General features: G+C 52.9%; 27 protein-coding genes across 28 annotated transcripts; 16 read left to right on the plus strand and 11 right to left on the minus strand.

Annotated features, from left to right (window-relative positions):
- Window positions 1-18,648: 18,648 nt before the first annotated feature.
- IUM83_17165 (putative carbohydrate-binding protein) lies at window positions 18,649-19,596 on the plus strand (the record flags this gene model as incomplete). The annotated part of the gene is made up of 1 exon (XM_067942097.1): window positions 18,649-19,596. One exon carries the CDS (start codon window positions 18,649-18,651, stop codon window positions 19,594-19,596), a length of 948 nt encoding a protein of 315 aa, XP_067790922.1.
- A 2,546-nt stretch (window positions 19,597-22,142) lies between these two features.
- Window positions 22,143-23,861, minus strand: IUM83_17166 (dynein assembly factor axonemal; the record flags this gene model as incomplete). The annotated part of the gene is made up of 3 exons (XM_067942098.1): window positions 22,143-23,369; window positions 23,435-23,677; window positions 23,766-23,861. The coding sequence occupies 3 exons, from the start codon at window positions 23,859-23,861 to the stop codon at window positions 22,143-22,145; spliced, it is 1,566 nt and encodes a 521-aa protein (XP_067790924.1).
- A 1,052-nt stretch (window positions 23,862-24,913) lies between these two features.
- IUM83_17167 (fructose-bisphosphate aldolase, class II) lies at window positions 24,914-25,990 on the minus strand (the record flags this gene model as incomplete). Its single annotated transcript, XM_067942099.1, has 1 exon — window positions 24,914-25,990. The coding sequence occupies one exon, from the start codon at window positions 25,988-25,990 to the stop codon at window positions 24,914-24,916; it is 1,077 nt and encodes a 358-aa protein (XP_067790923.1).
- Window positions 25,991-29,296: 3,306 nt separating this feature from the next.
- On the plus strand, window positions 29,297-30,371 carry IUM83_17168 (fructose-bisphosphate aldolase, class II; the record flags this gene model as incomplete). The annotated part of the gene is made up of 2 exons (XM_067942100.1): window positions 29,297-29,676; window positions 29,762-30,371. The coding sequence occupies 2 exons, from the start codon at window positions 29,297-29,299 to the stop codon at window positions 30,369-30,371; spliced, it is 990 nt and encodes a 329-aa protein (XP_067790921.1).
- A 1,032-nt stretch (window positions 30,372-31,403) lies between these two features.
- On the plus strand, window positions 31,404-33,683 carry IUM83_17169 (uncharacterized protein; the record flags this gene model as incomplete). Its single annotated transcript, XM_067942101.1, has 3 exons — window positions 31,404-32,804; window positions 32,893-32,901; window positions 33,213-33,683. 3 exons carry the CDS (start codon window positions 31,404-31,406, stop codon window positions 33,681-33,683), a joined length of 1,881 nt encoding a protein of 626 aa, XP_067790901.1.
- Window positions 33,684-33,799: 116 nt separating this feature from the next.
- IUM83_17170 (E3 ubiquitin ligase) lies at window positions 33,800-35,452 on the minus strand (the record flags this gene model as incomplete). The annotated part of the gene is made up of 2 exons (XM_067942102.1): window positions 33,800-34,771; window positions 34,910-35,452. The coding sequence occupies 2 exons, from the start codon at window positions 35,450-35,452 to the stop codon at window positions 33,800-33,802; spliced, it is 1,515 nt and encodes a 504-aa protein (XP_067790911.1).
- Window positions 35,453-35,727: 275 nt separating this feature from the next.
- Window positions 35,728-37,028, plus strand: IUM83_17171 (Glycoside-Pentoside-Hexuronide (GPH):Cation Symporter Family; the record flags this gene model as incomplete). The annotated part of the gene is made up of 4 exons (XM_067942103.1): window positions 35,728-35,883; window positions 35,969-36,159; window positions 36,288-36,438; window positions 36,507-37,028. The coding sequence occupies 4 exons, from the start codon at window positions 35,728-35,730 to the stop codon at window positions 37,026-37,028; spliced, it is 1,020 nt and encodes a 339-aa protein (XP_067790864.1).
- A 565-nt stretch (window positions 37,029-37,593) lies between these two features.
- Window positions 37,594-38,603, plus strand: IUM83_17172 (cyclic phosphodiesterase; the record flags this gene model as incomplete). Its single annotated transcript, XM_067942104.1, has 6 exons — window positions 37,594-37,758; window positions 37,840-37,932; window positions 38,002-38,082; window positions 38,171-38,214; window positions 38,346-38,430; window positions 38,523-38,603. The coding sequence occupies 6 exons, from the start codon at window positions 37,594-37,596 to the stop codon at window positions 38,601-38,603; spliced, it is 549 nt and encodes a 182-aa protein (XP_067790887.1).
- A 1,213-nt stretch (window positions 38,604-39,816) lies between these two features.
- On the plus strand, window positions 39,817-41,622 carry IUM83_17173 (uncharacterized protein; the record flags this gene model as incomplete). The annotated part of the gene is made up of 4 exons (XM_067942105.1): window positions 39,817-40,946; window positions 41,024-41,134; window positions 41,209-41,382; window positions 41,466-41,622. 4 exons carry the CDS (start codon window positions 39,817-39,819, stop codon window positions 41,620-41,622), a joined length of 1,572 nt encoding a protein of 523 aa, XP_067790863.1.
- A 562-nt stretch (window positions 41,623-42,184) lies between these two features.
- Window positions 42,185-45,589, minus strand: IUM83_17174 (Pleckstrin homology-like domain; the record flags this gene model as incomplete). The annotated part of the gene is made up of 1 exon (XM_067942106.1): window positions 42,185-45,589. The coding sequence occupies one exon, from the start codon at window positions 45,587-45,589 to the stop codon at window positions 42,185-42,187; it is 3,405 nt and encodes a 1,134-aa protein (XP_067790912.1).
- Window positions 45,590-46,330: 741 nt separating this feature from the next.
- IUM83_17175 (DNA polymerase sigma) lies at window positions 46,331-48,373 on the plus strand (the record flags this gene model as incomplete). Its single annotated transcript, XM_067942107.1, has 1 exon — window positions 46,331-48,373. The coding sequence occupies one exon, from the start codon at window positions 46,331-46,333 to the stop codon at window positions 48,371-48,373; it is 2,043 nt and encodes a 680-aa protein (XP_067790913.1).
- Window positions 48,374-50,522: 2,149 nt separating this feature from the next.
- IUM83_17176 (23S rRNA methyltransferase) lies at window positions 50,523-51,902 on the minus strand (the record flags this gene model as incomplete). The annotated part of the gene is made up of 2 exons (XM_067942108.1): window positions 50,523-51,075; window positions 51,157-51,902. The coding sequence occupies 2 exons, from the start codon at window positions 51,900-51,902 to the stop codon at window positions 50,523-50,525; spliced, it is 1,299 nt and encodes a 432-aa protein (XP_067790865.1).
- Window positions 51,903-54,351: 2,449 nt separating this feature from the next.
- Window positions 54,352-59,445, plus strand: IUM83_17177 (myosin-like protein; the record flags this gene model as incomplete). The annotated part of the gene is made up of 3 exons (XM_067942109.1): window positions 54,352-54,484; window positions 54,629-58,338; window positions 58,585-59,445. The coding sequence occupies 3 exons, from the start codon at window positions 54,352-54,354 to the stop codon at window positions 59,443-59,445; spliced, it is 4,704 nt and encodes a 1,567-aa protein (XP_067790866.1).
- A 23,016-nt stretch (window positions 59,446-82,461) lies between these two features.
- Window positions 82,462-82,982, minus strand: IUM83_17178 (Catalase/peroxidase HPI; the record flags this gene model as incomplete). Its single annotated transcript, XM_067942110.1, has 2 exons — window positions 82,462-82,851; window positions 82,908-82,982. 2 exons carry the CDS (start codon window positions 82,980-82,982, stop codon window positions 82,462-82,464), a joined length of 465 nt encoding a protein of 154 aa, XP_067790867.1.
- Window positions 82,983-91,245: 8,263 nt separating this feature from the next.
- On the plus strand, window positions 91,246-91,621 carry IUM83_17179 (uncharacterized protein; the record flags this gene model as incomplete). The annotated part of the gene is made up of 2 exons (XM_067942111.1): window positions 91,246-91,559; window positions 91,615-91,621. The coding sequence occupies 2 exons, from the start codon at window positions 91,246-91,248 to the stop codon at window positions 91,619-91,621; spliced, it is 321 nt and encodes a 106-aa protein (XP_067790868.1).
- Window positions 91,622-92,629: 1,008 nt separating this feature from the next.
- IUM83_17180 (uncharacterized protein) lies at window positions 92,630-92,848 on the plus strand (the record flags this gene model as incomplete). The annotated part of the gene is made up of 1 exon (XM_067942112.1): window positions 92,630-92,848. The coding sequence occupies one exon, from the start codon at window positions 92,630-92,632 to the stop codon at window positions 92,846-92,848; it is 219 nt and encodes a 72-aa protein (XP_067790937.1).
- Window positions 92,849-93,158: 310 nt separating this feature from the next.
- On the plus strand, window positions 93,159-93,665 carry IUM83_17181 (Gag/polymerase/env Polyprotein; the record flags this gene model as incomplete). The annotated part of the gene is made up of 1 exon (XM_067942113.1): window positions 93,159-93,665. One exon carries the CDS (start codon window positions 93,159-93,161, stop codon window positions 93,663-93,665), a length of 507 nt encoding a protein of 168 aa, XP_067790936.1.
- A 3,580-nt stretch (window positions 93,666-97,245) lies between these two features.
- On the minus strand, window positions 97,246-98,293 carry IUM83_17182 (RWD domain-containing protein 3; the record flags this gene model as incomplete). Its single annotated transcript, XM_067942114.1, has 2 exons — window positions 97,246-98,010; window positions 98,123-98,293. 2 exons carry the CDS (start codon window positions 98,291-98,293, stop codon window positions 97,246-97,248), a joined length of 936 nt encoding a protein of 311 aa, XP_067790935.1.
- A 1,701-nt stretch (window positions 98,294-99,994) lies between these two features.
- On the plus strand, window positions 99,995-100,579 carry IUM83_17183 (uncharacterized protein; the record flags this gene model as incomplete). Its single annotated transcript, XM_067942115.1, has 1 exon — window positions 99,995-100,579. The coding sequence occupies one exon, from the start codon at window positions 99,995-99,997 to the stop codon at window positions 100,577-100,579; it is 585 nt and encodes a 194-aa protein (XP_067790934.1).
- Window positions 100,580-102,201: 1,622 nt separating this feature from the next.
- IUM83_17184 (RxLR-like protein) lies at window positions 102,202-103,242 on the plus strand (the record flags this gene model as incomplete). Its single annotated transcript, XM_067942116.1, has 1 exon — window positions 102,202-103,242. The coding sequence occupies one exon, from the start codon at window positions 102,202-102,204 to the stop codon at window positions 103,240-103,242; it is 1,041 nt and encodes a 346-aa protein (XP_067790933.1).
- A 763-nt stretch (window positions 103,243-104,005) lies between these two features.
- On the plus strand, window positions 104,006-104,308 carry IUM83_17185 (Expansin protein 5; the record flags this gene model as incomplete). Its single annotated transcript, XM_067942117.1, has 1 exon — window positions 104,006-104,308. One exon carries the CDS (start codon window positions 104,006-104,008, stop codon window positions 104,306-104,308), a length of 303 nt encoding a protein of 100 aa, XP_067790932.1.
- A 961-nt stretch (window positions 104,309-105,269) lies between these two features.
- IUM83_17186 (Alkaline phosphatase) lies at window positions 105,270-106,814 on the minus strand (the record flags this gene model as incomplete). 2 transcript variants are annotated; one of them, XM_067942119.1, is made up of 2 exons in its annotated part: window positions 106,223-106,226; window positions 106,303-106,814. In XM_067942119.1, the coding sequence occupies 2 exons, from the start codon at window positions 106,812-106,814 to the stop codon at window positions 106,223-106,225; spliced, it is 516 nt and encodes a 171-aa protein (XP_067790908.1). The 2 variants fall into 2 exon arrangements, with proteins under 2 accessions (XP_067790907.1, XP_067790908.1); XM_067942118.1 differs by having other exon boundaries at window positions 105,270-106,814.
- A 2,112-nt stretch (window positions 106,815-108,926) lies between these two features.
- On the minus strand, window positions 108,927-110,493 carry IUM83_17187 (solute:sodium symporter family; the record flags this gene model as incomplete). Its single annotated transcript, XM_067942120.1, has 3 exons — window positions 108,927-109,303; window positions 109,382-110,310; window positions 110,378-110,493. The coding sequence occupies 3 exons, from the start codon at window positions 110,491-110,493 to the stop codon at window positions 108,927-108,929; spliced, it is 1,422 nt and encodes a 473-aa protein (XP_067790931.1).
- A 1,141-nt stretch (window positions 110,494-111,634) lies between these two features.
- IUM83_17188 (Leucine-rich repeat) lies at window positions 111,635-115,983 on the minus strand (the record flags this gene model as incomplete). Its single annotated transcript, XM_067942121.1, has 2 exons — window positions 111,635-111,909; window positions 115,545-115,983. The coding sequence occupies 2 exons, from the start codon at window positions 115,981-115,983 to the stop codon at window positions 111,635-111,637; spliced, it is 714 nt and encodes a 237-aa protein (XP_067790930.1).
- A 363-nt stretch (window positions 115,984-116,346) lies between these two features.
- On the minus strand, window positions 116,347-122,348 carry IUM83_17189 (Leucine-rich repeat and IQ domain-containing protein 3; the record flags this gene model as incomplete). The annotated part of the gene is made up of 2 exons (XM_067942122.1): window positions 116,347-121,979; window positions 122,072-122,348. 2 exons carry the CDS (start codon window positions 122,346-122,348, stop codon window positions 116,347-116,349), a joined length of 5,910 nt encoding a protein of 1,969 aa, XP_067790929.1.
- A 241-nt stretch (window positions 122,349-122,589) lies between these two features.
- Window positions 122,590-123,808, plus strand: IUM83_17190 (Stomatin-like protein; the record flags this gene model as incomplete). Its single annotated transcript, XM_067942123.1, has 2 exons — window positions 122,590-122,775; window positions 122,873-123,808. 2 exons carry the CDS (start codon window positions 122,590-122,592, stop codon window positions 123,806-123,808), a joined length of 1,122 nt encoding a protein of 373 aa, XP_067790875.1.
- Window positions 123,809-124,504: 696 nt separating this feature from the next.
- IUM83_17191 (calcium/calmodulin-dependent protein kinase) lies at window positions 124,505-125,719 on the plus strand (the record flags this gene model as incomplete). The annotated part of the gene is made up of 1 exon (XM_067942124.1): window positions 124,505-125,719. The coding sequence occupies one exon, from the start codon at window positions 124,505-124,507 to the stop codon at window positions 125,717-125,719; it is 1,215 nt and encodes a 404-aa protein (XP_067790920.1).
- Between the last annotated feature and the right edge of the window lie 12,672 nt (window positions 125,720-138,391).

Genomic DNA, 138,391 nt, shown 5'->3' on the forward strand with positions numbered 1-138,391 from the left:
TAATTGTATGTATCTGTATCAAGTCACATTGTTCCGGTAAACAAAAATCAGCTGGCTACGCTGTTGTTACCAGATTACATTGTACCGTACCTCACAAATGAAATGGTTTGACGAAATCCTGAATTGCATTTTTCTAAACGTTAAGAGGTGCTCTCATCTTGCAACTATGCTTTGTTCCTGTTAAGGTTCAGCTACGTGATTTCAAATATATATGTCCAGATGGACTCCTTACTCGAGGGATTCCGCCGTTTGATGCTGGAGAAGAGAGCTGTATACTACGCTTTCTTGTGGTTGGTCCAGGTGTTCTTAGAAGTTTGGCTGACGCGGATTTTGTCCGAGTTTGTTAGTCAAGTTTGAGAATGTTGTGTAGTGAACGCCTGTAGTAGGCAGTCAGTGTGAAATCCTCACACAACTGTACAGTTAGGAGAACAGCTGAGATAAAACTGTGACAACATTTCAGATGCACAGAGATTATCTCCCGCAGAGCTGGTGTGAACGTAGAGCTAGAGACAGAGAGTTAGAGAGTTTACCTTTTCCCTTGACGAATACAATTGGCATAAGGGTTCAGGGAGTGCCAGCTCCCCCAGAGTACCTTCAGCAAGACCGACTACAACGCCATACACACGACAGGTGACTTCTGCGTCCATATGACGTAGCAACAAAGGGTGGAGGTAGTAGCAAATAGTAGCCGAGCGCTCCTTCCAGGTTAAAGTACAGTAATATTTGGCGGTAGCACGAGGTGGTCGAGATGGTTTTCCACCGTCGACATCTATCATCGCGAGAATAACATCGATAACATCCTTGCCGACATCGCCACAAAGCCGATAGAGTTGTTTCTGCTTGATCCTGGCTTCCGCTGCATTGAGATCAATGTTATCTGGCGATTTCCGCAATCGTTCTGGAAATGCTTGGCGTCGAGTCAGGTCGTTTAAAGTGTTCTTCTTAGCACGTGCTTCTTGCGCGTTGACCCAGCTCGCGTTCGAGCCACCTTGTAGCAGGAACGTCTTCATTGTGACCGAGAAATGAGGAAGTAAGCTTGTAGCTGCGTGCAAAACCTATTGTTAGACTTGGTTTCAAACCGCTTTCTTGGTAATATGAAATCGCTTTTTTTTAGAAAGAATTGGGCCGATTCGTCGAAATGGCAATTTAGTTGTTAAGCGTTTCACTTGTAAGGTTCGGTAACAGTAACCTATTGCACAGGCCAGTTACTTCGTTACTGTAGGCTGGTGGTAGGTAACATATAGCGGGTAGAGTAGTACAAGTGTAGCTAGTCTTGAACAGAGCGACGAGGATACGAATGGCCCGCTCACCTCCCTCTTTAATTTACTCGGTGACCAACACTTTAGGAAGTTCCAGCTTCCCTATTAGAGTGTTCAACCTTCTTGTTGCGGAACACGTTACATGATCTAATAATGTGTTGGCATATACAGTAACGTTTCTGACTCTCACCCACACTCGAAATTTACGGCAATCGGTGCTACAGTCAGCAGTCAGATACAAAAGAATTGATTGGGGTTGTAATTTTATTCTTGGGCCTATCATGCGGCTGTGTGTATTGGATGAGAGCTAGGCAAAACAGTGGTGACTACTCTTGTGCGCTTCAAGGAGGATGAGATTGGTGTGGCGCTACATCCGGTTCGAAAGCATAGCTCAATCGAAAACTTAAGACTGAATTGTCGTGCAAATGTTGGCGCCACACTTCCTTATGCTTCTGTTGTGCTGAATCCGGCTCGATGATGACTGTCAGAGACGCAATACAGTCGCAAAGCGCTCGGCGGTGACGGCGCGCTCAGCGCGGCAGTGTGTTTTGACTATATCACAGAGCCGACGGTGCGCGAGAGCGAGCGCTTGCCCACCATGATGCTCTCCTCGGTGCTCCAACCGGCGCCTCAATTCGGCAAATTTAGACAGTGGTCTTGGAGGTCCTTTACGTTGGGGGCTAGCAAAGGAGCAGGTATTTGTTGTGATTTTTGGATGATCTTTGGCCTTCTCGGACTGTTTCTGCTGCTCACACAACACCCCGCGTGCCGTGACCTACTTCGGTATCGAAGTTGTCCGGGATGAGAGGTTTGTATGCCGCGAAACCTCCACAGCAATCGTTTGTCTATTGCTAGCGCATAGGCTGTGCAACTTCGGATCGAGGCTGACGGCGTCCTGCGTAGCCAACCGAAAACGTTTCGTTCTATTGTAGTGCTTTCCATTCGGTCATGAACTTAGGCACGTGACAATCCACAAGCTCCAGAAACCACTGCACCTCCTCCTCATAGTAGCTTCCGGATCCACGCCGCTTAGCCATCTGCAGAGAAGCGCTATTAGTTAGAACAAATACACCCGGTGTGCAGTGTGTAGTTCCAGCGTAAACTCGGCCTTCTTACGAGACGGCTGATTTGATAATGAGCTGGTGTCAGTCCTTAACTATCTTCAGCATCGAACCCAAAAAATGGCTGTTATGGGAATTGTGTGAAGGTTGTTGTTGCGCATTAATGCATCCTGCTAGAAGGCTTGGGGTATTGGTCTGCAGCACATATACACAATCCTCACATCCTATGCAGCGCTAGACGTACCAAGAATGCCGGTCTCCAATCACTCACTGCTGAGCACCCTCCCAGCTTAGTTGGCTCAGCCTGGTCGTCAGCTGACATTGAGTATCTTGGTACAACTGCAAATTGGTGTAGTTCCTGATGGTCACAACAGCTCCCGACGGAGGCAAAACCTCCGACCCACTCTCCATGTTCCACATCGTGAGTCAGCAAGGCGTAGTCAACGTCATGGTGATTCGCGTCATAGCAAGAGTAAAACACCCACAGCAGTACCACGGTAGTTTGGCATAGAATAATGCACAATGCAAGCGCCAGAATGAACGTACACTCAGCATTTCGTCCAGCGATTCCGGAGGATCAGCGTCCACCACATGGAGGCGAACAAGCAAGCTGTCATTTTTGGTACATGTGGTTCGACATCGAAAGGAGCTTTATGCGAATACAGACAACGACGGAAAAAGCCCCGTAACGAAAAAATCCGCCGCTGTAATAATACTATCAAAATATTGTACTAAAACAATACCTAGTCAGAGTATTATATCCAATCGACTGTCGATACGGAAGAAATATTATCGAATCATAGTGCAATAGTAATGACTGGTTTTGCAAGCAACATGCTTGGCGGCTGCAGGACGGATGCCGCGCTGCTGTTGATTTCACTTCTTATTTGGACCTGTGGCCCATGCTCACGACCCGGAAGACCAAGCAGCGAACCTACACGATAAAGGAGAAGCGCGATGCTCTTCGGCTGGCATCGGAGCGCGGCGTGCTGGACGCAGCCGACTATCTCGGGTACCCCCGCCGTACTGTAGGTGACTGGGCGGCCCAAGCACACAACATCTTCAACTTCAAGGGATCACAGATGAGCAAAACGCTCAAAGGGCAAGGTCGGAAGGAGATGATCCCGTTCTCACACGGGCTCGTCATCTTCATGAAGGGCATGAGACGTGATGAAGAGGTTCGTGGTTAATTGTTCGTCTTTTGATATCTACATGTACTGTACGCATCTTACTAACCAACACTGTTTTAGCCGTTATGCACTACTATGATGTTAGAGTACATTAAGAAGAACCACAAACATTGGTTTAATAACTATGTTGCTGGTAAGAAAAATATTGTTTCTGCTGACAACGCTATTATGCGCTTGCTCCAACGATTCTCCAAACGGTAAATACTCATTTTATAAGCTACTGTTACAATATTGATATCAAGTGCTTACTAAATAATATTCATTTTTTATTTAGCCATGGTTTTACAGTACAATCGGCTCAACACACGAAAAAAACATCTGCTGACCTTGAAGAAACTCATGTAAAATTCGCAATTGAGTTTTGGGACAAGTACGAGCACGTCCACAGTTCGTCCACTATCTACAATGTCGACGAAACCGCCATTTACTACGACACGCCGCCCAAGTATATCTTGGCGGAACGTGGTCGAAAAGGGTCTGCCAAAGTCAAGTACACCGAGAAGCATTCGGCGAGACTGACAGCTGTGATGACTGTGCGAGCGGATGGTACGTTATATTTGCACTCACATTATGTTTTTTAATTAATTTTACTAACATATTGTTATTGTAGGTAAGAAATGCCCGATTCTCTTCATTGTAAAAGGCGTTCCCGGGGGCTCTATTGAAACTACCGAGCTTCCCACGTATCCGCAGGGCCAAGGCCACGTGTACTGTGTACAGGAAAATGGATGGATGGACAGTAGGGTGTGGAAGATTTATGCTAAAGAGCTGTTAAAACTTGAAATAAAATCTCCTTCTGTCCTTCTTCCCGACACCTTCGACTGTCATGTGTCGGAAGAAGGACAGGAGGTTATCGCAAGGGAGACCAGCGCCACAGTATGCGCTCTGCCTGCTAATAGCACGGCGGTCTGCCAGCCTCTCGATGTAGGCGTCATGGGGCCGTTAGAAAAGACCCTATGCGCACTGTGGCTCACCGACTTTCGCAAAGTTCATGCCAGTTAAAAGCGCTTGATATCAATTAAGCGCACCATTAGAGCGTGGGAGATGGTTTCGACCGAGTGTGTTGCATCTAGCTTTGAAAAGGCTATTCCAAGATACCCTGTGGTTGAAGTGTAACATAAATACACTGCATCGTTTTTGCAAAAACCTATTGTTTTCTGCTCCAAATATATAACCTAACACATTACATAAAATTGTTTTCTGCCAATACGATCATCGTATTTGGTTGACATGCCCTCCTATGTCGCGTGAAATAATATAACTTGTGGCGGCTTTTATCGTCGTTGTCTGTAGTGACGTTGTCATCACTTTTGGGGCGCTTCAGTAGGAACTGCCGCAAATCTCAACACATCAAACATAATCAGTCTGCTGAACATGGGTAGGCCATTTTATCAGCGCATACAACTCACCTTCAACAGCAGTCATCGTGTCTGGGGTGGCTGCTCGTGTCACAAGCAGTTGCTTCATTCGTTGGTAAGTCGTTAGCGAAGGATTTTCACTGCTCTTTGACGCCATGGGCATACGCGGTGACATCCTCCATGACGCCTGTAGACGCAGTGCCGCCGAGGTTGTTGTTCTTGGCAGTGTTGATCTTGGCACTGGCCTTGGCAGTCACGGCGGCTTGGCGAGACTTGAGGCCCATTGTGGAAATGCATAATGAATGATATGCCCTAAGCTAGCGTTCATGCATTATGGCACGTCTAGTATGAACAGAAAGGATTATGTAATCTGTCAGCGTTTCGTAGCAAAATGTCGGCTTCATAAACGTACGACACCACCGATGAATGCGAATCACTGATGACAACGTCCAACAGGTTCAAGACACCGCGTTTTGTGATGGGGCAGACCTTTTCATAAAAAAGCATGACAATACAGACAGAGCATGATCTGTTTCGTGTCGCGCCTTGTGTACAAAAGAAAGCGATATTATGTGAGTCGTGACAGCTCTAACGCTTTGCGACGACGGCAAGATAAGTGTTGTTGCGGAGTCACTAGCACTGAGCGATGGTGTTCCCTATTTATAAACTAACGGACCTCGGGTGGGTGGGTATCCAATCCACCGTCGTTTCGCCGTTGGCTCTCATGAAGGCGCACAAACAGTAGTAAGATCTTCACCGTATAAAAGAAAGACATGCGCATCCAAGTTGCGGTGTGTATGCGTTGCCCCTCGATAGGCAAACCAGGTTCAAGACTCGAGGTGATACTGACGTGTTTACTTAATACTTCTTTATAAAACGACAGAGCGTGGTGGAGAGCATGTCGAGCCTCATTCAGGTGGGATCGTAATCTTAATGAATCTACGTTGAGTGTTCTGGAACCTATATTTCAATTCTACGAGCAGTCGCTATAATTATTGGACCATTTATAAGTGGACGGCTAGTTTAACGATGACCCCGCAAACACTACCCTTGCATAACTAGTAGAGATGGTGGTGTTTATCCGAACGCCTATTATTACACTGGATGGGCATATGGCTCCTTAGCGGATGGACAAGCTGGGAGGTTAGCTGCATAGCGAGCAAAAATCAAGACATGGACCGCATATAGGTCTATATGAAGCGTTGGTGTTTGTTACCACTGTCGTTCTAAATCTAGGATGCTCGACTACATTATGGATGAGTTGCGCAAGCGCTTATTTTTCATTTTCCACCGACATCACCGACGACCTCACCATGCATCCAAGCAAGCCCCCAAGTGTTTTACAAAACGAATCTTCGTCTTTCTCTACCGCGCACTCCCGGAGGCTCGCATCAACAAGCTGCGCAACGTCGCCCACTTCGACGACACCCTTATTTGGTTTACTGCCATTCTCGACGACGGGGTTGAAGAGGAGTACCGTCTTCAAGCGCTTGTTCCAGACGAAACATCTCTCTCACTGCCACGCTCAAACGCGTTTACAAAACGTTTTTCCTTCGGTCTCATTCTCAAGAGTGGCGGTTCATCAAGACGCTCGCTGGCAGCAAGGTGCAACCGGTTCGGCGAGAGTTTGAGTTCGCTTCATCTGAGGCGAATCTCCTGGATGTGTGCACCATACCCGTCCCGGTCATGATCACTACCCAAGCCAACACTTTCCTCTATACTTTGGGCTAGAATCACAAGGTAGTGTTGAAGTCGAATCGTGTGATGATTGATCTCAACAAAGACAATATAATTCTGTTTCGTGGAGGCCTGGTATACGAGCCGGTGGGGTACAACTGCAAGAATATCTGCTCACATGGGGTTCTTGGCCACGCTGACTTTAAATGAGCACCTGACCATCTCCCATATGTACTAAACTTGGTCGACGGCATGATTGTCCAGCAATACCCGTTTTGCTTTGTGTGACGTTGCCAATTTTGACGCAGCAACTTTGCCACAGTGCACAAGTACATCAATCGCTTACGCCGCATCCGGTTCCGCAACAATCGATTATCTATCGCAGCGAGTCGGAGCTCCATGGCGTGAGGGTACAGCCCGGAGTCTGTTCTCGATGCAGCAGCAACACACGTCCGTAGCTTTTCATTTAGCTCAGCAGGCTGCAGTTGCCATCAACAAAATCAAGTGTGTTCATGAACGAATGGATGAACGAATATATGTACACTGGTCGATCATCAAATATGTTCAATAGTTATGTTGTCGGTTAGTGTACTAGCAATGCACTTGCAAAGTGGCACAATGGCAAATGATTGTAAGTTCCACGATATATACTTGATACGTTTCTGCAATATACGTCTTCATAGCGCTGACAAGTACTCCTGCTAATTTTAGTGTCTTCTCGATGGGGGTGCTGCTCGATGTGAAAGTCCTAGGATGGTGACCACCTGGAAGTGTGTGATGGCGGGAACCATCAGCGTTCGGGAGAGACGAAGTGAGTGCGAAACGAACGTATGAGGCTGTATCGCAAGCTTTACTACAACATGAAAGATTCTAATGCATGCCACTCACTATCAGAAAATGCCAATGTGCCCTCTCCCGACTGATAGACGAGTAACACCACGGATATCAATGCTCGAGTACGAATTGAAATCGTTAAACCAATTGTGAAACGGTAGGCCCATACCGTGTATTGCATATTTATACGCGTAATTAATTGGATTTTATTTGCTCGGTGGTGTTATTAGAGCGCTTAAGCAGTTCAGAACGAAATGAAAACCTGATAGAAATCTGAGAAATTCTGAGAATAATCTGCACTTTTCGTTTTATATCCTCACAGAGGACGAAACGTTTCGTAGGCGCACTTGCAATGAAACGAAATCCACGATAGGGCGAGGTGGGGGGGGGGTAAACCCAAGGGATCTCACAGAACGATCGACTCTGGCGGTGATGAGGACGTTCTCGACTATCGCCTCGTGGCGAAGGAGATGTTCGATCTTTCGCGTATAATGTGACACCATGGTGACTGGAAGACGGCTTCAAGGCTACGCCATCGCAGAGGATCACTTATCATGATAAGTATGCAAGTGCGGCACAGCCAAAACTTCGGAGCTTTTCGTATGCTGGAATCTGTCGATGCCATTCAGAGTACGAGTACGGCACTTCCATTTCACGAGCAGAACTCGGTGTAATCTTCACGCAGAGTGCGGCTGTCGCTGCAGCTTCACCCCGCATTGCTTCTGGCATATCAAAATGAACCAGCAGGAACGTCGTTTTCTCGGTGATGGTGCGAACAATACGCTCAGCAACTCCATTTTGCTCTGGGGTGTGTTTAATGTTGCTGTCGAACTCCAATCCATATGTTGACTTAACCGTGCTTTGACGGTGCTAGAACTCCTTCGCATTATCAGACCGCAATACTTTCACTCTCACGTGCAACTGCGTTTTGACTCGTTCGTAGTAAGTTTCAAATTGCTCATACACTTCTCAGCGATGACCGAGCAAGTACACCGTAACAAAATGCCTTGGATCGTCAATAAAGACTGCAAAGTATCTCTTGCCTCCACAAGACTGGTCAGTATACAACTCCCAGGCATCAACATGAACCTTTTCCCTAACTAAGTAGTGTTGAGTGGTAGGACGATGTGATTTAAAACTACTTTGTGTCAACTTTCCTTTGATACAAGTCTCACAACTGAATCCATCGGAGATGCGCAGGTTCTTTTGCGTCAACGGCCATTGATCATGGCTTGATATGTTCCCGATTTGGCACCGAACGATTCAATTGAGAACATGCTGCATTGTTACTCTGGCGAATATCTTAATGCAGCATAATTGTTCGTCTACATGTACCACGTGAAGTGTTTAGCTCCTTTTTGATAGTCCCGATGCCTTCTGCACTCAAATAATTATTTCCACGTACGCGAGCACTTCAGGGCGTAAACTTTACATAGCATGTCATTTGATTAGTGATATGGCTGGATACACCCGAGTCCAAATACCAATTATCGTGAGCCGTTTCTGCAATCTCCGTTTTCATCGTCACCACTTGCAAAATAGCATACGCACTTTCATCATTTTCATTCTCTATTCCGCTAAACTTTGCGCTTTTCTAGCACCACTTTTCTTTTTACGTTTAGGAGAAGGGCCACCAATATGATCGTCTGTCGGAAGACGTTTCAATAAATAAGGACAGTCTCGTACGTGATGATCTTGTTCATGACAGTGAAAACATCCGCCACGTTTTGTTTCTCCCCGTCCACCACCGCGGCCTCCACCAGCATTGGATCCGCCACGACCACGTCTCTTACCACCTCGACTGCGGCCAGGGCTTCGATCACTACCGCGACCACGTCCTCAACCTCCCCTTGCGAAGAGGGTCTACACTTCGTCCTGTTGCGGCAGAATGATTCAAGGTAAAGTAAGCAAAGGAAAATTAGTTTGGCTATTCCCCTTTGCGGAGGAGTGAGGGGCAGCGAGGACGATCAAGAAGACGCTCAAGAGGACAGGTGCGGCGCAGCGGACGATCAAGGACCAGATACAAATGACAGTAGTGCGACGGAGAGCGAGGACGAAGAACTTACGAGTATCACCCAGACAGCCGCCGGCTCGGATGATCTCGGCAGTTGACGGGCGCAATCTGGGTCCGTAGAAGGTTACGGTAGCGTGCGCGAGGTAACGCTAGATACCGAGTGCCTGTAGAGTAGAGTCAGTCTAGAATTCGCCGGGTGACACGCAGTCACCAGCGATGTCGCGCCGCCGGTATGGCGAGCAGCGTTCGACGATGCTACTAAAGACATGACGATGAAGATGAGTACGCGGTTCCGAAGAGCAGGCGTGAGGGGAGTGCTCGAGCGGTATCACCAGCCCGCGAGGAGGTGGGTGCTCCGGTATCGGCAGCCCGGTGGAGAGTTCTCGTAAAGTGTGGTGTGGAAGAGCACAGAGAGGTATCTGCAGCCCCGTGGTATAATATCCCGCCTGCCCCATGCCCACAAGTGTCCTGCAGAACCCCGATGGCCCCGGTTGAAGTGTGCCCACACGGTGGTCGACTAGCTGTCGTGCATGTGATGCATGTTTAGGTGCGTGTAATAGTGACAGCTAGTGGACTTGTCCACCGGAACCTGTTCCGACGGCCACGGAAACCGACCGGCGCGGAAGCACTGCAACGACAAGGAACCGTACGCTTACTGTAATAAACGTCTAGTTTTTGTTGAAGCTGATCTAATTCGTGTTGGTTTGATGTCGGCCTTTCAGGAGCAGGTTCGCTCTTCCGTCGTAGTTGCTTCGGGCCACGGTAGTGCAGCGTTTGACGCTCGTCGCCCTCAGCCTCGCCTCGAAGCCGTAGCACATAGCCCAAGTGATGCAGCGAGTAACCTGGTAAAAGTAGCTGCACGGACAGCTCCGCAGGTTAATGTCAACCTCCCACCTGGTGCATGGCATGTCCCTGGCTTCCATCCGAGCAGTGTGAGTGCCTTCATGCGCTGATAAATTATTTGCACATCTGCCTTACCAACATCAACTTCGTAGGCGCAGACCGACGACACAGCGCGGACAACGCCATCTTGCGCTGGCGGGAGAGGGTTGTCGACAAGGAAGGCGATCGAGGTTCTCTTTGGTGCGTACTCGGAGGCTTTCTCTGTCCGTATCATTTCACGTACCCGTGTCTTCCGCTTCGTTTGAGCAGCTGGCGACTGACGATAAGGTGTATTTTTCATTGACTCGACAGTGCAGCACGACAGCATCAAGGTAATGAGAGCTCCAACCTTTTGACGACGTCGGTGCGAGTAGTCCCGCTTCAGCACCTTGTTATGCTACTCACAAGGGTTGTTTGTATTTGCGTATCCGCTAGGTGCCTACAATATGTGGATGCTTCCTTCAGCCATACTTTAGGAAAGTATCCAGCAAACGGCGCAAGCAGCGGGTCGCCTTCCCACCATTCAATAATCGCTTTCTTAGCCCTATCAAACACAGCTTCACTGCGGTCAAAGTGAATATCAAATACGTCACGCATCGCCGTTTCTCGTCGCGTAGCCGCTTGAATGTGTGGTGATACACGTTCACCACAACATGGTACCAACCCATCAGGTGACTATAGTCGTTGTCCATTCCAAACACTCGCACGTATGCATCTGCGGCCTCCTTGTCGGTCATCACATATTGTATGCGCAGTTTCTGACCCATAATCCTGTAAAATGGACGGTATACTGCAGCCAAAGCAGCTGCCTCAAGTGGGTGTCCGCGATCCAAGTACATTTGTGCTTCGCGTCAATGAGACGTTCAAATTGAACGCGTCGTACTACTCTGTTGTAGTCGTAGACGTCTCCGATCGTCTTAGTTGGTTTCATCTCCTGGTGCTGTTCATCGCCTCCCAACTCACAAATACTAGTTGTCGACGTCGTGAATGGGTCGTCGTCAGTTTATTTGTCAACATATAACTTCCCTTCCGCCGTCTCATGCCAAGCGAAAATGAATTCCACGTGGTCCTCTTCGCATCCAGTGTAAGCAACCTCGTTGACTTCGTCAGCGATGAGGTCATGATAGTCGTTAAATCCGAAATGCCGTTTTTTTAGTTCCCTACGAATCGCTGGAAAGTCGTCAACTTGGTAAAGAAGTGTTTTTTTTAATCAAAGCGGCGCATCATATCGTTCCGAATTCTGGGCGGATTAAATCCTTGGGTTGCGAGCTCGCGCGCAAACGCTTTCGTGGCCTCAGTTAGCCGAGGCGTCTGAACAGGTCACACTTGCGTGACGTGCTGGCCAGTCTCAGCAAGAGTCACAATGTGAAGAGCTTCACAAGTTTCTAGCTTTCCACGCCAGGAGCAACGAGCGTAGGGAGAAACCGTCGCGCAGGTGGTAGAACTATATTTCAACGGCTGAAACCTCTTGCTGTGTTGTGTGATCTCCGTGTAGATGTCTGTCGTGTAGGAACACGCGCTAATTTATATATGGCACACTTTCCCACCAACAACACCCACCGAGTCACCGAAGACTCAATGGGCTTGTTAGGGTTAGAACCTGAAGGCCCAGGAACTTTCCCTTGCACCTGGTTGATGTTTCCTCTGTGTACTGAGCTTCCGCTAGTCGACCGACGGAAGACTCAGCGTCACTAGCCACGAGCAAAGGCTAGCACGCTCTCACACACAAAATATACCTCGCAGGCCCTCAGAAGGAAGGGTCCCGGCCTTTTACGGCGTGATACGAGGGTGCCGGAGCTATACTCCGGTGGGAAGAAATAAATGGAGTGCGCTCTCGCTCCTCCAGTTCCTGGCGACGACTCGTCGCTACCAATGCACCGGCCACTAACTCTTGGCCCCACCAGGGATGAACACACGCTACACTAGTAGATGTGCCCACCGACAGTCATAATCCTACCTACCAGGTTTACCTTGAGCTGCAGGTCGTTCACTGCAGGCACTGGTGTCGCCCTTGCGTGGTTGGGAGGAAAAGCTGTTCTGTTATTGTTGCCCAAAGGCTTATCTTGTCTTCTCTTAAGTTTCCTATCGATCAATACAAATATCAAGTATAAACGCGTCCGTTTTGGACCGCCAGTTGTAACTCACGACTCTTCGGCGCTTTCTCTGCGACGTGGCAGCGTTACCGACGACTCAAACGGCCGCTGAAACGCCACCTACGACTGGGGACAGGCGGCGACGACTCATAAGTTCGGATCTTGCCAGTAGGTTCGCACCGTACTTAGCGAGCTGCAACCGCCCGCGCTTGACTTGGGACTGTCGACGAGTCATCGTCACCGGCCTATTTAGGCCAATCAGCGATCGGGGAGTTTGGTCCAATGACTGGCGATGGGTTGTGACTTGCCAGTTGGCGTCGGCGCCTCGAGTCTTCTACGCACCATGTCTCGGCTGCATTTCTCGACACCACATGTCGCGGCGCTGAAGGTCGCTTTTATTGATCTCGAAAGGCACGAACGACAGCAGCCGAAATGCAGTAACGCTGCGGCAGGTGGTGCGGGAACGCGTCCCCCAGCGGTTTCGAGGCCACGGCTGGAGTGCTGAGAGGGCCATAGTGATCAGGGGAATTCTTCGGAAGTGCCTATGCGGGTATTTGGTTACGGCAGGATTAGCGCCGTAAATGGCTAAGTAAAGCCTCAGCGGACTATTTAGATTGGCCAAAATAGGCGTGGACATGAGCATGCAGACATCAGGTGTTGTGGTCCTGTCGTCTGTGCTCCTGACAAAGCTGTGGTGCTGGTTGTGCAAATCGTGGTGGTATCGGTGCTAAGTGTGTGCGGTGAGTGCAGCGAGTGTGTTTTCGTAAGAATGCGTGTGTTGTGAGGGCGTTCTCGAGAACGATCCCGAACGTGTCAGGAAGATCGACACATACACGCGCTCGAGATACTGCATGAGCGTCTCCTTGCAGATGCTTCCCATATGGGTGTAGCGCCGAGAGAACGGCCGTTCGACGGAGATCAACGGCAGACGGTCCATCATACCCCAGTGACACCATCGACAAATATCGCGTGCATTGATCGTGCAAAAATGCGTGCTTAATTCAAACAATGGCAACTCATTTTTCAAATTGTTACTTAATCGGCAGCACTGTCTGCAACATCATTTATTCAGGTGCTAGAATCGCTGTTAGCTCTGAATGTTCTGTGCGTAGATGCCCAAGGCTCCGGTGACCTTGTACTGAAACAGACGCACTGCCAGCCCAATATCTCTAGTTTTGTCGCACTAAGAGTGATCATTGCGATTTCCATCGCGTTTTCAATCCACTGAAAAAGTAGATGCCGGTGCCACTTATGCGATCAGGGGGTATGTAACTTACACAAATTCGAAACATGAGATATGATTGGCTAATTTCATATATGTAACATCTGAATGCATTTTTTATGCGTCAGCAAAAAACCTCATTTTAAATCGTGTCTCTAAATCTCACAAATCGCACCTGTTAGCGCTAAACCAAGATCCACAGCAAAGCTTGTGTTGAGACGATTCCACGGTAATTTTCTGATCGAATATCGCTAAAATTCTAGGCTATTGCGAAAAATAAATTAATTCCCTCTCGGATGAGCAAAGTTAAGCGATAGAAACACAAGTGTTGTGTGCTCACAAAAGAAACCACTAGCTGCACATGTAGCTCTGCTTCTCATTGGTGCATCACTTGTCGTTCAATTCATCTTACCGGCAAAGTTATAACCGTAGAAGGTATTCGCGCATATTATCGTGAACCAGAGAAGTAGACCTGAAACAACACTCGAATAGTGGCCTCTACAGGGTAGCATCTTGTTATTTGTATGTAAAATGACCTAACCCTATAGGTTTATTTTCGCGCGCCCTCGGTCGTTGATTCCGTACAAGGAAGCAACTTCCAGGTCACTAGGTTTCAGTATAGGGTTAGATCGGAAGCAGCTCCCTCTTGCTTAAAACAACATTTGGCGTTGTTTGGTGTTATTTGGCAATGAAAATCAATCATTCTAACTACGAATTAATGATCATCTACAATTTTCCAGTAAAAATAAAAACCACTCTAAAACTCACTCCAACATTTGGATGATCTAGTTCATACTAAAATCTACGAGTCATACTGAAATGTATGAGTCATACAGAAATGTCCGAGTCATACTGAAATGTACGAGTCATACCGAAATGTACAACCTATTCTGGTTAGGTGCGACTTCGGTGAGCCTGTGCGTATGAACACGTACATTTTCGTATGGCCACATACGTTTTGGTCTTACCATAACGTATATTTTGGTATGAAAATGACGTACCCTTTGGTATGAACTCGTACCTTTTGGTATGAACTGTAACGAGGTTACACACACAAGTGACAACAGTCACTTGTGCATGACAACAGTCACTTGTGCATGGCAACGGTCACAAGTGACAACTGTAACTTGTGCGTGACAATTGTAACTTGTGCATGACAATTGTCACTTAGCGTTTTAACAGATAAATATCTGTTAAAGGTTTTATATACTTCCTCACATTGGTGTAAGGCACACCAATGGATACATTGAAGTGGGCCACCACAATGAGTGGTCCACACCTACCCAAAAGATCCTATTGGTAGAAAGCAGCATCTTTCTGTCAATTAGAGACGTCCATATTGGCGGGGCTCTGACAGCCAGCCGCTGTCAACCCCTTTCATAGATGATAAACAGTTTTAGCAGATTTAGGAGGAAGATCAACTAAGAAATAGTACAGTTCTCATTTTACCTTAAACTAGCTACTTGGTGTCTTTATTTGATTTCTATTACACTTGTGTACTCAAGTATAAATCAATTCAAATTATTAATAATCTTTACGCTTCCTCATACACGTGGCGCACGTGTAAGCTAAAGTAGTGAGCCAAAGTAGGCCCACTACATGAACCCATACCTTTTGGTATGAACTCATACCTTGTGGTATGACTAAGTTGCTTTGCTATGTGAAATACCGATTAAAAAAGTTGTAGTATTCATCAACTTTAGGTTGGTTGCACCTCTAAACGTTGAACCCTAGTTGGAGCCTCCTTTGCGCTTCATGGTGGACTCTTTGAATTTCTCGAAGGTAGCGCACGCTCCAACACTTTCGAGTTTCGCAATGTCCTGCATCAATTTGGCAACTCACTCGTCTCGAAGTTGTTGGGCCTTTTCCTTTCGATGTTGGAATGCTTGCATGTGGCGTTCCATTGACCTCATGTAACGCGCCAATTTCCTGCAATACATGGGAAGCCGCGCCTTGAACTTGATATGATCGGCCTCTGCTTTGTCTTTCGCCTCTCTGGTCCTTTTCATGCGAAAACGTTCGTTTTTATACTCCACACCAGTCATCATGTCAAGTTCGTGGAGGGGTTTCCACTTCGTATCAACGGTCATACTGTCCCAGAACACGTTAAAGGCCTTTCCACTACAATACGCCAAAACTTTCTCCAGATGTCCTGCGCAGTTTTCAGTTTGGCCGGATGTAGCACGAAAATCGCCATCCGGTAGAGATACTGTACTTGGCTGTCACCTCTGTTGGGTCCTGTCCAAATTTAGATTCACATTTGCGCTCAATTCAGAAATGAAAAAATGAACAGGTGCGGATCCTTGCTGACAGCATAGAGGAGGTTCTTGTTAGACAACGGCTGGAAATACGTTTCCTCTGCGGTTTCCACGTCCAGAGGCTGCGCCTCTAGCCTCTAGCTCCTACAGTTCGCTGCGCCCCTCTGTAAAAAACAGATATTTTTGTAACAATAATTTTAATTTTAATTTACTTTCTAGAGGACGAAATTGCTCGAACACGCATTGCTCCCCCGTTACTTGAGAATGTTCTCTCGATTACGAAGGTAGGAGTCTCGATTGATCGCCTTGCGTGTCTTTGGGGGCCATACTCCTTGCGGTACTTCGCCACGTTTGACTTCGAAACCACCTTCGAGCACAACCTTTTTCTACGACTGAGGACATCTGTGGAAATCGCATTTTGATTGGCTTAAAACCTTTTATTCTGGTGACTCGTTTGATTGGCTAAAATAAAACGTTGTTTCATGTTGTTCCAGGGAAAGAAGTAGGAATCTTTCAAGAATACTTTATTGCCCGCGTGATTGGTTTTCGGCATGTGGGGAAACATTCAACTAAACAAGCTTCTCACTACCACCGATTTGAGTAGTGGTCGTCCTGAGGAAACTTATTACACCAACACGAGTGCTGTAAGCTATTAAAAAATAAATGACTGCCAGGATGAAGTTCCGGAAGTTTGCAATGAAATCACCAGAAAAAAATCAGAGGCGGCTGAAGGATGGCACCCACCAGAGGAAATACACTTTTCGCCTGCATAGGCAGTCGGCCTGGTGTAGGTAGCTTCGCTGTCTGCTCTCGTGTAGTGTAGGAGCTGTCAAGTTACGGTGAGTAGCATCGACGTACTTGTTGCTGTAACTTTTGGAGAGATCGACTGTTGTTTACCCAGTTTCGCGCCTCAATATCTGGTCTCGGCTCCTTCGCAGGGATCAGCACAATGCAATACGATATTGAATGGGTGCTCCACTCTTCACCAACTAATAATGGTTATTTTCTTATTGTTTTCCATTAATGCATCCCTCCCGTTGACGAGGTAAAACTTCTGGAGTGAAGGACTGAGCGATACGAATATGCGAAACAGATAAGTTTATCTTCCGCTTGGTAACTGCCCGATGCGACTAACTGTCGGTGCCTTTAGTATTTCCTACTAGGTAGTACTACATACACATTATCTCCATATTGATGAGGTGGCTGAAAAGGAAAGTTCATACCAATCACACGTATGGAGTTCGGCGGCAGGCTTTGATCTCTTTATTGCACCAAATTGAGGAGTTATTCCAATAAGTTACTCTCAGTTATTATTACGGTTATTCGAAGTTGCGTATGGTGGCGAACTTGGCTCAAGTTGCGATAAAATCTTCGGTGAGGACCGCTATAGTAAGCTTGCCTCTGGAGTTAACAACTCTATGATTCCGAAACGTCTTATCCACCGTTTGATATTGTGGGGTCATTGTCACTAATACCAGTCGTAGTGAAGATGCCTGATGAAAAAACTCGGGTAGAGTGATTTGGTATCGTGATACACAGAGGTGCTCGAGCGCGTGGAAACAATGGCGGTAAGAGTTCTTCATAAGATGCGCAGTTTGGCACGGAGTGATTGCCAGCCTTGATGCACTTCGCCGATAAAGATTCGCCATCCGAGAGGGTGAGGTGCTGAGAGTAAACCTACTCGCACTTTTGCCCGCCGCGTGCGCACCGAGAGGGCGAGACAAACGATCCAGAAGCTTCACCGGCTCTGCATGCAGCACCACAAAACTCCAACGGAACCCCGTGCATGGGGTCAGCTGATCCATTCACGAAGGTTTCGTTTCAATAGTGGCAAGGTCGGAAGTTGGTCACACACTAGCAGCGTTGCCATTTTCCCACGCTTCAGTTTTTGCGAGCAGATTGCCATGTTGCACTTGAACCTCAGCCACCACCCAGACAGGCATGGCTGCACACCTCCCTATTACGCGAAGCCATACATGTGCTCGAGAAATACATCAAAGTGAACTGCCCAGGGCACAGGCAACGTAGAGGTGCTGTGCAGTACGGCGATGGCACGACCAGCCTCCAGACGTTCGCAGCTGTCCTCAAGTTTACTTCCAAGTATCAAGGATGCCAAGGTTGTTTTAGCGGTGTAGGGGCCTACAGCACGCCTTGATTGCCGGGGGAGTGGGGGCAGGGGGGCGTCAGCGTCGTCCTCGACAGGGAAAGATAGCCAAGAACGGCTATCCTAGCATACAGCCCGTCCCGCTCACCATCCTGTGCGGACGAACGGTACGTCGCAGTGGCGGCTGTGCCACATGACGGGCCGAAGCAGCGCTGTGAGCTCGGCCTCGACATTTCGCCATGCCAGGGACGCCAGCACGACCCAACAACTCGTGAACCTAATGCACACAGGATGATCCAGCTGCGGCCGCTCTCCTCCATTTTCGATGGTGATTCCTCGCATTCTTGTCAATCGACGCTCCGCTCCGCAAAAACACCCGTTGTCAGACGCAAGCCGTGCGTCACTCCACGTGGAGTCCGGCACCCGGTGCCGCACCGCAGTGGGCACTCCGAAACCGCCTCACTCTCGGCGTAGAGGTGCCCGTCGTCGTTTTGTGCAGAACCCTCGGCTCGTCCGTGGCGCCCAGATGGCTTCCCCGTGCCGATCTCCTTGTGGTCGCTGAGGCTTTGACACGACTGACTTGATCTCCCGCTCCACCCGCGGAGCAACAGCAGGGGCCAAGCCCTCATTGCCAGCTTGTCCCGATAGAGGAGAAGACCGTCCAAGGACACCAACACAGACATAACCCCGGACACGATGCGCTGCTGGACCTTTGGAGCCGCGCTGGGCATGCTGCTCTTCGGCGCCGCCGACGCGCTCGACAACTGCGACAGCAACGTGCTGGTGAACGCCTACGCGGGCCTGAACGTCAACTCGCAGCTCGTGACGTGCATGACGCAGAACAACTTCAGCGCCGCGCTGGACGGCTCCGTGGACCTCACGACCGTGAACGCCGCCTCGGCGCCCGACCAGATCAAGTCCATCTGCGCCTCGGACTCGTGCAAGACCATCCTGTCGACGCTCGTGGGCAGCGCCAATTTCAAACTCACCAACTGCATCGTCGGCAAGAACATCGTGCTCATGACGGAGATCTCCAACCTCCAGGCCACTTGCACGGCACTCGCCTCGACCACGGCTCCGGCGGCTACTACCGCTACTCCGGCCGCTACTACGGCTGCTCCGACCCCCGCTCCGGTCGCCACTACGGCCACTCCGGTCGCCACTACGGCCACTCCGGCTGCTACTACTGCTGCTCCGACCGCCGCTCCTACGGAAGCTCCAACCACCGCTCCTACGGAGGCTCCGACCGCCGCTCCTACGGAAGCTCCGACCGCCGCTCCTACGGCTGCACCGACCGCCGCTCCTACGGCTGCTCCGACCGCCGCTCCTACGGCTGCACCGACCGCCGCTCCTACGGCTGCTCCGACCGCCGCTCCTACGGAAGCTCCGACCGCCGCTCCTACGGAGGCTCCGACCGCCGCTCCTACGGCTGCACCGACCGCCGCTCCTACGGCTGCTCCGACCGCCGCTCCTACGGCTGCACCGACCGCGGCTCCTACGGCTGCACCGACCACTCCGGTTGCCACCGAAGCCCCGTCCTCGGATGGCAACAACAACCAGCAGCAGCAGCAGACGTTCTCCACGCTGGAATCGGACAGCGGTTCCGCGGGTGGCGTGTCTCCGGGCAAGTACTGCGAGCACTAAAAAGCAGGGAACCGATCGAAGAGGCCTGGCGGACAGAAGAGATGTCTGCGCTAACAAATTTTGCAGCTAATATCTACGTGTCCGACGCGTTTACAGCCGCACCACTAAGCTAGACTTGTAATGCATCGGTGCTGTCTTTACTCTTATAGCTCCGCTTCTTCCTCATCTCGCTGTCAGCTACCAGTATGAAGTACTCGTCGAAGTCACCTGTTCTGTGGACAATTTGGCAGTGATTCCTGCCGGTCAGGATTCTCTCCTCTACACGACACTTTCAATGCAAGTGGTAGTCAAAGCGCCAGCTCCAGCAGGCTCTGAAATACATGTACTACTACAGTAGTGCCTATGTATACGCCACCAGGTCGAGTTCATGTTCCTGCCCCATTCACCTTGCTATACTTCAGTAATTCAAACGAGTGAACTAGCATTCAAGTTAGGAATGTCAAAAACTGTTTGCATTATTGACAGCAATATCTAAAACTTACGACGAGGAAAGGTAGTGATCGATTGCAGACAGACATTCCGAGACAGTTGTCTTGCAAATTGTAGTCGGCTTGAGCGCCGCTGGTGCATTCATCATCTGGATCTAGCTGCTTTTGCAGTCTCGATCGGATGGGTCTTTACATCCAGGCTTTCCTCCCGGGTTACTGGGGCTACCACCACGGTAGTCATCTTCCGCTGCCATCCGGATGCTTGGGGCAGCGAAGACTTCTGTCATCCAGAGGACGGCGACAACGATCGCAGCTTGGAAAACTTTCATGGCTCTGGTTGGTAGGCGGAGAAGCTTGGGTGAGGTCGCAAATTGGAAAATGAGGGGATCCCGTGCGACTGTACTTGGTGGCGCGCAATGGTTATCAGTGAACTATTGAGGAAGGGAAAAGCGCTGCCAACAATCGACTTGCGTTTTGAATGTACTTCCATCAGTTGCTTCCTCGTTCATGTATTATACTTGGAATGCGGTACGCTAGCTAGGACTGTCGTGACATAGTTCGGGATCGTGTGTACGATCCGTCAATGTAGGGTGATAAACCAATATTCAAGTTGTATCCCTTCTCCTACGCAGGATTCATACAGCCACTCCAAATATCGTACAGTATGATGTAATTCAACGGGAGGATGAATGGCAAATATACCACGAGACAAATGTCGTCCTTTAACATTGCCGCAACTTTGAAAAATATAATCGTAGCATGCGCGTTTAAAAGTGGTGAGCACAGCATGGATCTAATTGCAATCCTCCCACGATTTATAGCTGAAGAGCATGTCTGCTAATATTCTGCAGTTTTTATTTTTACTATTTTGAGAGCTGGGAATTCACGACCCCACGCTGATTCGTGCTAGTCATCACAAATACCGAGAACGTCTCCTGGAAATGTCTCCACCATCACTTCCCGCTTCTACTGTACGACGACTCAAAATTGTTCATATATATGGTATGAACGCACATCATTGAGCAAAGCCAAAGACCGGCGTAGAAGCGGGAAGTGGTGGCGGCGACACATCCAGGAGACGTTCTCGGTATTTGTGATGACTAGCACAAATCAGCGCGAGATCGTGAGCTCCCACGAATTACAGCACTTGAAGTGCACAGGTTTAAAAGAGACTGCATTACAAACTGTAAAAAAACAGCAGTGCTCTTCATGCTATACATCGCGATTAGATCCATGACATCTTCACCGCTTTCAAAAGACTATGCTGCGTTCAAGGTTGCGGATTTTAAATAAAGGCGACTCTAATGGGAACGACAGCATTATTATCGTGGTGTCTCTGCCATTCACAAAGACTATCCTAGAAGTACAACACTTCGAATGGTGCCCATGTATGTCTGAGTCGTGCGTACGAACAGACATATCTCATGCTACACTGACAATCGATGTCTGCTCGTAAGCACGGCAAACGCGATTGTGGCGCTCGGTTCTGCATGAACCCGAACTACGCCAAACGACAATCCTAATAGCGCAACGCATTGCAAGTATAGTTACTATAGTACACCATCGTAATCAAGGCGTGTAGACTTTCAACGCGCGATTCGTAGCGCTTTTCCCTCCCTGAATACATGTACTTCGAAGTAATTCACTGACCCGTCCAGTCCAGTCGCTCCAAGATATCACCATATCCAAATTTGCGTCCTCACAATCGAGCTTCTCCCCCACCGACCAGTGCCATGAAGATTTTCCAAGCTGCGATCGTTACCAGTGTCCTCTGCATGACACAAGTTTTCGCTGCCCCAAACGTTAGGATGGCAGCGGAAGATGACTGCCGTGGGAGTGCCCCACCAACCCGGGAAAATCCCAGCCTGGCTGCTCGGATCCATCCAGGCGAGACTGCAAAAGTAGTTAGATCCCGGCAACACCACTCAAGACGGCTATTACTGTACACGTAGCCTCAGACATTTGACGCAATATTTGTCTTCGCTGGATCAACTCTTTTTTACGAGTGTTTTTCAAGCTTCAGTCGGCGTTTAGCAACTAGACACGGTATGCGTGGTTTATTGCAGGGAGAAATGATACACTTCAAAGAGAACGCGTTGCTTAATTGCTCGTGAGCACTCAATCGAGCTCATTGACGTTCGTATGGGTGGGCGGAGGCGGCGGTGGCAGAACTAGCGTCGCTTGTTCGGTCTCCAACACTGGTGGGGGCGGAGGGGAAAGGGAGTTTGTAGAGCTATCTGTCGCTTGTATTGCCGGTGTCGAGTTCTGCTGCACCATTTTGGGTAGCCGAAACTCACTTTCTTCGCTTGTTGATGTCGTAACGGGTAGATCTCGTGGTGAAATGGCGATAGGTGCCGGGGGTGGTGCTAACATCGCCTGTGGAATCTCAACAGATTGAGTTTCAATCGTTTGAGCAATGCCCTCAGACTGGGTTTCCAGTCGAACACTCGCGGCTTGAATACCGCTACTATCGACGGGACAAACCGGAGCAGCAGAAAGCTCGCCAATGCTACCGCTGCCAGCTTGGGATATTTGAAAGGAGCTGTTAACGAAGGGGTCTTTGCCAGAAGAATCGCCCGCTCCCACGGTGGCACACTGGTGAAGAACCTCCATACGGCGCTCGTCGACAGGAATGGCTCCGGTTGGGGTGGATTCATTTGATGGCAAAGAACCTTCACAGTCAATGTCCTGGTTGTTTTCGTTGGTAGCATTGTTGCCACTGAAATCGTGCTCATCGGGCGCATTGACCACCGCCTCCCATCTCTTCTCCCGCTCTTGCTGTAGGAAGGCACAGTCTTGAACAGGAACAATCTTTTCGCCAGAGAACGGGTTAATCTCCTCTGTTGGCTGTTCTTCACTCTCTGGGTTTTGGGCCTCCTTACACTTGCGTTCCTCTTCTTCGCGTCGCTTGCGCCGACCTTCAATCATCATCTGCTCGAAATACAGGAAGTTCTGCTCATCGCGCTCTTTCTTCTCGCGTCGGATTGTGTCCATTTCTTGCCGCTCTGCTTCTTGAGCCGCCTTCATATCGCCGTTCGAAGCCTCCAGAGCCTTCCCCCACGCCTCAACACGACGACGTTCATCATCGAACACCGGCCGGTCGTCCAGGTACTTGAGCTTGCGGCATCGGTACACCAGCGTTTTGCGGTACTGCTTGATATGCTTGACCACCTCGTTGCCCTGTAAGTACAGCACCTTAAGGTTCGGCAGCTGGGCAAGGATGTCTACGATGTCGACGTCGTTAATGCGATTGCTCTGAATATCCAGCACCGACAGACTCGGCAACTCCAGGATGTGAGCGATGTCCTTCGCACTCGTAAGATAGTTGGACTTGAGTGCTAAACTCTAAAATACGAGGCACTAGTCAGATAGCATTCCTGTCACAACTCCGAGACGTGTCAAGCGCTTACCGTTAGCTGCTTGAGGTGTCCGAGGTTTTCGATGCAGGAGATCTGGTTCTGGGAGAGGTTGAGCGTGTCTAGCAATAGCTGTGACTCGAGCCCTTCTATCTTCTGGATCAAGTTCTCGTGCAAATAAAGTGTGCGCAGCTCTGTCTGGTGCTCTAGTCCCTCAATCCGGGGCAGACCGTTGCCTTCCAGCCACAAAACCTTCAGCCCTGTGTACTCCTCGAGGTTCTTGATACTGCGAAAGCCCTGTCACATCATGCAAGCAGCACTTAGTAACTACACTATCACTACGCATTAATGTCCGCGCAGTTTTTTTTTCCCTGACGCCTCTCACCTTGTAGTGCAGGTACAGCTTGTCGTTGATGGCCGGCGTCACGTACAGGTCGTTGTCCCGGCAGAGTTTCTTGAGCAACTTCTTTTCCATCTCCATATTGGCAGCGAGAGGTAACACACAACCTGACGCGGATGCGAATAGCGAAGTGCTGCAGCTGTTGAGCAGCCTGTTCAGGAGTGCGCCTTCAGCAAATGCACACGAAGGGACACAGCTTGGGATCTGTCGCGGCTCTTCAAGATCCGCTTCGTGTGCAGGACACCACGTTTTGTACCGTGTTCCACATAAGTGCTCTCGTGCGATTTGCACCATGGGGATCTTGCTCCAGCATTGCGACCTTGCTCGGAGAAAGTTGTTCAGGTCTTCATACCACGGATGCATGCGACTTGCCTTTGCCTACAACAAACGTTTCGTCTCAATGAACTATAGCGCCCATGCGGATCTCAACTCAGTCATATTGCAGGGTATAACAGCGACCGCCAGTGAACCTGCTGCTGCACCGCTGTGTAAGCGAAGCTGGCCGCTCAGGATGGGCAGCAAGCCCAGCGCCCAGCGATCCAACGCAGCGCACAGACATGTTCAACGGACCTCTTGCGCTCAGTATGCTGTGCCCGTGACGTGGACGCTCGCGCTCCACTCGACAGCCATGGTGTTCTCTGCCTGCAGCTAGAGGTGAAGCACCCCTAGACTGACTGCGTTTGCCCTGCCAAGTTGGCAGTGCCAACACCAATCTGCAGCTCGCCTGTGCACCTTCAAGTCGCAGTGCATCCGCTCAAAAAGATCCCTGCTGGACTACATGTAGACCACCAGCTGCGAAGCTGAAGTACATGTACCTTACCTTGTCCTTGGCCCTTGACCTCCTCGACCACCACCACCCACTGCGGAGCAACCATCGCCTGCCAGCATTGCTGCATACGGAAGAAACATCGTCGTTTTGGGGGTCCTCCCTTGCGGGAAGAAGATTTATTTGCTATTACATGGGAGAGAACGCCGCGGCGCCAATGCCCCGAGACGACCTCAGCTCAGCTGAAACCAACCAAGCACTCAGCCACCTCAAACCATCAACGCCGCCGCGGATACTAACGCCGGAAAGCGGCTACTGTACGCCGTCACCCGGAGACCAGACAGAGCGAACGAACGCTGTGCTACGCTTACAGCACGTTCACGCAGTTCAGGTTGTGGTACGCCTGGTGCAGACGAGCGATCATCGACTCCTCCGACTTGCGCACCCACACACGCGGGTCGTAGTACTTCTTGTTCGGGGCGTCCGGGCCCTCGGGGTTGCCGATCTGGCCCTGCAGGTAGCCCTTCTTGTCCTCGTAGAACTCGCGCAGGCCGTTCCAGTACGCCCACTGCGTGTCCGTGTCGATGTTCATCTTCACCACACCGTTGCCCACGGCCGTCTGGATCTCCTGCGCCGTCGAGCCCGAACCGCCGTGGAACACGAAGAACACCGGCTTCTCCGCCGCCAGACCCTTCTCCTTGGCCACGAACTTCTGGAAGTCGCCCAGGATCTCCGGGTGCAGCTTCACGTTGCCCGGCTTGTACACGCCGTGCACGTTGCCGAACGCCGCGGCGATCGTGAAGTACGGCGACACCGCGCCCAGCTCGTTGTACGCCAGCAGGATGTCCTCCGGCTGCGAGTACAGCGACGCGTTGTCCACGTCGCTGTTGTCCACGCCGTCCTCCTCGCCGCCGGTCAGGCCCAGCTCCACCTCCAGGATCAGGCCCATCTTGGCCATGCGCTCGAAGTACTTCTTGCTGATGGCCACGTTCTCTTCCATCGGCTCCTCCGACAGGTCCAGCATGTGCGAGCTCCACAGGGGCACGCCGTGCTCCGCGAAGTACTTCTCGTCCGCCTCCAGCATGCCGTCGAACCACGGCAGCAGCTTCTTGGCGCAGTGGTCCGAGTGCAGGATCACGGGCACGTTGTAGTGCTTGGCCATCGCGCGCACGTGGTACGCGGCCGCAATGGCGCCCAGGACCGAGCCGTTCTGGTTCTTGTTGTCGATGCCCTTGCCGGCGTAGAACGCGGCGCCGCCGTTCGACGTCTGGATGATGATGGGCGACTTGATGTCGCGCGCAGCCTGCAGAGCGGCGTTGGCCGTCGACGACGACGTCACGTTCACGGCCGGGATGGCGAAGTTGTGCTCCTGCGCGTACTTGTACACCTTCACCACGTCCTCGCCGTTGAGGACGCCGGGCTGCACGATGTCGAGGAGACCCATCTTGAGTTGGTAGGGGGTGGTTGCTGGGGGCTTGTGGGGTTCGAAGCAAGATTCGAAATGAGCTCCTCGGCTTGGGGGCAGCAAGGGGAGCTTTTGGCTGCTTGGTGCGGCTCGCGGGTGCATAGATTGGGATCCAGGCCGGCCCATGAGAAACCCGTTTGGGATTAGACCCACCCGCTGATGACTTTGTGTGCAATCAAAATAAGGGAGCAAACGCCTCGATGTGCATGAGAACGGACACTCAATCCTCGTGATGGTCTCCAGTGAGGAGGCTGCTCACTTCAACTTGGTATCTGGCCTATCACGCTCGAAGCGAAGTCAAGTCTCTCGCCCCCCCCCGTGTTCAATGGGAAAGAGAAAGCTGCAGCCGATTCAAACGTGCAGGAGACTGCAAGTAATGATTGCCACCTTTCCACCACAGCTCGGATAGGCGCTGAAAGGGTATTAATGCAGCTGCAAACTTGAGCTGTGGTATGACCTGTCGATCCGTGCTTGGTTCATCCAACTTCGCTGTGGTGTAGCAATAGCAATCGCTTAATCTATGAAAATTGTGTGCTGTGAACACGAGCGCGTGCTGTGTGTTCAATCCGCAGACCTGGATGACGCTAGGTGAAGCTGTTACGCCGTTGTAAGACGTCGTTTGCGATGTACTTTTACCGGTAACAGAATTGTGCTTTTGTGCTTTCAGCCGACTCTTAGTCTGGTTCGTACTTGATGGCAAGATCACACGATAGAAAGCAAGTTTCCTGCGGCGAGGCTATGAGTGCACATTCGTGAAGCTAAATACTGCTCTCGACACCTCAACAGGCTGAAATGCCTGATTCGAGCGACGTCTCCCGTAGCGACACCAGTCCAAATGCTGTAGTGCCAGCAAAACAACAGCGCACATATATTCACCAGCGGCAGCTTCCGTTGGTGATGCATACTTCCTTATCTTTGAAGACGATGATGGGGGGGGGGGGGGGGGGGGGCTTGCGCTCGGCGCTCAGAACCGGTGCCCACGTGGGCACAGGGGATAATTTTGGTAACCACGCGCCATGGCCTAATGAAGCGCGGCCGGATCGTCATACATAAACATAATATGTTTATATATATATGTGGAATATGGACTGATCAACGACACGCTAAAGGTTCACGATTCGCACCCAGAACAATAATCTTAGCGTTGGTTTGCCGTAAGATACTATGTGAGGTGCCTTATCTGGCAATCCTCAATGGATTGTCCGTCAATTCATACATCCGTACCCGAATGCCCACTGAGTTTCAAACTCGAGTCGCTTCCCCACGCAAATGTGTCTAGTAGTAGGTCACCGACCCTCCACGTCAACCCGGATGTCGTTGAGATGATGGTACCGCTACGTGTGAACAGTATGTATACAATAGGTGGTTGCACCGCGCCTGCTTTACTCGACACAAGGACGCGAAGGCCCCTGAGATTTCTTGCCGAATGTGTACAGTGAAAATAGTCGTGTTGAATTCATGGTGGCGGCATCTAGGCTACCGGTACTGCGATTATTGGGCACAGAGCGTTGACTAAGGTGACTATCGAAGCCGCCTACCTAAAGTACCTCAATTCGGAGCGCGTATTTGTCTACGGTGAAGGAGGATGATTCGCCACAACCGATAAAGTTGGTTTTCACGAATACGCAGCGGAATTGGATCAGAGTTGCCTGGACAACTTTTTTACGCCCGAACGAAGTCACCAATACAAAGGAATATACCGTTCAGTGGTTGGGATTTAGCCTTGTCCCGCGCAACAGCCAAATGTTACCAGTATTGAATCCTGAAAAACTGTTTCACAAGTATTTAGAGTTCTTCCTTTCGCGTTCAGCAAGGTCAGCAATAGATCTGAGTGCCAGTAACAAACAGTAACATACCGTGACGCACCACACCTCGATGCGTATCGCCACCGCCACCACTGCTTCACATTGCTGTAGTCGTAAAAACATTCGTCCTCGCAATGCCTTACTTAAGCAATGCGATGCTGGGCTGATCCCTTTAGAGGACGCGCAGCCTAGTTAAAGTGTGTTTGCATGTATTACAATCTACCCAGCGGTACAGTGCATTTGCGTATCTCGAAAGCTAGGAGTTCGCTAAAGTAGTTAATTAATGCTCTCCCTTAACACAGCCAACCGCCCGGGCTGAAGCCTTGGCATCCAATACTTGAAGCGTTCGTCATGATCAGCATGCATGTTCGGCGACTGGAGAATTAAGCCCAGCTCGCTGTCGCTGTCGTGACTGATTTCGAAGTGCGGGCTGCACCAGCGATTCTACCTGTAGTGGCGCCAGCATCACCAAAACGTATTGCAATGCCGACATTCCGCTGTACTCAGAGAGCGCTGCTCGACGTGGACTGTGGTCTGGGTTTTACTCTGACAACGCCCTCCGCCAAGCGCGGGCGCGCTTACTCCCTGTGTGTGTACCTCACGGCGCGATGACCGTCCGTCCTCCAGAGGCCGACGGACGTTGCCCGCTAGACGAGGTGGAATCGCCTCAGCGGGCGGCGGGTCGCGAGGCAAACCCGTTCGAGGGAGCTGACAAGGCTTTGTCACACGAAGCCATTCGGGTTGAAGAAAAATGCGCGCATAGTGAAACCAAGTGTAACACGATTGACGCGAATCAAACGGCGCGTGTTTCTGTAAAAGTAGCAGGCGCGATCCGCCTGGCGTCCCGGGCTCTCGCCGTTAAGGCCGCCGGCGGCGAGGGCCGCGAGCATGTGTGCATGCAAGCTGGCGACTAACGGCGACACATGAGCGCGCGTGTTTCTTTTTCCCGTGCGTGGCAACCAGCGCTTTCGGCTGGGTTTAACAGGGCGGACTCGGCAATGAGCATGAGCAGGTCTTGGGACAAGTTGACCCGGACAACGCGCAGCGAGCGGATACCCGCCGTAAGATCGCATTAATCGCCGCAGGTGATTAATTCCGCGAGGGGCAATCTCCAGCACTCGTAGACGGGCTGTGTGGGCGAACTTTCTCGTTCAAAGTGTTGCTGGCACGCAAATACGCGCTACAGCACGCTCACTTGCGTCGGGTGAATCTTCAAACACCTTGTCTCCAGCCAAAGACCGACTGCTGTGCCCTCGCGGCTTTGATTGCTGGCGCAGATCATGCTCGACTTGCCACAGGCCTAAATATACGTTCTCGCAGGGTATGCGAAATATCATGACGTGGTAGCCTCGCCTGACGTACGCGGCCCCATGACGCGCAGAACGCAGCAAAGAACGCTCGCCTTTGCCGCCGAAGAGCTCATTTCGAATCTTGCTTCGAACCCCACAAGCCCCCAGCAACCACCTCCTACCAACTCAAGATGGGTCTCCTCGACATCGTGCAGCCCGGCGTCCTCAACGGCGAGGACGTGGTGAAGGTGTACAAGTACGCGCAGGAGCACAACTTCGCCATCCCGGCCGTGAACGTGACGTCGTCGTCGACGGCCAACGCCGCTCTGCAGGCTGCGCGCGACATCAAGTCGCCCATCATCATCCAGACGTCGAACGGCGGCGCCGCGTTCTACGCCGGCAAGGGCATCGACAACAAGAACCAGAACGGCTCGGTCCTGGGCGCCATTGCGGCCGCGTACCACGTGCGCGCGATGGCCAAGCACTACAACGTGCCCGTGATCCTGCACTCGGACCACTGCGCCAAGAAGCTGCTGCCGTGGTTCGACGGCATGCTGGAGGCGGACGAGAAGTACTTCGCGGAGCACGGCGTGCCCTGTGGAGCTCGCACATGCTGGACCTGTCGGAGGAGCCGATGGAGAGAACGTGGCCATCAGCAAGAAGTACTTCGAGCGCATGGCCAAGATGGGCCTGATCCTGGAGGTGGAGCTGGGCCTGACCGGCGGCGAGGAGGACGGCGTGGACAACAGCGACGTGGACAACGCGTCGCTGTACTCGCAGCCGGAGGACATCCTGCTGGCGTACAACGAGCTGGGCGCGGTGTCGCCGTACTTCACGATCGCCGCGGCGTTCGGCAACGTGCACGGCGTGTACAAGCCGGGCAACGTGAAGCTGCACCCGGAGATCCTGGGCGACTTCCAGAAGTTCGTGGCCAAGGAGAAGGGTCTGGCGGCGGAGAAGCCGGTGTTCTTCGTGTTCCACGGCGGCTCGGGCTCGACGGCGCAGGAGATCCAGACGGCCGTGGGCAACGGTGTGGTGAAGATGAACATCGACACGGACACGCAGTGGGCGTACTGGAACGGCCTGCGCGAGTTCTACGAGGACAAGAAGGGCTACCTGCAGGGCCAGATCGGCAACCCCGAGGGCCCGGACGCCCCGAACAAGAAGTACTACGACCCGCGTGTGTGGGTGCGCAAGTCGGAGGAGTCGATGATCGCTCGTCTGCACCAGGCGTACCACAACCTGAACTGCGTGAACGTGCTGTAAGCGTAGCACAGCGTTCGTTCGCTCTGTCTGGTCTCCGGGTGACGGCGTACAGTAGCCGCTTTCCGGCGTTAGTATCCGCGGCGGCGTTGATGGTTTGAGGTGGCTGAGTGCTTGGTTGGTTTCAGCTGAGCTGAGGTCGTCTCGGGGCATTGGCGCCGCGGCGTTCTCTCCCATGTAATAGCAAATAAATCTTCTTCCCGCAAGGGAGGACCCCCAAAACGACGATGTTTCTTCCGTATGCAGCAATGCTGGCAGGCGATGGTTGCTCCGCAGTGGGTGGTGGTGGTCGAGGAGGTCAAGGGCCAAGGACAAGGTAAGGTACATGTACTTCAGCTTCGCAGCTGGTGGTCTACATGTAGTCTTGCTGGGATCTTTTTGAGCGGATGCACTGCGACTTGAAGGTGCACAGGCGAGCTGCAGATTGGTGTTGGCACTGCCAACTTGGCAGGGCAAACGCAGTCAGTCTAGGGGTGCTTCACCTCTAGCTGCAGGCAGAGAACACCATGGCTGTCGAGTGGAGCGCGAGCGTCCACGTCACGGGCACAGCATACTGAGCGCAAGAGGTCCGTTGAACATGTCTGTGCGCTGCGTTGGATCGCTGGGCGCTGGGCTTGCTGCCCATCCTGAGCGGCCAGCTTCGCTTACACAGCGGTGCAGCAGCAGGGGCGAACGCGGGCATGGCCGCCATGGCATGGCGCCATGGCGCTCGCCACTTTCTCGTCCACCTGTGACAATGGCGATCTTCCTGGCATGCTCACTCGTCCTCGAGGACGTAGACGAGGGCTCGAAAAATTAGTCCGACCAGTCACTCAATCGAACCCTTCGTTTCCCTCATCACACTGACACTCTGCCCATCCCTCGATGGGTGCACTCCGAATACAAGTCCCTCGTGTGAGACACACCACGCGAACTATACAAACTCCAAGATGCACAGTTCTGACGCTCATCATATCGCTGTCCGACTAGGCAAAGAGAACCGAGAAGCAGGAAGGCAAGAGCTCCGTTAAGCGTCACCACGCCCCCGCCGCCGCCATGCCGCTCCACATGCCCTACCACTCGACCATGGACAAGGAGATCGTCAAGGCCGCCGCCATCCTGGACTCGTGCTTCCGCTCCACGGTGGACGCCGACTCGGCCATCCCCGCCGAGATGATCCAGAACGCCGCGGGCCTGGCCTTCCTCACGGTCGTCAAGGCCTGCATGATCTGGACCGGCAAGATGGGCACGGGCGTGGTCGTGGCCCGCCTCGAGGACGGCTCCTGGTCACCGCCCTCGGGCATCGGCACGGCCGGTATGGGCTTCGGCGCCGAGATCGGCGGCGAGATCATCGACTTCCTCATCGTGCTGGGCTCGCCGAGCGCCGTCAAGACCTTCAAGAAGGGCACGCAGATCTCCGTGGGCGCCGGCCTGGATCTGGCTGTGGGCCCCGTGGGCCGCTCGGCCGGCGCCAGCGTCAACGCCGGCGGAGGCGGCGTCAGCGGCAACTACACGTACAGCCACGCCAAGGGCGCGTTCGCCGGCGTGGGCCTGCACGGCTCCACGTTCATGGTGCGCGGCGAGATGAACAGCCAGTTCTACGGCCGCAAGGTCACCCCCAACGAGATCCTGAGCGGCCAGGTGGCCCCACCCCCCGGATCGTGCGACGTGCTGTTCGACTCCATCCGCCGGGCCTGCGAGCAGCAGGGACTCGGCGTGGAGCCCAACCCGAACTCGTTCGGGTCGGGCCGCACCAGCACCAGCAACAGCTACCGCCATAGCAACAGCAACGGCACGCCCGATGCTGCGGACCACGCCGCTGCTGCCCGCGCGTCGTTCTCGGGCGCGCGCACCTCGTCGTTCTCCAACTCCAACCGCGAGCAGCGGATATCGTCGTCGTCGTCGTCGCTGCCGGCGCCGACTAGTGTGCAGCCGGACCCCAATGACCCGCGGCTCCGACGATACAGCTCGTACAAGTCGGAACGGGAGCTGTACGCGCAGTTCGAGCAGCGAAAGAGCGGCGTAGCACCTCCAGTGCCTAGCGAGTCGACGCACTCACACCCGACAAATCCGTCGTTGAAGTACAAGTCATACCCAGCACCGGCACCTAACACGTCATACACGGCACCCCCGGAGGCACAGGCCATGTACAACTCGTTCGTGCAGCCTGCTGCCCCCAAGGCCCCTCAGCAGCCCGTGCCGCCCCTCCCACCATCTGCGAAGGGCGCAGAGATGAAGCAGGTGTACTCGGAGGTGATGAACTTCGTGCAGACCAAGTGCCCGTACGCGAACCTGCAGGTGTTCAAGGACAACTGCCGCCTTTTCGGCCAAGATGGCATGTCCCTGGATGCCTACTTCAGCTACCTGCTATCTATTTGCTCGCACGCTCAGATGAAGGAGCTTGTGCCCCAGCTCGTCCGTCTGTTGCCCACGCAGGAGAAGCGTGAGCGCCTTTGGGTACGTCGATGTGTCTGTTGCTGCTGTTGATGAATATTGAACATTGTGTATCCATGCTGACTCACGTGACTACCATGCGTTTTGACAGACGCTGTACGTGCGTGAGATTTTGTTGATCAAAATCTAAGGAAAGCAAGAAGATAATCATCAACGCACAAGAAATTGAAGGACGCGTGCGATTTAGCATCGTTTGAAGGAACTGAAAGCAGCATGAAGATGCAATGTACTGCGCCACGATGTATGTGGAGCCCGGAAGTGCTGTTTAGCATTATCTTTGATTACACGTGGCTGCTGTTTTCAACGTTCCATAGAGTTTATTTGTCTATTTGTCTATTTGTTTATTTGTCTGTATACGTTGCTGGATTGAAGCGTCGCAGGCTATTGCTGCCGATTTGCTTTGCCTAACAGCTACTAGAGCTTGGACTTGTGTTCATGATTCTCACGCAGGAAGAAATTGACGCGTGCCGCGAGTCGTTCGTGCACTTTGACAAGGATGGCAGTGGCACCATCGACAAGTACGAGCTCTCGAAGGTGCTTGAGGCCATGGGACAGAAACCTACAGACGAGGAGCTGTTCCAGATGATCGCGGAAGTTGACAACGACCATAGCGGTGAAATTGAGTTCGCCGAGTTCCTGCAGGTGATTGAAGCTCAGAAACTTCGTGCTGCGCAGTTTGACGACGAGTCCGACTTCATAGACGCATTTGTAGCTTGTGGGGGAAACGTGGACAAGACGGGCCACGTGGAGCGCAAAATGCTGGTCCAGCTCATCAAGAAGGACTTTGGTCTACCTATCGACATCGACCGGATGCTAGACGAATTGGACACGGACGGCAGCGGTGAGATCGAGTACGAGGAGTTCAAGGCGCTGCTATCATAGACAAAAGAGCAGCCCATTCCCTCAAGTAACGTAAATTCCATGGACGGTAGACTCGGAAGCACTCGCATTATTGTGCATCGCAGTGAAAGCGGAACCGCAAACAATCAAACTGAAGTCTATGACAAAGATATTTTGCTTTGGAAATGCATCTTCTTCCGCAGACGCTTCTTCGCAGGGACCGGCTCGAAGCCGCAAGCCTCGCACTGCTGACATGCCGGCTCGTTGATTAATGTACACCTGGAGCACTGCCACTCGCTAGCCGCTTCGCCAGAGTCATCCTCAGCATTCGCAGCCGCACTCGCGGCAATAGAATCACCGGCTGTCGAGTCGCTATCATCGTTACTCCGAGCATGCTTGCCCAGGCTTTCTCGCTTCCTGCCTTCACTCACTAGCTCCTGCCCCTCCTCTCCGTCGTCCTCCTCGTTGTCAGAGACAACGATCTCCTCGGTAGCACTCTGGAACTCTGATGTTGCGTCAGGTGAAGCAAATGCCGGAGCAATAGCCCGTTTGGCCTTTGCCTTCGCCTTGACCGGTGTCTTGGCTGCACTGTTGCGGCCCGTCACTGCCGATTCTTTCTCAGCCACAGCACGCGCAACACCGCCCAAATCATCGTAGCGATTCGCTGGTGACTGTTCCTGCAAGAGTGGCGACGGCAACTCAACTCGAATTTCATGCGTCAACGAGTTCACATAGAACTCCTGTTTGATGCTGGTGTCCAATGCGCAAAAATGGCGCCACACCCCGACAGACGCCGCATCTCCTTCTGCAGCTTTGCCCTGAGACTTTGCTGGGGTATTTGCTGACGACGTGTCCGTCGCTGGCGTCGGCGGCTTCTTCCCCGCCTTCCGGTCGGCAATGTCTTGTCTAAGTTTCTCAAAATTGGCGCGCATTTGCACCGACACGCCCGACGCAGGAGACGCCGCGTTCCCGCTCCCCGCATTCTCCCCGCCACTATGAGAGCGCTTGAACGCATCTGCCTTGGCCTTCTGCTGAATTCTCGCGTAGTGGTTCCGCACCACTTCCTCCCGCAGCTGAGCCGTGCTTTTCGGGTTCACCGAATCTGCCTGAGCGTTCGACAGCAGCACGTACTACACGGCACCAACAAGAAAAACAAAGCAAAAAAGCAACAAAAAACAATCGACCATCCAAGTGCAGCCAACCAAAAATGAGCAAAGAGGCCTATCTGACATGCAGAATACAGACCCGGACCCAGTGCCGCCCCCCACCTCTTTGTGTATCTGGATGATCTCGTCCCGGTTCTTGGTGGGCACGCGGACGTTGATGGAGTCGAGCAGCTTGCGCACTTCCTTGTCCCGCATGACGCTGTAGGACACGAGCGGCATGCGCTCGGGCCTGTCCTGCTTGCTCTTGCTCTTGCTCTTGCTCTGGCTGCGGGTTTTGCCGCCGTCCGTGTTGGGCGTGGACGTGGCGGAGCTCGGGGCCGACGCGCCGCCCTGCAGCCGCCGCAGCAGCTCCGGCTTGGACTTCTCGAACAGCAGCGCCACCTGCTCCAGCGCGCGGTTGGGCACCAGGTCGCGCGCCGAACAGGGCTGCTTGCACTGCGGGCAGCAGGCGTTGGTTCCCTTGCTCTGCAGGAAGCGGCGCACGCAGGCCGAGCAGAAGGTGTGCGAGCAGGGCAGCAGCACCGGCCCGTGGAAGAAGTCGCCGCAGATCTGGCAGCGCAGGTGGTTCTCCATCTCGCGCTGCGCCGGGCAGTGCGCGGGCCACTCCCACTCATCCAGCGCGTCGTCGGCCTCCAGGCCCATCATCTGCATGGCGCGCGCGAGCTACGGCGGAGTGGAGAGGGGAGGCGCAGGAGGCTCCTCTGACTGCAGCTGCAGGTATTGCTGCACTCACTTCCCGCGTAATGCGTCGGTGTGGTCCACGTCACGGGCTGACACGCAACCCAAACTAACAACGACCCAAAATAAGCAATAATGGTCAATATTGTTATATTGGGCGGATAGACGGGATTAATTTGGGACCCACGGTCTCTTGGCTGGAGGCAACGAGCACTTTCGGCGTGAGTGACGTACTGTACACGATGGCGAGCTTCCTGACGGCGTTCGAGGCGCAACTGGCCAAGTACCTGGAGCAGCTGGACGAGCTGCAGGACAAGAACCAGAAGCAGCGCGTCTTCCAGCCCACGTTCTGGCTGCAGCAGGCGGACTTCGACGTCGCGCGCGAGGTCTTCGTCGCGGTGACTGCTTTGATGTGCTGTGACACAATTCGCTGCTGCTACTGCGTGTTGGCGCTGAATCTGACGCTAATTGCGTGAATTTTAGGCCACGGCAGCCATCGGTCACACGGTCACCAAGTTCTCGCTCGTGTACAGCAAGACGCCCAAGAAGGAGGAGGCCGCCAGCATCTGCGAGGCGCTGGACAAGCCCTGCGAGCAGCTGCTGGCCGCCACCACCGTTGCGCTATTCTGCGGCGCAGGACCGTCGCTCGCCTCGGAAATCATCAGCGATGCAGTGTACGTGAGCAATTGTAGTTGCAGCTTCATGGGCTATGACTGCTTGCTGCGGCGCGGAGACTGGCACGTTGAAGTGAGAGCTGACGGTGATGTTGCTATTGCTGTTGTTTGTTTGTTTGTCATTGCAGTCGCTTGATCAAGAGCGTGCACGACCTTACGAAGGCCATTGAGAAGGGTGACCTGGCCCACGTGCCGCAGCTCACTGGCCGTGTGTGGGAATACTCGACGGCTCGTGTGTCCAAGTCTAACTGCGTGGCATCCAAGCGCAGTATGCTGCAGGTGCGCCGGCCAATTGGAATTGCTGCTAATACGCCGATCATGCTGATGATAATCTTTTTTGTCGACAGTGCATTACGATGTTGAACTCGACGGTTGATGAGCTGAAGGAGTTCCTCGCCGAACAGGAGGAAAGCGACAGCCAGGCGCCGGCACTAGACGAGGTGGAGCAGGACGACGAGTTTGGCTTTGACTCCAGTTTGACGGAGGAGGAGCGCACACTGTTCCAGAGCGGCGTCAAGCTGCTGTCGATGTGTGCGGCAATCATGAAGCGCGGCGTGCTGACCATCAAGAAACTGACCATCACGAACGACCAGGACACGTTCCTCAAGTGGACGGCCAGGCTGGATGTGAGCTACACGGCGGCGCAGGGCGCCATCGTGGACTTTGGTGCGGCGTTGTACCCTCCGATTGGAACCGATGAACTGGTCGAGGCCATGAGCGAGTTGGAGACCTCGGCGATGGCCATTCTGGCGTGTCTGAAGGAGATGCCGGAACTGGAGGCGACCGAGGAGGGCGCCTTGCAGGTTGGAGAGGCTGCCTTCGCCAAGCAGCTTGCCACCGTCAAGAGCCAGATAGAGGCCTCCGAGTAAATTACGTTTTGGCAGTCTTGCGCTCATTTGCTTTGTTAGGTGTCGTGCATTCGAAGTCACTACGCAGGTAGAAATCTCCTGGCTAGCGGTGCAAAGTCCTATCCTAAGCTGAATTCGTTTGGCTATTGCCGAGGGAGAGCACTGGAGCCGCCTGGACGAACGTTTGTGACCCACCGAGATCACCAGGCCGCTTTGAGCGGCGAAGGAGCACAATCAAGTGCAGGTTCTACAGCAGCTCGAAATCACTTCAACGCGGTTTTCACGGTGATCGATCCCAATTGTCGATCCATCTTGCCGTTTGTACTATAAAGACTGGCCCGAAAGCCATCGAAGTGGCCTTCAGCTTTGCTCACTTTCCTGTTCGACTCGAGGAGCACACTCACAGCTTCATCGCGTACATATATCCTGCATGCGATGGAGGTGGTGAGCTTGCCTTGGACGTACTTAGTACTTGCTACAATTCTTTTCTGTTCGACTTGTGCATGTTGAAGCGCGCTTTGACCAATCAGAGTCGTTCTTTTGATTTGTGTTTTGAATGAAGCGCCAATACATTCCGGGGAGCATTATGGCGGACTCACAGGAAGCGACCGACCTGGTGGCGGGCTTCTCCGTCTGGGCTGTGCCGGGGCCAGCGGTGGCACAAGAACTCGGAGGCGTTATCAAGGCGTACGCGACGCGGCTGCTCACGCCGCCTTTCCTGCCGCATATGACGGTCGTGTCCGGCGTGAAGGTGGGCAGCTTCTCTACTGTATCACTACTGTCTGTTGTGAAGTTAACTCAATGATTTTCTGTGTGTGTGTGACTATGGCAGGGCCTGCAAGCGGAGGACGCTGTGGCGAAGCTGACGGAGTTGGCGGACGCACTCCGCGTGCTGGACGCGGAGATCGAGACGGTGACGTTCAAGGTGAGAATGGCGCTCCGATCTGCTGTAGCGCGAGTGTCTTACTCGATGAGTGCTGCTTGCTGTTCCCAGGATGAACTCTACTTCCAGTGTGTCTTCGGACTGCTGACGCTCACCGACGAGCTGGCGAACGCGCACCGCCGCGCCAAAGAGGTGAGGTTGCATTTCGGACGAATAGCTCTTGCCAGCTTGTGGCTGCTGGGTGCTTACGCCAATTGTGGCGCACTGCTTCATGGTGCAGATCTACGCGGTAGAGAGGAGCGACGAGTTCATGCCCCACGTGAGGTAAGTTTTACTGCTCGCTCGGCAAAGCTCGTCGAGCTGGATCGGGCTGGGGTTCTCGTCCACGATTCGAGGCTGCCAAGTGCGGGCAAATCAGCGCGGGCGTTGACGAAGAGTGCTACTGGCGTATGCAGTTTCATCTACGGGGATCTCGCAAACGCGGCGCGCGCAGAGCTGGCGAAAGAATTACGACCGAGCCTCGATGGGCGGAGGCTGAAGGTGGGGTTGCCGTTTGCTGTTGGTGGTGCTTCTGCTGTGTTGTTTGCCCTGCATTTTAGTGCGAGCTGATCGATTGTGTCCTGGACTGGCAGATGGAGAAGCTGCAGCTGTGGCGCACGCTCGGGTCCGTCGAAACCTGGGAGCTCGTGGCCGAGGCCAATCTGGCCGCTTGACCTCGTTGCCCCTGCGAGATAGGCTAAAACCGCGGTTTTAGCAGGGCTGGGCGTAATTTGTCCTTGCGCTTCAACACTTTATCCACATACAAAGACAGAGCGCCGGCCAATGCTATTTCATTCTGATCTCACGTGAAAACCGGCTGCGACCCATTCGCTACAAATGGTCCAAAGCAAAACTGAGCCTAAAAGCGATCGATCAATGCCCAATCCCCGTAACAGCCCGGAAACAACTCGCGCCGCAACCTGACAGCAAGAAAGCATTGGAATGGCGATGCCCATGTCTTTATGTCGGCCCAGAGACACGAGGAGCACGCGCTGCGCGGCTTTACCGGCTCACAGCACGACGTGTGGACCACAAAGCGAGCAAATCTCTGCTTGCTTGAAAGCCGGTCGGAAGCTCGTGCCGCCATGATATCGCCGGCAAGAATGGCCGCAGCATCGTCGGGAAAAGCAAAGAGTCGGCTGCTGTGGTTTGACACTGTCGGTGACCGCGACGTCGGCGCTGGCGAGTGCCGACTCGACGCATTTAACACTACGTACGAGTGCCACGAACGCCATCCGGCCAAATAATGCCCTATCATGCGGTCGTGTTTTCGAGACCACATGGCCTGCAGGAACACATATCTCCTTTCCGCAGTTTAAGTCGTGCTGTGCAGCACAGACCCTGCCAATACACATATTCCCTCGTCAACTTATATGACAGCCGGTACGGGGTTGCATCCTGTGGTTTTATTACAAAAACCCTGTTGTCATTTCCGGGTCCTCACTCCAAACAGCATTCTATTGTCGTCGTCGCCAGTTCCGGGGGACTTCCCACCGTGTTTTGCCCTCCGTTTACGGTCAACCCCACCCTGTTTTGGCGCCACCTTCCACCAACTGTCGCGGCGGCGTGTCTTGCAGGCGGAAGAGAAACGCACGCTGCTAGAATCACTCGCATTCCCCGCGCGTGTCCATGAGCCACAGCCACTAGCCTATACTCCCCAGCCAGCGCCGCCCGAGCTTCCTCCCCCCCCCTCGGTAAGTAAGCTTTTGACCGTGAGAAGGTTCTGCCCTGCGTTAGCCCTCCCCCTTGCACGCCTCGGGCGCCTGCCTGCACTCTGTAAAAAGCGCAGTCAGTAGAGCCCCCGCCCTCCGCCCCTGCCGCGCGCCGTGGCGTCGCCTCCATCTCCCGAGGCGCGCCACTGTGTCGTGTCGTTCCTCTCAGTGAACGCTGGCAGCCAGCAAGAAGAGGAAGCGCCCCGAGGGCTCGCGCCTCGTCGTCTCCGTGGACGAGGGGAGGCGGCCGCCGGCTCTGACCACCTCTCCTGTCACCATGGCCAAGTCTCACGCTCTCTCTGCCCCCTCTGCCAGCAGCAACAGCAGCAGCAGCAGCAGCAGCGAGTCCGCCGCCACCCGCGTCGTCCAGTCCAAGCTCAGCGCCAGCTCCAGCCCCAGCAGAAGGCACAAGGAGGACGTCGGCAAGCTCGTCTACTGCTTCCTGCGCGAGTACCCGAGCTCTAGCTCCTCCGCCACCTCCACTCCCACCTTCTCGTCGTCCCCCGGAGGGTTCCCTCTCGCCCGAGAGCCGCATCCGGAGCCCGCCACCGCCTACGACCCGAGCCACCACTACAACGGACTCGTCAGGCGCCCGCCCCACCAGCTCCAGCTCCGCCAGAGATCCAGGAACCACCGCCACGTCATGCCCCGACAGAAAGATACCAAGCGCATTGACCCCACGCGCGCACGCGTCCCGGGAGACCCGGCCACTGATGCAGAGCCGCACAATGTGTTTAAAGTGAGCGGCAGCCCCATAATAAGCCCCAGGTCCATCCGCCACTGCCTGGAGGAGCCTGAGTACGGCCTCGATGGCAAGCCGCGGAAGCTCTCGAACGGCGGCGTGTCGCTGCCCAACCCGCCCCTCTCCAAGGAAGACGCGCTTGTCGCGGCGGCGGCCAAGGCGGTGCAGGCAAAGGAGGCACAGAAGGCCCTCGAGGCCGAACAGGCCGCCAGCGCCAGCTTACAGGGACTCTCAGGGGTGCAACTTGTCGTACACCAGATGCTCGCCACGCATAACCACACGCTGACGCAGCTCGGCGTCGAGAGAGCCGAGTTCCCCAACACCAGGCTGTCGCTGAAGCAGGTGGAGACCATGCTGAGCCCCGTCGTGGCGCTGTGCAATGCGCTGCGGGCTGACCACTTCGGCATCCACGTGCCGACCCCGCAGATCGCGCGCACCATGAACGACGTGCACTACTGGAAGCTCTGGGAGTCTGACACCATCGATATTGGCATCTTTTTCATGCCCCCGAACAGCACTATCCCGCTGCATAACCACCCAGGCATGAGCGTCGTCACGAGAGTGTAAGAAACTGGTCTGCTATCGGAGTGTGTGGGATGTGTGCGCGGAGGGCTAATTTATCTTTTTTTTCTGCGAACAGATTGTATGGCGCTGCGAAGGTAACGTCGTACGACATTGTGTCCGATGCCGAGATCCAAACGTTGGAAGCTGGAGATGAGATTGCATACGAGGATGCCACTTTTACCGCAGAGTGCGTCCAATGCCTTTTACTTGCTTGATCAGTTCTGCACGAGCTAACTTTTGATGCTGATTTGTTCCCTTCAGTGCTATTAACCCGGCAGACGGTTCAGTGTCGTGGGCGCGCGTGAGTCGGGAGGGACAGTTCGGCCCGGAGACTACCACGTGGCTGGACCCACGTCGTTTCAATCTACACAATATTCAAGCTAGCTCTGATATCGGATGCGCGATGCTGGACATTATGGTGCCTCCCTATGACAAGTACGTTGCGCGTTATGAACTGGATGAAAAATATGTGATAAGAGCATGAAACTAAGTGTGCGCGTGTTGTTTGTCGGCCGCAGTGCTAACCGGGATTGCCATCACTTCAAGATTTTGGGGGAAAACATAGTGCGCAACGAGCGAATTGTGAAGATGCTGGAATGTATTAAACCCGACAACCACATGGACCCCCCTACCTCGAACGGCACGGCAAATTCTTCGCCAACCTCCTCGCAATAAGAGGTCGTATCTGGATCCCACATTTCCTGGATTTCCGTGTCAATGTCTGCCAGCCGTTTGCTGGGCGAGTGTTGGCTGAATGTACTTCTGTTCGGCCGACAGCATCGTGCTTATAGCGGAGAAGTTAATGGATGGGAAGAACCAAGAAGTGGGCGGCGTGTTAGAAGTCGAGCAGCAGCAGATCGAAGTAAGCGGCGCGCGTCAGTGAGCGAACGTCCAAGGCGTATTGATATTATTATTATTGGGTTTTGGTCTGGAAAATCTCAGTTTGTTGTTGTGTTCACCCCACCCTGTAGCAAGAGTAGAGCGGATGAATACAGTAGGAGGGAGCAAGGCGAGCCAACCAAAAGAACCAGTAATACGTGTGAAATGAACCCTTGTGACGAAAAAGTTGATCTTTTCGGTCGCCGACCATCAAAATGGAAGTTGAAGTGCAAAATCAGGTTGAAGTGGACGCTAATGGGTACACGAGTTAGATTGAATCGCTACAGCGGAAGCCTGCTTGCTAACGAACTCTAGAATGATAAATATACATACGACGGCCGATGAACGTTGGGAGCGGCTACAGTTGAGTTGTCCCGTCGTCTTCTTGGAAATCAGTCGTGTCAGTTTCGGCGCTGTCTTCGGACACGGATGGTTGGAAGCTCTTGTCTTCCACCAGCGTGGTCTTGGGCGTGTACTTGAACGAACGGTATTTGGTGCAGAGAGGGGCGTCATCGAGCCCCAAGGCATTGATCACTTGAAGCTGCAGTCTCCCGTCCATGAAGCCCAGCAGCTTGCGCACGCAGTAAATCACGGAAGCGTCGTCGTCATGCTGGCCTGCTCGCACACGAGCAACACCGCCGAAATCATGGCGATACCACTCGAATACGCGCGGTAGCACGATGGTGTTCGAGTCTTCCTTCATTTCCAGGTAACCTTGAGCGCTGCTGCGCTTTAGGAGTGAACGCAGAACTGCGTTTAGCTGATCGTGTACGTGCTCCGGTTCGTAAATCACGATCTCTTCGCTGCCCATGTGATTCAGCACCAACGCTAGGCTGAGGCGAAAATCTGGATGCTGGAGCCCGAGGTTGCGCAGTCGACTCGCTGGTTCGTTGGCAGCCGCAATAATACTGCTCAAGCTCAGGTGTGGTAGCTCGGCGCGAGGTAAGCGTGCTCGCAGAATCACGTGCTCAATTTCAGCTAGCGACAAAGTGACTTGCTCGCCTTCTGGACCCCGACTCAGCGCGTAGCATGTACGCGCGAGGAAGTGACTCCACTGTCCTTTGCCGCGCGGAAATCCTTGAGCGATCATAGCGTGCGCGAGTACTGTGTGGTACAGATTCAGGTAAAAAGCCACCTGCTCCTCGTGCGAACCTGAGTCCTGCAGCAGCTGCAAGTCCACTGCTCGCAGCGCACTAGCATTGTCCAAGAACGCCAGCACATCGGTCACGGAAAGGTGCTGAGCGTTGTTGAGGATGTGAAGCGCGCACCTCAGCGTGCGTTTCACAAGTTTCATGGCACCAGGAATGGTATCAGCAGAAATGGTTTCGGCGCCTTCTCGGGCAGTGGCGCCATCGCTCGGTAGTTCTTGCTGTTTCAGCTGCGGGAAAAGCAACCGCGAGTTGAGCTCGACGCGATTTGCGGGTCGAAGAGCAGTGGTGGCCGCGAATCCGATGTACATCTCACCTTGAAGCGCGTGGTCGAAGTTGGCCTTGGTATTGCAGTACTGCAATACTCCCCTCACCCACGCATCGCGAGTTGGAGCCGTACCCACGCACAGCACGATTTCTTCAGCGAAAGTGCTGATCTGGAGAGCAAATGCTCCGTCAGTGCCTTCAGAACCATCGCGGCACGTAGCATTCGACGGCATTTCAACAGCTCGAGCGCCGATAATGTGAGAGCACGGCACCTGCTTCTCAGCGCTGGAAGCGTACGATCGGTAAAATAACAGCGCGTCCTTCGTCAGCAACAGCACTTCTTGCCTGAGTAGCTCAGCGGCGTTGTAGCGGTACACCACTCCTTCAAACACTACACCCATATCTTCACGGTCGCGGCGGCTTAGATTCACACCAATTCGCGACGGGGATAACTTGGTGCCAGCAGTGTAAGGCTCCTGTAGTCGTTGGCGCTTCATAAGACACTTGTAGAGCGCAGCCTGAGACGCAACCAAACGGCTATCATCAGGAGTTTGTTTGTCCTCGATGTCATTTCCTCCATCCAGTGTTTCGGTATCACTTGGGCAGTCACTGGAATACGACGGCAAGGCCGACGATGGAAGCGGCTCCGCAGCCAGGCTCTGAAGGTGCATCACAACCTGCCGTGCCTCGGTTGATATTGTGCTGTAGCTTCCAATTCGCGAGCGACTATGAAAGCGTAGTTTATCCAGTTCTTCAACTGTCTTGCCACTTTTAATGGCGTGACGGCCCTGTAGCAAGTCGCGCAGCTCGTAGCTGCTGACAATTGCGAGCCTGTAGCGGCTCCGGGGCTTTGGGAGCTCCTCGTCTCCGTCAACCTCACCATCATCGTATTCACCGACCTTGTCCTTCACAGCAAACACGTAGTGCACGCGACGAACATCCGATGCCACGTCCACCTCCTCCATCCAGCACAGATACGAGAACGAGAGCTGTCCGAGTCGTCGAGCGTGTTCACGCCTCAAAAAGTCTGCGTGTTCCTGAGCCAGCACGGGGTCCTCTTCTGTGAGCGAGCTGGCGTCGCTCAGCGTCGTACTCATGGTGCTCATCTCCGACCCCATCAGACTCAGCCCCGTTCCAGATACCGTCGACGCTCTCCCGCTAACACTGCTTCCGCCGCCGCTGGGCCGTCCACCGCCTTCTCTCATGGCTTCCTCTGCAGTCATGACCTCGTAGTCGTTGTGCAGGTGGCGTCTGTGCTTGTCGTACTTGACCTCGAACGAGAAGAGGTAGTCCTTGTCTCGCTGGCGGTGACTGTCCTCCGCCGCCTCCGCCGCCGCGGCGCGCACGTCGTACGCCACGAGCCTCAGCGGCAGCGAGTCGAAGAAGCCTGCCAGATCCATGGCATTCAGCCCGCCGGGCAAGTTGGCCGTCTCCCAGCGGGTCAGGTCCACGTACATGGTGTGGAAGTCGAAGGTGTACGTGGGTCCGACCGCGTACTTCTCGGCGCCGAGCGGCGTGTGTCTCCTCCGTCTGCGCTGCCGCTCGCTCTCGCCAAAGTCCGCCGTGCCCAGCTCAGGCGGCGTCTGCCCCTCCGCGGTCTCCACGAACTGGTCCACGGACTGGAAGAGCGGGAACGCGACGGCCGGCAGCTCGTCCGCCGCGTTGTCGCCGAAGCTGAAGCTCACGCGCCCCACGAGGCGGCGGATGAGCCCCATGATGACCAGCGCCACGCTGCGCGTGAACACGCCGGGCGCGATGCGCGCCGGCAGCTCGCCCCCGAGGAAGACGGGCCCGCGCGGCGCCCGCTTGAAGCGGCCCTGCACCTGGATCCAGAACATGCGGCGCTTGCCGGCGAACAGCGCCGCGTAGCGCGGGTCCTCGGGCTGCGTGCGCACCAGGAACAGCGCGCGGCCCGCGAAGAGCTGCGTCTCGAAGGCCACGGGCGCGCGCGAGTTCATCTCCATGTCCTCGCGGGAAGCGGCGGCGGCGCTGCCCACGTCGCTCACCACGAGGCTGGCCGTGCGGCGGCGCGCCACGCGCTGGCGGCGCTGCAGCTGCTCGCTCTGTTCGTCGCGCTCGCGCTCGTCGTCCTCGCTGCTCTGCTGCTCGGGCGCGGCCGGCAGCTCGTCGTCGCCCTCAGTGGACGCGTCGTCCTCCAGGGCGGACGGCGTCCGCTCGCGCTCCTGCCCGTCGTCCGCCGGCGCCAGCAGCGAGCCGCCGTGCTCGAGCAGCACGAACAGCAGCAGCGCGCCCAGCAGCCCGTAGAGCCCCAGCACGTAGTGCACGGCCACGCTGAGCGACGCCAGCGCCGCCAGGTCCGGCAGCCAGTCGGCGTCCGCGTCCGCCATGCCGGCGTCCTCTCGTCCGCTCTTGCCTCCGCCCGTGGTGGCTACGGTACTGTAGGCAGTGTGGGGTTCTCGCGGTAAGGTTTAGCGGGGAGCAGCAGGCGGCAGCGGCAGCAGGTTGGCCCCCGTCGACGCCGTTGCAGTAATGAGCCCGAACAGACTGTGCAAGCGCTGGGATGCGTCGACGCCCGGTAACGCCGCGGAAACCCTCTTTGATACCCACTCAGCTCAGCCCCGGAAAAGACTGCTGCGGGACCAAAAATTGGGGTTTGCAACTGATTTCCGCGCGCTCGTCACGCCGTGGGACGCGCCGACTCAGACGCCTGATAGCTATTAGCGCTGACGTTATGCTACGCGGCTCAAGTGCACATGCATGATGCAATGCCCCGTTGGGCAAAGCTGGCTGCTGCTGTGGCTGTGCTGGTGCTGCAGCGCGCAAGTTGAAGCGGCCGGACCAAATCTCAGCTTGGCTGGCTGCGGCGCTTCGGGGGGCAAAAAGATCCGACGACTTGGCGATCGGCGGCAGAGGGCCGCAATTGAAGCGCGCGTGGTGTGCGGCACACCACGTTTCATCACCACCGGTACACGGTACCCGGCTCCCGCTTAGTTCCGACCTCCTCGTCCAGTGCTTGGGGCTTTGCGTTGACTGTTGCATCCGCTCCGTCTCCACAATACAAAGCCGCGTGCGTGCCCAGCCCAGCCCAGCCCAGCCCAGCTTCCCCTCCAGCCAGCCAGCAGAGCCCCATGAAGCCTCGCGACGCCGCCTTCGTGGTGGACCACCGGCGCCAGCTCGGCGGCGGCGCGGCGGCCTCCCTCGCGCCGCGCCGGGACGACGACAAGCCCAAGAAGAAGCGCCCGCACAAGCTCCAGCAGCAGCAGCAGCAACAGCAACAGCCTCACCAGCCCGAGCACTACCAGCCGCCGCCAGCCGCCCAGCTGCCGTCCAAGGCGGCCAAGAAGCAGGCCAAGAAGAGGGAGAACAAGGCCAAGCAGCAGCAGCAGGACGCCGCCGATCTGCTGCGGCAGGACAGCGTCAAGAGCCGCAACCACAAGCTGGTGCTGGCCCCCGCCTCGGCCTCCTCCTCGTCTTCTTCTTCTTCTTCTTCTTTCTCCTCCTCTGCTTCCTCCTTCTCCATGAGCTGCAGCAACTTCCCCAGCTGGGGACCCAAGCAGAAGAAGAAGGAGAAGGAGGAGGCCAAGCCAGCGCTCAGCGCCATGACGGCCGACCGCGCCGTGACCGACGCGCTGCACGACGAGATCCTCGAGTACACCAGGTACACCAAGAAGACGGTGGACAAGATGGCCGTGCACATCGAGCAGATGATCGCCAACGTGCGCGCCAGCGTGCTCTCGCTCTGGCCGCAGTCGAAGGTGGAGACGTTCGGGTCCTACTCGACGGGCATCTGGCTCCCGAGCAGCGACGTGGACCTGGTCATCTTGGATGTGGTGGACGTGAACGACTCGCAGATGACGGCCAGGCACCTCAAGGAACTCGCCAAAGTGCTGGAGAAGAAGAAGTGGGTCGAGTCGCTGCTCGTGCTGGACACGGCCAAGGTGCCCGTGCTCAAGCTGGTGAGCGCCGAGACGTCCGTGCCTATTGACATCACGTTCGAGTCGGCGGCGACCCACAGCGGACTGCTCGCGCGCGACCTTATCAAGCGCTACGCGGACAACATGCCGGAGCTGTACCCGCTGGCGATCGTGTTCAAGCAGCTTCTGCGCGAAAGGGACTTGAACGACGCCTACACCGGTGGACTTAGCTCGTATTCGGTGGTGCTGATGATCATCCACTTTTCGCAGCTCTGGAGAAATGGCGACTCATGTTTCGAAGCGGCTTCTATCTATGCGTCGGGGTCACTGCCACCCGCGCCGTCCGTACTTGCAGCGAAGAACCAGGCACTGAAGGTGGCACGGATACAGGCAGAAGCGTCAGCAGGAAGCAGCAGGAGCGATTCGAACGCTGTCGAGGTGTCACCTTCAAGAACTCAGACAGGTTCTGCAGGCGGAAGCAATTTATTGAAGAAGTCGGCCTCGTTGCCGTTGCCAGCGCCCACCTCATCCTACGCGGCTATCGTGGCTCGCGCGAAACAAAAAGCGACGGATGACAGCGCTTCTGCTGAGCGGCGATTCAGCTATGCTGCGGTAGCTGCGGGTATCGCCAAAGTGTCCGAGAAGAAGAAGCCTGTTGGGCCTCCATCTAGCTACGCTGCAGCGGTGTCTGCCCCACCAGGGTCGTCGTCCTCGGCACCAAAGCGCAAGAACATTATTACGACGAAGAAGCAGCCACAGGATGCTCACCAGCTCGATGCGGTCAGCGTGTCTAGCAGCAATGCCGACACGGAAGACTCAAGCTCGTCGTGCAGCCATTCATCCTCTACGGAAAGTGACGATGAATCGTCAAAGGCTCAGCCTAAGCAGCCCCCGGTGTCTCTTGGCGAGCACACGCTGATGATTCTCGAGTTTTTCGGCATTATCTTCGATTACCGCAAGAACGGCTTATCTGTGCGCGACGGCGGGTACATCTACAGGCTCGCGGATAACCACCGCTCGCACATCGGCAAGCCAGCGTTGGTAATCGAGGACCCCATCCACCCGGACCGTAACGTGAGCGCCAGCAGCTTCGCCTTCTCCAAGGTCGTGGCGCTATTCGAGGACTCCTACTACGCCCTTAAGTATTTCCGCGCGTCCAAGTTCACGCCGTCAGCGCTGAGCTGCTTGCTCAGCACCTCGGGCCACACAAGCCACTCCAGTCACAGCCACGGCAAAGTGCAGGCCGTTCGATCATAGCATCGCCCCCGTCCGTCGAATCGAATCCGAGCGTGCGTCTTGATGGAGTGAAGAAGGACGCGGCCGTCCATGTTGTACAAGATTTGTGAGCCACGTTGAAGCATGCAGGGAAAAGCAAGTAGTTAGTAATTTGTAGTCTAGCAAGCAGGAGAAACGAAGTAAATACAACGAGGAAGTGAGTGCGTTAGCAAGACATGCGTGCAAGTTGAAGCGCCCAAAAATGGGTATCCCAAGTATGGGTAAAGTGAGTTCCTGTGTGGCGTGCAGTGCTAACATTCCAGCAATGCTCACCTCCGAGGAGGACTTTCTGACCAAGGATCTGTCCTGATGCAAGGACTCCTTGCATCAGCCTAGTGCAGAGTATCTGCAGGCGAAATCTCGGATTCCTGCAATGCCATCTCGAAATCGCCGTCCGATTCCGAGGTTGGTAAGTGTTGCTGTGTATTCACTTGTATTTATGCGGATCAAGCCGGACCACTTTGGCAAATACTTGAAGGAGTTGCGAGAGCTTGAAGAACCGTGCTCAAGACCCCAAGCCCCTAAGTCAGCAGCTCGGTGTAGCTTCTGTCGAAGCGATGGCACGTAGTGACAGCGCAGAAATATTCTCCTAAAAGTCATGGTATGGCGGGGAGAATTGGAGATGGCGGAAGAACTAGCGAGAAAGTGGGTCATTCCAGGAGCCGCCAAGCCTTCGCAACGTTCTTAAATGAAGCGTTCATAAAACCACTGACGACAATACCTTGCATTGATGGCCTGGAGGCTAAATATGCCGCCACATCGTCGTGGGTGATCGAAGCTCTGTACTCTGCTTTGTCGGTGTCGCGAACCCCAATCAAGTACCAGTTCGTTGAAGGTCAATTTCCCGATAACGAGACGCGGCAAAGGTACTGGAAGATGCTGGCTCAGACATTTCTCCATTCACGACCATGCAGCTGCAGTTTCTACCCATTAGTCCATGGCGTGGAGATTTTCCTCCCGGTGTTAGGAATGCATGATTTGCCTGCAATCAGTGAGCTGATACTGTATTGCCGTCCCCAAGCGCACGAGCTGTGGAGATTTTTGCCGTATAGAGTGGTTAAAAGAAAAAAAAAGAAAGCATTTATCGTGAATCTATGTGCACATTAAGTTTATCTTGGCTTCCTTGGGCCACGAGAAGTGGAACGTCTTTTGGATTCATCTCAGTAAAGAACGAGACTGCTGCATGGAATTAGGAGCCGTTGGCGAAAACTTTGAGTTGCTTCGTGTCGCAAACAGAAAGCTTTTTGTGTGTGTGGACGGATATAAAGATACCGCGGGTGGCAAAGGTGGATGCGGCTTGTATTTCAGACGTGAATGACGAAGACGACGCCAGGTGAAGGCGAGTGCCTTGGAGAAAAAAATGTATTATGGTTCGTGTCGATATTTGTTTCAGTATACCACGGAGAATTTGATTGAAGTAATGAAAGAGGCTGTACTCTATTACTTGCAAAGAGACACCGACGTGTATGTTGGGCAGCTTCCTGTGAGCTTGTATATCTCCTACTTCTACGTTTTCGTGACCAAGTGTGGAGTGAAGCCTACCAAGTCACTTCGATGCGGTGAATTTTGACATGGAAGCTGGAAAAGTCATTTTTCTCCAGGCTACCGTATCCGGCACTCATGATTTCCAGGTGCGTATTTTTCAGGAAGTGTGCTGAACCTGAAAAGTGCTGGAATTGATATAATATATTATATTAGTCTTGGTGGTAAGTACTTCGTGACGAAGACGAGTTTTTGGACCAGTTCGGAAAGAAAAACATGTCAATGTGTGTGTTTTGACTGTCTCGTTTTGGGCCCGGCAGCCTATCTATGAATAAGCATATATTCCTTCATTACACTTTTCTCTCAAGAAGCTAAAATACCTTTACTTAGCGTTAGTACAGAATTCGCCGAACCGAAATTCTCGTAGGCTAATGCATTTGACTACGTATTCGGTTGTTCACCAAATGCGCTAATGCGTTGCCGACGGGGCCTCGAAATTATTGATAGGTATGCAAATTCATCCGAGTCGGCGGCATGGTAAATTGAAATATTGTGCAACGCGGCACAAGACACCGCACCTGCTGCTTCAGATTCTATGGGGTGAGTAGCACGCTTGCTGTCTACGATCTCGCTAGGTAGTGCTGCTGGATTAATTTACGTGAGCCCGTCCGCGACGAGCCATCCCGATCGCAAGTACAGCGACCGAAGCTCCCAGCAAAGCCAGCCCGATAGCCTGTTGATGTTCATCGATGAGGCTGTTGGCACGAGCAAGCCAGGTGCTAACAGAGGACGTTGAAACGGGAGCATCCGCACTTTCACTGTCCGAGCTTGAGGAAGACTTTTTGTTTCTGCGCGGGCTCTTGGTCCGTCGGGGCCCGAGATCTTCAATGTCACGCTGCGCAGCATTGCCGTCCGGCTTGTTCTTCAGCGCCAACTGTCCGCAGGCGCCGTCAATGTCCGTGCCGTGATTCTCACGAATCGTAGCCTTGAGGTTGTACGGGTCGCGTAGCACAGCGTGGAAGGCACGGATATCTTCAGGCGACGGCGAGTGGAACTGCGCGCCGACGTCCGTGGTGTTGTACGGGATGAGGTTCACGTGCACCGACCGGTTCTGCAGCAACTTTCCAAGGATGTGCGCAGTCTCGATCGAGTCGTTCACGCCTGCCAGCATGCAGTACTCCACCATCACCAAACGGCCTTCCCTACGAAAAACAAAACGAAAAAAAAAAAAACAATGTTAACATCGTACCAGACCACCCACAGCAAGCAGAAAATCCACGTACTTCATGGCCAGGTGCTCGTCAATGGCTGCCATGAGCTTGTCGAGCGGGTAGGCCGTGGAGGTGGGGACGATCTGGCTGCGCATGTCCTGGGTGGGGGCGTGCAGCGACAGCGCCAAGCGCACGAGCGGCGCGTCGCGCGACAACTGCTTGATGCGATGGATCACCCCCACCGTGGACAGCGTGATGTACTTGGGCGCGAGCCCGAAGACCTTGGTCATGGCGCGGATGGCCGCCAGCACGGCGTCGTAGTTGTTGAGCGGCTCGCCCATGCCCATGAACACGACGTTGCGGATGGGCGCCACGCGGTTGGCGTGCGCGAGCTGCTCCAGGATCTCGCCGCTGCACAGGTCGGCGATGATGCCGAGCGTGCCCGTGGCGCAGAACGTGCAGCCCATCTGGCAGCCCACCTGCGAGCTGACGCAGAGCGTGTTGCGGCCCTTGTGGCGCATGACCACGGCCTCGATCTCGTGCCCGTCCTGCAGCTTGAGCAGCAGCTTCACGGTGCCGTCGGCCGAGCGCTGCTCGGTGGTCACGGACGTCGTGAAGGGCGCGAAGTGCTCGCCCAGCAGCGCGCGCAGCGTCTTGGGGATGCCCGGGACGTCCGCGAACGAGGCCTCGGGGTGCTGCGCCAGGTGCCGCCAGATCGTCAGCGCGTGCAGCTCCTTGAAGCCGCGCTCCTGCAGGAAGGCGGGCAGCGCGTGCTGGTCGAAGGCCGGCAGCGGGCTCAGCGTGCGCTTCTTCACCATGGCGACGGGAGGCAGAGCGACGGGAGGCAGAGCGACGGGAGGAAGTGACGCAAGGCGCCGCTTGGCTTGGTTTGACAGTCGGACTGACTGACGTACGGCCGGCCAGTCAATGAAGGGTACAGTGTACCGATGCAGAGTCAGAGCGGAGACGGGAAAAGATTTGAGAGGTGCGACAGAGAATTTGGAAAGTGAATTTAGGTTTAAGAGGGTTATCATAGATAGGAGTCATTTTCGCAAAATGTTATTTTGTGAAACTGCTACATGATATGATGAGAGTAAAAAAACAGGAACCCCAGTCAGCCTTGCTTGCGGGGGAAAACGGAAGAACAAAATGCGATCTATCTAGCACTTTGGAGGCACCATTTTCAACTCTTCATGACAGTTTAGGGTTTCACAAATGTTGTCCTAGGGTGTCTAGGACAAAAATTACGGGGTAATCGCTATCTGTCGAGTGGTCACCGAGGTGACCCTGGATGCCAAATCTGGAAAGTCTAGGTGGCACGATAGGGCTGATTGTAAAATAAATCGGCGGGAGATTTTATCTTTCTTCACTTGTAGATGTGGTGAAAGAGGAAGTAGTGCTGTAACGTTTTATTTCATTTTTACTACCTCTTTTAAAGACAAATTGAGTTAGTCGGCTTATGGTTATCTTGAAGTCGTCCATTCCACTCTCGGCTGAATTAAAACAACTGCGCAAGCATAGAATTTTGTTTGAGTATGAAAAAACCTAGCTGTTTTAACAGCTATTAAAATACTTCTTCGGACCAGAGAAATATGCTCTAAATATTTTTACAGTGGCCCTTTCTAGCAAAATTCAGATCCCTTGTACATTTTTTTAGTGTTTTCTGGATACTTTCATAACATGTTCATATATGATGCGGAAATATCTTGACAAGAAAAAATGAGAATGATAAAATCCGTTATGTAGCAAAGAGTACTACCGTATTTCTTAATTTTGTACCAACGGTTGCTCCACCGCTCTGAAAACTTGATCATTAAAAAGACCTATTGCCTTAATCCACGGGAGAGAAAAAGTTGCCCCTGTCTTCCAAAAGGAATGCCCAATAATACCCATTTAGTTTGTCTTTCTCGGGCAATTGTTTTGACTTCAGCAAACGAATTTAGCCAGTCAAAATGTTTCAAACAACTAAATATTGACTCGAAAAAAACAGTTTGTTTTGTAACGTTAATTTGGGGGCCAACGAGAAGTATGAGAAACATTCCTTTTGTGACGTTCAGTCACCCGACTTGCGAAGAAGGGAGAACTTGAAGTGGACGTCTTGCCATTTTTGCGACACGACCGGATTTAGGGAAAATTGTACTCGATTTTTCAGCCTCTGGCGCAGAAGCAAATTGTCTCTGCTCCTTGCCAATATCTTATCCCTTTTCTCGCCCCATCTTGGCAGTGGTGTCGGCATGCAAGGAGCTGCTCGCCGAAGCGCCCGGTCTTGTGTTCGCCGAGCCATCTCGGCTCGCGCCATCTGGCGGACTATTAATAAGGTGGCCATGATCTCGGCTTGAAAAAGTTCACCACTAAAAAAAGAAAAGCGCCGATATCCACAGCTTGGCGGCTTTGGGCTCGGCCTGCACCTGCGCTCGTGCAGTTGAGGACAGTTCGCGTCCGGCCTCGCAAGATGTGCATTCCGATCTGCATGGAGCGCTGGCGGTGGGGCAGCTGCGGCCCTGGCTGCAAAGCCCTCGTGGGAGATTGCGCCCTGTGCGAGTAATGCGCATTTCGGAGCGGTGGCCTCGGCAGCCTTGCCACTGCTGCAGTCCGGGCCAAAAGATGTTTGGCCGCAAGCCGAACTCGCCACCCACGGGGATAAGCGCATTAGCTAGCGCCCGATCTTTTTCTTGTACACTGTAGAGCGTATCTTCGGTTTCAAAGTCGACGTTACAACGACGTTTCGGCATCGAGAGGCGAAGCTTCCGCGAGGTTTCGACACTTGCAAGTCGCTCGACTAGCAGTCGACGACTACCAACAACTGCAACAACTGCTACAGTATCGGATACGTGTGCAGTAGTGTGCGGGCTGAGCCGGAGACCCACTGTCTCTCGCCTCGTACCGCTCGCCGCCAGCTGAATCAGATCGACCGACCGCGCTCACGGCAATAACCCCCAACACCTGCGACAAGCTATACAGTACACGCTAACAAGAAGAAGGCAACAACAACAACAACGGCTCACTGCACTCAGCGGCAAGGCAAGTGGCTGCTCGACGCCGCGTCGCAAAAAACTTTTAAGCGTGTCCCGGCTCTGCTCCCGACCTACAAACATCAAGTCGTTTCCCCCCGCCTTCTATGGGCGGAAAAACTGTCCATCAGGCAGGTGGTTCTCTAACCGCGGGCGAGAGAACTCATTTGCAGACGGCGAGACCAAGCGGCAGGGGGCAGGCCACACTTAACCCGCGCGCGCAACAGCTTGAGAGAGGCGACCGGCCAGCGCCGCCATGGACGTCGGCACCAGCGTGTGGGTCAAGACCAAGGACGCCGCCGTGTGGGCGGCGGGCGAGGTCGTGGACTGCCAGGCCGCCGGCGGCATCGTGCGCGTGCGACGGCTCGACACGGACGACGTCGTCGTGCGTAAGTACTATTGCGCCTTGACCGGTTAGCACTAGCCTAAATCGGTTTAGCACCTGGCGGCCGGACCTGGTTAGCACTACCCTATCCGTCCTTTTCAACCTGGTTAGCACTGACTTATCCTCCTCTTTGCGCGCCTTTTCCCAGGCCACTACCCGGGCTTCGACGACGAGCTGTGTCTGCGCAACCTGGCGGCGGACTTCCCGACCATGTCGAGCCTCACGAGCCTCGAGCACCTGCACGAGGCCGCGCTGCTGCAGGCGCTGAGCGAGCGGTTCGCGCACGACGAGATCTACACGTCCATCGGGGACATCCTGGTGGCCCTGAACCCGCTCAAGCCGCTGCCAGACCTCTATTCAGAGCATCACTTAAACGCCTACAAGCAGGTTATGACAGTGTTAACCGGCAACAGCAACGGCAACTGCAACGGCAACAGCCAGGTTAAAGACAAGGACTTGCCGCCCCACATCTTCACCATCGGAGGCAAGGCCTTTGGCGGCCTGTTGAAGCCCGAGAGACGCAACCAGAGCATCCTCGTGAGTGGCGAGAGTGGCAGCGGTAAAACCGAGAGCACCAAGTTCCTCATGCAATTCTTGACCAGCGTGGGCAGCGACCAGTCTCTAACCGAGCGGGAGACCAGCGGCGCCGTGGAAATCGGCAGGAGAATCTTGCAGACCAACCCCATCCTCGAGTCGTTCGGCAACGCGCAGACGATCAGGAACGACAACTCGAGTCGGTTCGGCAAATTTATCAAAATTCAGTTCGGGGAGAACAACCAGATCGTGGGCGCGCAGATCGTGAGTTACTTGCTGGAGAAAGTGAGATTGTTGCACCAGAGCCCGGAGGAACGCAGCTTCCACATTTTCTATGAGCTGCTCGAAGGAGCGGACAGGGAGCTGCTGGAGACGCTGGGGCTGCAAAAAGGTGGCAAGTACGAGCTGCTGAACTCGTACGGACCCAATTTTGCCAGGAAAAGAGCCGTCGCGGACAAGTACGCGCAGCTGTATGTGGAGACCGTGCGGGCTTTTGAAGATACCGGGGTCGGCGAGCAGGAGCGGCTGGATATTTTCAAGATTTTGGCGGCACTGCTTCACCTCGGAAACGTCAATTTTAAGGACGCGGGAGGACAGGATGATGCGACTGCGGTCACCGAGGCATCGAGGTTCCATCTGGACAAGTGCGCGGAACTCATGGGTGTTGATGTGGATAAATTGGAGACGTTGCTGAGCAGTCGAGAAATCAAGGCGGGCATGGAGGTTATGGTGCTGAGGCATAGTCCTGAGCAGGCCAAGGAGATCTGCAGATCATTGGCGAAAGCGATCTATGGTCGGCTGTTCACGTGGTTGGTTCGACGTCTGAGTGACGAGATTAATTATTACGACTCTGCTGTGTCGATCTCGGACGAGGACGAGGAGCTGGCTACTATTGGTATTCTGGACATCTTTGGTTTCGAAAGCTTGAATCGCAATGGGTTTGAGCAGCTCTGCATCAACTACGCCAACGAACGACTTCAGGCCCAGTTTAATGAATTTGTCTTCGTTCGCGAGCAGGAGGTGTATATCGCGGAGGGTATCGACTGGAGGAACATCTCGTACCCGAGCAACGCAGCGTGCTTGGCTCTTTTCGATGACAAGAGCAACGGCCTCTTTTCACTGCTGGACCAGGAATGTCTGATGCCGAAAGGTTCGAATCAGGCACTGAGCACAAAATTCTATCGGTACCACGGATCTGCAGACTCAGCGGGGCTCTTACAGCAGCCACAGCTAGCGCAGAGCACTTTGCCTCTGCTCATGTCGTCGTTTAGCCGGTACTTACATCGAACCGAGTCTCAAGAGGAACATGTCCACCAGGACACAAGGAGACATCCTTTCTCAGCGTCTAAGATGGAACGTGTGAACCACCAATTCGTAGTCCATCACTTCGCTGGGCGTGTGTGCTACAACGTTGAGCAGTTCGTCGAAAAGAACACGGACGCGCTTCCCGCTGATGCTAGCAACATCCTTTCCTCCTCTGATAATGAAGTGGTGGTTGCGATCGGAGCCGACGAGAACGTAGACTCAGGAGCGGAAAACGGTAGCACCGGACGGAGGCGCTACTCCATGTTGCGTGCGCCAAGCGTCTCAGCTCAGTTCAAGAGCCAGCTAGACCGCTTGATTGTTCAGATTGGACGGACAGAGGCTCATTACGTTCGTTGTCTCAAACCCAACGAAGTAAAGAAGCCTGGCATTTTCGATCGCGAAAGGATGGTGGAGCAGATGCGCTCCGTCGGCGTCCTCGAGGCTGTTCGCATCGCGCGGCACGGTTACTCCGTGCGTCTCGCGCACGCAAGCTTCATTGAGTTGTTCTCAGGGTTTAAGTGTTTTCTAAGCACTCGAGATCGATCTACGAAGATGAACAACCATGACTTAGCTCAAGCGCTCGTAACAGTCTTGATGGACAAAGTACTTCTGGAGGACGGTGTGGAACGCGAAGAGAGAAACGCAGGAGCTTTGACTGTAGTCACTGATGACGGGGCTGGAACTGCTTTCGAGAACGATATCCGACGCAAGGACGTTCAGGTGGGCAAGACACTCGTGTTCTGCAAGTCTATCACCTACAACCGCTTTTCCCGGTATCGCCTCGATTTGCGGTATCATTGTGCGACCGTGTTGCAGAAGCATTATCGCGGGTACCGCCGTCGTGTGTTGTTCCAGGAGTTGCGTAGCTTCGTGGTACATGTCCAGGCTATTGTCCGAGGATTTCTTGGAAGGAGGCGTGTGGATAGGCTGCGTCAATTGCGTCGTGCAAATGCTGCTACTCGTATCCAGGCGTTCTGGAAGCGTTGCATCGCTCAACGCAGGTTCGCTGAGATGCTAAAGCACAAGCGGCAGATAGCTGCAGCCGCACGTATTCAAGCGAACTTCCGGCGTTTGCAAGCGCAGCGAATTCTTGCGGAGATGCTTCAGGACAAACGCGAGCTTGCTGCTGCGGTTCGCATCCAGGCGAATTGGCGGCGTTGGTTGGCCCAGTGCGAGCTCGCGAAACTTCACCAACAAAAGCTCCAGCGTGCCGCCGCCACTCGCATTCAATCGCACTGGCGACGTTGGCTTGCACAACAGCAGGTTGCGAGTCTACGCTTGCAAAAGCTTCAAATTGTTTCTGCTATGCGTATCCAAGCGCAATGCAGACGTTTGCTGGCGCAGCGCAAGCGTGAGAGGCTGCTGCGGTATAAGCTCGAGGTATCGACAGCGATTCAAATCCAGTCTCAGTGCAGGCGATGGCTCGCCATTCGCAAACGCGAACGGATGGAGATGGAAAAGCGTGAACTGGAAGCATCGATCCGAATCCAGGCGCACGGCAGGCGTTGGCTTGCCCAGCGCAAGCGCAAGCAACTGGAGAGGGAGAAACGTGAATTGGCGGCAGCGCTCATCATCCAGAGACGGAGCAGAGTCTGGCTTGAGAAGAATAGCCTCGTGACAGAAAAGCTGAAGCGCTTCCGGTTGAACATGGCGTTCGGAAAGCTCCGCCGAGCTTGTCAGGCGTCGCAGGCTGCTGGTGAAATGGAGGCCGAGCCATCCCCAAGTGATGACTCGTCGGCGAGTCGAGCTAAGCGACGGCTGTCCAGGTCGGTTGGGCTCCCAATCACCCGGTCCAGCTCGGAGCAAGAGGACAGCTCTACTGGGGATGACAGGATGGAGCCCCCGCTTCGTATTTCGGCTCCTACCCACCGGCGCACAAACAGCAGACAACGCAGTCGTGCGAACAGCAGACACCGCAGTCGCGCAAGCAGCAGCCACGTCGACGATCGCAACTCGCTCCTGGAGAACGAGATCCTGCGGTTGCAGCAGATGCTGGTGGAGCAGCAGAACGGTCGCGAGGTGCGTTCAGTGCGGGATCAGCGGCGTAGATCGTCGACGTTTGCTCGGCCGCCTCGGAGCGCTCCGCTCGACTTGAATCGTGCAACCAGTTCGCGGACAGGCCGTCGTCGATATTCGGTGGCCGGTGCCTTGTCCGATGAGGAGGACGGCGAGATGGACGACGAGGTGCCGCTGCTACCACCGCGCCGCGCTCGCAGTGTCGTGCCTGGCCAGCAGGTCGATCACGTGTCCATGCTCTCGCGGAAGATTGAGGAGCTAGACGCCAAATGCAAGTTCCTGGAACAACTCGTGGCTCGCAAGAACTACGAGGACGCCGCGAGAGAGTCTGTCACGTACGGCCGAGGGTCGCAGGGCGGCAGGGAGCGTTTCCCCTCCGCCGATGGGTCATTGTATGGCGACGGCGCGCCAAGCGAGGCGGGCTCGGACGTGGACTCGATCATCTTCAACATCCAGAACCAGATGAACATGCTGCGGCAGTCGATCGCAGTCAAGGAGCAGGCGCTCCAGACGTCGCGCAAGTCCCACGCCATGTCCTTCTCGTCCAGCACGCGGCCGACGCGGTCTTCATCAGCAGCGTCAACCACTTCGTTCTCTAACCTGCCCATGGGTGAGGCCCCTCCGAGCTTGCCATCGCTCCCGTTGTCCGAGTCCCAGTTGTCGGCCGGCGGATCATCCCATGGAAACAGTCGACGCAGTGGTGGCAGTTCGCTCGGACTCCCCCCTACACCGACGTCATCGGTGGCCTCGTCGTTTTATCAGGGCCCACCGCGTTCGTCACCTGCGCATTTTGGCGGTCGAGGTATGCCCCGCATCGTAAAGTGGGCGCGCTCCACCAACTGCTATGAGTGCGAGGAAGCGTTCAACCTCTTCGTGCGGCGTCACCACTGCCGTATGTGCGGTAACTCGTTCTGCCACGAACACTCGAGCCGGCGCGTGTCTGTCTTTGGCATCGGCTTCGACGACGAACCTGTGCGCGTGTGTGACAACTGCTTTGCCGAGTACTACGCGGCGTCACAGGAACCGCTCACGCCCCAGTATCCACAGCAGTTCGGCTTCAGCGCCGGGCCGCTGTCCACTTCGTCGCGGCTCAGCGGCTTGAACTTGTAGTTGTTGCTGAGCTAGAGATCACTCCGGCTGGTCTTGGCAAGATTTTTAGTAGCATAGTTTGTAGTTTTGTTTGGTAGAATTGATTTGAATTGAAGTAGTTAGATTACCCGCAGTATCGGTCGCTCCGAAAATTCGATGTAGACGACGCTGTGAGTGGCTTGCAACCTGAGTGATCCAGCGTTCCGAACGGCACGAAGGCTTGTCACCTGGAAGTGGACGAACTGGACGGGTGGCACCTTTCAAAAGAAGACGAGGATACGTTGATATCGCACAACCGTCCCATCGTGAACAAGAAGGTTTTGGTTCGATCCAAGGCTGCCTTCATTAGTGTCATGAATAGTGAAGCTAAGCGTAAGACGTCTAATAGGTGCAAACATGTAAAAAAAACTTGATTTTCAAATTCGCGGCAATTCCCAAACAAAGAACGGTTCGTGCGGACAGCGATCCACTACGCGTTGAGAACCCGGAAAGAGGGTCGGATGTTGTTCTCAACGCGTAATGGATCGCTGTGGCGGTTGCACCCACGCTTTAGCATCAGCATTGGAGACAACGGGGTGAATCCTGTCGAGCGAAGAACGAAGAGAAGAACAAGATAAAAGAGCTATTAGCGCTCTGTGGTTTCCAAAGCTGCATGAAAACTTGTTGCGATCGTGTAGTACCAAGGCAAGAAAATATTCAAACGCCATCCCATGACAATGCCAAAGCTCGAAAACTGCAAGTATTGTGCAGGGCATCGCTGTACGCAGACACGACAACGTTAACGTCTGGCTTTTCCTTCTTCGGGCACGCCCTGGCCAATGCACTCAAACCCGGGGTTACGAGATCAGGTCCTGTGTTACCATTTCAAGACTACCACCAATTAGTGCTAAAAGACCAATCACGACTTCACCGCCCTCGACTTCGTCTGGCGTTTTTGATACGCGCATTATTTCAGCCGCGTGCAAGTGCCTGCTTTGCAGCTATGTCACCCTCCCAGCAACTTTGCATGCCTTTGTCGACACGGCTGAAGTTCTTGTTTATCACGAACTTCGCGTACTTGTATAGCACAGGGAAAAAAAACTTGAGGCTGCTTTTTAAGGAGCATTTGCGTACCCTCGCGATTCATCAGCGCAAATGAATTACCCACGGTGCAGAGGTGAGGTACTCGCGTGTAGCGGATCATGACACAGGTAACATGCACGTACACGTTGTAGAAAATCAAAGACAATCTGAAAGTGACGGTATCACTATCTCTAGAGGGTACCTGTAGAACCCGTCCATGACAAAATACGTAGCAGCCAACCACATGCTAATTGACTACTTCGCGGTCCATTCATGTGGCGAAACTTGCACTGAAATGGCTTCCACATTTCATCCATTGCAGTAATATTGTTTTCTGCTTGCACAGACAGAAAATGGGCATTCTTGGAAGTTATAAGAAACACAATTCGGTGAATGTATGAGGCGCTGCCAGCTCGTGACAGGAAGAAAGGCTCGCTGGCGCGGGCCAAGTGCGCGAGAAACATGGCAAGTGAAAACAACGATGATATTGTCACCCCATCGGTCCTAGCATCATCAACGCACTGTATTGAAGAATCCAAACATTGTTCTACATTCTATATCTGCGAAGACAAGGAGCGCAGATGTAGATGCCTTCAGATATAATTATCATTCCGCAAACTTTTGCTTAATCGGGTGGAAACGACCAGTGTGCGTGCCCATATTTGCCTCCGACGTTCTGGAGTTCTTGGGTATCAACGATCTGAAAAGTTTCACGAGCGCTTTGTTCCAAAGCGAGTCGTATTTCTTTGACGCTCTCTTCGTCAATTTAGAAAGAGCCTCAGTGTTCACACCAACAGCTTCTGTATTCGCGAATAGAAAGACCACGACGAGAACGATGACAAATAGTAGGCGCATGATACGTCTGAAAAGGGTGCTTTCGAAACTTGGGCTTGGACCTTGGGCAGTGAAAATTCAACTGAGTCCGATGAGTGGGGCAGCAATGAGCGATTGAGACGGATTAGCACCGGATAGCTTTTTGGGATGGGAGGATCATCCCAACAGGTATGGTATGGATGAATATACACGTCTTTCCGACAGAGAGTTATGCAGGATTGTGATAAAGGCAATTTAAAACCAAAATTAGCCAATCCAGTCATCGTATCGTTTCATTTTGGCGAATAGGAAAACGTAGGTTTAGGGGTACGATTCCGACAGATTCCGACACATATTTGTCGGAACTCGACCCTATATATGAATATGTCTCTACAAACATCAAGTGTAAGACATATTTTAGAAATATATCTTCCGTTTCAGCCAATTAGGCATAATCCTAGTATAGGAAAATTGTGTCAGCTACGTGTTTTGATGGAACGGGTTGCTAGACACTTGTACGGGTTGTTAGACACTTGTATGGGTGGCTAGACACTTGTACGGGTTGTTAGACACTTGTACGGGTTACGCAACACATCATCTGTGAGGTCAGCACGAACAGTCCCGAACAAGAAAAGAGGTGTGATGAGTCTTAGCGCCTTTGTTCCTACGAACACGCAAAAAGCGCGTGCTACCGCGATTGCAGCGTTTGAGCGAATGCTAGAGGGGGAGAATGTTAGTATGGAGTTCTTTCAGGCTAGCCTACTCCTGGACACATCTGGCAAGCGTTTAGCGGCAACTATGGACCGTTTTGGTTTTTATCTTGCTACGAACGAAGGTAAGAAAGGTAAACTTGCTCGCAATACGGCGACTTCGTACCATAGGAATGTAAAGCTGTGGCTGTTCGATAAGTATCCACATTTGCGTGTGCCTACCGAGTTGATCCTACTAAAACAGGGGAGGACTCTAGATAAACATTGTTTGAAGCGAGAGAATGGTGGCATGACTAACAAAGCACCTCCTTGTACCAAGGATGATTTAAGGTGTTTGATACGTTACGTGTACAGCACAGCACAAGTCAATACTGACTACCAAGACGCTGCGCTTGCATGCCTAATGTGGCATTGTTTTGGGGGTTCATCCATCGGATTTGGGCTACATTCAGAAGCAGCACATCTCAGTGTCAGCGGACGGAACCTTCTACCTTCGGTTGTTACGCGTCAAGACGTCAGAAGAGCAGGGGCTCACTTTGATTCCAGACAAAATTGACTTCCTCACGTGCCCACTGCATGCTCTTGCCGTCGCACTAGCCATGCAGGATTCTCCGTGTGCAGAACTACTCGACCAACTACCCGATCTCGTGTCGTACGACGCAGCTCCTGTCATCACCGGAGCTCCATTACACGACATACTCGCTGTCGAACCCGACGATCTTCAAGTATCGGTGGTACCACCACCGGCGGTAACTCCAGTGGCAGGACCCCCCGCCCCAATGTTTTTCGCTGATAACAGAACTGTAACCGTCAGTCAAGACACCCAGTCCTCAGTAGTACCTATCCAAACGAAGTCACGAGCGCGAGGTGTCAAGCGTGGTGAAGATGGAGTTCAGGCGTACGTGAACCGGTTGCTCAAGCGTGTTGGGGATCCCGCTGGTGCGACTGCTGATTTGACCTCACACTCGTTTCGACGCGGTGGAGCTCAGCACGCAAATGGAAATGACCGCCTTGCAGCCCAGTGGATCTTCGACCGCGGCGCCTGGGACATGTCCAAGACCAACAAAGCCTTCGCATACATCACTAATACAGCACGCGAAGACAGGAAAGTGGCTCGAGTCCTAAGTGGATGGGATGCTGACGACAAGCCTGCGACCATCGACATCGCAAAACTAGATCACACAACCCAGGAACGACTTGACCGCTTCAAGACGCTTCTTTTCCGATCATGTACAGGTCTGAAAGATCAACGGTTGAACGTAAGCAACAAGGTCCTCAGCGTTCTCACGGCATACCTCATTCGATACTACCCATCGCTGAAAGAACTGGCACCAACTGCGCCAATCGTGATACGAGTAGATGGGTGTTTGGAAGCGGCTGACATCCCGATCGCTGATTTACTTGCGTTGTCGGTCACGCTGAGCAACGAAGCCTCTCCACCTGTTCAAGGCCAAACACGAGACGAAATCAAGCACGTGTGCCCACGAATTGATCACCTTTTAGCTGTTATTGAACAGCTTATCGCTTCAAACAAAGTCTTGGCGGCACGCTTGTCCATTGTGGAGGCAGCACAACTAAAGGGAAACAGTATTCAAGAAACGACTGGTCCAGAGCGGGCACACGACACATCAGATCAAGAGCCCAAACCGAAGCGCAGGAAAAAGCAAGCCACGAACCTGTCATCAGTGTGGTTTGAATGGTACACGAGGGTGCCACGCGTATGGGAGTCAGTTGATCGAAAGAAGAAATCGGATCTCCGCTACATCGTGGCGTTCATGAAGCTGTTCCTCAAGGACGGATTTAAGCTCAATGAGAACGACAACGACTTTAAGGACCGCGTGCTTGAAACTGGCCGTACTGCCGAAAGTAATGTGCTTGCGTACATGCGGGATCGTGGCATCAAGGCAAAAGGAGCTGGAACTGTGCTCCGTGAAATGCGAAAGTTGCTTCGGGCGGGCGAACTCGACCAGCGTATCATCAGATACAGACACCTTCTTGCCATCGAACGTATTCAAGACCCAGCTCCTGCAGATACACCAAACATATTATCAGTTGCTGGCCTCGTGTAACAAACGAAAGGGAACGGTCAAGTGTGCGGTGAAATCAAAAGTGAGCAAACCTACAATAAACATCAAACTCAGTTTGGTGAAGTCAAATAACCCGTACAAGTGTCGAGTAACCCGTACAAGACATCCGTATAGTAGTGTCGGGTAACCCGTACAAGTGTCGAGTAACCCGTACAAGACATCCGTATAGTAGTGTCGGGTAACCCGTACAAGTGTCGGGTAACCCGTACAAGTGTCGAGTAACCCGTGTCTGGTCATTTTGAAAACTGGCTTGTGATGCCGAAGCAAGAGACATTCTTCGATGAACAAAAGCAAGAGGCCCTCGCGCTATGGGAGCTCCAGGGGTGGAATACAACTGAAGCGTCCAAAACGATGGGTGTTTGTCGGACCACGCTGCTGGGGTGGCGTGCAGCTAAAGAACAGATCGATGAGAGAGTCAGAATTGGCACCAAGATTCGACCTGGGCCTGAATCGTCAACGCAGGTTTATGAAGATGACCTCGTAAACACGATCAAACTATCAAGTGACATCGACGCAAAAATGACGAGGGGTGCCATCATCGACTACTGCAGAGACAAGATTTCTGGGTTCAAGGAGCGGTCAAGTGGAGCTCAATTGTCGTGGTTAAACAGATTTATCAAGCGGCACGAGCTACAGGGATATATTGTTGCCTACGATTTCAGCGCGCAACCAATCAAGAAGAAGATCAAGGTCTCTCGTTCTGATGTTTCAACCTCATCTAGCGAAACCACAGTACACGTGGAAGCGCCATTGCAAGATAGTGGTGTGGTGGCTGATTCACCAATCAAACGCCTCAAGTCCAATCTCCATCGCCTCCTCCTCCCGATCCAACCACTGAGGAAGATGCACCTGCATCGCCATCCCAAGCCATGATATCATTGGTCGACGACACTGAAGAAGGTGTGGACTCTGGAAACGAATATGATGAAAACCGAGAAGTGGAGGTTGCCAATATTGTTTGCGAGACCCAAACTCCAAGTTTCGCCCCGGGGAAAACCAGCGTCCGCTTGGTTGTCCAAAACTCGGATCTCGGGACGCTGGAATGCCAAAACTGGCTAAATGATGTTGTCATCACTTACTACATCAGAAACCACATCCCATCGTACGGACGGACATACATCATGGACGCGAATTTGTTTGCGCACATCTTTGCCAAGTTCAAAGCTTCCGGGCGGAAAATGAAGTCGGCGTACAAAAGCTGCCGTGGAATTACTGCTTCGTCCCCCTATGATAAGTATGACTGTGTGATTATTCCAGTTAGCATGGGAAACCACTGGACATTTGCTGTGGTTCAGAACCCGGTACTTGCAGTCGACAATCTACGTCGATGCATTGTTCACGTAGACTCGCTTGGAATTTCAAAGATTGAAACAATCAAGCGGGTTGTTGGAGGGTACTTCGATGAAGAACTGCGTGCGAAGTTTACTGACAGGCCTGTGAAAGCATTCGTGATGAGGAGCATCCAAGCCAAGCCCAAACAGACAAACTCAGACAACTGTGGCGTTTTCGTTCTCTTCTTTATGAAGCGCGTGGTCGAAGCCTTCCTGCGTGAACATGTGCTGCTGTTTTTGGACATCGACAAGATATGCACTGTGTCCAGGTCTACGCAATTCAACCCCGCCATGTTTCGAAAGGAAGTCATCAAGCTTATCTCGTCAGGAAGTCTGTAGTTGTATTACACTTATTGTGTTTTCGATAGCAAAGGTTAATACATGCACGTTCAATTTCGCCTTACCTCGGGTTTATCCTCTTAGAACACGCAACGCTAGCACACAGAACAGACAGCAACCCACAAAATCCACAAAGATTAAATACTCATCGCCAAACCATGAGCGCGCTCCAGTTTCTGTGTACACGAACAACACGCACACAACAACAAACCATTGCACCTCCAGGGACCCACGCTCTCGCAGCACATGCCCGCAGGGTGTTCGCGTGGTGCGCGCCGGTAACATCGGCACACACAAGCATCGAGAGCAGCACGCAGGTGGAGGCCGTTTGCCGTATCAGGATATTGATCTATAACACCGGCCTGAATTGAACAGGCACCTCGGGGCCGAAGCCCCGCGCTCTAGCCATTGAGCTACGGTGTTGGGGGGAGAGTGGGTGCGGCTGCGGGGCTGTGGGGGTTGCGGAGGCTGCGCGGGCGGCGGGGGCTGGGGGGGGGGCTGCGGACGACTCTAGAGCACCGGGGGCTCCGGGACTTGACCTGTAGCTCCGAAAAATGCAGACTGAGGAGCTGGCAGGCTCTTTGTATCGACAGCCATTATTTAAGACAGCTGGCGAGTTTTTATTGGCTGATGACTGTGCCAATCACTGTGTGTATGTTGCTGATTGGCTAATAATTGAGCAAATGAGAGGTCGTGTATAAGATAAGTGGCACTAAACTGCTTTTAATTGTGGCCCCTCTGTCTGCGTGCGGGCCTCATTAATGAATTTGCCGGCTCCGGTGCACATTGCTCCGGGGCCGAAATGCTAGTATACACAAAATGCCGTTTTTCTCGGCCCACAGGCCTCTAGAGGCGATTTCCTTGCGCCTGTGAGCCCGGTATGAAAGCTGACCGGAACCTTCAAAGGCGGCCCCTAGACCTAATTTACCGAATGTATTCTTTAATTTCCGAAATTCTCTACTATTTCCGATTTCACCCTGTCTTTGTACCACCATCCCAACTGTCGGAAAGTGTCGGGATGTCGGAACGGTTGCGATATGGAGGAATCTGTCGCGCACGGCAATAGATGCGGACAAACAATCCTCTTTGTTGTGGTATCCCGAATAGTGATACCTTCTGCTTAGTAGTGCGAGGGTGCTCCCCGACGACCCATGGAATACAAATTCAAGCCAAAATATCCTCTAACCTTCAAATAGTGAATAGTGGTTAGTGATACGAGATTGATATTAGCACTATTCAGAGGTCATTCACTTGTGTCGAGCATTCGTAAGACGGGGATAACAAATCAATTTGATTGGATAAAAAGGAGTCGATTAATCGTGGAGTTGATTAGTCGCCCTGCGCTTTCGTCGACGGAATGGCACGGTCCGAGCCTCGGGGTTTGCATCATGCAGAGCTTCTCGGATACGTCGAAGTGTTGTTGCCGCTCGATCTGCCCTACTTGGCTTTTTCCGTCTGGTGTCATCTTCATGGGCACGTTTGCGATTGCCGTATCAAAAGAACGTCGGCTTCATGCTGACTCTGAGGTGGCTTGAGATCTCGCCAAGTGGTGGACTTTATTGCATCTCGCAGATGCTTCACCAAAACTGTCCACTCAGAATACCGCTTACGTTTGATTTTCGTGGCAAAGCCTGACGGCTGCAGACCTTTAAACGGTGGGTAGCCTATAGATGGATTTCCAAACCACCACAGGTGCCAGACGCCGAGCACATCAACGTCAGGAAACTCAAAATTTTCTGGTAGCCGATGAAACTTGCCATATCGGCTCCAGTAAATGATTGTGCCATGCGCTGCTTAGGGACACACCTCTGTCTGGACTCTGGTCCTCTGATACAGCCCTGCTTCAGTAAGGAGCTCGCGTACGGTAGACTGAAGCTCCTCTTTTCTCATTGCTCCAGTTCCAACCCGCTTTTTGTCCAAAAGCTTCGAGATACCGCTCAGAAGTACATCAGGCATGTGTTCAACGCTTTTTGAGTCTCCCGCTGCTGCTCATATAAATGAATATAAGGTGGCATTCCTGTTGGGACCAGCGATGGCATATTATCGCGCACCAGCTTGCGTTGCAGTGAATCCATTAAATTGACGTCTCGAAATATGGCTGAAGTCATTAAGGGGTGCTTGGCGGGTATAGTATGCCTCAAGAAAATGGCATGCTCAACCAGTGATGCCAGACACAATGCTAAATCATATGTTTGTGCCCTTACTCATTGGCGGAAACATCACCTGTACTGCAGCGTCAATGGCGCTGTCATTTACTTCAGCAAAGTGAGGTGGTATCACTGCAAAATCAGGCAAGTTGAGTGGAAGCCCTGCCACAACTCGACCCTGGAATTGGTCAACTGCAGATTTGTAGCGACAGTAGCGGTCTTGTACCCCACCCAGGGACCACCCTCAGCGCAGACACACACTTGCCATTGATGGCCCGCCAGTACTTCCACTTGAAGCAAAAGTAGCAACACCTTTTCGTATGGAGTGCGTACCATACGCATTGCCACTAGTCTCCTCCTGCAATAGCACTCCCAGGTTCTTAGAAAATCTGCTTTTCTCGTTCGAACCAGAGAAAAGCTTACCAGCACCTAGCGTTGGGTTCGACGCGAAATGGATGTCAAAGGCCAAAATACAGCAAATGCTTGGATTCAGCGGGTTGCTGTAAATGTGTCGGGGGTCTTTGGGGTCACTGCCCTCTTGGTTAGTCTTAGTTTTGTGAAGAATGCAGCCAATGCTTTCGTCAACACAATTTAGATGCGTCATTTGTACAGTTTCTATCGACTTAGATCTGCACATGAAATTCCACTGCAGCACCAAGTACAAATGAGCAAACCCACTATCAAGGATGCCAAGCGTTTTCTTGCAGAAAATTTTGTAGAGAGAAAAAGAAAGGGGGCATTTTCCAGAGGTGCGACCAGTGCCATTTTCATCATTATATGCTTCAATGCGCTTCAGCCCGCGAAAAAGGATTTTGAGGTCGTTTGTGTACTCGGGAGGGAGTGGGATTTTCTTCCGCCGATAGATGTCCCAAACAGCACTTCGGTAGCCACTTAGAGTCGATACTTTAAGCGACTTTGAGTTCATCTTACCAAGCAAAAACGTTTCAAAGTGAGATGGCTTGAACATCTCCACATTAATTCCACCATCAGCGTCAAAGTAGCTTTCAGGAGACGGCAGCTTCTCCTTAATCCATTTGGTAATGCCCTTAATGTAACTCTTGTAGGCCTTTCGTTGATGGTGCTGTGCCAGCACCACGGACGTCAGCACTACTGAGAGTTCCAGGTGGTGGTGTCCGGCCCTGGACCTGAGATCGTTGTGCTGGAGGTACTAGCGATTCCACGCCATGCCTGACGGTCGCCATGTTCGCTTCAGCGTGCCTGTCGAAATTTGAACCAATAGGATACGGATCTGGGCCGTAAGACGGCCAGGCTACGGGCTCTCTACACAACTCATTGAATGCCGGACCATACTAAAATCAAGGTCTTTTTGAGTCTCGTCAAAACTTTTGTTGAGAAAAAACAGGACATTCGTCTTACGCTGCCACACAAAACACAAGTTTGGTCTTACGAAAGTAGTTGAATCACTATTGGGAGATCTCGCTTCGTGAACTATGTCCAGCAAAGCTCAGCAACAGTATGAGTCCCTTGCTGTATCTTGATTCTATTCTAACGAAATGCACATGACATAATTACTACTTAACCCCTTGATTCCCAACTTTTGGACTCCAAAACACGTTTTCTACGGTACTCAATGTCGAATCTTACGACTTACTTTTTCACTTGGTATTTGTAAAGCGTGCATAACCTACTTGCGGGTAGGTGTATAAATTTTGAGCAGGTTTTTCAAGCAATGTCGTAAGTTATACGACGTTGTACACCCTCATCATACCCGCAATGTCGTAACTTACCACGTTCAAAGTGGAAAAGTCTCAGTGAATTGTACTTTGAATCCAGGGAGTGAAAAAAAGAAGACAATAGACGCACCATTACAATCCGTGCAAAACTACCACACTTCAAAGCTGGCTCTCATTACTGCGCACACCGAAATTACTCTTGGTCGCTATCATTATCGTTCTTACCCTCCTCTCTATCAACAACACCGCCGTTGAGACGGAGTCCTCGGCGTGTTTTCTTGCGTTTGCCAGCTTCCTTACCAGGGCGCCTCAAAACTACTTTCTTGCCCAATGAAGCTGGAATAGATTGACCCCAGTTGAAGTCATCATACCAGATAGCGAAGCAGGTTTTTCCTATACCCTTGTATTCGTGGCGATCCTTGTTGCAAAGCCAGCATTTAGCGTCGTCGACAGAGCAGCGTTCGCAGAAGTATGTTGTCGCATAGGACTTCTTTTTTCGTTTGTGCGTAAGTGAGCACGCACTTTACAGGAGCGTTGACGGCGTTTCTGAATACGGCACCATAATTGGACCTAACCGCTTGATGTTTCTGCTGATTGTCGATGCTGTCATCACCGAATCAGTGCACAAGTAATGTACTGGTTTACGATCCCACCAGTGAAAAGCTGCCATGTTCGGAACTGCGACGGCGTGTGAGAATATGAATGTGCCACGGGGGATAGATGCAGGTCGCGACTTTCGTTTCGCTATGATGTTTTTGTCGAATGCAAGTCGGTCAGTCATGATGGTGCCGATCACGTAGACACTCATAACGAGAAGCTCAATCCCAAGTAGAATAGACGAGTAGAAACGGTCTACAACGACAAGAGTTTAGTGTTGGTGTTAAGCGCAATCTTCAAGTTCCGAACGACTGTCGCAGCACCTGTTTTGTGATCGAATGAGCTGGCACCACCGTCGCTAGAATTGCGCTTGCCCGCGTACATTTCCAACCTAGTAAGTTACGACATACAATATTTCAAGTTAGCAATAAAGCAGTAAGTGACGATGTAGCTGTGATACTATGACATACCTGTGGCAATATGCAGTTCTAGAATCACACAACATAAACGTTTTTGACCCATAACGATGTGGTGTAACGGGGTTACACACACAAGTGACAACAGTCACTTGTGCATGACAACGGTCACTTCTGATTTTAACAGATAAATGTCTGTTAAAAGTTTTAGATACTTCCTCACCTTGGTGTAAGTCACACCAATGGATACATTGAAGTGGGCCACCACAATGAGTGGTCCACACCTACTCAAAGATCCTATCGGTAGAAAGCAGCATCTTTCTACCAATTAGAGACGTGCATATTGGCGGGGCTCTGACAGCCAGCCGTTGTCAACCCGTTTCATAGATGATAAACAGTTTTAGCAGATTTAGGAGGAAGATCAATTTACAAATAATACAGTTCTCATTTTACCTAATCTAAGTCACTTGGAGTCTTATCTGATTTAAATTGTATTTTGTGTATTCAAATATAATTAACTCAAGTAACTACTAAGTACTTACGCTTCCTCATACACGTAGCGCAACGTGTAAGCTAAAGTAGTGAGTCAAGTTAGATCCACTACACCTGGTAGCACTTTGTAGTCCGTCCAACGACCGACTGCTTGACGTTCGTACGAGGTGTACGAACACGGAGCTGAGAACCACGTGAGCACGTAGGTGCCCATGGAGAGCTCCAATACGCCTGCAACGCATGTTGCAGGCGCTGACTGCCCCCACCTGTCTGACCCAGAGAGGGAAGCCCTCCAACGACTGTCAACAGTCATTGGGGAGGCGGCGATAGCTACGATGCTGCGTACGCTATCGCCGACAGAGTAACATGGTGTTGCTCTGGGGTTCACCATGAAGGAGCAGGGCGATGATGCTTCCTCAGCGACGGCGTCGTCAGGGACGACACCGCGTGCTCAGTCGTTGAAACGGAGTGTAAGCAACTACGTGGGAAGAGAGGGTGAGCCTCTCCTCCGATGGCTTGTCGAACTCGACATAACCATTGCGGCTCGACGCATCGTCGACCCGCTGTCGAAGGTCGCGTTCGCCATGTCCTGCATTGGCGGACGCGCAAGGCGTTGGGCGTACGGTCATCGACTCTCAGATCCTACGTGCTTTAGCACGTACGAGATACTCAAGAGGAGCTCAGACAAGCGTTTGAGCCCCCGCAAAACGAGTTCCGGTCGAGGGCGGAGTTCCTCGACCTGCAGCAGGGTACGTATCACGTCCATGCTTACGCGCAGCGCGCACGATATTTGGTATCAAATATCGTGACTAACCCGATTGACGAGGCGACCAAGGTCGTCACGTTCATGAAGGGGATTAGAGATGGGCCTGTGAAGACCTATCTCTTCCGAGAGTACCCGAGTACTCTCGAAGCTGCAATCACCCTTGACATGCAAGAAGAGTTTAGCCTGCGGCAGGCTAAACTGCATGCAAATGTGTCGAGGTCGCAATCGCGTCAGGTAGTGAGCACGGGAGGTCCAGAACCAATGGCCTCTCGAACGCAACAACTGCTGGCTACCAGCAGCAGGGAGACAACGTGCAATGCTTCCGTTGCGGAAGGATCGGTCACTTTGCACGGGAGTGCACAGCTCCCATGCCCCCTCGAGGTGGCCGTCGTGGCGATGCTAGGCATCGCCGCGGACCAACAAAAAACGCAACCATCCAGTAGGCGCGGGGCGCCCTACTGGTAATGCAGTCGCGCGTGCCGACATCGGGCACGCGACGCTGAGGACTGCAGCCCCCAGTGAGACCAGCTCTCACTGCAAGAAACAAGATGACAGGCCAAACCTAGTCATCTTGAAGGTTTACTCGAAGAGAGCGAGTGACTCTCTTCGAGCTTTGGTAGATTCAGGCGCGTCGAACAACTTTGTTCGACTACGAAGCCTGCCGAGACTTGACTTCGAGGAGGTAAAGGTACCTCGAAGTCTTCTGGAAGTTCGATTGGCAACAGGTGCCATCGTGAAGACCGAGAAGCGCGTCGTGAACGTGCGCTTCTCGTACAAACAACGAGTGTTTGTCGAACACTTTATCGTCCTGGACCTGGACGATAAGTTCGACGTGGTAATGGGCATGCCGTGGCTTGCACGGCATGATCCGGTAATAGACTGGAAGAAGCGCACGCTCGTGCGCTTCGGCCGCGACAGCGGAACAGAGAGCGATGGCCCTGTTACCGCAGCGCACGCACCAACAGGTGCGCGCGGCTCACCAGTCGAGACAGCGCTTAATGCTGCTGTCCCGGAGTGCCCAGGAAGTGCGCGAGGGCGCGCACAAGTGAGGCCAACGTCGGCAATGCTGCCGACGTCAGAAGAAAAAGATGTACTGGTTCCGGGAACCAACACCCACTTTCAAGTGTGCAAGGGGCAATACCTGACTCGAAGAGGTCAGGTCGACAACGACGCGTCGGCTCCGGGAGCCGACGCACCCTCGGTCATGAGGGGCTCCGCCAATGAATGGCGTCGAGGTGACAAAGGCGTGTCAACTCCGGGAGTTGACGCTGCAAACAGTGCGGACGGTTGCAAACATACCGCACTGACGCAATTCGCATGCTGTTGTGCAGCCGGGCTGCACGAAGAAACATGCGGTCAAGCCGGGCTTGGTACCGCGCGCCCGCGGACAGGGTCCGCCGGCGAACAACTGTCCACGGCCGGGCCTGGACCAGAAGAACAACTGTGCGGAGCCCGGCTCCGCACAACAAGAAGACGGCGCATGCGGAGAACGCTGCGCAAGTCTCGGTCCGGGACCGAGACGCATCAAGAGCAGTCTGCTGAGCAGACTGAGGCGGTGACGCCGGATGTCGAGATGTTAAGCGTCTTGACTCGCACCGATACTGGATTCCAGTGTCGTGAGATGGATCCCGCTAATCCTCCGACGACGGCGTCGGAGTTGACTTCGCTTCCAGTCATGAGCTGGAAGCGCTTCACACGCGACTTGCACGATGGACGCATCGAGCAGGGCTGCGTTCTTTCGAACAGCGAAAGAACAGAGAGCGAGAGCGAAGAGCTGAGACAGCTCTTCATGGGAAGTACCACGGAGCGTGAAGACTCTCTCAGTGCGAAGACGAAGCGAGAGCGCTTCGAGGAACAAGGTTGGGACTCGCTGAAGTCGAGTCCCTATTACGAATTGTTGAGGGAGTACAAAGACGTACTCCCGGAAAAGATTCCTGCGGAGCTTCCGCAGGATAAGGGCATACAGCACGAAGTACTGTATCACGCGGTAGTGGCCACTGCCGCGAGAGCAAGTAAAAGCGATCGACGACTTCTTTGAAAGTCGTCACAAAGCAGGACAAGCGCGGGAATCAAAGTCCCCGCACAGTCCTCCGACGTTCTGTGTAAAAAAGCCACAGGGCGGATGGCGCATCGTTCATGCCTACAACAAGCTGAACGATGCGACGGTACTGGCATAGGCGCCGATACCACGAAAAGATGTCATCATCGATTCGATGGCCCGGAGCACCGTTTACAGTCCTCTCGACTTACGAGATGGATTCTATCAGATCCTAATGCGTGAGAGCGACATCCCTCTCACGGCAGTGAGCACGTCAAGTGGCATGCTCTGGGAGTGGCTAGTAATGCCGCAGGGGCTTAAGAATGCCCCTGCGACCTTCAACAGGTGCGTGACGCACTTGTTGCGCGACTTCGCACCGAGCTACTTCGATGATGTGTTCATCTACAGCCAGGCTGTGGACGGGAAGACCGACGAAGAGATGCATCGGGTGCATCTCCGAAAGCTGCTTGAGCTTATGAGAAGCATAAGCTCTACGCGAACCTGAAGAAGTGTATCTTCGGGGCGAGCGAGATACCCGTCCTCGGGTGTCTCGTAGGAAAGAATGGCGTTCGCCCTGACCCGGAAAAGGTCAGAGTGATTAATGAATGGTCAATGCCTTCAAGCGTCAAGGAACTGAGACAGTTCGTTGGCTTGGCCACGTACTTGTGCAAGTACGTGGAGGATTACGCGGGCAAGATCCGCCCGCTGTCACAACTTCTTAAGAAAGAAGCTGTATGGAATTGGACAACCGATTGCCAAAAGACATTCGATGCAGTCAAGCGGGGCTTGACTGAGGCGCCGATCTTGGCAGTGGCTGACCAAGATCTCCCATTTCACGTTGTGTGTGACGCATCCGATTTCGCGATCGGATGCGCGTTGATGCAACACGATCACGAGGGCCGTGATCGTGTCGTCTACTACCAATCGCGTCAGCTGAAGCCAGTTGAGCGCAACTATCCGGTGCATGACAAGGAACTCCTTGCCATGAAGTACGCACTCGCAAAGTTCCGAGTGTATTTGCTTGGGAGTAGACCATTTGTGGTCTACACCGACCATGCATCACTGCGCACCGCAGTGAAGTCGCCACACATATCACAAAGAATGGCGAGATGGCTCTCATTCTTTGCGGAGTATAACGTCCGGGTCGAATACAAATCCGGAAGATTGAATGTAGTGGCCGACGCGTTATCACGTCGGCCGGACTACGCAGAAGCAGCTGACGTCAATGCCATTGACGTCACACGATCGAGCAAACCCACATCGTCTCTGCTGGATGATGTGAAGGCTGCGTACGCGCACGACGCGGACGCGAAGCTCTTGCTGGCCTATGGCACAGCGCCTTCTGACAAGTCCCGTCAGAAGCTGCCCAAGCACCTTCGAGCGCGTGCACACCGCTTTCGTGTGCACGACGGACTACTGCTTTACAATGCAGTCGACGACAACGCGGATCGCGTTGTCGTGCCGAATGACCATGACCTGCGCCTCAGGATCATGTTTGAATATCACGATGCCTCGTCTGCGGGACACCTCGGACGTAAGAAGACATACGTCCTTCTCACGCGTGACTTCTACTGGCACCGCCAGTACAAGTGGGTGCGCAAATACGTCCGTACTTGCGAGGTGCGCCAACGCGTAAAGCCTGTGCCGTTTGTGCAGGCTCCATTGCAATCACTACCGACTCCGTCGGAGTGTTGGAAGTCCATGTCTTTGGACTTCATCGTTGTTCTTCCCCCGGACAGCGGAGGAAATACCGGTGTTGTGGTCTTCGCCGACCGCTTCAGCAAGATGTATCATCTTGCTGCGGTGGCAGCAGAGGTGACAGCGAAGCCGACGGCCAGTTTGTTCGTTGACATGGTGTTCAAACACCACGACTTGCCGACCGATATCGTGTCGGACAGAGACCCGCGCTTCACAGCGCACCTGTGGCAAGAAGTGTTTACACTTCTTGGGAGCCAGCTTTCAATGTCGACTGCGGATCATCTGCAGACGGACGGCCAAACCGAGCGCATGTATCGCGTGCTCGTCGACATTCTGAAGAGCTACGCTCACCCGTTCCAATACTGGAGCGAGTGCTTATCGATGGCAGAGTTTGCCATCAATAACTCAGTGCATGCCTCGACAGGGCATACACCGTTCTACGTGAATGTCATGCGGCATCCACGTCTACCGAGCTTACTCGGAGTGATGGCTCCCACTTTAAGTGGGGGAGGATCTACGACTGCAATACAACAGCCGCAGAAAACCGCTGACACTTGCACAGTGTCAGCTGCAACAATGGACAAACCACATGAGTCTGCGCAGGGCGCAGACTCCTCCACCAACAAGGCCAACGACCACGGGTCTGCGCAGGGCGCAGACACCGCAAAGAACCACGCAGAGGCCGGGCCTCTAGCGGAGAGCGAGCTGAATGACTTCAGCTCGGATGCAATCAACTTCCTTACCAAAAGCCAAGCCGTAATTCGGTTTGTCCAAGATGTAATAGCAGCTTCTGTTGATCAACAGAAGCTGAACGCAGACAATGTGGGCAGAGGCAACACAAATGAATTCAAAGTTAGTTCATTGGTTTTGTTAGCTACTCAAAACCTGCCTAAACATGCAGTTTCGGAATTCAGAGCAAGCAAGCTTGCTCCGCGCTTCATCGGGCCGTTCACTGTGTTGGCACGGCACGGCAACGCATACACGCTAGACATACCGTCTAGCATGCGCCTCCATCCGACCTTTTACGTCGGACGGCTGAAGCCATACCTGCAGCACGAGCCATCTCGCTCGGCCGACCCGAAGCCTCGGCGGGAGCCGAGGCAGAAGCGGAAGCCTTGGCCTCGGCGACGAGCAGCCTCTCCTCCAGCGCGTCCGCGGGCTAGAGCAACCCCTTCATCTGGGTCCCCAACTCGACCTGGATATTCGAGGCGGTCTGCGAGATCGCCGCGACTTGGGCCTTCTGGTTCGCCAGCTCCTGCTTCAGGGCGGCGAACTCAGCGTCCTGCAGACGCTCCACGGCGGTCACCCGGTCGCGGAGAGACGCGTACTGATCAGCCCGGGGATGATCATACCCGGGGCGTGTTCCCACCCCCGCCACCGCCGATCCGTGACGCCCGCGGCTCAACCCGCTGGATTGTTGAGCGGATTGTTGACCATAGTATCCCAAAACCGAACCCTCAAGGGGCTCGTTTTCGTATTCGTTGGAGCGGATTTCCTCCCCATCAAGATACATGGGAGCCGCGGAACGTCTTGCTGGAGGACGTTCCGGAAATGGTGAGGGCGTACGAGGAGCAGTACGCGCTGGCACAGCGGAAGTAACACGAGCGCTGCGATCATCGCTAGCGCCCGAACCCTCACGTGCTAAGAACTTAGCACGGAGCTCTTTGAGACTCTCGGGCACACGGAACGACGTGTACCCGTTCAGGTCGCGGTCGCTCAAGCGGACCGCGCCTGGGAAGCACTTCGAGCGCTGAAAGCCCTCGGGTACAGCGCACGGCACGCTAGCCTCCTCCGCAGCAACGTGGAGTTGCTCCAACTTTCCACGCTTCGAGTACGTCTCGAAGCGATCACGCGCTTGCTTAATCCGATCACGGTAAGCACTCGGCCTCTTGTTGAAGTTTTCAACAAAGGCGTTCCAGCTTTGACAAAGTGCCTGCCACGCAGGCACTTTGCTGCGAGAAGATGTCTTCTTGCGTTGAAACCATCGGAGCTCATGGAAGAGTCCGATGTAATAATCGCGCCTTTGATGCGTTTCCGCATCAAAGTGCAGCTCGGCAGCCACGGCGTCATCTTTGACGGCGCTGCATACGTATAACGGCACCTCATTCGGAGGTAACGAGTTCCCATACCGGTCCGAGATCTCGGACGCGGACGGCATCCACGGATCACGCGCTGCAGGCGCAACGCGCGGAGAGCCCTGAGCTTTGCAGTCACGCGCTGCAGTTGCAGCGCGCGGAGAACTGAGAACCCCAGCGGAAGCGAATGGGGTATCACTCTCAGTTCGCGAACGCTTCGAACTCGAAGCGTCCGATTCGTCCCCTTCACGCGGGCGAATGTTCTTAGCATGGGGGTCGAGCGATTCGCTCGACACTGAGTCTTTGCGCTTTGAGGACGAGTCCTTCTCGTCCTCCATGTCTTCATCGTCGTCGTCGAAGTCGACGACGTCGCCATACTTCGCCTTCTGGCGTTCGAAGTAGTCATCGATGGAGAGATGACACTCCACCGCCTTCGGGCTCTTCTTCTGGGGCGCGCTCATCGTTGAATGAGCGCGGGTTTCTTCTCCAAACGCGGAGAATTGACGAATGGTCAATTCCGAAGATTGACGTGCGGAGACCCCGCGCGTCTAACCTTAAAGGGGGGATGGTGTAACGGGGTTACACGCACAAGTTGCTACAAGCCACTTGTGATTTTTAACAGATAGGATATCTGTTAAAAGTTTTAGATACTTCCTCACCTTGGTGTAAGTCACACCAATGGATACATTGAAGTGGGCCACCACAATGAGTGGTCCACACCTACTCAAAGATCCTATCGGTAGAAAGCAGCATCTTTCTACCAATTAGAGACGTGCATATTGGCGGGGCTCTGACAGCCAGCCGCTGTCAACCCGTTTCATAGATGATAAACAGTTTTAGCAGATTTAGGAGGAAGATCAATTTACAAACAATACAGTTCTCATTTTACCTAATCTAAGTCACTTGGAGTCTTATCTGATTTAAATTATATTTGTGTATTCAAATATAATTAACTCAAGTAATTACTAAGTACTTACGCTTCCTCATACACGTAGCGCAATGTGTAAGCTAAAGTAGTGAGTCAAGTTAGACCCACTACACGGTTCCCTATATCGGATAGCTAGCATGGAGAATTGAGTCCACGTAGGTTTGTAGTTGTCGTCGAAACCTGTCACTGCTGCGAAGCCGAGCATATTCCTCCAGTGTCTTTGGCATGCCATCGATCCAAATCATCATGTGGGAATGAAGTGATCCGGTGGAGCTTTGGGACTCAGTAGAAGCATAAAAAGCCTGCGTTGTGCCAAACAGGCCGCCTTTACCTCGCGGACATTGCTTGGCTTGATTCCAGGCGAAAACGACATCAATAATAATTTCCATGACACGGTGGAGATACCTAATTGAGACGCATCGTAGAAATTGGTGTGATTAGAGTTTCACATAAGTGCAAACACCTAATGGTTTACGTTGCGCAGGCAACCGAATTTTGGGTCGCAATCGTTCCAGTCCGAGCACGCGAAAATTCCGCTTGCACGTTCATTGTACTGTCGAAGGCATCCAGGAGTTGGGGATCGAAATCCCCAGCCAGATTCGCAATCCGAAACGTGAGTGAACTGTCGGGGGATATTGTGAAAAACAACGTTGGTTGCCCAAGTGCTAACTGCATAGCGAATAGATTCTGTCTTGCCTCCGATCGTTCGTCATTTGACCCCCAAAACGCTCTCATTCCTGTCGATATTCCAGAATATAAGTCAGCAACGTGTCGATTCGTTCGAGGTTCGGCTGGAGTCGGTCCATTACCAGCCAATCCTTTCAATCGGGTCTCTTGGTATTTAATATGAGTGAGAAGCTCGTCACGGGTTACGGCAGCAGCACTGATTGATACTCCTGGGGCAAGTCTGGCGCGAATAGAAATTGCTTGTATAGCTCGATGCCGTGCAATCACGTCAAATGCAACTAAGGCAAATGACGAGTGTTTGGCATGACGTCTCGAGGACAGACGTAAGCAGTATCGAATGTATTCCTCCAGTCCAATTTTGATCTTACGTGGCTCCTCCAACCCACCACGCCCGTACGGAAACAATTCACAGAATGACAGCGACCAGAAAGCAGGATCAAAATCAGAGAGGATTTCGGATGAGCGGCGGACAATTACATCTTGGCCGTTCATCGCATGCTGGATTGCTGCCAAGTCATTCGGACGATTGAAGTCACTTATCAAGGCTGTCGCGGTTTGCTCACATAACTCTTCATCGCCTTGGACGTTAAGATGAGCTGGTGTAGGAGCATTATGACGCCAAGTAGCTTCGTCTAATCCGTTACCAGTTATTTCAAAGCTACCCTGCTGAGTGGTTTGCTCCGTTCGATCGAGAACCACTGATGTTGGGTGCATTATGGGACTAGATTCGGGATGGCGCTCAATGTTAGCATACAGGTGGTTATTCGCGATGTACCAAGAAAGTTGCTCATGTAGCCGGGTTGCTCTGGCTTCGTACTTCTTCATTGTTCGGAGTTTTTGAGCTTCGGTCAGCGCTCCAGCCATTGTAACTCCAATTATTCCATGTGCTACGATCTCATTTGGTAGCAAATGAGCAGGGGTGGCTGGTTCAGCACGAAAATAATATGCGTGCGAGCGTAAAGCACTGCGTTTGCCGCCACGAACCACAGCCAAAACTCGCGCTGGCTGCGCTAAATTCAACATCGCGTTTTCAGTCGGTGTCGAGTCTCGGTATTCTTCAGGTAGCACTCCAATGAAAAGCTCGTTTGCAATTGAAATTTTTGGAGGGCTTTTGATCCGAGTCTGCGTGAGCGATGTCCGACAACCTTTGCAAATCTGAAAAACACCATGTGCTGTCGTCCGAACGCCACGTCTTGACAATAAAATATCTGCAAAGGGTGGGTAGAGATCCCCGACGTTGTAGAACTCACGGAGAGGGCCCGTGACGTTACTTGGCACTTTCAGTCGTTTCAACATAGAAACCACTAGCATGGAAGAGCGAGCAACAGTTGTAATTGTAACTTCAGGGTTTGGATGGAGGCAGTCGCAAACACAGCACACAATTTCGGCCATACATGTGTTGGAGAATCTCCGTTCGCATTCTGCGTGGATCCGAAGCTGTACATCAGGACTGATGGCTTCAATACCAGAAAATGAGCCGGTTGGCTCCGCCCGTTGAGGCTGACGACTCTTTCTCTCTCTTCGAGCATGCCGTGCTTCATTCTGGTCACGTTCAGACGCCGCCCGAGCCGTCTCTCGTGCGATTCTCCGATTGCGTTCAGCTACGCTTTCACGAGAATGCATGGGTAATTGTTGGATGAGGAAAGAAAATCGTAAAGAGATACTTTCAATTAAAAATATGTTTTTAAATCATTGAAAACCAAAAGAGAGATATTGCAGAAGTTTCACATTGACATTTAGTTACCGTTGTCATCCCTACGTTTACGTGTCTTCTTCTTTGCATCGGTCTGTCCTTCCTACAACTTCTTCTGCAGTCTTCATCAAGGCAATTTCCGCAAAGTGGTATGGATATGTGTCATCATTCGCCATCAGCGTCCATACGGACGAGAGCGGTGCAACCACGGTTACTGCTTCCATGCTTGTGGGAGCAATACAATCTCCGTCAGCATTTCTCATAAATCCACACGCCCATCCGAACGGAACAATCACGGGTTGGTTTGGTGCCCCGTAGCAGGATCGTCCTGGATATCCAACTCCGCCAGCTGGGCTTCGTCGAGGACGTCGATATCTTCACTGTGGCATGTGCCACACAGGATACCGTTCCAGATATCAACTTTCTCGACCCCCCGCAGCCGCAGCAAATTACCGATCACGAATCGCCCGTCGTCGATATTGCCACTCCAGACGGCCACACGTAGGATGAACCGCTGTTGCGTAGCGTGTGGAAGCGAACTTAGAGTAGCAGAAGCAGACGGAAAGTCCGACACTGGACACGTGCTTATCAGCTTCAAATGGACACCACGCGCAAACGTAGCCTTGCCATACAGACGGAAAACACCTCGAGCAGACCCCTCTCTACCCACACGACTATGCATGTCAGAAACGGTAGTTATGGTTTCTTCCCGCATTTCATCTGCGCGAGCTTGGTTCAATTGCTGAAGCAGCGACATTCTTCTTTGCCTTGGTTGTTGCCTTGTTCTCCGCAAAAACAAAAAATGCTGTCGTTTGTGGGTTGAAGTTGAGTGCTTCGATTGAGAGTGGCGCTGTGACAATAAAAGATGGGACTAGCGGAAGTCGATACGACAAGTAGCATCAATTTCCGAACATTTCAATGTCTGCTCGCAGCAACGAAATTCTAGCGTCGTCGGGGCCTGGCAAGAAAACATGGATAGGATAGTCCGGAAATGTCTGCCTGCAACTGGGTGGCATTGCTGAGACCTAGACACGTTGCTGGGACCTGGTAAGAAAGCCTGGATAACTGGGCCCTGAGACGCCTGCTCACAGCCACGAAATTCTGGCGTTGCTGGGACCTGGCAAAACAAAGCTAGCTGATACCTGCTTGCAGCTACGGGTGTACGGGGGATCATGTATGTTTCCCGGAGTTGGTGGTTGTGGTCACGAACGTACATCAAAAGTGCTCAGCAAGCGCAAAGCGAGTAAGTTTGGTTCATATTGCGCCCGGACAACGCTGCCTATTATGAATAGAACCTCGTACGAGTGTTAGTACAAACAACCAGAGCTGATTATAGAAACGTCGATGTAATCATGCTACCGCACTTGCACTGCGGTGCACTGGGTCAACTGTATTTATCGACTAGGATACCGTACACACACTGCCGCCCTGCTTAGTAGTTGCTCACATTGAGGTGGTCGGCTGTCATAACATTGGCTCACGCCGAAGATAACACGTACCGTCCTCCGAAGCGTACAGCTGTACCGCCTCCTTCGGCTCAGGAGTCGCTAGCAGCGCCAGGTCCGTGTCCATCATGTGCATGTCCTTCCCCTCAGCCTTGTACTCCTTCTCCGACACCTCGGTCCACGTCTCGTGCACGAGCACCAGGAAGTACTCGTTCGACACCATGAGCGAGTTGTTGCAGTACGAGCCGCTGTAGCTCAGCGTCTTCTGCAACGCCACGCTACGCGGACGGTCAGCCAGAGCGACCGCCTCGTACGGAGACACACCCAGGATCTTGATGTTGTCGTGCATAGCGAGCAGCGTCGTCTTGTAGTATTTGCGCGGGAAGCATCTCCGCGTCGTTGTCGGCGTCTGTGCGGTCGCCCAGGGAAGTCAAAGGTTACGTTATCGGAGTCCCCGATCGCCACCTGGCCCGCCAGCTCGATCAGGCCGGCCGCCGACAGCGTCGGGTACGACTTCTTCACGGGCTCCAGCGCGGACATGATCTTGTCCACACCGGTGTTCACCGGCCTGTTCTGTTGAGGTTGCACTTCGCTGTCTGATCGACTGGATCCCTACCGCGAGGCAGACGGCCTGCGCGTGCTGGCACGTGCCACCGGGGTCTGTGGTTGAAGATGGGAAGATCTCGCAACCTGATTGGCTGGACTATCTCTGATACTGGAATGTGATTGGACGACAACTTCAACTTGGGTACTTATGATTTGCATGTGTTGAGTCAACCGTTTTGAGCCGCAGCCGTGACTAGGCTGATCAGTCTTACGACTGGCACCTTCGTTTGGACCGCAGCCGAGATCGTTTGGACCACATCTACAAGCCTCAGCTACTAGGGAACATTGCATACAGTAGGGACTGCTAGCTGGTAAAGACACTAACCTAAATCGAGCTCACTTTCGGATTTCCTTCCAACTACTCACTCGACTACCAAGCCTCATTCGCACACTCTCAATTGGTTATGAGCCCAAGCTACGCGGATACCGTCAAGCTCGTGGAAGGTAACTACTTCCACTGGGAGTTCAACATGCGGATGAAGCTCTCGCACAAGGGACTGATGTCCCATATTATCAAGGCAGAGTTAGACCCAGTGAGCAACCGCACCACGGATGCATGGAAGACTGACGATCTGAAAGCCCTTGAGGTGATCGCTGGCGACGTCAGCCTCACATTCCAAGTCTACATCCGTGGTGCGATGACTGCGATGGACGCATGGACCATGATCCAGGAGCAGTTCAACCGGAGCACGTTCAAGAACCGACTCATCGTCACCAAGAAGCTGCATAACTTCAAGATGGAGCCCGGTACGCGGTTCACGACGAACGTGGACCGATTCAAGGACATCGTGCTCCAACTGGAGACGATTGGTGAGCCTCTCGACGAGACCCGCCAACTCGTGCTGCTGCTCGGCAGTTTGACCGACGAGTACCAGATGATCAGTACCGTGCTCGAGAACACGCCGAACAGGACGCTCTCGTACGCAATCCAAGCACTCGCTGATGTTGAAGCCTCGGATGAATTGTCATCGGCTCAAGCGAAGGCGTTTGCTACGAAGAAGAAGGAGTATTTCAAGCATCGGTTCAACGGCAAGTGCTTCTACTGCAAGAAGACTGGCCATAAGGAATTCGAGTACCGCAAGAAGAAGGTCGACGGCGAACGTGAGCAAGTCGCGCAAGCTGCGTCCGACTTCGCGTTTACGGCAACAGGTGCGATGGACAAGTCGGAGTGGCTTGTGGACTCCGGTGCCAGCTCGCACATGACCAGCGTCCGGGACAAGTTCGTGTCCATGAAGGAGCTGAAGACGCCAGTCCGCATCACGATCGCGGATGGCACGAAGATCGACGCAGTTGCAAAGGGCACCGTCGGAAAGAAGCTGATGGACGGAACGTCTGTCACGCTGTCGGATGTGTTGTACATCCCTGAAGTTGATGGAAGCCTCATCTCGGTTGCGAAGCTGGCCGAGAAGGACGTCGTCGCGCAGTTCAGCAAGGACAAGTGTCTTTCGCTATGGCGATGCTACCGTCATGGAGGCCAAGTGTTGGAAACGTCTACAAGTTGAAGACAGTGAGGGGCGAGGTGTGTCGTGCGGCGACGGCATCTCGTAAGGAGCCATGGGCCGTTGTGCACGCCCGTCTCTGCCACATCCCGTTCAAACGTTACGAACAGCTGTTGACCATGGCAGACGGAGTGCCTTGCGTTTCGGATGGTGTCACAAGTGGTACCGTCTGCGCAGGCAGCTGCATGGGCAAGATGAGAGCGGGCGACTATCCGCGACACCCGGAGAAGCTCATCAAGAGTGCAGGCGTACTGGATCTGGTGCACACGGACGTGATGGGACCGATGCAGACCAAGACACCCGGTGGCTGCACGTATGTGGTAACCTTCATTGATGACTACTCACGTCACGTGACCATCTACTTCATGAAGGCCAAATCGGAAGTGCTGTCGAAGTTCTAGATCTTCAAGGCAGCAATGGAGAACGCAACAGGCAAGGCGATCAAGCGCCTACGTTCTGACAATGGTGGCGAGTACACGGGCAAGCAGTTCAAGGCCTACCTCGACCGCAGTGGCATCAAGCATGAAAAGACGGTGCCAAACACGCCTCAGCAGAATGGACTGGCTGAGCGCATGAACCGAAGTTTGGTGGAGATGGCGCGCTGTATGCTCTACCACGAAGCCATCGAGAAAAAGTGGTGGCCGAAGCCGTAAGCACGGCTGCGTGGATCATCAACCGGCTCCCCAACTCGGTGAACGTCAAGACGCCCTACGAAATTGTGCATGGAACCAAGCCGCAGCTCAAGAACATGAAGGTATTCGGTTCAGTCGGCTACGCGCACATTCCCGACGAGAAGCGCCGCAAGTTGGATGCTAAGGCCTTCAAGTGTCGATTCGTGGGCTACGAGGATGGCGTCAAGGGATACCAAGTTCTCAACGTGGTGACGGGAAAGGTGCAAATCGTGCGCACCGTGAAGTTCGTGGAAACAACAAGTCTGGATGACATGGTGGAGAAAATGGAGCTGGATGACGATGTAGTCAAGGTCGAGCAGCCCAGCCATATGGGTATCAACCGAACGAGTCAGGACAAGTGACACGTGCCAATGGATTCTGAAGTTGGGGACGTGATCCCACTTCAACGTGACATGGGCGTAAACGATGCGATCGTGCCATGCGGATCGACAAATCATATGATTACCCGATCGCGTGCTCGCCACATTTACGAGACAACGGATCCTGGCGAGGCAGGCGCTCGCAAGAAGCAAGTCGTGGCGCCGTCGACTACTGGCACGAAGCGCCAGAAGACGATTCAAGGCAGAGTTCAGGTTAACGAGGACCAACTTGCAATTGAAGGTGTCCAAGCAATGGCTGCAACGGAAGAGGTCCCGACGTCATATGAAGAAGCTATGGCGAGTGAGGACCAAGTGGAATGGAAGAGGGCTATGCAGAGAAAGTTGAAGTCGCTCGTGGCCAACAAGACATGGAAGTTGGTGCCGAGACCAGCTCATCAACGACCGATCGGCTGTCGTTGGGTATTCGCATTGAAACGAGAAGGGACAATTCATTCGTCACAAGGCCCGTCTCGTAGCCAAGGGTAACTCGCAACGTCACGGCGTGGACTACGAAGAGACGTACGCCCCGGTGGCTTACCTGAACTCGATTCGCGCCAAACTGGCGACGTGCGTCGCAGATGGATACGACATCGAGCAATGCGACGTCGACACCGCGTTCCTGTACGGCAAGCTGGAAGAAGAGATCTACATGGACTTGCCAGAGGGACTCCGAGATCTCTTGACACTTGCCGAAGAAGATGGTGAAGAGGACGTCGTTTGTATGTTGCTTCAAAGTTTGTACGGACTCAAGCAGGCGTCACGAGTATGGAACGAAACGATCGACGCGCACCTCAAGGTGATGGAATTCAAGCCTGCTGACGCCGACCCGTGTGTGTACACAAGAGGCGATGGAGACGAGCACTGCATTGTGTGTCTCTACCTGGATGACATGCTGATCGCATCGCGGGACAAGGCGGTGATTACATCGGTGAAGGCTGGAATCGCGGAGAAGTTTCGAATCGAGGACCTCGGGCGCGCACGTTTCATTCTTGGAATTGAGATCGACTACGACATGGATCAAAAGACATTGATGATCTCTCAACAAGCGTACACATAGTTGATCATCAAGAAGTTTGAACAAGAGAACGCGAAGTCGTGCACATCGCCTATGGAAGCTGGAGTTCATCTGACCAAGGCCGACGAACCGCAGGCGGAAGAAGAGCAGACCAAGATGAAGTCGAAGCCCTACCGATCGCTGGCGGGCAGCCTGATGTACCTGGCATGTGGAACACGACCTGATATTTCGGTCGCGGTTGCCAAGTTGAGTCGTTTCCTGGAGAACCCTGGCCAGAAGCACTGGGACCCCGGAATCAATATCTACTGAAGACCAAGGACGTGGGCATCACGTACGATGGGTTACGTGGAACCGAGCCCGACGCCTACTCGGATGCGGACTGGGCCGGCAGCCGCGACGACCGTCGTTCCGTAAGCGGGATGATGTTAATGATGTGCGGTGCTCATGTGGTGTGGCGTTCGACGTATCAGAAGACTGTCGCGTTAAGTTTTACAGAGGCCGAGTATATGGCGCTGAGCGAATGCATGAAGGAGTGCGTCTGGATGCGCCGTCTATTGAAGGACATTGGCACTGAACAAGTGGGGACTACGGTGATCTACGAAGTCAACCAAGGCGCGATGGCACTGGCGAAGAAAGTTGGATACCAAGCTCGCACGAAGCACATCGACATACGCTACCACTTCATTCGCGAGAAGGTGGTGAGCAACGAAGTCGAGCTGGGGTATGTCGAGACCAAGAACCAGCTCGCTGACTTCATGACGAAGGGTCTATTGTCAAAGACGCTCTGCTACTTGATGATGTGTAGCAACGTTGGATCCAAGCTCGAGACATCGAATTGAGTGGGTGTGTTGAGGTTGCACTTCGCTGTCTGATCGACTGGATCCCTACCGCGAGGCAGACGGCCTGCGCGTGCTGGCACGTGCCACCGGGGTCTGTGGTTGAAGATGGGAAGATCTCGCAACCTGATTGGCTGGACTATCTCTGATACTGGAATGTGATTGGACGACAACTTCAACTTGGGTACTTATGATTTGCATGTGTTGAGTCAACCGTTTTGAGCCGCAGCCGTGACTAGGCTGATCAGTCTTACGACTGGCACCTTCGTTTGGACCGCAGCCGAGATCGTTTGGACCACATCTACAAGCCTCAGCTACTAGGGAACATTGCATACAGTAGGGACTGCTAGCTGGTAAAGACACTAACCTAAATCGAGCTCACTTTCGGATTTCCTTCCAACTACTCACTCGACTACCAAGCCTCATTCGCACACTCTCAATTGGTTGTTCTGCAGCAAAAAGTGGTGTGGCGTTGCTGGGACTAGCAAGAAAGCCTAGCTAGCTAAGTCCTGAGACGTGTTGCTGGGACTTGGCAAGAAAGCCTGGATAACTGGGTCCTGAGACGCCTGCTCGCAGCCACGAAATTCTGGAATGTACAATGCCTGCTTGCAACTACAGGTGTAACTTGAACCCCCTCCCTCGACTCCCCACGAAAGTTAACGACAAGCAGCATCCAGATTATCTTGTCACGCGAATGTCGCCCCTAAAAGACTCAAGCAACACGCACTGGATAATATACTATCTGCGCATGTATAAAACCTGACAGGTTCGTCCCGATACATTATTATTTTGTCTTCTTATAAGAGATTAAGGGATATGTGTTTATATAGGGACTAGTACGCGCAGTTGTATCGCACCAACTACTCTGGATAAAATCCAGAGAACTGCTCACTTACGAGTACACTTACGGAGCCCGCGACGTAGCGTTTTTGCACATGCTGAAGAAAGAGGAATTGTGCCAGCCTGTTGATACACAATTTCTATATTATACCGTCAGCTTAGAAAATTTCTAAACAACATGCTAAATTTATATTTTTATTAATAGTTCACTACTTAGGAAAATTAACTATTATTTTTAATGAGTACATGGGTAGGTCATGTCGAGTTCTCAGCATTGTTGAGAGCATAGATGGAAGACTAGAACGCTGTCAGGCAGGGCAAACGCCTTGGGAACTTGGACACGTAGCTTGGCGAGGAGATGGAGCTGTCACAAGTGGTTAAGGTTCTCCGCACCGCACCCTCACAGATCCTACGAGCATTGTAAATAGTGTACTAATGCTTCTACATCTTATCTAATGTAGGAGACGTGAGCACAAGAACCTCGAGAGAACTTCCGACAGGTCATTAGTCGGCATGACCGCTGAATTAAACTACCATAGGAGGGACAATAGGGTACGCGCTGTACTTGTAAGAGCACTAGCGAACACATTATATTATAATAAACCTGCTTACTGATACAACGATGCGACTGAAACAGCAACTATAATAAGACAGTTATTGTCTTATGCAAGACCTCACACAAGAAAAAATACTGCATGGAGGGTCCTGCATGTAATAACGAAAGCAAAGGAAGAAATGGCCTCTCAAACCCTCTGTGTTTACCTTTACCGTTCGCTTACACTCTGTTTAAAGTCGTTTCAATGTTCCTCAGAAATCAGCAGTTGCAAACATTCGCGTCGCCGGAATAGCGATTTGAAGGTTTTACTCGTTTTTCCGAGCAGAAACAGCTTTCTTCTGAATTCAGCAGCGTTTACTCGTTTTTAAGGCCGTTCCCTTACGTCAGTATTTATTTATTTCTGATAAAGTAAAGTTAGAAACATACTAAGATGGCGTACCCCTGAACAGTACCTCGCTAACAAAGAGCGCGTCAAAGCAGCCCAGAAGCGCTACTACTAGCACACGCGACGCTCGCTTATCGTATCAAAAAGAACTACGATGATAAGCAGATTCGAGCTCGCAAGCGTAAGCCCAGAACCGAACTTAATTGTGAAACCGAACTTAACGAATTATTGTCTTTCTCAGATAAAAAGTCAAGTCCAATGGTAGCCGCTGACTGACGCAGGGATTGGTAGTAAAATCACAATTAGTACTATACACTACAAAAATATTATACTATTATTAATATTAATATTACCATTCCAAGTATCGCAGTTAGAACTAACATAAACTTAGTAGGAACAAAACCCACGATATTAGTACTAAAAAACTACTAAATATCCTACTAAATTTCAGGTTGAAGTTCAAGGTCAATTGCTCCAAAGGACGCGCACTGGGTGGCAAACGGGTGGTCACCGAGCGGCTCTGTCGTATTCTCCCGCTCATTTTGCGTTTTCTTCCTTGAAGATCGCACCGGATCCGATGAGGTGCTCCAAGGCCGATAGCTGTTTGCCTGATATGACGTCAACGGCGCCGTGTTGCATCTGCGGTCGTCCGGATCATCATATTTGTAGCAATGAAGTCTGTGGCGAGGCAGCGTTTTCCAAACGGTACGACTATCACTACTTGGGTCCATAGTTCGCTAGCATCTAACGCGTTCACCTCTATGCGTAGCTTTTGCAGTCCAGGGTGCGTTTTATCTTCAGGAATAACGATCAGCCGGACAGTGAGCCCTCCCCAGCAAGCAGTCAAGGGATATTTGTGTCGGGTCAAGCTACGGAGGTGGATGAAGCTACTCTCACGGAATCTGACAACCTTACTCAAGCAACAACGAGTCGTAAATCTGGTGTTTGGATTCCGGTTGATATCGGCCATTACAAACCCTCCCGAGTTCGGGATGCCCATTGCTCCTCAACATGTTTTCGAGAGTCTTTTCGACAGGTTCGTTTGTATTTAGCCCTCTCCGCACACGCACAGTCAATGCGCGAGCCCAGCGCCAGCTAATTCTTCATCACAACTACGTAGAGATTGGGCGGATGAGGAAATGCGAGCGGAATCTGTGGTAAGGGCGTTTTAGTAGTTTGATTTTAATATTAATAACTATATTTATTAATATTACATTTTTCACGCACCCAATTAGTAATATTAATATACTTAGTAAATCAAAATCGTCTCCCGAATTATTAATATTATTTTAGCGGCGAAATCGATATTACTACCAATCCCTGCTTGCCAGATATTTGAATTAATTCATTTCAGATTTGTTTTGTAACTAGATGACTAAGATACAAGATTGATCCCGATAAAAGGTTAAATATGGGGGGGGGCAGAATTACCGACCGAGATGGTCGCCATATTTTTTATGGTCAGCGAACATCACATAGGGTGAACCATTTCCGAAATGACCAACCATTTCTGAAATGGTCGAAATGGTCGACCATCCGCAACGGTAAATCTCCCCTCAGTCTTGAATCTTCCCCCGCAGCGCACGCTTGGAAAGCCAAGGAAGCCACGGCAACCCACCTCTCGCCCGCGAACAGCAAGTACGGACGTTGATGTAACCCGCCACTCGGTAGAAGATAGCACGTCCTAATTGGTGTCCTAAACGTCCTATTTGGTCTAAATCACCCGTAATTTACGGTCACTATCGGCCACTAAACTGTTTTTTTAGGACAACACAGTCCAAAATTAGGTGTGGAGCACAGCACAGTAGTTTCAGACTTGAACACACAGTAGTTTCACAACGGACGCATGGCGCCCACTGGTAAGGGTCGCCATGCCAGCGGTCGCAGGGGCAACGACCAAGTAGGAGAGACAACTTTCTAATACACACTATCGCGTTTGCATTCAACAGCACAAAAGACCACAAAGTATACTTCGGTTGCGAGCTGTTCGCAATCGGTAGTCAAGTAGACCAAGGATGTCGCGCTTCAGGCTGGACAGCGATGGCGACGCGGAGATGACGGTTCCACAGCCGGTCTACGAATACATCGGGCCTCCCAAGTTAGTCGACTGGGATCAAGCTTCGCTCGTGAAGTGGCGAAGGGCTCGACAGCAGTATGAGGAGAACATTCATGAGCGCTGTGAGTGGACGGGTGAAGACTACAAGGCCGTCGTAAGAAGTGTGCGCAGTGCGGTCGACCCCGATATGATGACGTTCTTAGCCACGTACGAGATCGGCAAGGACAAGTCTCAGATCACGGGTGAGGATATCATGGTCAAGGTCAAGGAGAGGTGCGAGACGACTAATCGCGACTATCCCGCTAACCCAACCGCGCTGTTCACTCAGAATCTGAAGATGGACTTGATGGTTAAAGACGTACCCGATCGAGTGGCCAAGTACTTCAGGCAGTTCGAGAAGATTATAGCGGATAACGGATTTCATGAGCATCTGGGCCGAGGTTCACACTCTGATGACGACTACGTGGCACGGACGAAGCAGCGGACCAAGATCTTGGTCGATAATCTATCGCCACCTATGCTATGGGATGAAATCAAAGGCATGCTGGAGCTAGTGAAATTTCGTCACATCCGGACCAACGACCAGGCATTGTACAAGTTGATCCTGGAACGTGCCGAGCTGCAGCAGTTATTTTACAATCGGTTTAGGCAGGCCGACTCGGCTAAAGCAGCTCCTAGGACGAGCAACCGCAAAGGAGGCAAGGGGCCGTCAACGCAGGAGAACACCCGGTCTGATTCCGGGCAACGCAGCTCAAATGAAGGTGGGAAGGCGACAGCAGGGCCAGGTAACAGCGGCCAGGGTCAAAACCAGCCCCGAAAATGGGGATCGGGACGACCGCCACCACGTACGGGTTGTCTACACTGCAAGCAAGATCACTGGCTACGAGATTGCCCAGTAGCCACATCAGAAGAGAAGGAGGCAGCTCGTGCAACCCAGCAGTCCAAAAGCTGGAAGGTGAAGAGGGCTGCTGTCGGCAAACACGATGACATCGGTGAGTTTGCAGAAAAGGGAGCGACCCCGATGAAGGGAGCGGATGGTGAGGAATACTCGGTCGTGATTAATGGAGCTGTGGAGATTTCGATGTGTCCTGACACGGGTGCAGACAAGTGCATACTTCCAGCTACAGCGGTCAACCAAGTACGTGCAGCAGGGGGTATGCTCGAGACGACACGCCTGATACAACCTGAGCCTGTCGAAGGAGTCGGCGGCAAAAGTCACCCTGTGTCATGAAGCAGCACAAATAGATGTGCAAATCCGAACCTCCGCAGGATCGGTCAATCTCTACAAGCTAGATTGTCTAGTAGTCGAAGGAGAAACGCAATTTCTCCTGAGCAAGAAGGTGATGAAGCGCCTGGGAATTGATGTCAAGAGCGCTTTTGAGCAGCTGGCAAACACCAGTGTTGAGCTCACTCACGATGATTTCCCTGATGAGCCAGAAGTGGGTGAAGTGGTGGATGCAGATATTGAACGGGAGCTAGACCGCATGTGTAAGGAGGTCAACGAGGTGCTGAGTGATGACCAGTACAAGGATTTCCGAGCTGAGGTGATCAAGTTGAGTTAAGGAGTTCACGAGACTCTATCGTACACTGATCGGACATGACGAGCCAGCTTTGGTGGAGCCCCTGGTGGTCACACTAAAGAAGGGAGAAGAACCGGTTCGCTGCAAGCCACGACGATATCCGCCAGCGCAACTTAAATTTTTGGAAGAGCATGTCGCACAACTGCTCAAGTTTGGGTTCGTCAAGAAAAATAATCTCAGCAAATGGGCGTCAAATGCAGTACCAGTGCTGAAGCCGGGCAGTAACAACGAGTTCCGGGGGACCAACAATTACATCAAGATCAACAATAAGACAGTGCCAATTGCGGGTACTATGCCGCACTTCTCAATTATCCTGAGGCATGTATCTGGCGTCAAGTTCATCGCCAAGTTTGACATGTTCAAGGGGTTCTGGCAGATCATGCTCGCTGAGGAATGCCAAGAGATGTTCAGCTTCATGACACACGATGGTGTCTACACACCATTGCGCGTGCCTCAAGGAGCGACAGATTTGGCGCTACATTTCCACAATCAAATGCAGACGGTCTACAAGCCGCTACTGTACAAGGGAGCGCTTATCTGGATCGATGACATCATTGTGTATGGCCGGACGGAAGAGGAATTTTTGGCAAACCTCAGGTTGTTTTACGAGCTCACTGCAAAGCACCGCCTGAAACTTAATGCCAAGAAGAGCGTCCTTATGGCGTTTGAGGTGTCGTGGTGTGGGCGAATTATTGACGGCCAAGGTATTAGACAGGACCCAGAGAGGCTATCGGCTTTTAGTTTCGCTGCCACCACCTTAGACAGCAGCCGATCTCCAACGATTTCTGTGCGCGTGTAACTGGATCCGAGACAGTATCGCGGACTTTGCGAGGGTTTTCGAGCCAATGCAGTCTAAGTTGAATGGAGCTTTGGTGAACCGGAGCAGGAAAAAATATTCGGCCAGAGCAGTAGCTTTGACGTGGTCTGAGGATGAGCGGGGGGCATACTCGTTTGCTCTCCAGGCAATCGCAGCCTCAGCTAAGCTCTACTTTCCAGAAGACAAGGCAGCAATTTGTCTCCTGACCGACGCCAGCGACTATGGATGGTCAATTATCCTGACACAAGTGCGCGACTGGAGAAACGACATCCCAGTAGAAGAACAGGCGCACGAACTCTTAATTTACCAGGGCGGTGTCTTCCGGGGAGCGCAGATTCACTGGTCTGTGGTTGAGAAAGAAGCGTACCTAATTGTGCACGCGTGCATCTCACTCGACTACATTTTAGAGAGAGAAGGAGGATTCAAAGCATTTTGCGATCACTCTAACCTGATTCAAATTTTCTCGCCGTCGGAGGATGTCAAAAAACACACTCGAGGCAAATTACTCCGGTGGACACTACGTATATCGTGTCTGAGATACACGATCGAGCATATTGACGGAGAACGCAACCTCTGGGCGGATATAGTGTCGAGATGGACACCACATGGATCAGCACCAGCGACGACGACGGTTCGCGTCAAAGCAGCGAGAGCAGTAGGTCAAGGGTCTTTGTCGAGGCTCCGACCCTTGCAAGATGATCAGTTTGAATGGACAACTTTGGAATCAATCCAAGAAGCTCAAGCATCAGCAGAAAACCCAGGATCAGGGTTTGAGAAGGATGAACAAGGTGTTTGGGTGGCGGACGGCAAGATATGGCTGCCATCTAGCAGAGAAGATCTCATTTTGCGTGTGATGATTATCGCTCATTGTGGTACGCGAGCCCACCGCGGAGCAGATGCCATGCTTCAGTTGCTACGCGACGAATTTGTGGTAGAAGATTTGCGGGTGCGTGTGGAACAATTTGTGAGCGACTGCTTATTGTGTAAGCACGTTAAAGGAGGGAAGCTAATTCAACGTCCCTGGAACAGCACTCATACAGCTACACGCCGGAATGAATTACTGCACATGGACTTCTTGCAGATGGGGGAGAGCTACGGCGAGTCACAGTATCTACTCGTCCTTAAAGACGACTTGTCTCACTACTGTGAGCTGGTTGCATGTGAGAGTGACAACGGATTGGTTGCGGCCTCGGCAGTGCTCGACTGGTATAAGCGCTTCGGACTGCCAGAAACATGGATGTCGGACAACGGATCTCACTTTCGGAACACTCTCATGGAAGATCTGAAGAGCAGGCTCGGAGCCCAACAACGTTTTGTACCTGTATACACACCCTGGCTAAACGGCACGATAGAGCGCTTGAATCGCGATGTACTTCAAGTGGTCCGAGTACTTCTGCTGGAATTCCAACTGGACTCGCGAAACTGGGAATATTTGCTGCCCGTGATACAATCCAATTTAAACCAGACCCCTGTCCGATCGTTAATGGGGAAGTCCCCGATGGAGGTTTTCACTGGTTTGGATCGTGAACCCATTGTTAATGTGGTTCTGAAGCCGCGAGCACGAGCAGGGACGTATGAGGTGGTGCAGGGCGAGTTACAGCAACACGAGGCCCAACTAGATGCACTACGCTCGAGTTTGAACGAGCTTCATGCAGAAATTGTCGAGACGAAGGAACGTCGTCGACTACAGCAGCAGGCCGCGAAGAAGGGGCGTGAGTGCACATTTTCAGTGGGCGACTTCGTTCTCTGGTCGAGGGCAGATCCACGAATGTCCGGGGGCAAGCTGATGGTTCGATGGGTAGGGCCTTTCAGGATTGTCCAAGAGCTTCCGACTAGCTTCATGATCGAGCACCTACTGACGGGTGCCAAATTTGATGTGCATGCGATCCGACTAAAGCATTATGGCGACAGAATGCTCGAGGTCACGGAAGAATTAAAGCACCATGTCGCGTTGCAAGGGATTAACCTCGGTGTTCGTGCAGTGCTCGACGCGAAGTACCATCGCAGAGCAAAAGAATGGCAGCTTCTAGTAAGCTGGCAAGGCCTTGAAGACAGTGAAAACTCGTGGGAGGCATTCAATGGCATCTACGCTGCAGTCCCTGACAAGGTGGCACAATACGCTGACAATTGCGCAGACAATGGTTTCAAGAAATTCTTGAAGAGCCTTCAAGACAACATTGGGGTGTGACCAAGTCTTGGAGGGCAGTGTGGAGCACAGCACAGTAGTTTCAGACTTGAACACACAGTAGTTTCACAACGGACGCATGGCGCCCACTGGTAAGGGTCGCCATGCCAGCGGTCGCAGGGGCAACGACCAAGTAGGAGCTGTAGGAGAGGCAACTTTCTAATACACACTATCGCTTTTGCATTCAACAGCACAAAAGACCACATTAGGACAACTTCGTTTGTTTTATGTTGAATCTTGCACTTGTCGAAGTAAAGTAATTGAGCATTCAGTCATGCTTCGGGCGAGGCCGAGCGGGTGCGAGCGCGAGCTTCACACAGTGCATTAACCAGTTTCCAACACCCGTCAATTAGGCGGGGGCGTGTCTGTGCGAGCGAGCGCCGCAACCCGACATTTCTTTTTTCTCTAAACACCTCGCCTGGCCGAGTCGAGGACTTCGCGTAAGGGGGTTGGGCAGGCCGCGCAGCGGCGCTCCCCAAGCGTAGTGCAGCGAAGCGAGATAGGGGCAGGCCCCCCGTCGCGAAGCGCAGGCGAGAGCCAACGCGCGCGCGTGTCCTGCCGCTTAAGGGGTGATGCTTTTTAATATCCTGAAGATTGTCCTATTGTAAGTAGTATGCTATAGTAACAATATAGTAGTACTGTCTGATGCCTAATGTCCTAATGATAGAAAGTAGTCGTAATTGTTTTATGATTGTTCCCTGGGTTGTCCTAAATGTCCTAATGTCCTAACTGGCCTAATGCCCTAAAGTAGTCATCTGCAGTAGTAATCACTGTTTTAGGAAACCAGTAGGACGCAATTTAAAACGCGTGTTTTGGACGATTTATGTCTTGATAATATTTGAATTTTAGGATAAATAAGACAGTTTAGGACGTCAGTTAGGACGAATTAACCGGCACCCCCCACTCGTCAATCCGCAATGTGCTGGGTCTCTATAATCTTTCGTAAGTAAACATGTTGCCTATATATTTTCAGGTATATTATTCTTGGTAGATATGACTTTATACCCCCCCCCTAAAAGGGGGAGTTAGAATTGGCAAATGGTGAAAAAATATTACATCTTGTGCACCCACGACAGACCTCGGAAAATACAGTAACATATTGAACTGCTTCAGCTTCACTAGCATAATAAACACGGCAATACATCCAGCAACAATAATAAGTACGGCGCAATTAATGACAATTTCTCCATTATAGGCGTTTTAAGTGTCGGTAGCTCAAGGCAACCACCTACGCAACGTACCTACGTCAAGGTGGTGACGTCCCACATCGCCTTATTAGCGCGCAGAAAAGCGAGCATCTCGAAGTTTGCAGGAAGCAACCTGCCGCGCTGAGGGGTCAGCACCCACTTGCACTCCGAAAATAGACGTTCGCAAGTGTTAGACGTCGGCGGCACTATTGCCGCCAAACTGCAGTACACCACACGCTCGCTCTTGCGACGCTTGGTCCCGCCACCCTGCCGAATGATCTGCGCGGCGCTCCCGATCCGCGCGTTTGCCTGCAGTCGCGCGTGGATGAGTCTCAGCTTGGGGGCGCTTCAGATGCTTCAGCGCCGCAGCCTCCGACGCAGATAGGCTTTCCCCAGCGGCTAATTTTACGAGGTCGTTCTCAAACGCGGGGAAGTGCACAATGTTAGCCGTAGGTTTTAGGTGATCGCCCATAATTGGGTAGTCAGCCACAACCGAGTCAAACAGAAGGCGTACCTCGCTCATGGTCGTCGACTCACACTGCAGCCGCTTGCACACACTGTCGAGCCTACCCAGGTGGTGCAGCACGTCCCCCAGCTGTTTGTGCTCGCTGCTGGGAGGGACATCGTCTTCCACCGCCTCCACGAGACGGATGTGCGGCCGGAAGTCAACGTAGCGCTCCAGCATCGCGTAGGTCGACGACCAGCGCGTCGCGTTGCGTTTCTTGGCACGGAGTGGAGTGTGGTTGCGGAGTTCAGCTGCGTTGTTGGGATGACGCAGCTGGTCCATTAGGCTGTTAACCTTCTGTAACAGTGGCTCGTGTTCAGTTAAGAACTTCTTAACCGCTAGGTTAAATCGGTGCGAGGCACAACCGACCAATGGGACGCCGAGCTTTGTGGCGATGCTGCGGTTGGTGTTACAGTTATCCGCCACAATGAACTGAATCATATCAACCGCCTTTTATAAACGGCCAACACGTTTCGGAACAACGCAATATGCGCATCCGCGTCCTGACTCCCGTCGTCCATCGGCGACAGGGGAGCAGTGTGCGCTAGAGTTGGCCACCCACCACGTAGAGCGCGTAGACACCGATGAAGTGAGTCGTCCCGTGGCTCCACCCGTCGAAGAGCAAACCAAACAGGTTGCCCATCTCCTCGCCGATTACGAAGCCCAGCTTCGCCGCCACAGTAATCATGTCCACCTTGAGCGCCTTGGAGTTGGACGCGCGCCACTTGGACATGGCTCGCGTCCTCTCGTCGTCGACCTCGCACGGAGGCATACTCCGCTCAACAACCCACCGCAATCACTGGTAACGGTGGGATGTTTCTTCGGACACAAAGCCGAAAGCTTGCAGGGGGCGCTCGGCCCCGCGGTGGTGGGCGTCGTACTGCTGGCGAAAGTCTTCGTGGCGGCTCGCCAGGTGCGAAACGAGGTTGGAGTAGCCCGTACCGGGCGGCTGCTTCCGGTCAGCACCACAGAGCTTGCACCGATGAAGCGCGTGGCCTTGGGGCTCGAAGAATAAAGAGCAGAGGTCTCTGTTTGTAGCCATGGTGGTAATTTTGAAAGTGAGATTGTGGTTCGTGTTCAGCGAAAGAGCTTGTCAATTACTGCTGAACTTTGAGAGCCACCCACCATAGTACAGCGAGGTTTCCTCTAGGCGGTCAACCCAAGTGGACAACATGAACCGGACCGGATAGTGAACCGGGGCTGGTTAAACCGGGCTGCGTCCTCTTGGACAAAATTGTATTGCCATAATTGCCTTAATTTACTATTATATTTGATTATGTGTGGGCCAATAATCTATATTATAATATAATAACTATAGTTATTGCAATTCCGCAATCATTTTTTTCCGAGGTCTGACCCGCGAAATGACCAAACCATTTCCAAAATATCACCTCGGTCAGATATAAGATGACAGGTCATTTCTATGGGACAATCACTCTCGCTCGAAGGGTTCAACGTAACGGCCTCGCCAGAGCTAGCCGGTCTGAAGATGCTTTGACGGCGGTAACGTCACCAGGCAGCCTCGGCCTCGGGGCGAGGTCACGGACTATGCCACAACGAAGGCATGCACTGCATGATGCAGTGGTGCTCGACGCCAAGCAGCAAGGTGCAGGCAGTGCTGATCGCCTCCGGTTTGCCAAAATCATTGAAAACCACAATACATGTACTCACATGAATCTAAACAATACAGTAAATTAATGTAGATACGGTACAGGAAGGCAGCCTCGACATAAGCACTCGCAGAATCAATATTGTTTACCAGTCCTGCCAATAATCCAACAGTGTTGCTGCGTTGCTGTAGCAGCAGGTTGCGAGTCCGTACCATAATCTCTGCTATTCCAGCAACATCCTATTCTACTTGTATGTAGCGTCACTGGTAATACATTTGTTTTTCTACACGGTGGCCTCCTTGGCAAACGTTATGGATTTCAGCTGCAGACTGGGCTTGCCGCCATGACAATTGCACAAGCTATAGCAATTCGCTGCACGGCACTTGCATCCAGCAGAGACCAACTCAAAAGCCCGCGCTCAGTCCACCCCCACGCGGCGTTTAGCTGGCACCGATGCAACCAAACGCTGTCTCAGCGCGAGATTTGTTTTGCTCCCTGTTCGATCATCGGCAAGTCCAATCCTAAAACTAAAATCTGCAAGCAAATGGTCCTTAGTATGCTGCTCACAACAAGAAGTTCCTGCCAAGGACCGCCGGTTGACGCACCATCCTGGGGAATGGCTGTTCGAAGGCGACGCGTGGCGTTCATCTTGTGCACTCTGCGTCCGCGCAGCGTAACATCGCTGGGGCACATCCTTGTTCGTTCCTTGAGCTGGTCTGGCAGGGAAGGGCTACCCTCCTTTCCACTCGGCCATCTTACCGCCCTCGGGTCGAAAGCCTCGTCGCTCGAGAACTCACTTTCCAACTCGACTTCAAAACAACAAGATGGTGGGCGTCCTGCAATACTCCACGATTCTGGCCTTAGGCGTCACCGTCGCTTCCGTCGGCCAGCAGGCTTACTTCCAGGGAGATGGCACCCCGTACGACCTCACCGGCGTGAACACGGGAAATTGCGCCTTCATGTCATCGTGGAGCAAAGCGGCCACCAACTACGTCGCCGTGAACCAGGCCCAATGGGACGGCCTGAAGCATTGCGGTCAGTGTATCGAGGCCACCTGCATCGACAGCAAGTGCAAGAACAAGAACTCGGCCGTCATCCTGCAGGTCGTAGACCGCTGCCCCGAGTGCAAGTACGGCGACCTGGACATGTCCCCCAGCGCACTCACCCAGATCGTGGGCTACAACCCGGGCCGCATCAAAATCGGCTGGAAGTACGTGGACTGCCCCAATCCGGGCACCACGAAAGTGTGCCTCAAGCAGGGCAGCAACCCGTGGTGGGTCGCCGTGCAGCCCACGAACGCGCGTATCGTCGTCAGCAGTGTGGCGATCAACGGCAAGAAGGCCACGCTGTTGGACAGCGCCTACTTCTACTACATCCAGACGAGGTGCCGTTCGACAAGCTCAAGGTGAACATCTCCTCCGTGGAGAGCGACATAGTCTCGGGCGCCTACTCCATGTCCATCGGCCAGTGCGTCGACACGAAGCAGCAGTTCTCAAGAACACATTATTGAACTTGAAGTGCAGTTACTTGTAGACGAGCACGGCCTCGCCTAGAACTAATGACGTGAATATCAGTCGTTTCAGTTTTACTGTCCGATGACTACCGTACTACGCTTCAAACAATTTTGCATTCGTATGCAAATGTAGAATCCACGCAGTGTTTGGCACAGTATCAAGTTGCCAGTTGCTGTTCTGACGTTCTCGATGCACATCTGCGGTCTTTCATTCCGACAACTGAAGGTGGATTTTGCTACGGTATGGGGATGGCCACCATGTTGACGACATCCTCACCATAATAGCCAAATGCCCATTCGTCGGCTAACTCAAGAATTCTCCAGTGTTGGCCGTGTACAATGACCAGCGCAGTGTATGTCGTTCAGCTGCGAGCCGGACAAGTTGTCGACGCCGTCTCGAGGAGGTCACTCGAGCGAGGAACCGACTCCTGCGCCGACACAGCTTGGTGGCGAGACCAAACAACACCTGCCCACATCCGCCAACTGCAGGATATCATGCCCGCCATCCTTTTCGTCCTGGGCCGCCATTTGCATTCTTTGCGAGAAGCTGGGCGCTCCTGTCCAGGCGCCCCAGCCTCGACGCTCGAGGTTCGAGCCAACACCGCGCGCGAGAACTGCGAGCTAAACTTCAGCATGGGCGTCCCACTGCTTGCGTCTTGCGATGACCAAGCGCCAAGCTCCTACAGTTGTAAACGCGTTGCGCTGCTGGTCGGGATAATTTGCCACTAAAGATAGACTGGACAGCCGACGATACATGTATGATACATCATCATGAGTCATGATGATGTATCTAGCTGTAGCTTTATACGGGAGACCTTGCAATTCTGAATAATGTAAACAGTAACACTATTTGCCATCTGGCTACTGTACAGTTATATGCTTTCCGTTTACCATACGGAAACAAACAGTTTACATGTACCGTAAACCGTTTACGGAATATTATCACCTTTCACGTGCTATGACTAACTTAGTCATAAGAAAGTAAAACTGTGCAGATGTACAACTTGGTCCGCCCACTTCCAGCATGACTCACGCGCAACTGGGGTTCCCGCAGCCTGTGGCCGTCCAGGTGGCTGGCAACGTGCTGATCGACCTGAGCAGACGCTGGTGGCTCGACACTCCACGTGGTTTCACCGAAGTTGGTGCGCGTTAAACGCGCAGCGAGCTCCGCTGCGTCCGCTTACCACGGCAAAGGCGTTGACCGTGGCGAGTCGGCGTCGATTTCCATCCATGTATCAATACACATGCTCGGTGGCGCTGGCTAGGTCGTGCGCCCCAACGCAAGGTCAGCAACGTTGAAGCCGCCGCTAAATCCAAAAACGCGATGACGCATCGGCTGATTGTGCTGTTCGTGAACCAGGAGCACGCTTTCCGTCTGGCGCGCTCTCTGGCTGTTCGAACCTGCAGTCGTCCTGCTCACGTCTGGTCCACCGAGTTTCGAGTTCGGCTGCTCACTTTCCATTCTGCCGAGCAAGTAATCCGCCGACTGAGTTCATTCAGCTAAGGATCAGTTCAACCATGGTCGCAGCTCTCCGATTCACAGCAGCTCTGTTCGGCGCCGTTGCAACGTTCGCCGCCGCCGCGGACGAGTATTTCGAGGGCGACGGCACGAGCTACACGATCGGGCAGGTTAGCAGCGGCAATTGCAACTTCATGTCGGCCATCCCATCGGCCTCCAACAACTACGTCGCGCTCAATCAGGCGCAATGGGACAATCTCGGCAACTGCGGACGTTGCATCGAGGTGTCCTGCATTGATGAACAGTGCACTGTCAAGAACAAGACGGCCGTGGTGCAGGTGCTCGACCGCTGTCCCGAGTGCGCGCACGGCGCGCTGGACCTGTCACCGACCGTGTACAAGGAGATCACGGGCTTGGACCCCAACCGCCTCACGGTGCGGTGGCGCTTCGTGGACTGCCCTGACCCGGGCACACTGCAGGTCTGTCTGATGGGGGGCAGCAACCCCAACTGGGTCGCCGTGCAGCCGACCAACGGCGTGGTGGGCGTCAAGAGCGTCACGGTGAACGGCGGGGCCACGACCATGCTGGACGGTGCCTACTACTACGTCTCGACTACGTCGAACACCGATCTGTCGGCCGTGAAAGTGGCGGTCACGTCGATCAAGGGCGACGTGATTTCGGGCTCGTACTCGCTCACGGCGGGCAAGTGCACCGACACCAACAAGCAGTTCGCCAGTAGCAGCGGCGGCGACACCTCCCAGCAGCAGTCGCCCGCGACGGCCGCCACGCCGACGACTACCGCTCCGACGCAGACGTACGGCAGCAACAACGGTGACCAGAGCTCGTCCGACGGGACCAACCAGAGCTCGCAGTCGGACGGCACCAACCAGTACGACCAGAGCTCGCAGGCAAATGGCAGCACGGAGAACGACGCCTCGTCGGCTGCCACCACCACGGCCTCTATCGAGTCGACCCCTAAATCTACTCCTGCCACCCAGGAATCGACATCGGAGACACCGGCCTCCGAAACTACGAACGCGCCGACGCAGTCCGGCGACACTACCAAGTGCAAGGTGCGAACCCGTCGCCAGCGCAACTAAGTTGTTCGAGTGCATTCGTCTGTTCTTGTCTAGTGTCGCGTCGTCATCCTCATCCGTTTGGAGGGGCTCTATCTAATACATTAGACTGTGGTCCCCGCAAAAGCTAGCTTGCTCACAACGTGCCTCTCCTCCCTGCCGCTGCCACGAGCTGCAGTTGACCTGACTAACCAGATGATGCCAACTGAGACTGACGACGGTCCCAACTGTCTAGCCGCGAAGGCATGCGCTCGTCGTCTCTGTTATAGCAATGCGTTCAGTGCTCGGAGCATCGCCGTCTGCGGCGTTGGAGCTGCGTGGTCTGATACACCCGGTTCCCCTTGCAAGGCAAAGCAAAGCCGCACCGATACTCTTGGTGAGCAGGACCCCGTTGCTATCAGTTTCGGTGGCACTGACGCCACATGTGCGTCGGATCACTCAGCACTCGGCACTGCGAATCATCCGTCAAGCCGACGGTGTTCACGCATGAAACCTTCGAGCGCCCCCAGCTGTCAGCCAAGAACTGAGCGCGCGAGGTGCTCGGCCGCGGATACCTGAAGAGCAGTCCTGCCAAATGCGTGGGGCAGCGCGGCAGTTCACCTGGCCAGCCGTTGCTGCGTCGGATATCCCGGGCGCACTCTACCGGGGACCCCTTCGGTTTGGAGAGAGGCCGGAGTCGGGAGCTGCCCACTTTCCAATTCGACCCGTCAGTCCTCGACCATGGTCTTCCGTTAGCTAGCAGCTCTTGGTGTCGTCACTTTCGCCGCCGTTGCGTGGGCCGAGTACTATGAAGCGACGGTACCAGCTACACGATGAGGACGTCAGCGACGGCAATTGCAACTTCATGTCGGCCATCCCCACGGCCTCCACCAACTACGCAGCGCTGGACAACGACCAATGGGACGACCTGGCCAACTGCGGCTGGTGTGCCGAGGTGTCCTGCGTCGACGACCAGTGCACCGACCAGAGCGCCACCGCCATCGTGCAGATCTTGGACCGCTGCCCGGAGTGCAGCTCCGGCGACCTGGACCTGTCCCCGTGTGGTGGGTTTCGCACAAGAACACCAACTGGGGGAGCTGGCACTCCCTAAAGCTTGTTACCTCGTGTATTTGCTGGCAAACTTAAACTGACTCCTACTATTGTTATGTACGCTACTGCCAGCTCGGGCAACAAACCTACGATCGTCTTACCATCAACTCGATGGTTGGCAGCGGCAACTCGCCACTACCAATCTGAAGATCAGCCTGCCGCCCACTGCACGGGCTGGATGAGGCTATCCAACCTCAAACCCACTACTGTACAGTCCCCTCTCTCAAAGCCTCATTCAGCCCCGTGAATAAGCCCTATCGCTAGCTGCATTGGTACTCACCAACACTGCCAAAATTGACCGTGTCAACTCGTCCACAGTCGCGCAACATTGATATCCGTCAACGCCTACAGAACATATCATAGTAGAAATTCTACCCGAATTTTTCGCTACTGTATTCGTCGAAAAACTTGACCCCCAAAATTCATTGAAAAATGGGACGCCCCTCAAACTTCTTCATTCTCGTGCTTGCGTAAAGCTATCAAATGGGGTAGCTGCTGCCGTGTTAAGGTGCGTGGTACAACGGATGTTAGCAACGTTTCGCGCCCAATCACGGCGTCGACACGATCCGATGACAGGGAAGTTGGCAATTTCCGAGGACAAGGCTTCAGGAGGGGGGATCACGCTCACATTATTGGTAGCAAATCCTTAGAAGTTGACCAAGGATGGATTCAAGTTGGTTACGGTGCCGCTGGTGGCCAAAAGTAGATCGAAGTAAGTTGCTGTTTTTTTATCGCTTCAAATTGAAACTTTCAGTAGCATCATTGAACGATTTTGAATTCGTCCGCAATTTAGACGAGAATCATTAACCCGCCATCGAAAGACTTTTCAACAACTGACTTTCGTATTCCTCCAAACCCTTCCAAGTGTATTCGCACTCAGGTAATTCCAAAATCTGAAACTAACTACGGAATGGGTCGGTTAGTTTTGCTCGAAACATCTCTGACAGTGTACTTGTCCGTCCTCAGAACACCAGTGGATCTTCCAGCACGGTTATGTTGCGGTGTTTCAGCGTCTCCAATTCCTGTTGATGTTCCAGTCCCAAGAAGGTCGTCATGAGCTTGTTCAGGTACACGTTTTCGTGGACGCCCTTGCACATGCGCTCAAAGACCAGCGGCCCCTTACAGTAGAGGTTGACGTCCGTGCCCACGTGGCCGACCGTCGTCCAGTCAATCCAGGCCGGCGCGCTGATGAGATGTCCCAGCTCGACCATGACAAACCACAGATCGCGCGTTTCGTCGACAGCAGCGGCAATCTCCGTCACCAGTTTCGTGGCTTCGTCGTCTGTGACGGAAGTCACGTTCGTATAGTTCGCCAGCATTGACTTGGCCGATTCCAGCAGAACCGTCTTGCACGTCTCGTTGGCTCCGATAGCGCACTCGGTGCTGGCCAGAATCTCATCAAGATGCTCTTGCATGACCTCAGTCGACATGTTTTGCTGCTGGAGCTGTGTAGGATACCACGGGTACGGGTACTCCATGCCGCTACGTCCGAGTGTGAGTCCTCCCGTTCCATGGTCAGCAGCGGACAGCATTGCGGTGTTGGGAGTCTGCTCCATGTGGTCCAGCACCACAGCAACAGTTTCGTCAAACGCGATGGCCTCCTTCGCTAAGGTGCCAGGGTCGTTCGAGTGACCTGCGTGATCCACGCGGGAACCTTCGATCATCATGAAGTAGCCGTGCTTCTTGGCCTGCTCGTTCTTGCGCAGTAGACTCAACACAATGTCCACCATCTCGGGTAAGCTTGGCTCGCGCGCGGTGGTTGCGTTTGCGTTCAAATTGCGGATGCGGTCGACCTCGTACGTCATGTGACCGCCCTTGAAGAGGCCGAACAGGCGAAGCGCACCCGTGTCGGCATTCGCGGACTGGTAGTCCACCAAATCCTGGTAGTCGTTCGCAATTGTGTAGCCGCTACTCTTCAGCTCCTCCAGCATGGACTCATTGAAATAATCGCGTCCTCCACCCAGCACGAAGTCGAGGTTCTCGTTCGCCACGTACTGCGCAGCGATGTCGTCCTCCGAATCACGGTCGACCACGTGAGCCGCGAACGATGCTGGGGTTGCATGGGTCACGCGGCAGGTAACAACCATACCAGTCACCATCCCGCGTGCCTTAGCCGCTTCCAACACCGTGCCAAGGGGCTGCTCAAACGTGTCCACAGCAATGGCGGAGTCGTACGTCTTGAACCCGGTAGCATAGGCTGTAGCAGCAGCAGCCGAGTCCGTGATATAACTCGTGGACGAGTGTGTCTGGACGGTTCCCATGACGTAGGGGTCGATGTGCAGACGCGTTTTCAAACTGGGGTCGCGCACGGTGCGAGCAAGAGTGAAGACGTTGGGGCCCGTGCCGTCAGGGATCATCATGATGACACTGCGTGGCAATTCCTCATTCTCGTCGAAGTTGTAGTCGACATCAACCGTCTTGTACTCGTAATGAGTGCCGGCGTGCACCAACGTCGAGGCGATAGCGACAGCCAAGCTCAGAACCGCAATACGATTCAAGCCAACCATCAGGGCAACAATGGGGTGGTGGTTTCGAGTGTGCAAACCGGAGGAAAACGGAGAATGAACAGAGCTCGAGGACTGGCTAAGTAAAACTTGTCCACTCCTGTAGAGCGCGCTCAAACGGGAACCCAACTGCAACCAAGATATTCGGAGTCCTGCACCTATTAATCTCTGTGTTTGAACATGTCAGAGTCGTTATACCGCTGGTAATACAACAGCGTCGTAACAATCATTACTCGATTTCATCAAGCGGCTTGGATTGCATCCTATCACAATGTATACGTTGGGACACTCGCTATGCGCATCACGTGCAAATGCTTTTACGCCACTGAATAAAGCAATATTGAAATGTTGCCTCTGTGTAACATTGGCCGTCACAATGTTGCCGCTGCCAAACATTGAACACAACAAAAAGTTACCATACCTCCACTAACATAATATATTTCAGGCTATAATTTTTACAATAGTAGAAATTCACGTGCCACTAAGGCAGCGACTGCGGCTACCGGGCGGCAATTTGTCGCCGGCAAGTGTGTCCTGACGACCTGCGTCATAGAACAATGGGAGCTGTGTGATTCAAACACACCAGAGCTGTACCGTAGTAAGCCAGTCGCTACAAACATAAAATATTATGTTAGGGAATTTTACATTGTAGGATTTGCACGATTTTCAATGTTGCTTTAACGACTCCCTGCATTTACCCACCATCAGGTTGAGAGGCAGAAGTGACCGACGGCCACGTCGTGATGTGTTGTTGATAATACCAGTCATTATTTTAGAAACAACAGTCCAGATTATATTCCGAATCTTGAGCACACCCGTTGGAATAAAATAAATACATCGTGATGTGGTAAATTCGCTACGTTTTACTTTTATTAGTCGTATGCATTCGTCAACATTTCAGTGCAAACCGTGTACCGTTGAGATGTAGTCATTAAGGATTTTTACTGTGAAAACCCGCTACAACGATCGTTGCAACGATCATCGGCACAAAATCAAGAATAGACACATGGTGATGCCCTCAATGTTGTAAAATGTGGAGTTGTTCGACCTCCGGTTTACATATATATGTTGTATTGCAATTTAGATTAGAGATTTATTGGTGGTCGCAGTTTCAGTTCATCGGCCATGAATCATGGCGCTACTTACTGAGCAAAATTTAGTTTGGACCTAGAGTTGGAAGACAACCAGTCCGTATGTCCGTACGCCAAAGCCACGACAGTGCCATGTCCCAAAGTATACACCATGATAGGATGCAACGCGGTGGTGCTACAGAAAATACGAAAAGTAGTCATCAGGAAATGATTATTTTATTACATTGAAGCTTACAAGTGTAGCACTACATGTACTAAACACCACAGCAAAGCATCACTACAGTCTTTTGCCTGAATAAAGAACAGGTAGAAGCTGATAACCTTCTGTTTCTGATGTTACTGAAGTTGTAGCCACTTGCACTGCTACAAGAAGGGTTGAACTTGGGATTCCGCCGTATCTACAACGATTCCGCCAATCACAGACCGCAAACCGAGGACATTGACGAAAAGCTGGTATCAATGCATTGCACGCGTAAATGATCTTGGAAGGCGCCAAGATTGATTCACTTTCACACATTCTCTCTCCAGCAACCATGCCTGTGATACCCACACGAAAACGGGCGTTCAAGAAGCGTGTTAGATTATCGAAGCAGCAAGACCTGGCTGTCTGCAAGTGGCACCGCACGATGCCAAACGAGACTTACTAGTCAATTGCCGCTTGGGCCGAGGCCCAGTTCGGTCTAATTGACACGCCATCGAAGCAGATGATTTGCCTGTATAGTCCGATGACCTTGGGCTTTGAATATATATCAGGTGTTCTTTATTCAGGCAAAAGACTGTATTTGGATACCACAGCAAAGAGGGTTTGCATGCAGGGCTTGGTAGATCATATACTACACACAATGTCAAAATTCATGGAAACAGATTATCAATCGGCTTGAACATTCGTTTAATAACAAACAAAGACGAAAAAGCAGAATCAAGTTGCGAATGAAAGTGTCGATTCAAGTCTTGTCAGTATGAAAATGTAGCCACTTCCGCCATGGCCTCGAGAAAGTCAAGGTTTAGAGATTCGTACAAATCTCTAAGGCTTGACATCCTGCACGGGCGAGTGTTCAAGCAGGAACACGCTGTCGTCCTTGTTCTCGGGGGTCATCAGCGACACCGCCACAGTCACCGCCGGAGGAACGATGAGCGTTAGGATGAATGTGATCATGCTGTTCTGCGAGTAGAGACCCTCCGGCAGGATGAACCAATTGAAGCCACCCACGAATTTGCCCTGGGCAATCACGCCATAGATGAAGATAGTGACGAAGCCAGCGGCGTTGCCTGCGAAAGCGCCCGCGCGAGTCGCACGCTTCCACGTTCCCAGCAGCATGGGCCCCACAGCAACCGTGCACAGCAAGTCAGCGATCAGGTAAAGAGTCATGATGTCGTACTGCTGGTATCCGATCGCGATGGCTGGGGCGTTCATAAGCACTGCGACAAGCTACAGTTAGTATGGCATTGCAAGCACGAGAGAACGCAATATTCACTTACCACAAATGACGCGTGCGTGCAGCAACGACAGCTTGGGGAAGCAGGTCGTGAGCTCCGCAGCAATGCCCACTTGAAGCGAGTCTGACACGCCGCTAGACAGCATGGCAATGACGACAATGATGAGCACTTGCCACCCGCGGCCCATGTCGATCAGGATCGCGAAAAACAAATCTCCATCCGGATACGCCAGATACGAGACCATTCCAGCCATTGCGAGCGCCACAGTGAACACTGAGAGAATCACACTGGCACCAAACGCGGCCTGGTAGAGCGTGCGGTCGTCGTAAGCGGCATACACGCGCTGCCAGAAGCCCGTGAAGAACAGATTCGACGCCGTCACGGCGATCACCAGCGTAACCAGAGTCTCGAACCCCCCAGTCGTGAAGGCAGCCACGTTCGTTCTCGACCAGGCACCATCGGGGATTGACACGTGAAAGAACATGACGATGCAGACCAGACCAACCAGCGCAACGACACCGATGCCCTGCCAAACATCCGTGGCCAGGCTCGCACGCAGGCCGCCAATGGTGAGGTAGAGATTCGTCAGGAAGGCCACGAGGATGATCGTGATGAGCGGGTGCGCGTCGGGGGACATCATCGTCGTGAGCTGCGCGATGCACGTGTACTCGGACGCCAGGCAGATGAACTGGTAGAAGATCGAGATGAATCCAATATACATCCGCATGACGTAGCCAAAGCGGTTCGAGACCACATCCGTCATCGTGACGTTCTCACCCACGGCGGAGCGAATGTAGGGCCCGACAAGAGCCAGCACAACCATGCCAGAGATGCCGGACAGCGTGTAACCAATGACACCCCAGGAGCCAGCGTCGACACCAATTTCCGGGAACGTGAACAGTGATCCAGCTCCAATTCCAGCAGCGAAGAAGCACCACGCCAAACGCAGAGCGCTCGTCGAATTTTTGGCGCTGGCGACACAATTTGTCGTAAGATAGGGAGCCTCCTGAATTCAAAATCACACCAGTTTGAACGCACCTGACGAAGTTCTTGACCGAGTTCACTTCCATGTGGCGACTCACGGTGATGGCGTAGGCTGCCACCGCGACCAGCGTGGCGGCCATGACGCCGTAGGTAACTCCGTTGGCCAGCATCTCGACAGTTCTTGAAGCCTAGCCTTTGTTTTCGACACAAAAGTTAAGAGGTGATAAATGTACCGGAGTGAACTAAGCTCAAAACTTACACTCTTTTCTGCCTAGAGACGGTCGACGGCGGCAATACAGCAGAGAAGGAGGCACATGTGTATCGTCAAAACAACAAGAAACCGCAGCAGTCCCTCCGCCGGTGCGAACCGGATCAGGTTCTAAGGGTATAATCTCAGCCGGCCAACGCATGGAACTGGTCCATGGCTGGCAGTCGGCACCCCTCGCTGATTGAATGTCAGTGCATACAACCCCACAGGAAGAGAGGGCGGGCAAAAGAATAAAGAGCGTGGAGGGGGGAAAGTACCGAAAGAACGAGCGGAACTTGAACGACTTGAAGCGAGTTCGCAAATGGGACTTTTGAGCCCAGCCACCAGTCGCGACCACAACGCTGCGACTTGTTTACAATCGTAGGATGATTGGAAGCAGACAACGGACTCAACGCGGACCACAGACTGTGGACCACAGTGAAATTCACTGAGTGATGGGTAACAATCAGCAGGTGCGCTTACATGTACGGCTGGCGCACTCTATGCAAATTGGGCTGTCTTGTTTCTGGAAAGCACACACGAGATGACGTGTTGTTACGGTGGTCATCGCGGCGAATGCAGTCATGTTGATGTGCCGCCCAACCCCACGCCCACCGAAACGGTGTGGTGTGCTAGCCGAATTGCTTCAACAACGCCACCGTTCGAGAAGGTGATTCTAAAATGGTTGTCATGGGCAAAGTGTGTATGACCTACTGGGATGGAAGGAGATCTCAGCGGACACAATGAATCATTGTCAATGATAGATGAGGTATAATACATGTACACACATGCAGATGAGTTCCTCACGGAAACTTGATTCTGCTGATTGAACAGTTGTACGGGTTTGTTGCCTCAGGCAACTTGCCTGCAAACTTCAACTCGAGTCCAGTGAAAATTGACAAGTAGCCAGGAGCATCCAACAAGACGTCGACGGCCTCGGTCAACAAAGACACCTGTTTGATCCCGACCAAAACGAACAATAAGGTTGTTGAATACAGATCAAATATGGGCTTCCATCACACAGACGCTCTCAGATATGCCTGCACTTGTAGTGATTGTTATTCTTACATCAGACGTAGCATTTTCTTGATTTCACTGTCCTCATTGATGCGCCGCTGCAGATTTGAGAGGCGACTGCGTTCTGCCTTGTCAGCTTCGGCAGATCGAAGGTGCCGCACAGCTTCCATGTCCCTCTTATCCTGGCGGTTCCCCACAAACCAAGAGCTCTTGGCATCTCGACGTCTCTCGAGCGCTTCTGCTTCACGGACCTTTACCGCAGCGGCAACACGTTGCAGCTCCTGCTCTTCGGCCTGGAGACTGCTTGCAACCGCGGCTCGAGCTGCACGACGCATTAATGCTCCAGATTGAGCAACGAAACTTGCTTCAAATTTTCGCGTCAATTTGTGGCGGTGTGAAGTATTTCGCTGCTGCTCGAGTGCTGCGCGTACATGTATCTGTTCGAGCTCACGCTCGAAGCGGTTTCGTTGCAGCTTGACATCGATGTCTAGCTTGATATTAGCGACTTGAGTTGCCTTCTCTCGCTGCAGCATACGTCGGTCCACGATAAGCGCTTCTATTGCCCGCTCGCCCTCCTCACGAAGATCACGAACATGGTGGTCTCGAGCCTGCTGCTCTTGGTAGTGTTTGTCCTCGATACACGCGTAGCAAGCCTTTCCCACTCTGTTTACCAACTTTTGATGACGACTGCTTCCCAACGGTGTCGATGGAGACGAAGGCCGCAACGGAGCCTGCGGTTGAATGGGGGCAGCAGGAACTTGGACCTGAATTCGATCGCTCCGATGTCTTTCAGCATCTGGGGGTAAACTTGACTCAACAACATGCAGCGGCACTGCAGATGTGATTTTTGGCGGATATTCGAGTTGTGGGGGCCTCGGAAAAACACGAGGTGGCCCACGAGCCTCCATATCCCGAGAACGAACAGATTCCATGATCTGAGGTTCTCTTGGCGGGATTTGTTGAACATGAAAAGTGGAAGACGCCCTTGCTGTTGCTAGGACAGACTGCGAAACCCCGCGTGCTGCAACAGCGGTATGCAGCTTTTCTAGTTTCCTCTCGGTGTTTATCCACCACCGGGACGGAAACTCATCTTGTAACCAGACCCGGGACTCGTCGAGGACGGAGTCAACATCATCTCTCGTAGCTGCCTGGCTAAGTGCCCACTAGTGCGAAGCAACATCGACAATGCAATGTCAGCAATACGATTTTTGAGCGAAGGGAGCACGAACCTTACCTGGTGATGGCGAAATGCCGCACCAAAAAGAGCCTCCAGTGAGAACATTCTTGCGTACGTCTTCGTAATCGGGTCGAACGTCTTGCAGAGTAACAGCAGCGCCCGCTTACGTGCCTCATCAATGGATTCAAAGGTCAATCGCACAAAGGACGTAGCATCAATTCCGTGCTGTGACGGCTCGAGCTGCCAATTTCGTGTCGATTTGTGCGCGGACAGCCGATGCGCTAGATCCATCACTCGTGTGGCTGAATTAACTACGCGCTGGCATATCGGGAACTCGCGAAACGGGTTCATTTGAGCAAACATTTCCGCCACCGGCGGCTGTGTGATGCCCAGCATTAGTTCTCTCTCCATGAGCGTTGGCTCAGCTTGCACGCCATCGACCAGAAGCAGCGCTGCGGCATCTTCGAACCGCGAGGTCATACTCTCCTGTTCAGGGTCGGGGGTGCCGGGCATCCATACCGGGAAATAAGCACTGCACCGCTGATTCGACCAGAGCTCAATCTTCGACGAACTCACATGCGCAGATACTCCTGCTGGTGCCTGGTGGTGTTGATGTTGAGGAAGGAGAATCGAACGCTTTTCTCGACTAGCATTATAAAGTAATAGTTGCCCTGGAGTAAGGGTAAGCTCTACGTGAGCTCCTGACACAATTCGGCAGTGAAGACGATGTTCATGACATCTGTGCCTCGCAATAATTGCCTGCACTGCCGGCCAAGATTCAACGATAATTTGATACACACTAGCCTCCATGAAAAGGGTCCGAGAGTTAATACTCGCCCCAACCAGCATGCAGGCGCGGAGCACGTCGAGTCGACGGCGCAGACCAATACTGTAACGCCACCAGCGCTGGATACACACAAGCGCACGTGCAATTGTAATCTCGAGCGCGTTTCGTCGAGAATGGCAGAAAGAAGCACGCCAAACCGATTGAATCAGCAGCGCCGCATCTGCGCGTTTTGCTTCTTCATACGACAATGCAAAGGCTTTTGCTGGTCCCACAGAACACATTGCGACAGCGCGCTCAAGACTCGCCACGATGTGCAGGTACATATCGATGGACCATGGGATGAACACCTTCATTTTCTGGTAACGGCACGAGTGATCCGATGATTCAGAGATCAATCTCTTTCGCTCCCGTCGAGATGGTGCATGTCCGCGTGCTCGAACTTTTGTTTTTGCCAGCGAGAAGTGGGCTTTGGCGACAAGTTGTTCGCGTCGACGCTGCTGTTGCTTCACACATGCGCTGAGGATCTTCCGATTGCAAATCACCCATCGCTGCCGAACCTCACGCGCAACTTGAGCAAGGTGCACCAAGACAGCACGAGATTGGAGTTTTATCATCAACTGGAGCCTTGTAGGACTCTTTCCCTCTTTTGCCTCGCTATTGGCTATATCTTGTCGGTGCTGGCTTTGAATAGAAGCTATGCGCTCCAAATCTTGCTGCAAAAACTGCTTTTCAGTGACAAGTAGACGGTTTTCAAGCACACTATCACTTGGAAAGGCTCGGATTAAAGCTGGCCAACCTGGTGGACTCGCACGTCGTGCATTCTGCTCGTTTTGTAGCGATCCATCGAGTGTCGTCTGTGCGTCCCGGCTCATACGTAGCAGTTTGTATCCTTCGTCCTCTTCTCGCTGAAAGTGTTGCCCGCGAGACACCGGCGTGGAAGGCCTATCGCTCGGGGTTGTAGCTACACGCACCACATTCGAGTTAGGATTCGGTCCACGCAAGACACTAAATCCAGATTGAGCACAGCGATTTCGCAGGAGTTCGAGACGATTTTCGCGTGACAGCGTCATCAGGTACGGGTCGCGACGAGCAACTCGTGTTGCAAGCGTTAAAAGCTCCTGCTCGAACTCAGGTGTGTAGTAGATCCAAATCTCTTGTTGGTCACGAAGAAGCTGCCGAGTGCGACGAGCATGACGCTGATATACCATTTGACACCAGAACCGGATTTTCTTGATGGCTACTGCGCGTTTCCTGGCCTGGAAGTGCGTTCGCCACCGACGAATCATCGGCAACATCTTCTCAAATGATCGACGCGCTAACGGCGACAAGAGTCCATGGCCAGCAGCAACGGACGCCATGAGTAGTTTGGACTCTCCATTTGCTGCAACGAGGTCGCAAATCTGACGCTTGATGAGTTGGCGTAACAGAAACCCACGGATATGTTTCTGAACGTGGATGATGAGCTCGCGCACATTGTGAAAGCGCGGGAAATTTGCACGTCGTGATAGGTAGCCTCGCACAAGCTTCTGCGCGCGTACGCTTGGGCTGTTGTCAACAAATATGCTCGCTACGGCTGCCTCCGTTTCTCCGGCATAGAGAAGAGCTGCATCATCGGTCTCGAATTCGAGAGGCATGTGTAGCTGAGCAATACTTAGCCGTGGTGATAGTGCGTTGAAGCGGGCGTTTGGACGAGCGTGTTGAATGATCTCTTGGTCCGTGGTCACGAAGTTGTCGAGAGCCTTGAGGAAGGGCAGCTTGTTGACCACGAAGCTGCGCGAATTCTTCAGTGTCATGAGGGGGTTGTTAGCCAATGTAAGCCACATCAGCGACGCCGCACACCCTTCTAGACCTTGCACATCTGTCCAAGTCCTTAGGGTGTTTTGTGATAGGAAGCACAGACTCAGGCAGCGGAATTTTACCCAGAAGTCAAAGTCCGGCAGCGTTGTAATTTCGTTCTGTGCTGCGTTTAAGACCCGAAGAGTGCGAGCCATACCTGCGATTGGCTCTAGATCCCTCAACGCATTCTGCTGCACGTTCAGCACTACAACGAAATCAAACCCACCCGACTTGAACAGGCTGAGATCGAGCATGCCCTCGCTCACACGTTGCACAACTCGAAGTTGCCACTCCCATGCATCACCTCCGTCATCGTCTACTTCCTCGTTTTCCGCAATCACCTCAATCTCTTGATTCGTCTCATCCTCACCCCACGGCGAAACATCATCGTCCTCTCGAACCGCATCCTCGAGCCTCTCCTCGCCAGAGACATCGTTGTTCCCCTCAACTACTGCGTCTTTCGTCCCTTCTCCACTTCCTTCCTCCCCTGCTATCTGATTTTCTTCCTCAGAAAAGTCTGGTTTAGCAGCAACCACTAGCTCTTGTCGATCGTCATCAATTACTTCATCTAAAGGCTCTTCTAGCAGTGAAGACATGGGTGCTTGCGATGAACAATATCTTGGAGCGGGCTTGCTTCACACCAACAAGGTCAGGAGCAAAGTTAGAACTCCGTAACGGTCCATCGTTGCAAACCTGAAAATGGAGCCTCAAATCTTGGAGAAATTCACTTCCAACAGATCTCCACACTCACCATCGACACATATTCACAATAAGTTGCATTTGCTGAGCTTCTGTCAACTCGTCTCGCGCACGATGGGCACGAGTCTGTCATTCCCGTCGCACAACGGGCTACTGTCTACAATATGTCTGCCTTCATACGCAGGGCCTTCGCACTTAAGTATGTCATAGTGGAGCTCCCAACATCCCTGTCGCCCTCATACCAAGCTGGACGAGTTGCGTCATGTTGAAGCGCTCTGCTTGGTAGTGGCACCAGCTTGAACCGCATTGGCGATCGTCCCCTTCACACTGGTTTCTGGCACGGTGATAGCGGTGTGGGCTGATGATGATGCCTTATCCGCGTTACCTGCAGCATCCTGTGGTTTCTTCACCTTTTTGGCCGAGCGAGCCGCAGGAGCTTTGTCTTTTCGTGTGTAGGTCTTTCGCTTGCGCGGTGCTTGTTTCTTCGTAGCGCTACCCGCAGTATTCACACCGGAAGCTGCCGAAGGAGAAAGGCCAACCATCGCTTCATCCAATGCCTTTATTGCGGCGGTCTCTGCCGCTTCTTGAGATACTGGTTCGTCTTCACCTTTGACCTTGCCCTTTGCCCCAACACCAGAAAGAAGCTTCACGTAGGTATCCAATGGCTCGGCTGTCTTTCCAAATGTCAGGGGAAGCTTCGAGTATTCATTCAACAGCTGCTTCAATCGTGACAACAGCTGCGCCTTGTTCGCGGTTTTAGTCATGCACTTGTGTGCGCGCGATACCCAGGCGTCCACGCGACCAATTAAGCTACGCAGCGGTGTTACAATTTTCTTGTCTTCCCACAGTCCATGCTCCATAGCGTACGCAATAGCGTCGCTGATTTCACCGCGCGATGGCCGCTCTTGCAAGAGAGACACCACAACTTGACTCCATGATACCGAACGTAGTAGTCGAGCAAACATGTCTACTCCAGGAAACAGTTTGTCGATGCTTGCAGACATGGAGGACGACGTAGGGTCTGTAGCATCAGTTGGAGCAGGTTGTTCCATTTCAGCGAGAGCCGTCGCATATTCCCGAGGGAGAAATGTTGAGAAGTCGATGTTCGTTCGCGATAGTAGTGTCGTCCTGTTCAGCAACGACGCAGCTTGTCGTACCCATGTTTGCGCGAACGGCAGCATGCGATGCCGGGCATGAAATACATCAGAGAGTTCCCGAAGAGCTTGCTGAGCATTCGCTAGTCGTTCTCGACTGAGGCGTAACGAGCTCTGAAGCTCTACGACTTGCTTGCTCGCCTCGACGTGCTCACTCTTCATCTTAGCGAGTTGCTGCTCCACCCCTCCTGCAACTACAAGGGCAGCCAAGCGTTCCGTGCTCCCCATTAGCGTGGCAGCCATCGGATTCAAGAGTGGTGGCGTTGGGATTTTTGGAGAAACTACGGTCGATGATGGCGCAGTAGCTTTTGTAATGGTAGTAGTAGTTGTTGTTGTTGCATGTAGGCTGGCGATGGTGTTGACCGAAACCGAATTTGTCGTCGAGGAAGTCGTTGACGATGAGCTGGCAGTATGTGATGAGCTGCTTGGTGACTCGGTTGAATTCTTGACTTCCTTGACATTGTTTGCAGTGGTTACGCCAGCCGAGTCCACCGGCTTGGTAGCGGACTCCTTGACCGGTACACTCTTGGGCACGCTGCTGGTTGCATGAACAGGCGGAAGTAGGATGTTTGGATACTGCTGACGATTGAACACTGACGCACTGACGCCTGCTGGAGTTACACTTGTCGTAGCCGCACTCTTGGAGCTCGTCGATGCAGCAGCAGCAGTGGAGGCCGCGGCAGCAGCGAGGAGAAGAGCGTTTGCACCAACTGTGGCAACAGGCACGCTTGCACCGGTCTTTACTGCAGGCAGGCTAGCCACGACAGACGCTGATGTCGCCACAGCTGGCGACGACTGTCCAGGGGATACCTGCGTTGTTTGCGTCATAGGCTTGTTCGGTGCTTGTAGTTTTCCAAGACCAGCACTTCCTGCAATAGGGTTGATTGACAAGCATGCCTTTGCGCGCTCGATGTCGTCAATCCGCGCCCGAAGCTGGTTCATCTGGTTATTACAGCTAAACAACAACATCTCAGTGCGCTCAACGGTCTTCTCTTCCCGCTTCACTTTCCGCAAAGCACTCGCCTGGTTTTTCTCGAAAGCTTTAGCGTACTCCTGCATGTCCCACATGCTTCCGTGTTGACCGGCAGTTTTCGCATTTTGTAGCATGACCGCAAGCTCCTGCAAAATTGTACACGACGGGCATGTATAGTGCTCCACCTTCTCGGCCTTTTCTTTTGACATGCCAATGCAGCTGTCGTGGAACCAGTCATCACAGTAATCGCACCCAATCATCAGTCCGTCAAAAGGCTGCCGGCATATACAGTAACGTTCCGTGGCTGACTTTAATACATCTCGATGCATATCGAGATCAATCACTAATCGAGCGCACTCGTACTCATTAAGTAATGCGAGCAAGTTTGCAACTCGTGCCTGGCCGTTCTCAATGCCGGATGCCAAAACACGGTTCTCCCAGTCACTCGCGATCTCCAGGTGTTCCTTCAAGAAGTCGAACACGGGCATGTCGATGGCAATGTCTTCGCCTTCGTCGACGAGAGCGCGCGCCGCGCTAATGCTCATTCGCCCCACTCCCTTTGTCATTAATGCCCTCAACCGTTTCTTGAGCTTCGAAAGCCAAAGTCTGGCTTTCTTTGCTTCTTCCATCACGATTTTGAATGCACCCTGCTCCAGTAATAACCCACTCCCATTATCCAACAGTGCTTGAAGCTCGTTCACGGGTGCATGCTTGTCGGCCACACACTTGTTAACACGCTCTGTCCACTCAAGCACCACCATTTCATGGCTTTTCAAATACGGAAGTGGCCAAAGCATCCGCTCCAAGGTTTCGAGCGTTGTGGGTTTCACGACGTCGAGCGCCTTGAGCGCCTTGAGGTCATCAGCAATCTTGTCTCCTTTGGCAACAAGGTCTTGGAGGGGCAGTATTTCATCGTAGAAAAGAGAACGAGATCCTTGCAGCCACTCCAGTAACGAGATGATGAGGTGTAGAGCTTGCTGCTCAGGGGCTTCGACGCTAAGCACATCGCTTTCCTTTTGCACATGCAAAAGTTGTTGTTTCCAACCATCTAATGCTCGTACAGACTCGTCGGTGATGTTTTCCGTTATATCACCTTCCTCCCCAGCCAGTACCAGCTCTTCGACTGTCTGTCGAGCCTCAGCTTCTTTCAACTCTAAACTATTGACGGCGGCAAAGCTTTCTTCCGCCATTGTCAGCACCGGTTCCAAAAGATCCCGTCCATTTTTCGCAATCCATGACGTCTTTGAATCGTCAGCACTTCTATCATCTTCCTCATCCTTTGCAGACGATTTTTGCATGCAACCACTTTCAATCCTAACATGCGTCATGATGGAATCGGCATGCACCTCAAGGACGTGCACATTCACGGTCGTGGTGAGACCGTTGGTATCTGCAATCTTCACCACGGTTGCTTCTTGTCCATTTGCCGAGCTACCGACTTTACCATTAGACGGGATCACCTCTGGTATAGGGTTTTCCTGTTTTGTACTCGCAGCTGCCACTGCGCAGTCATTTGAACCCTCCGCGTCAACTTCCATTGGACTAGGGTCATTTTCCTCTTCCTTTTTAATTGTTTCCTGGACTTCACTGGAAGGCACCGAGGATATATCCATGTCGGTATTCTCGTCGTCGTCTTTCTTCGCATCGGTGACAACCACATCTCCAATATGGAGCTTCTTTTTGGCTTTTTGAAGCTTCCCATACACCAGTAAATCGAATGATTGAAGACGTTCGACCACGTTTGCGATGGACATACTCACGTCACCATCAATAACTTCACGAGCCTTCGCGCGCCAATTGGTAAGATCGCTGAGCTCCTTCGAGAGAATGCGAAGCTCTTCCTTGAACAAAAAGTGCAGCTTCTTCGATTCATCCAATAGCTCATGCAGCTGTTCCGTCGTGAATGATTCGTTGGCTTGACGCTTCTTCCTCGATTGCCTCGGAGGAATACATTCGCGAACACGTGCCGCCCAAGCTTTCTCACCTTCTACGATGTTGGCAAGTGTAAGTCCTTCCTCGAATGTAAAAGGGAATGCATCTATTCGCTCAAGGAGTGATGACGCTTGGGCCAGATCACCAAGCTCGCGGGGCATGGAATCGATTTCCATACTGGTCGACTCAACCGTGTCGTTATCCATGCCTGACAAGCAACCGATGCCCATCAAAATAGCACTTGCCTCAGCTTGGGCTTCAACACCCTTCAATAGTAGTTCATTCAGAGGTGTGGTGTATGAGGATACATCGATTGCAAGTGCCTGCGACTTTTCGATCAGCTTGCTGATCGCATCCGTCGACTTCTTCTTCGCTCTATCGATATTCGCCGTCGAAGTTGCTGACCTGTGTGAGGAAGGAACGTACGATGGCAACGACGCAAACAACTTATCGAATGCCGCGATACCAAGATTGTCGCGCAGCTCATTGATCCATTTGCGCGCCTGGTCCATAGCGGCGTGTATATCGCGTTCCACCTGCGGTTTCCAACGTGACTGCTTTTTCGGATGAATTTGTTCACGAATCGTTTTCGCCTGTGTAATCAAATCCTCCATTTCCTCGATGGATTTGCGTGAGGCAAGTTTTGATGCAGCAGTTGTGCACCACTCACGTGCATCAATCTCAGCCTCCAAGAATTTTTGCTCGTCCATAACCACGGGAATATCTTTGGCTTCGTCCAATAGCTCCTTTAAGTGCTCAAGGGTTACGTCAGCACCACCATCTATCGCCTCTTTCACTTTAACAGCCCACACGTCTGCACACGCGAGAAGATCTTGCATCTCAAACATCTCGGTACTATTTTCACAGGGTGCATCATCTACAAGCGCACGAATCGCCTCCAAATCCATTTTCTTTGTGTCCCCACCACCTGCTCGCCGCGTCGCACGCCGATTGGGCATGCATTTGCGCGCTTTCGCTAGCCAAGTCTGCGCACTCAGCATTTTGTTTTGAAACAGCTCCACCTCCTGCTCGAAATTTACCGGCACCAGCTCGATCTTAGCCAGCACGTCACGCATTACAGGCAAGCTCACCTTGTCTCCCGCAAGCATGTTATCAATCGTGGCCTTGAGGTCCTTGGCTTCATCGACCGTGGCGCGGAATTCGCTCTCTTCTGGGAAAACCAGACGCGGCGCCATCACCGCTTCGAAAAGAGCGTTCAGCTCGTCCAACTCGACCTTCCTGCTCTGGTGGCGTTTGCTGCTGTGTTCCAGAGCCTCTTTCAGCTGCGTCAACGCCGTATCAAATGTCCGCAACCTCGAGACTACCGCGACCTTTTCTGGCAAAACAACCTGCATGTCCTCTGCCTGGTGTAGCAGCAGCAGAAGCCGCGCGCGGTCCACCTTCTCCTTGTTCGCCTGTTCACACTGCTCTCTCCACTTCAAAATGCGCGCCACGAGTCTCGCCAGCACGCCGGCCTCCGTGGCAGGGGTGGTATCAGCACTGCTCTCCGCCTTCTCGTGCAGCTCTTGCATCTGCTCCAGCACGTCCTCGTCGATGGCCGTGCGCCGCATGCAGCGGTAGAAGGCCAGGAGCCACCTCTTGGCCTCCTCGGCGGCGGTACTCTTGGTCGAGGACGGGGGCGCGGCGCCCGCCGACCGCGGCAGCTCGATGCTGTGCCGCGCGTACAGCGAGCAGGCCGCGTCCGTGGCGTTGTAGTCGAAGCGGTGCAGGTGCTGCAGCGCCAGCGCCTCCACCTGCTCCTGCGTGTCGAACGTGGCTCCGTCCCGCAGCGAGCGCGCCAGCTTCAGGTACTTGTCCAGCTCCGCGCCCAGTTCTGTAGTAATAATAATTTGTAAAAAAAAAAAAAGCAATAAATATACTACTTTCTTTCCAATAAATTAATTTTTGGCTCCGCGGAGGCCGCACCTTCCGCGCGGTCGGGGCGGAACCTGGGCCGCGGCTGCTGCAGCGCCTGCTGCTTGTGCAACAGCTCGGCCGCGTCCGCCGGGGCCGCCAGCAGCGCCGGGATGGCCGCCTGGTAGCGCCGCCCCACGCGCGAGTGCAGCGCCGCGAACTGCGGCGAGGCGGCGGGCACGGCGGCGGTGGAGCTGGAGCTGCCGGCGCCCACGCTGCTGCTGCTGCTGCTGCTGCGCTCCCTGCGCGCGAGCGGCGCGTCCTCCGAGGCGCCGCCGCGTCGAGTCATGGCCAGCGAGCTGGGGCTCCGCGCGCGAAATGGCAAATGACCCCGCAATGGCGCACGCGGCGGCGTGATTGGCGGAAAGTTATGGTTTCTCCTATTGGCTGAAAACAAGATACCCCGCACAGAATTGATGGGACTATATTTTTGTGTGTTTGGTCCGTAGCTCCGATCTTTTTTTTTTTTGTAGGGCACAAAACGCACCAGCACTTTTGATCCGCACACCAGGAAGGAAGGAAGGAGGACGATGCTCGCCGTGAAGCTCCTGGCGCGCCAGACGCGGCCGCAGCTGCGCGCCTCTCTCGCCGCCGCCAGCCCGCTCGTGCAGTCGTCGCTGGCGTCCGTGCGCCTGCTGCACAGCTCGCGCCCCGCGCTGGCGCAGCCCTTCGACGACAGCGGCATGCCGCGCCTGCAGGACACGCCCGCCAACCTCGTACGTATACTATAGTATCCTTCTTATTTGTGCTTGGTAAATATCTGGTACTGACATAATTGGTATCCATTTTTTGTGTGGGACTATTTTTCGGCAGGGCGTGCTGATCGTGCCGCAGCAGCGCGCGTGGGTCGTGGAGCGCTTCGGCAAGTTCCACGACGTGCTGACGCCCGGACTGCACTTCCTGATCCCGCTGGTGGACCGCATCGCGTACGTGCACTCGCTCAAGGAGGAGGCCATCAAGATCCCGGGCCAGACGGCCATCACGCGCGACAACGTGACCATCAGCATCGACGGCGTGCTGTACGTCAAGATCATCGACCCGTACAACGCCAGCTACGGCGTCGAGGACCCGCTGTACGCCGTCACGCAGCTGGCGCAGACCACCATGCGCTCCGAGCTGGGCAAGATCACGCTGGACAAGACCTTCGAGGAGCGCGAGTCGCTCAACCTGAGCATCGTGGAGGCCATCAACCAGGCCTCCGAGGCCTGGGGCATCAAGTGCCTGCGCTACGAGATCCGCGACATCGCGCCGCCGCGCAGTGTCAAGGCCGCCATGGACATGCAGGCCGAGGCGGAGCGCCGGAAGCGCGCCGAGATCCTCGACTCGGAGGGTGAACGCCAGGCGTACATCAACGTGGCTGAAGGTAAGAAGCGCGCCGCCGTGCTGGAGGCGGAGGGCGCGGCCGCCGCCATCTTGGCCAAGGCCAACGCATCCGCGGAGGCCATCCAGCGACTCTCGGCCGCTATTCAGGAGACGGGCGGGCGCGACGCTGTGGCACTGCAGGTGGCGGAGAAGTACGTGGACGCGTTCGGCAACATTGCCAAGGAAGGAACGACCGTGCTGCTGCCGGCCAACACCAACGACCCGTCCAGCATGGTCGCCTCGGCGCTATCGATTTTCGGAAACATTCAGAAGCAGAACGGCAAGGAGGCAGCTCGGATCGCGGCTAAGGCGGATAAGGATAGTGCGGAGGGCGAACTTGGGGAGTACACTTTGGACAGCTTCGACTCGGACAAGACCACGAACTAACCCGACAATTCAGTATGTGGGGTTCTGGCCTGCCGTTTATGACGAGTGAAGGTGATCGCTATTGAGTGGCAGATTGGTAAGCTGGCGGCGTGAGTTGGTTTGCGGCTCAGCTTGGCATTATGAAAATACAGCAACCCATGAAAACGACGGTGCGTGGCCTCGGGAGGATTCGTTGATCTTTCGTTTTGTTTGAGGATATCGCTGAGCAGGTAGCGTGAGCTATTTTGCCTTACCCTCCCTATTTCCGTCGCATGTCAACGTGGGCTCTGGTGATGTGGAATGTTCTGATTCTGCCTTCGGTGCCACGCTGAGCTAGTTCATCTTTGGCCAAAAGAGATCAGGATGGCTTCGTTAGTTCCGGAGGCAAATACGCTGCGCGGTTCATCGTCAGCCCCACAGGTCTTTCCACCATGCGCCTCGTTTGAGAAACCGTACGACTTGGACATTGTGAAGAAAATTGTTGAGCGTGAGGGATGCCTCGAGGCCTTGCAGCAATTTCTAGGAGCTGCGAAGAGGCCCCAACACCCTCGCATCTCCGGGATATCGAAAGCGCTGATAGTTTTTCAAAGCATTATCAACCAGTTGCGCTCGGTGAGTGTGCAAATCGTCGAGGATATCGATCGATGGCAACAACAGCAGAAATCAAAAGCCCAAGCTACGAATTTCAAGTGGCGTGGCGTGAATTATTTGCTCAAGATGACAGCCGACTTGGACTTCCTCGCATCCTTCAGAGGCGTGTCCCTCCTGGAATCACTTCAGGTGCTACGGCTGACGCAAAACCCGTTTCTTGCTCTGATGCACTTAGATCATCCAGCACTCCGAGGTGAAGACCCTGAGCCCGTGGTTCAGTTGTTCGGAAACTGGGTCGGTGATATGAGTATGCGGCGTGTGTTTCCTGCGTCCAAGATTTTACTTCGTGAACGGGAGGCAGACGCCCGACGTCGGCAGATTCGGCTAAAGCAAGCTTCAGATGAAAATATTGGGCCAAACGACGCCAACGACTCGGTTGCTGCTGTAGCCTCACTTCCTTCAGAGACACATCTGAAGGACGAGTCTCCCAATCGAGATGGAACGCGTGTGCTACCCAGTGCAGCAGCTGCCCCAACTAACTCTCGAGAAGCGGCTATGCGGGAGGATATTGCGCTAAGCCGTGAGCTCATTACTCAAGCAGAACACGAATTAGGCGCGATGCGTGACGAGCTTGCTACTCTTCAAGCTCGTCTAGGAGACACTATTCTTCCGGACAAACGCCGGCGACTTCAAATTCGGATCGGCAGCCTCGTTAATGACCTCAAGTTTCGTTCGGGAGACTTATATCAGCGCAAGAACGAGCTAAAGCGCAAAGAAGCGATATATCGAGCTACCAGAGACCGTCGCGGATCGAGTGGTGAGCATCGAGTAGTTGCACGGGCGCAGCCGCGATCTACAGTTGCGACAGACTTACTGAGGCGCGAGCGGAAAGAGACTGTTTACTCGTCACTCTTCGAGGCTACTCTGCTGGAGGACGAGCAGGTCCGGAACGACCTCGTACTGCGTGTGAATGCGTCGTTGTCCAAAGCGAGAGTTGACGAGCACAAGCGCAGTATGGGGTTAACAACCCCAAGTCGAAAAACCCAGTTGCCGTCCGAAGAGCTCCAAAACCAACAGCTTGAACTTACCGATGAAGACATGGAGCAGTGGGGAGTTCGTGAGGTGCAGAACTTCTTGGACTCACTGGGACTCGACAATGGCAGCTATGGTGCCAACTTTCGCGCTCAAGGCATCGATGGCTCATTATTAGTACAGGCTACGGACCAGGACCTCGAAGAACTGGGCGTCACTATTCGACTTCACCGTGTGCGAATCTTGGCCGAGTGCAGAATGAGACGGGATGCTGCTGCCATCGGATCTTTCGTGGCTAGCAACACATAATATGCTGAAAACTGAAAGGAGAACCGCCATGTGTAGTACACGTTCCTCCCCCGAAAATTCACAAATGCGTTGGCATCTTACAGTCTTGGACAGTCTAGCAAACTAGGTTACAACCAACGCAAATTCATCAATCCCTACGTATCCGAAGTATCACGGGCTCAGATCACAAATGAGACCGCGTCAAACAACAAGATGCTTACGAACCAAGTACGAATCGCGATTTAATCGCATGGATCGAAAGAGCTGTGTCTTGTGCGTATTGATCGTTTGAACATGTTAAGTACTCGTGGAGTTACGTCGGACGGGAAAAAATATCTCCGTTTGGGGAACCCTCGAAATCCCGGGTTTTATTTCGAACGGCTGACCACAATATTTTTTCAACTTGAACATATTGAGATATTATATTCTTAGGGGTATGGATCACTGTATTTGAATGCACCATGCTATGGGGACGACGTCCCTCGCTTATCGCGGCCGACTGCGATAACCTTTTTCTAAAATGAAATTTGTTGTTCTCCTAGTTCGTAAAAATAGTCAAATGTCACTACGGCACAATGGAGTCACCAGCCCTGCAAGTCGAGCTCGAGGAGAGCGCCCACGCAACTTTGGACCGTTGTCGCGACGCACGTCCAGCCAACACAACTCGCGCTTACGCGCCAAAGCAAAAAGAGTTCAAAGTATGGTGTGATCGCAAGGGCTTCCATGGAACTACTCTCTACCAGGTTATTGCGGCAAAGATGCACTTGTTCCTACAAGAAGAAGTCGTCGATAGAAAAGTTAGGACCAAGGGCTCCGATCGGAAAATCAGCGCTGCTACAGTAGGAATGTATGTTAACGCTATATCAGATTTGTACAGCGATCAGCAAAGTCGTGGAGCGAACACACATCCACATCCCCGAAACAGCCTCATCACGGCGCTGTTGATATCACTGAAGCGCGAAAACACGAAAAAAAAATAAACGCGAGTACACCGATCGAGGCGTTGGGTCCCTATTGGATGGCTACTGCACTACAAGCGACCTCGTCTCCATATCGTGATACTACATGAATTTAAATACTGGTCCTGATTTGCGAAACCGGATGAGTCATTTGTTGTGCCCTGCGTGCCTTCTGAGAGGCAAGTCGGCTCTTGAGCATGAAGGCTTAACCGAATGCCGCGCATTAGTGATGATCATGGACCAAGGTAAAACAAATGTTTGGCCGTCGAGAATTCGGTTCATGTGTTAGACATCACAATATGGAGGTATGTCCTATTGGAGCTCTCGGGTTTTACTTCTTTTGCTGGTGCGTGCAAATGGAGGAAATTCCTGACTTTTTGAACCCAGCAAAATGATACGACGTTAAGGTTCTGAATTCCTGTAAAGATCCCACCAAAGCGATGACGTACCGTTCCCACTATGACACTAATGTGAAAGCCTCTACCGCGCTCAGTATGTCCTCGAAGGCGAAGCCACATGCTGCCCGTGGGTCAGGGACCTGAATGGCTGAGCTTGCAGGGGCTACAGAGTCACGGATCCGGCGTTTAGGACGGTGTAATGCTTCAGCAATGGAGGGGTGCTACCTCAGTTGTAGTGGGCCTACTTTGGCTCACTACTTTAGCTTACACGTCGCGCTACGTGTATGAGGAAGCGTAGGAGTTTATTAATAATTTGAATTAATTATACTTGAGTCCACAAGTATAATATAAATCAAATAAAACACCAAATAGGTAGTTTAAGGTAAAATGAGAACTGTATTGCTTGTAAATTGATCTTCCTCTAAAATCTGCTAAAAACTGTTTATCATCTATAAAAGGGTTGACAGCGGCTGGCTGTCAGAGCCCCGCTAATATGCATGACTCTGATTGGTAGAAAGATGCTGCTTTCTGCCAATAGGATCTTTGGGTATATGTGGACCACTAATTGTGGTGGCCCACTTCAATGTATCCATTGGTGTGTCTTACACCAATGTGAGGAAGTATTTAAAACCTTTAACAGATATTTATCTGTTAAACCATAAGTGACAAATGTCATGCACAAGTGACAGTTGTCACTTGTGACCGTTATCGTGCACAAGTGACTGTTGTCACTTGTGTGTGTAACCCCGTTACACCATCCCCCCGTTAAGCTTAGACGTGTCGGTCTCGACACATCAAGTAATATTGACTGCTTGTCAATTGTTTGTGCTGGGGATTTCCGTGCTCATCCGCAATGAGCACGATCAAGCTGAAGACCACCATTGCAACAGAGTGTAAACTCTCTGTTGCTGTGTACAATGCGCGGTAGCGCGAGGTGCGCCGCTACCACGGGGACAGACAACACAGTGTCTGTGTACGATTCTTCGATGTCGACCGCGTCTATGCGTCGACATCTCTAAGCGAATTTCTGTTGCTTACCGTGATCGGGTAAGCAAGCGCCAAAACTTCGAGTCCTTCTCGAAGCGAGGCAAGTATTAACAACTCCACGCTGTTGCGGTGGAGGCTGGTGTCCGTGCGCCGTGCGCACTGTCCGTCCAGGTGGCGGTGCATATTCGCAACCGCGACCACAACAGGTACACTATATGTATACCTGAGAGCTTCAATGATCTCCGTGCTAATTATCTAGCACGCGAGTCGTCAGGCGTTGTAGATTACTACAGCGCTCGCACTACCTTCTTGCTGGTAGTGCGTGTTGGGTTTCGTACTCCTTCACCATGCCCGGAACGTCTTCCATCAGGACGTTCCGTGGTTCCCATGTGTCGTGTTGGGGAGGGAAACCTCTCCAACGAATGCGAAAACAATCCGGACCTCGGATTGTTTTCCTATGATCAACAATTCGCTGGACGATCCAGCGAATTTCTCCGCGTGCGTCTCGCAGCGGTGGCGGAGGTGGTGGAAACACGCTCCGATGGTCAACGCCGTGTCGACTTTCATCTCGTGTTGCTCCACGACCAAGTGATGGTCGTGGAGTACTTTCAGAGCGCGGCGGTTGCCGCTCTGTTCCTTCGTGTCCCGGCTCTGGCGGTCTCCCAGACCGCCTTGAACGTGCCGGTCGGGCTGTAGGCCCGACTGTATTAACTGCTCCAGCGCGTAGTCGCGCTGGAGAGGGTTTCCCCTGTCGAGTCTGTCTCTTCGGGTCAGACGAGCCACTTGGCTCGTGCTGGAGGTATGGCTTTAACCGCCCGACATAAAATGTCGGGTGGAGCCGCATGCTAGACGGTATGTCTAGCGTGTATGCGTTACCGTGGCGTGCCATCACCGTGAATGGCCCGATGAAGCGCGGAGCAAGCTTGCTTGCTCCGAAATCCGAAACTGCATGTTTGGGCAGGTTTTGAGAAGATAACAAAACCAATGAATTCACGTTGAATTCATTTGTGTTGTCCCTGCCAATATTATCGGCGTTCAGCTTCTGTTTATCAACAGAAGCTGCAATCGTGTCCTGGACAAACGAATTACGGCTTGTCTTTTATTGATAAAGTCAATCGCATCCGAGCTGAACTCGATCAGCTCGCTCTCCGCAAGAGGCCCGGCCTCTGCGCGGTCCTTCGCGGTGTCTGCGCCCTGCGCAGACCCGGGGGTCTGCGCCCCGCGCAGACCTGGTTATGTTCCTTGTTGTCGCGGCTGACACTGTGCAAGTGTCAGCGGCTTTTGCGACTGCTGTGTTTGCAGTCGTAGATCCTCCCCCCACTTAAAGTGGGAGCCACCACTCCGAGTAAACTCGGCAGACGGGGATGCCGCATGGCATTCACATAAAACGGTGTATGCCCGGTCGAGGCATGCACTGAGTTGTTGATGGCGAATTCCGCCATCGACAAACACCGCTCCAATTTTGGAACGAGTGAGCGTAGCTCTTCAAAATGTCGACGAGCACGCGATTCACGCGCTCGGTTTGACCGTCCGTCTGCGGATGATCCGCAGTCGACATGGAAAGCTGGCTCCCAAGAAGTGTAAACACTTCTTGCCACAGGTGCGCTGTGAAGCGCGGGTCTCTGTCCGACACGATGTCGGTCGGCATGCCATGGTTTTGAACACCATGTCGACGAACAGACGGGCAGTCTGCTTCGCGGTCACCTCTGCCGGCACCGCAGCAAGATGTACCATCTTGCTGAAGCGGTCGACGAAGACCACAACACCGGTATACCCTCCGCTGTCCGGGGGAAGACCAAAGATGAAGTCCAATGACATGGACTTCCAACACTCCGACGGAGTCGGTAGTGATTGCAATGGAGCCTGTACAAACGGCACAGGCTTTACGCGTTGGCGCACCTCGCAAGCACGGACGTACTTGCGCACCCACTTGTACTGGCGGTGCCAGTAGAAGTCACGCGTGAGAAGGACGTATGTCTTCTTACGTCCGAGGTGTCCCGCAGACGAGGCATCGTGATATTCAAACATGATCCTGAGGCGCAGGTCATGGTTGTTTGGCACAACAACGCGATCCGAGTTGTCGTCGACTGCATTGCAAAGCAGTAGTCCGTCGTGCACACGAAAGCGGTGTACACGCGCTCGAAGGTGCTTGGGCAGCTTCTGACGGGACTTGTCAGAAGGCGCTGTGCCATAAGCCAGCAAGAGCTTCGCGTCCGCGTCGTGCGCGTACGCGGCCTTCACATCATCCAACAGAGATGATGTGGGTTTGCTCGATCGCATGGCGTCAATGGCATTGACGTCAACGGCTTCGGCATAGTCCGGCCGGCGTGATAACGCGTCGGCCACTACATTCAATCTTCCGGGTTTGTATTCGACCCGGAAGTTATACTCCGCAAAGAATGAGAGCCATCTCGCCATTCTTTGTGATATGTGTGGCGACTTCACTGCAGTGCGCAGTGATGCATGGTCGGTGTAGATCATAAATGGTCTACTTCCAAGTAGATACACTCGGAACATTGCGAGTGCATATTTCATGACAAGGAGTTCCTTGTCATGTACCGGATAGTTGCGCTCAGCTGGCTTCAGCTGACGCGATTGGTAGTAGACGACACGACCACCGCCCTCGTGATCGTGCTGCATCAACGCACATCCGATCGCGAAGTCGGATGCGTCACATACGACGTGGAATGGACGATCTTGGTCAGCCACTGCCAAGATCAGTGCCTCAGTCAAGCCCCGCTTGACTGCATCGAATGCCTTTTGGCAATCGGTTGTCCAATTCCACACAGCTTCCTTCTTAAGAAGCTGTGACAGCGGGCGGATCTTGCCCGCGTAATCCTCCACGTACTTGCACAAGTACGTGGCCAAGCCAAGGAACTGCCTCAGTTCCTTGACACTTGAAGGCGTTGGCCATTCATTAATCACTCTGACCTTTTCCGGGTCAGGGCGAACACCATTTTTCCCTACGAGACACCCGAGGACGGGTATCTCGCTCTCCCCGAAGATACACTTCTTCAGGTTCGCGTAGAACTTATGCTTTCGCATAAGCTCAAGTAGCTTTCGGAGATGCACCCTGTGCAGGTCTTCCCGTCCACAGCCCGGCTGTGGATGAACACATCATTGAAGTAGCTCGGTGCGAAGTCGCGCACCGAGCGCAACAAGTGCGTCACGCACCTGTTGAAAGTCGCAGGGGCGTTCTTAAGCCCCTGGGGCATTACTAGCCAGTCCCAGAGCATGCCGCTTGGCGTGCTCACTGCCGTGAGAGGGATATCGCTCTCACGCATTAGGATCTGATAGAATCCACCTCGCAAGTCGAGAGCACTGTAAACGGTGCTCCCGGCCATCGAATCGATGATAACATCTTTTCGCGGTATCGGCGTCTGCGCCGGTACCGTCGCATCGTTCAGCTTGTTGTAGGCATGAACGATGCGCCATCCGCCCTGTGGCTTCTTGACACAGAACGTCGGAGCACTGTGCGGGGACTTTGATTCCCGCACTTGTCCTGCTTTACGACGACTTTCAAAGAAGTCGTCGATCGCTTTCACTTGCTCTCGCGGCAGTGGCCACTGCCGCGTGACACAGTACTTCGTGCCCGGCACGAGATCAATCTCGTGCTGAATGCCCTTATCCTGCGGAAGCTCCGCAGGAATCTCTTCCGGGAGTACGTCTTTGTACTCCCTCAACAATTCGTAATAGGGACTCGACTTCAGCGAGTCCCAACCTTGTTCCTCGAAGCGCTCTCGCTTCGTCTTCGCACTGAGAGGGTCTTCACTCTCAGTGGTACTTCCCATGGAGAGCTGCCTCAGCTCTTCGCTCTCGCGCTCCGTTCTTTCGCTGTCCGAAAGAACGCAGACTTGCTCGATGCGTCCATCGTGCAAGTCGCGCGTGAAGCGCTTCCAACTCATGGCTGGAAGCAAAGTCAACTCCGACGCCATTGTCGGAGGACTAGCGAGTTCCATCTCTCGATACTGGAATCCAGTATCGGTGCGCGTCAAGACGCTTAGCGTCTCAACGCCCGGCGTCACCGCCTCTGTCTGCCCGTCAGACGGTTCTTGTGGCGTCTCGGTCCCGGACCGAGACTTGCGCAGCGTTCTCCGCATGCGCCGTCTTCTTGTTGTGCAGAACCCGGCTCCGCACATTTGTTCTTCTGGTCCAGGCCCGGCCGTGGACAGTTGTTCGCCGGCGGACCCTGTCCGCGGGCGCGCGGTATCAAGCCCGGCTTGACCGCATGGCGCTTCGTCGTGCAGCCCGGCTGCACGACAGCATGCAATTTGCGTCAGTGCGGTACGTTTGCAACCGTCCGCACTGTTTGCAGCGTCAACTCCCGGCGTTGACACGCCTTTGTCACCTCGACGCCAGTTATTGGCGGAGCCCCTCATGACCGAGGGTGCGTCGACTCCCGGAGTCGACGCGTCGTTGTCGACCTGACCTCTTCGGGTCAGGGACTGTCCCTTACACACTTAAACGTGGGTGTTGGTTCCCGGAACCAGCACATCTTTTTCTTCTGACGTCGGCAGCAATGCCGACGTTGGTCTCACTTGTGCACATCCTCGCGCACTTCCTGGGCACTCCGGGACAGCAGCATTAAGCGCTGTCTCGACTGGCGAGTCGCGCGCACCTGCTGGTGCGTGCGCTGCGGTAACAGGGCCATCGCTCTCTGTTCCGCAGTCGCGACCGAAGCGCACGAGCGTGCGCTTCTTCCAGTCAATTACCGGATCATGCCGTGCAAGCCACGGCATGCCCATAACAACGTCGAACTTATCGTCCAGGTCCAGGACGATAAAGGGTTGGACAAATACTCGTTGTTTGTACGAGAAGCGCACGTTCACGACGCGCTTCTCGGTCTTCACGATGGCACCTGTTGCCAGTCGTACCTCCAGAAGACTTCGAGGTACATTTACCCCCTCGAAGTCAAGTCTCGGCAGGCTTCGTATTCGAACAAAGTTGTTCGACGCGCCTGAATCTACCAATGCTCGAAGAGAGTCACTTGCTCTCTTCGAGTAAATCTTCAAGATGACTAGGTTTGGCCTGTCATCTTGTTTCTTGCAGTGAGAGCTGGTCTCACTGGGGGCTGCAGTCCTCAGTGTCGCGTGCCCGATGTCGGCACGCGCGACTGCATTACCAGTAGGGCGCCCCGCGCCTACTGGATGTTCGCGTTTTTTGTTGGTCCGCGGCGATGCTAGGCATCGCCACGACGGCCACCTCCAGGGGGCATGGGAGCTGTGCACTCCCGTGCAAAGTGACCGATCCTTCCGCAACGGAAGCATCGCACGTTGCCTCCCTGCTGCTGGTAACCAGCCGTTGTTGCATTCGAGAGGTCCATTGGTTCCGGACCTCCCGTCCTCGCTACCGGGCGCGGTTGCGACCTCGGCACGCTCGCATGGAGTTTAGCCTGCCGCAGGCTAAACGCTTCTTGCATTGCGAGAGTAATCGCAGCTTCGAGAGTACTCGGGTACTCTCGGAAGAGATAGGTCTTCACAGGCCCATCTCTCAGTCCCTTCATGAACGTGACGACTTAGTCGCCTCGTCTATCGGGTTGGTCACGATGTTCGAGACCAAGTACCGTGCACGCTGCGCGTAAGCATGGACGTCATGCTTACCCTGCTGCAGGTCGAGGAATTCCGCCCTCGACCGGAACTCATTTTGCGGGGCTCAAACGCTTGTTTGAGCTCCTCTTTGAATATCTCGTACGTGCTAAAGCACGTAGGATCTGAGAGTCGGCGTCCATACGCCCAACTTCTCGCTCGTCCGCCAAGGCAGGACATGGCGAACGCGACCTTCGACAGCGGGTAGACGACGCTATGGCTATGTCGAGTTCGACAAGCCATCGGAGGGGAGGCTCGCCCTCTCTTCCCACGTAATTGCTCACGCTCAGTTTTAATGATTGAGCACGCGGTGTCGTCCCCGACGACGCCGTTGTTGAGGAAGCAGCATCGCGCTGCTCCTTCATGATGAATCCCAGAGCAACACCATGTTGCTCTGTCGGCGATAGCGTACGCAACATTGTAGCTATCGCCGCCTCCCCAATGACTGTTGACAGTCGTTGGAAGGCCTCCCACTCTGGATCCGACAGGTGGGGGCAGTCCGCGCGTGCAACATGCGTTGCAGGCGTGTTGGAGCTCTGCATGGGCACCTCCGTGCTCATGTGGTTCTCGGCTCCGCGTTCGTACACCTCGTACGAACGTTAAGTAGTCGGTCGTTGGACGGACTACAAAGTGCTACCAGGTGTAGTGGGCCTACTTTGGCTCACTACTTTAGCTTACACGTCGCGCTACGTGTATGAGGAAGCGTAGGAGTTTATTAATAATTTGAATTAATTATATTTGAGTCCACAAGTATAATATAAATCAAATAAAACACCAAATAGGTAGTTTAAGGTAAAATGAGAACTGTATTGTTTGTAAATTGATCTTCCTCTAAAATCTGCTAAAAACTGTTTATCATCTATAAAAGGGTTGACAGCGGCTGGCTGTCAGAGCCCCGCTAATATGCATGACTCTGATTGGTAGAAAGATGCTGCTTTCTGCCAATAGGATCTTTGGGTATATGTGGACCACTAATTGTGGTGGCCCACTTCAATGTATCCATTGGTGTGTCTTACACCAATGTGAGGAAGTATTTAAAACCTTTAACAGATATTTATCTGTTAAACCATAAGTGACAAATGTCATGCACAAGTGACAGTTGTCACTTGTGACCGTTATCGTGCACAAGTGACTGTTGTCACTTGTGTGTGTAACCCCGTTACATCAATGCGTTGCCGAGGGAGGTTATGCGGTCGCTTGCTGGGTTTCCACCTGACCGACGAACATTCTACCTTGAACGGGCATCGCTAACACCATCCGATATCCTCCGGCGTGCAGGTTTTCCGTTTGTCGAAAACTATATGGCGGCATACATGCACTTGTCAGCACCTGAAGTGGGTCGAGGACGTTCAAGACGTGACTCACTCACCGGACCTCGGCTAAGAAGCTGAGGCCGAGCTGGTGGTAGAGTAGCTATGAGGACGAGTAGAGGACGAGACCACGAAGGCCCTACTTGTAGAGAGAACACTAAGATAACAGCAAGTAGTAGCTCACTTCTGAATCAGCACCAATAAAGCAAGGGATCCTAGGAAGCCACCAGCTTCCCTAATACGTGTTTCGTGGACCGACTACAAAGTTAACTTGAGTGAATCAAGGTTCGAATACGAATATGGCAGGATCGATTGTCGCGACGATGGACTCTGTGAACAACAATGCGGTGACGACTACAAGTGCAACATCGACGGATCGACCTGTGCGTTCGAGACGAACGACTCACCAGAGACAAGTGATCAAACGGAAACTAGTGCAACTAGCGGAGTTGGGCAAGGAACACCCGCAGGCAATACCGCGTCGGGGGTACGGCAAGAACCAGTGGCTCGACTGGAGGTCGGGGCTAAGGTGGAACTCGCGGGAGAACGGGAAGAGGGCAACGTGGAGCTGTATCCAACAGGGCGATCACGCGTCGTGGTGGCGATTCCACTGGGGGACAAGCAGAAAGGCAAACACGTACCGCAACGAATGGACCTCTACTGGCAACCACCCCACGGTACCTCAGCCAATATTCACCTTCGTGACAGCACCGAAAGTGACGGATATCTCCCATGAGGGGATGACGAGATGGCTCGATCTTCGTCTGGAGTATGAAGAAGCAATAAAAGCTCGGTGCAAAATTACTGATGAAGAGATCGAAGCAGTGATGACCAATGTTCGCAACTCGATTGACGACTCGTTGCTGGACACCCTGTGTGAAGTAACTTGGGTGAAAATCAAGAACGAACTCACTGAGGAGTTTTGTGGGACTGGGTGATGAAGAGTGTCGAAAGCTTCAAAACTTGCACGCTGCCGAACATTGAAGATCTGTTCCAGCGCGAATTATCGATGGACGAGAGTCAGGGTGATGTGGAAGCTCAGGTGACCATCTACTTTCACGCCTGCAATACTCTAATCCGTACGAACGGACTGGTAGGCCTGTTCATAACCGAAGACGGAATAAAAAAGAAGTGCAAGATCCTGGTCAACGCTCTGCCTGCAAAATTAAAGAAGAAGGTGAAGAATGAAATCGACTTCCGCGCGCCCAACGCAAAATCGAGTGTACCTGATTTGTTTAAGCTGATCTTGGAGCAGGCACTCAATCAAGAGCAGATTGACGGTGCAATGCGCAGCTCTGAAGGGAAGCGCAACCGAAATGACCGGAAACATGGGGAAAACTCTGACCGGGGGAGGAATACGTCGAAGTCACGTGACTATTCTACTCACAAATCAAATTATCGAGGATATCGTTCCAACGCTGGATCTTGGCATGGTTCTGACCGTCGAGTTGAAGTGAATCGCGATGAACCACGGCATGATCGACGGAGTAGCCACCAGCGAGGTTGTTTCAACTGTGGGGGTGGGCACTAAGTACGTGATTGTCCTCGCGTTGAGAGGATAGACAACACTTCGAGAAGTTGCAATCCGGGACGGCCACCGCTCAGTCAGCAAGGCACCGCACGCCTCCGGAAAATTAAACAATGCCTGCCTGAGGGCAAACCAACAGTTCGGGTGAACGACTTACTCGAGCTACCCTACTGTGCAGACAGTGGGGCGTACAAGTCGTGCATTTCTCGTGAGGATTTGGAAAAATTGAATGGAACGGAGATTGAAACAATTCGCCTGGTCAACCAATTTCGTGTGACTTGGTTGGCGGACAGTCGTTGGAAGTGAAGGACACATTGTCGCTGCGCACGGCAGCGGGACCAGTTAGCATCCATTCACTAGTGGAGTGTTTGATTGTGGACGGTCATGATGAGTTTCTACTTGGCCGTGACGTGCTAAGTATGTTAGGAATCGACGTTGACAGGCAGATTGAGCTGCTTGCTTGGTCCGATGGAGCGGACGATAATGACATTGAGGATGATCCTGTCGTAACAGGAAATATGAAGATGAGATCACAGAAGCAGTGGAAGCGATGGTAGCACGCGCCTTGGATGAAGGATTCCCAAGTGATCGTGTGGAGAGATTGCGCATTGTGATTTACATGTATGGCATTTGGCGTGTCAAACTAGGAGACGACCCACCTGCAAAGGTTCTGCCATTGAAGATACGGTTAAAACCTGGTGCTAAGCCATACAAGGCGGAGGCGAGGAAGTACCCACCAGAACTTCAGCGGTTCCTAGAAGATTTTAACGATACACTGGTCAGTTTAGGCTGGGTTTATGAGAACCCAGAGGCAAGGTGGGCGTGCCCATCGTTACCTGTCAAGAAGGCAGGAAGTACGAACGAGTATCGTCAGACCACTGATTACAAACCCATGAACGTCCAAGTGGAACCGATTGTCGGTACGATGCCAAACTTGGATGTAGACCTGGAGCGAGTAGCAGGGTGCGTGTTTTTCGGGCCGTTTGACTTCATCAAAGGATACTGGCAATTACCTTTGGATTAAGCATCGCAGGAGATCCTGTCGTACATGACACACAGGAAAAATTACACTCCGCGACGAGTACCGCAAGGATGTTCAGATGCAGCATTGCATTTTCAAGCAACCATGGAGCGTTGCTTTGCTTCTCTCCTGTACAAACATTTGTTGGTCTGGATCGACGATCTCTTATTGTATGCAAAGACAGTAGACGAATATTTGGACAAGCTCGAGGAGCTTTTTACCCTTGTCGACAACTTTGGGTTTAAACTGAGCGCGACGAAGTCCTGTGTCTACAAAAAACAAGTGAAATGGTGTGGGAAATTAATAGATGGCGATGGTGTAAGGCATGACCCAGCAAGAATCGAGGCGCTCGGTAGCCTTCCTCACCCTTCGACGGCTGGCCAGCTCCAGCAATTTATCTGCTCGACTAATTGGATGCGAGCTTCGATCATTGACTATGGGCGATTAGTGAGACCTCTACAAGAAAAGCTTGACTCGGTGATGGCCAACGCGTCTAGGCGGACCAAACGTGTAGCAAGCGGAATTCCTATCACGCTGAGCTCCGTAGAGCTGAGAGCTTTCGATCAAATGAAAGACGCGCTGTCACGTGCAGCGACACTGGCCTTTCCAAAGCCAGAAGCCGAGACTATCTTGATCACAGACGCCAGTGATGTCGGGTGGTCCGTGATCGTAACTCAAGTGGCAAACTGGCAAGCGCGAACTCCTATTCACGAGCAAGAACATGAATTGTTAGTTTGCATGGGTGGTACATTTACAAGTGCGCAACTGGAGTGTCATCGAAAAAGAGGCATATCCAATCGTAACGGCATGTGATAAGCTGTCGTACCTGTTGATGCGGCTAAAAGGATTCCGCATGTACTGTGGCCATCGGAATACCATCCATGTTTTCGCACCTGAACAAGAAA

Source organism: Phytophthora cinnamomi (assembly GCF_018691715.1).
Source record: "Phytophthora cinnamomi strain GKB4 chromosome Unknown Contig43, whole genome shotgun sequence".
NCBI classification, from domain to species: Eukaryota; Oomycota; class Peronosporomycetes; order Peronosporales; family Peronosporaceae; genus Phytophthora; species Phytophthora cinnamomi.